The 115451-nt window shown below is 37.0% G+C and overlaps 8 protein-coding genes across 15 annotated transcripts; 3 read left to right on the forward strand and 5 right to left on the reverse strand.

Moving 5' to 3' along the window:
• Nucleotides 1–1840: 1840 nt before the first annotated feature.
• ap (apterous) lies at nt 1841–21596 on the reverse strand. 2 transcript variants are annotated; one of them, XM_017248635.3, is made up of 8 exons: nt 20553–21596; nt 15967–16178; nt 15683–15899; nt 14099–14238; nt 3573–3746; nt 3258–3514; nt 2842–3038; nt 1841–2767 (listed from the first exon to the last, which is right to left on the reverse strand). In XM_017248635.3, exons 1-8 carry the CDS (start codon nt 20589–20591, stop codon nt 2594–2596), a joined length of 1410 nt encoding a protein of 469 aa, XP_017104124.1. In that variant the 5' UTR covers nt 20592–21596; the 3' UTR covers nt 1841–2593. The 2 variants fall into 2 exon arrangements, with proteins under 2 accessions (XP_017104124.1, XP_017104125.1); XM_017248636.3 differs by lacking the exon at nt 3573–3746.
• Nucleotides 21597–62956: 41360 nt separating this feature from the next.
• Nucleotides 62957–65352, forward strand: LOC108130227 (solute carrier family 2, facilitated glucose transporter member 1). Its single transcript, XM_017248595.3, has 6 exons — nt 62957–63098; nt 63151–63261; nt 63723–64481; nt 64542–64754; nt 64808–64910; nt 64984–65352. Exons 1-6 carry the CDS (start codon nt 63009–63011, stop codon nt 65256–65258), a joined length of 1551 nt encoding a protein of 516 aa, XP_017104084.2. The 5' UTR covers nt 62957–63008; the 3' UTR covers nt 65259–65352.
• A 3326-nt stretch (nt 65353–68678) lies between these two features.
• Nucleotides 68679–70157, reverse strand: l(2)09851 (WD repeat-containing protein 1 l(2)09851). Its single transcript, XM_017248629.3, has one exon. The coding sequence runs from the start codon at nt 70073–70075 to the stop codon at nt 68723–68725; it is 1353 nt and encodes a 450-aa protein (XP_017104118.2). The 5' UTR covers nt 70076–70157; the 3' UTR covers nt 68679–68722.
• A 60-nt stretch (nt 70158–70217) lies between these two features.
• LOC108130250 (uncharacterized) lies at nt 70218–70656 on the forward strand. The gene is made up of 2 exons (XM_017248630.3): nt 70218–70407; nt 70473–70656. Exons 1-2 carry the CDS (start codon nt 70346–70348, stop codon nt 70567–70569), a joined length of 159 nt encoding a protein of 52 aa, XP_017104119.1. The 5' UTR covers nt 70218–70345; the 3' UTR covers nt 70570–70656.
• LOC108130248 (mitochondrial intermediate peptidase) lies at nt 70604–73172 on the reverse strand. Of its 2 annotated transcripts, XM_017248627.3 has the most exons (5): nt 73157–73172; nt 72960–73059; nt 72741–72899; nt 72151–72680; nt 70604–72100 (listed from the first exon to the last, which is right to left on the reverse strand). In XM_017248627.3, exons 3-5 carry the CDS (start codon nt 72876–72878, stop codon nt 70666–70668), a joined length of 2103 nt encoding a protein of 700 aa, XP_017104116.2. In that variant the 5' UTR covers nt 72879–72899; nt 72960–73059; nt 73157–73172; the 3' UTR covers nt 70604–70665. The 2 variants fall into 2 exon arrangements, with proteins under 2 accessions (XP_017104116.2, XP_017104117.2); XM_017248628.3 differs by lacking the exons at nt 72741–72899; nt 72960–73059; nt 73157–73172 and having other exon boundaries at nt 70604–72086; nt 72151–72319.
• A 1723-nt stretch (nt 73173–74895) lies between these two features.
• LOC108130242 (hydroxysteroid dehydrogenase-like protein 2) lies at nt 74896–76144 on the reverse strand. Of its 2 annotated transcripts, XM_017248619.2 has the most exons (5): nt 76127–76144; nt 75997–76049; nt 75778–75941; nt 75509–75722; nt 74896–75443 (listed from the first exon to the last, which is right to left on the reverse strand). In XM_017248619.2, exons 2-5 carry the CDS (start codon nt 76008–76010, stop codon nt 74975–74977), a joined length of 861 nt encoding a protein of 286 aa, XP_017104108.2. In that variant the 5' UTR covers nt 76011–76049; nt 76127–76144; the 3' UTR covers nt 74896–74974. The 2 variants fall into 2 exon arrangements, with proteins under 2 accessions (XP_017104108.2, XP_017104107.2); XM_017248618.3 differs by lacking the exon at nt 76127–76144 and having other exon boundaries at nt 75997–76126.
• A 51-nt stretch (nt 76145–76195) lies between these two features.
• Gp210 (nucleoporin 210) lies at nt 76196–96985 on the forward strand. The gene is made up of 19 exons (XM_017248617.3): nt 76196–76411; nt 76468–77530; nt 77717–79084; nt 79149–79899; nt 79955–80272; nt 80769–80900; nt 80962–81161; nt 81220–81483; nt 82459–82584; nt 85575–85680; nt 90295–90416; nt 90478–90576; nt 90641–90874; nt 90940–91086; nt 93228–93380; nt 95019–95151; nt 95865–95915; nt 96384–96458; nt 96511–96985. The coding sequence occupies exons 1-19, from the start codon at nt 76254–76256 to the stop codon at nt 96642–96644; spliced, it is 5634 nt and encodes a 1877-aa protein (XP_017104106.2). The 5' UTR covers nt 76196–76253; the 3' UTR covers nt 96645–96985.
• A 1528-nt stretch (nt 96986–98513) lies between these two features.
• Nucleotides 98514–107107, reverse strand: ZnT41F (Zinc transporter 41F). Of its 5 annotated transcripts, none has more exons than XM_070278400.1 (10): nt 106944–107107; nt 102268–102524; nt 101613–101786; nt 101073–101235; nt 100776–100929; nt 99944–100234; nt 99723–99861; nt 99493–99662; nt 99357–99427; nt 98514–99162 (listed from the first exon to the last, which is right to left on the reverse strand). In XM_070278400.1, the coding sequence occupies exons 2-10, from the start codon at nt 102511–102513 to the stop codon at nt 99053–99055; spliced, it is 1518 nt and encodes a 505-aa protein (XP_070134501.1). In that variant the 5' UTR covers nt 102514–102524; nt 106944–107107; the 3' UTR covers nt 98514–99052. The 5 variants fall into 5 exon arrangements, with proteins under 5 accessions (XP_070134501.1, XP_017104133.2, XP_017104134.2 ...); XM_017248644.3 differs by having other exon boundaries at nt 102268–102650; nt 106944–107106; XM_017248645.3 differs by lacking the exon at nt 106944–107107 and adding an exon at nt 106886–106904 and having other exon boundaries at nt 102268–102650.
• Nucleotides 107108–115451: the final 8344 nt, after the last annotated feature.

Here is a 115451-nt window from a genome sequence, read left to right on the forward strand (position 1 = left end):
AGGTAACTTACTTATCTTAAAAATAGAAAATACAATTTGACACCATTCAAATGGTAATTCGAATATAATAATTTCAATAATTATTATATATATATGAAATTATATCTCATTTTATAGAAAATACATTAAACTTCAAAATCCATTACAAATAATTTGAATTTGAACACGTATATAATGATCTGACCACTTCCATGTTCGGTTTAGTTGTGAAATATTCGTGATGCGCGCAGCTGCGTTTTACAAATGAGCATCTGTTCACATCTTCAAATCTATTTTTAGAGAATCCCGTTAGATTTCTAGAAAAATCTGGTTTGCCATAAAGCTTGGACATTTTAGAGGCGATTTGTTTACTTTCCGTACATTTTTGCCGTTAATAATTTTTTTATTTTTGGCCTATGGGAGCAACCACTGTGCATTCTAGATCCGGTTGCAATGTCATGGCAAGTGTCGTCATGATTATAAAACACCTCCGAATTTCCTAAGAATGATCGGAACAACAAAAAAAATATATTCTGACGAAGAGGCTGTCGATATAGACGATATCATTAAAAACTTTGAATTAAACTATACAAAATTTTCCCGAAATTACCCTTGCAGTTAAAACCCTCTGCAAGGGTATAAAAAGCTATCTAAACATGATTTCATATACCCTTGCAGAGGGTATTATAATTTTGTCCAAAAGTGTGCAACGCAGTGAAGGAGACATCTCCGACCCTATAAAGTATATATATTCTTGATCAGGATCACCTCCTGAGTTGATATGACCATGTCCGTCTGTCCGTGTGTCTGTCCGTTTCTACGCGAACTAGTCTCTCAGTTTTTAAGCTATCGTCTTGAAACTTTGCACACACCTTTCTTTCCTTTGCACGCAGTATATAAGTCGGAACGGCCCGGATCGGCCGACTATATTCTATAGCTGCCATATAACTGATTGATCGGAAATTTTTTCGTATTTTTGAAGATAGAAGTTTGGGACTTTTTTTAGATTTTGTTTTGTAATAAATTGGATTATATATTCCTATTCCCATAAGGATCGGCCAACTATATCCGATGTTTGCGATATATATCCGGTTTTAACTGCAAGGGTATATAAACTTCGGCTCCGCCCGAAGTTAGCTTTCCTTTCTTGTTTTTATCTGAACGAAGATCCAACTTCCTATTTAAACAAGAAAGGAAAGCTAACTTCGGGCGGAGCCGAAGTTTATATACCCTTGCAGTTAAAACCGGATATATATCGCAAACATCGGATATAGTTGGCCGATCCTTATGGGAATAGGAATATATAATCCAATTTATTACAAAACAAAATCTAAAAAAAGTCCCAAACTTCTATCTTCAAAAATACGAAAAAATTTCCGATCAATCAGTTATATGGCAGCTATAGAATATAGTCGGCCGATCCGGGCCGTTCCGACTTATATACTGCGTGCAAAGGAAAGAAGGGTGTGTGCAAAGTTTCAAGACGATAGCTTTAAAACTGAGAGACTAGTTCGCGTAGAAACAGACAGACAGACGGACAGACGGACATGCTCATATCAACTCAGGAGGTGATCCTGATCAAGAATATATATACTTTATAGGGTCGGAGATGTCTCCTTCACTGCGTTGCACACTTTTGACCAAAATTATAATACCCTCTGCAAGGGTATAAAAAAAAAAAAAAAACAAAAAAAAATGTGTATATGGGACATTTTTTTAGATTAGCTTTCCTGTCTTGTTTTTAAATTTTTTAAAAATTTTTTAACAGAATGTTATCCTATTAATAGTTTTACCTTGAATTTTCAATAAAAAAAAGGTAAAATAATTTTTGAGTTTTTTATTTATAGTAATGAAACCCCAATTTTAGTTTTTAATCATTTTTATTTGGCTTCTATGGTAAGACTTATGGTTAATCTATTTGTAAGTACAAATCTTACTTAACTTTTTTCTTCGTTTATGATCATTGCACCTACTTATCTTCGTCTTAGATCCATTTTAATGAGTTCTGTTCGTGCGACATAGGCGTAGCAAATAATATACCGAAACACTACAATACGCGCTACTTTTAATGAATTTCTTTTGATAAACTAAATTCACAACTAACTATTACATTTTGGGCAATAAATATTAAATACATATAAATGTGTATATTCGTTTAATTAAATGTTGATATAAAAAAGTTATGTACACAAATAATCATGATTAAGTTTTAAATAGCATTATTTTGTAACAATAACCTGTTTCTACGCAAGTTTTGGCGCGTACGACTATTTACAAATGAAAAGAATGGTTACAGAAATAACATGGGAAGCAAACATCTGTGCTTTATAGGCATTAACGACCCGTAAAGCGGTTCCAAACCCACCTTAAAAAAGGATATGGCTAAGAAACGACTACAAGACGGCTTGTCAACATGTCTAAAAAAGTTTCTAGACGAGTTATACATATGTATATATCGATGCATATTTCATAATGTGTTTTTTTTAGAAATCCAGCCGAGTCCAATCGCTTCTGTTCAGCTTGTTTCTGGGCCAAATCCGGAGTCGACACAGGGGCTAAGTCGAAGCCTCCGGGTCACATTCCCACTGCTTTTTTCTTTTACCTTGAACAGCTGTTAGTCAAGGTTGTGCGGCGGAGTAGTGTTTGGACCGCCCAGTATAAATGAAGCGGGACTATGAACCGAAATGCTGTCAAGATCCAGAACGCCATCCCCCTTCTCCAGGATCCCACTTCCATCCTGCTTCATCATCATACGGCGCCACTTGGCCCGGGCGTTTTGAAACCAGACCTGCGAAATTGCGATTGTTAGTAAGTACGAGCTAATCATTTTTGGAAAAGGGCGCGAAAATTAAAAATATTCACCTGTAGGACTCTCTTTGGTAACCCTGTTTTTTGCGATAGTTGCTTTAAGTCCTTGGCATCGGGGTTATGATTGATGGCGAAATACGACTTCATAGTTCGTAACTGGTGATGTTTAAAAGAGGTGCGCATTCGCTTTGTCCGCGATGAGGAGCTCATGTGTGATCCCCGTCCGAAGTCAACGTACTCCGTGTTAAGATCTGCAATCGAAATCCCAAAAGTCTTCAAGTTGTGTCGACTTTTTCACAGTCTCTCCAGTTTTACGATTCGGGCCCATAAAAGAAGCATTTTGCTGCCGTCAATACACCAATGGCGCCAAATTCCAGCTTAAAAGTATCTCAGCTGTAGTGCAACCATTAAGAGCCCGACTGCATGCTGCCTCTTTTATGTCTACCATCGCATAACAATTTACAACCTACCTATGTTCGCGGTGAAGGGCTCAATGTCCTTGGGCTTGCGTTTTCGCGGCCTTCCTTTCTGTCGCGCCGGTTGCGGCAAACCGGTGATGACATGAGACGCGGGGACGAATATGCCCGTAGGAACAATGCTCCGGCTGGGGTCCGAGTGCGGGCTTGAGGAGTCGTTGTGTGGCGAGCCAAACTGTGTGTTGTACGGGTAGGAGGCACTCATGCTGGACGAGGCAGCGTCTCCCTCCCGGGCTATACTGTAGTGGGTCCTGCAAGGATAATTGGTTTAGTTGGTTCTCTGGCGAACGGACCGGCTGTTAGGCTAACCTGCAGTATATAAGCGCATCAATGATGCCGTATTGGTCGCCTTTTGTCAACGGCGTGTGGCATACCGTACAACAAAAGCAGTTTACATGAAATACCAGGTTCCGGGCGCGCATTACTAACTCGTTGGAGCTGATTGAGGCCAGGCACCGGGAGCAACGGCGAGTACCAAAAAAACTAAAAAAAAAAGAAAATATGCCATTCGCATTAGCTCACTCAGAATTAGATATCTTAAGACTAACTTTGCCAAATCATGTGTCATTATGCTTTAATAATCGAGCTGGTTGCATGAGGTTTTTAAATTCCTCCACTGAATCACTGATCATATGTTTGCAAATCTGGACTCATACAGGAGCTGTTTAAGGTAATTGATGCTCTTTTTTGAGCATGTTGTAGCGTAAGGACGGTACAAAAGAATCACAACACCTACTCATCGAAATTGTGTTATGGTCATTGCGTGGAGATAATAGCCTGCAGTGATGACTACTCCTTCTTTTCAGCCACTGAGGACTATCTCTCTCTCCTTTGCAAAAGGTAGATGAGACATTAATAGTTCCTATACCACAATAGGATGAAGGGCCCCTGAGTCCCTGAGACACACGTTTCTGACGACGCAAACGCAGACGACAAATAACACTTAATGTGCGAGACATGCCATTTCTTTGACATTAATCAAAATAATTGGCGCATTTGACTTAAGAAACAGACTCCCTCAGCAGACTCATTCTCACATTTCTGAAACCCGGAGCGGATCCTGGCCGAAAGCATCGGCTGGAGGGGCTAACACCAGGCACGAGGCCAATTTTAATTTCATACAAATATATCATATTCGTTTGGAGCAAACTTCAAGAGATATTCAAAGCCCCATCCCCTAGTACCGTTCATCATCTGCATATCGTAGCATTTTGAAGGAAATTGTTTGGGATGTGACGCCGAGATTTTTGTCACATCGCCATGTCGCACATCTTGTCGCTACACCTCTCGCCGAACTTTCGCTCAGGTTTCGTCTCTTCTTCAGCCTTCAGTTATAGGCCTTACTTATACAGATGATTTTTACGTAGTATATACTAGTCTCCATGAATGTATGTGCGTTGAACACGGCGCGTAGGTCGGAGGCCTCATAAATAATATTATACATGAACTTTGAGGACAGCAACGTGGTCGCTGCTACCAACTCATAAAACTGATCCAGACCGCTGTCTTAACGGATTCATTCCGAGACGCTTGCAATGCCCAGAAACGCCCCTTTGTCGCCTCAAAAATCCTACGAGCAAGGGAGACGGCGCAAGAAAAATGAATTATGATTATTGCCATGTAAAAGAGCAGGCGAAATGTCAAAGTGACAACGCCTAATATATGATTATGTTTTCGAGCGCTCGAAATCTGATACTCTCACACACATTCTGGACACCCTCCCCCGGCTCCCGATCCCGCATCTGTTCCAAAATCCCCTGCATCTCCAGTCTTCCTTCAGTCCACTCGGTACCAAATCAGTCCCCAACTCTAAGTACGGAATCTGTATTCACGAGTCCCAACCGCTAAGTACTTTTTAGAGAAAAGCAGTGTATTCCCAACAGTTAAAAAACTTGTTTATATTTACCCTTGCAGAGGGTATTATAATTTTGGTCAAAAGTGTGCAACGCAGTGAAGGAGACATCTCCGACCCTATAACGTATACATATGTATTCTTGATCAGGATCACCTCGTGAGTTAATATGAGAATGTCCGTCTGTCTGTTTGTCTGTTTCTACGCGAACTAGTCTCTCAGTTATAGTCTCTAAATTTTTAAAGCTACCGACTTGAAAATTTGCACACACCCTTCGCAGTATACGGCCGGAATCGGCCGACTATATACTATAGCTGCCATATAACTGATTGATCGGAAATGCTAAAACTTTGGTGTTTTTAAAGTTAGAGAGTTCAAATGCTATTTTTAGCAAAATAATACGACATACAAAATTTCGTAAGGATCGGTCAACTATATCCTATAGCTGCCATATAACTGAACGATCGGAAATGACCCAAATTTCATGTTTTTGAAGATAAAAAGTTGCAACTCCGTATAGATTCTATTTTTAGTCAGTTTATTGGACCTTTCAAATTTCATAACGATCAGCCGACTATATCTTATATAAAGTGTTTGGTATTTTTTGGTATTATTTTTGAAGATAGAAAATTGGGATTTTTTTTTAGATTTTCTAATAAATTGGTTATTTTATGATATTCTCGGCCATGATATAGGATCGGCCAATTATATCCGATTTTTTCGATACATAGCCGGTTTTAACTGGTATAAGGAAATATCTTCAACCCTATAAAGTCTATATATATTCTTGATCTGGATCAATAACTGAACGATCGGAAATGGTATTTAGTAAAAATAACAACTTTGGTTTTTTTGAAGACTGAAGTTTTGAACTTTTTTATATTTTTTATTCAAATATTATGATATTTGCTATTTATTATATTATTATGATATATTATTATTATTATATTATATAATATATTATATATTATAATATTAGATATATATTATATATAGATATATATTAGATATATTATATTTTCATAAGGATCAGCCAACTATATCCAATATTTACGATAAATATTCGGTTTTCACTGCAAGGGTATATCAACTTCGGCTCCGCCCTAAGTTAACTTTCCTTTCTTGTTTTTAAATATGTTAATTATTTTTTGTATAATTTTTTGATGTTAAATTGAGGTTTAAACAAATATATACTCCGTCGAAAATAATTAACCGCGTTTATATATAATCAAAATTTACCAAATAGGTTGACAGTGCTTATAATAAAATTCCAAAAAACTTTTGTTTTGTATGTGACGTCTCATAGACCCGTCGACATACATATGTATGTATGTATTTATATAACCAAAACAACATAATTTTAGTGGAACCTGAAGGCGCTGGAGATCAGGGAATGTAGATAGTAAAGAAGATGCAAAAGCCTATGACCTGATAGCCACGTATTTAATGCGCTTTCTTGACAAACAGCAAAAAGCCAAGCTGATGGGCAGGTGGGGACTGATAGCGCTGCGAATCGTGGCCAAGTGCCCGTCGCTCCTCTTCGGCCAGTCGCGGCTACTCCATACGCTGAAGAGCCGACTGAAGCGTCTGAAATCAGTACGGCAGCAATGGTATGAAGGTTAGACCAAATAGCTGGCCAGCTTTGTTTTGAGGGCGGATGAGTTGAGAGAATGTGCGTTGAGCATGCTGAAGTGTAAACCGACGTGTGGCCCAACTGGGCGCCGCGGGATCTCATGCCCAGGGCATCAAATAGGGGGCACAGAGGTTCATTTGCAACAAGGGTCGAGAAACAGGACGTGTTTTGTAACGTGAGAGCATTTGTAAATGAAGTTTCAAGTGCCGCCCGCTGAGCTCTGGTCTTCCGATTACATATGTATGTATAAGTGCATCAGAAACAACAACAGCGGATTTCCCAGACGGCACGCCATCGTCGGCTTGCAGAGCAGTTCCTTCCGCCGGAGTTTTGTTGCTTTGCGTTGAGTTGTACTTGCCTTGCATGGCATGCCTCACCTTGTAACCCTATTGGCCAGCAATTTTGGTAAAGGTCTCACGAGAACAATCTCCCTGGGTCCTGAAATCCTGCCCCGCAAATTCGGGTAGTGCCGGCGTCCCGTGGCGATAATTCGATGCTAGGGAATGCCCAAACTTATACAATAATTGTATTTATTTTTTAGTTTAGTGTATTGGTTTTGTTTTGACTACCGGGGAGTTTCATTGAGCCGATTGTGTTTTGGATGGGTTAAATGTGCTGGAAAATTAGTTGTGTCTCTAGTTTTTGAGCTAATGGCTTGAAATACCGCAACCCCAAACATTAAACTAGGTTTTCAAGATTTTCATTCACATAAACTAGAGCATTTGCATTTTTAAACGTTCTTTAATAGGACTTTTCCGGCTTCCAAGAACGTAAGCCTATGTCTAATGGTTTTGTGACCATAATTTTATAGTTTAGCTGATTAGATTATCGCCCAGCTGTCAGACTTGCTCCGGGGAACGTCTTTTCCCTCCCCCACGTTACCATTCAGAAAGAGGCTCTTGCGCATAAATTCGGTGTAAAATGCTTTCTCAAGATGCCTATTAAACATTTTAATTATCGCGCTGCCCTGAATTTATACCGGGTATTCAGACCCTATCAGTTTGTGTGTCCAGATCGCAGCAGAGGAAAGGTTATTCGACGCACTGTGCAGCCAAGCGAGCAACGTGCGAAGCGTCGGAGCGAACAAGGAAAAGAAGGGAAGGCTGAAGCGTTGATGTTCGCAATTCGCCTCACGAGGGCTTATGTTTTGTTGTAATTATTTCTCTAGGTGTTCAGCTTTCAATTGGGACAATTTTTAATCCTGATTAATAACTAATTCTTAATAACAAGTAGTCTTGTTCACTATAAGCTTTTTAAAATTAAAATTAAAATTTAAAATTTGAATAATTTTATTTTTAAAATTTCATTCCCAAATGAAATTCCAAAGAGTATTATAATTTTAGCCAATATGACATCACTGTCACCATATAATATGTGTATATAGTATATTCATATATTCTTCATCAGGATCATCTTCCATTTCATATATGTACATATGTCCGCGTTTCTTTCCATCTCACCTATCGGAAATTCGGATCTACAATATTTATAAAGGGTCGGACGGCTATATACCACAGCTGCCATATAACTTAATGTTCGCTAACTTGTACCATTCAGATTTAAGCTAGATATTTTTAAAAATTTTTAGAGTATATAACTGGTCTGAGTTGCAAAAAACTGTTGATCATTTCAAAGTGTCAGAAAAAAATCGATCATGTCGGAACACTTTGAGAATCGGGTCTGAACAAAACACTTTAAAGAGCTTTTGCTCAAAAAGTTTTCTGCTTTAACTTTCTTTTAAATTTTAAATTTTAAAGAGTAGGGAGGATATAAGTATGATAAGTAGGGTAGTAGTATAAGCATACTAAACACTTCATTCAGATCTTTTTGTTAAAAGTTTCTCTTAAAACCAGGGACCGTAAAAAATGATTATTGTTATGATTTTTATTTTAAAAATCACAAAATAATGATTATTCTCAAAATATAAAAAAATATGAGCGAAAAAATAAAAATCAGAAAAAAATCATTATTCTTTGATCGAAAAATAAAAATCACAAAATATACATTATTCAAAAAATCAAAAAATAAAAATCACAAAATAATCATTATTATTGATTTTTATTTTTTTTCGCTCAAAAATATCACTCAATTCGTGATTTTGCGCTGTGTATTAGATTGTCTTGATATTTGACTGCATTTTTCCCTTGATCACATATATAGAGGTACCATTTAGTACTATGATTTCTTCACTAACAGCCTTCCGTACCACTAAAAGTTAAGAAAATTGAATCTAAAGCTTCTATAAATCATAGAAACAAATTTTTCTATGGAAGATTGTTTAGTTCTAATTAAAATTAGAAGAGCATACCATATTTAAATTTTGGATTAAAGGAAAAGTCCAAAAACATTTTATTGAATTTGTTATAGTTATTTAAGCTTTTTATTTTTAATTAATTAGGAACTTGAAATATAATTTTTTGAAAAAGTCATGGCCATCTACAAAAATTTTAAGTATTTTCTGAACCGAAATTTTAAAGAGTCTTGTATTTAACGTGGAAATTTTCCAAATGTGTAATCCTCAAAGCGAATCCTAGCTGAATATGCTATTTTAATTTAAAAAAGTGTTAAGTTAAAAAAAAGTGTTTATGTAAAATGTATAGAACTTTATAGGCACCAAATGAAGATTTTTCGTTAAATCACAATATTCGGAATTTTGAATTACCCGTCTAGAAGGTATTATAGAGCATCTCTCTGAGCCAAAAATATAACTTTTGTATTAATTTTATTACAAAGTAATAATACAAAGTAACCCTTTTGTCGAACACTTGTAACCAAGTGGTCACTGAAAGCCAATTTTGTGGGGATCATGTTATTAAAATGGACACTGCTAAAGTGTTACAGAGAGACTGATTTTTTTATTCTGTTAATAACATCTGTCGGACTGAAACTGTTTGAATCAAGGAAAGCTAACTTCGGGCGGAGCTGAAGTTGATATACCCTTGAAGTTAGAACCGGATCGGATATAGATGGTCGAGCCTTATGAATATATAATATAACCAATTCATTACAGTACAAAATCTAAAAAAAGCCCCAAACATCCAACTTCAAGAACACCAAAGTTTGTATTTTTACCAAATACCATTTTCAATCGATCAGTTATATGGCAGTTAAAAGACATAGTCGGTCGATGGTTATGAAGTTTCGTAAGTGGGATCAGCTGAGCCAAAATAGAATTTAAACGAAGTTTCAGCAAAACACGAAAGCTATAGGATATAATCGGCCGATCTTTATGAAATTTGGTGGGTCGTTTAATTTGGTAGCCAAAATAGAATTCGTACAAGATCCGAACTCTCTTACTCTAAAAACACCGAAGTTATACCATTTGCGATCAATCAATTATATGGCAGCTATACATTGCTCTTCTGAAGTCGTGGGTCTGATCCCGGCTGTTCCGACTTATACACTACGTGCATATAATTATATACTACGTGCAAAGGAAAGAAGGATGTGTGCAAAGTTTCAAGTCGATAGCTTTAAAACTGAGAAACTAGTTTTCGTAGAAACAGACAGACGGACATGCTCATATCAACTCAAGAGGTGATCCAGATCAAGAGTATATATACGTCTTATCCTCAGCAAGGGTATTAATATAATAAAAAACAAGAAAGGACGGCTTTAGTCAAGTTTCTCGACTATATTTTCCAAAATAGACTATATTTTATAAAATAGTCAAAGTTCCAAACATTCCGTACTGGCGCCACGATTTGTGGGAGAGGGATGGTGAAGGATTCTGCATGCCAAATCCTATAGCTCTATCTCTTATAGTCTCTGAGATCCACACGTTCATACGGACAGACGGACATGTTTATATCGACTCGGCTGTTGATAATGATCAAGAATATATATACTTTATGGGAGAGGAGATGATCCCCTCTCTATGTTAGAATGTATGTAACACGACTGCAATATACCCCTCTATTCTACGAGTACCGTTTATAAAAAGTGTTTCGATCAGAGGTAAATAACAATTTTTGCAATTTAAGGGTATTTTTTCTATACAGACAGCATTAAACAAATTAAATGTGCAAGCTCTGCTAAAATGTATCTGATACGGAACAATGAAAACATTTGAAATTGCCATTGACCTGTAAAGGTTTATACACAAGTAAAATTTATTACAGATTGAAAGAGTATGCGTATGTGTACGTTCTCAAAAATACATTTGAAATCCGATTTTACCCAGTTTTTATGAGGGAACTCCAGACACATAATATGAGTGGAGCCTACCGTTTGCAGCATTTTGAGGCGGCGAGTAGAACATAAAAAGCAGCGTGAGATTGTTAGCTTCAGTCTGGTTGAGACTTTCTTTGACTTTTAGTTGGTCGTGTAGAGTTAGCTGTAGTGGTATTGCGCGGTCTTTGCACTTTTTTAATTTAATTAATTTTTTGTGTTTTATAATTCAACCCTTTCTGATGGCGGACGATAAAAATATTTTATTGTCAGACCCACGACTTCAGAAGAGCAATGTATTTTATACCACGTCGGCTGATTTCGCTCAACTTCTCACTGACCAAAAATAAATTGTGACGCTTCGACGATTTTTAAACAGTAAGCATTTATGTTACTCTTCAACAACCATTTCTGTTTTTCTTAAGGACGCTGTTAACTTGGACCTTTTTAACGGAAGGCTTTCAATTTAGAGGCGCTGATTATAACCTACCTGTGGGATAGCTAAGAAAAAAACTTTCTCAATACTTTAATACTTTTTTTAATACTCAATATTTTTGTAATATTCCAAAAAGGAAGCCACGGAGCGAAATGATATTGCCTTATTGCACTTATCAATGTAGAATAACTTGGTGGCAGCGGACTTGTACAAAAAATTCAATTACTTACTCTGGGTGTCTAATCCCGAAACAACGGATTTATAAACAGATCGACTTAAAGACAACGGATACGCAGCATACGAAGTATACACTGGTCAGTTTTGTGAGACACTACATAGAAAACTACATAGTCCACAATGAAGAGCTTTCAGATCCATGTAAACGGAGGAATATGAGATAAAGTAAAACAAATCATTTAAGGAAAGCCAAAGTTCTGAAGTCAAAACCAAAAAGGATTGGTATTAATGAGTTTGCTCCCTTCTCTTCCAACCACATCCTTTTTACTGTTTTTTTAATTCAACTAAACATATGGAGCGTTTGGTTTGTACAACATATGGTTTATACTAAATACATAAGTATAAATTTTGTGGCATACTTTTGTCTGTTACAAAACTCAAACTGAATAAATTTATTACAAAAGCTTACAAAAAGTCTATACCTCCTATTAAAGTCATCAGATATGGATAATATGGTGTATAAATAACTTAAAAGTAGTTACTGATATATAAAAGTCATGGAAGGTGAGATTAAATTGGAAAAACACAATATGTGTTATGCTTTATCTTCATTGAAGGATGTTAAAGTCAAGGTTCTCAAAGCTTTTAATGAAGGAATTGAATTTTTTAAACTAGCCATTTCAGTTTTACAATAAAACGACAACCTAAATACTTAAGAATACTGGGCAGATTCGACCGGCTCAAGGTAAAAAGTAAGGTAATTTATATGCTTCGAGCACTTATTTGATTATTTTTTATAAAATGGGAATGTTTAAAAATAAAAGTTGGGTGATATCAATATAATTAAAAATATGTTGTCCTTAGAAGTAAAAATTAATCACCAGGTGGTTGCCACATGTAATTTATATGATATATGGCCTTTTGATATTCGGATACACTCGTCGTAAACTTGTATGCTTTTGTATGCTTTATTTTATTTTTGTTTATCATAACTCGACTGTGCGTCTCTTTTTTTTTGACAAAACATGGATTTATTTTATTAGATGGAAATGACGCTTGCAGCGGAATTCCAATTCACCCCGCGACCCGAACCTCCCACCCGATTTACAGACAGTGCATAGGGCATAAATTCGGCGCTGCACAGACCGCCTCCCCTCTTGTCATATTTGACATCTCTAGTATAAATCAACGGGAAATGTGGGAACGGTGGGGGGCGAGCCACTGCGGGGCCCGATGTGATTAATAACGCCGAGCATCAGTAAGTAGAGGCAAGGCGGCAGCCATGGAAAAACCGCCGGAATGAAACGAAATGAAACATTACGGCGGAATGGATTGTGTATGACTTGACATGGTGACCGCCAAGCGCATCCCGCACCCCCTTTCACGGGCCGGGGTCTGTCTGCGCGAGTGCCATCGGAGCCAGCGGTTCCAGCGATTTCAACGGAGCGAGGCGATAGCGCCGATGGAGACGGGAATCAGCCCCGCAATTTCCATCAGCTTCTCGCAGCAGAAGGCGCAGATAGTACGACCCTGTTCCATATCAAGCCAACATCGGAATGGGCATCGGCCTGAGGCACTTGCTGACTCCCGATCTGACTATCATGCTGGGTATTTTGAAATATGAAGCGGTAATAAATGTCACAAGAATCATTTGGGAGGAAATGCGAATGACGGGCGTGACTGGTAAGGGATTTATGGCACACCGAACGTAAAAAGCGCATTCGAAAGCTGAGTGCGGCTGAGAATTTAACGGTTATTTGGCTCCCTAGCAGGTGTTGACCTTTTTCCTTGCCTCTTGCATCCTGGCCTCGATGGCTTGCCCGTAATTTTTTTTTGCTAAATTCACTGCTGCCACACAGAAATTATATAAAAGTTAACTGCACCCCAAAATTTCGTTTAATTATAACCGTATTCAGTGAATTTTGTTGCTCTCAGTGAAGAGTTTTAGCGTGATAGTGGCGGCGCGTGAAATCACATTTCTTATGCGGTAGACTCGGCTGGTGGCTTGCAGGAATCACAGACTAAGGAACGGCTGCGGCGAAACCACCCAGGCGAAGAGTGTCAGCAAAGCTTCACATCTCACCCAAAACTCATAGCCCAGCTAGCGTGCAGCTTAGCTGCAGCTCCATTCTTAGGCAGAGTGAGCGTTCTTGAGAATGCGGCGAAAAGCAAACAGCAGAACACACGCAGGGCCACTCAGGCTGGTGTGCTCCGATGGGCGGGCGGCCAAATTTACGGACGGCGGACGATCAGGGTACTGCCGTCTCCGTTGCGGTCTGCTTCTTCTTGCATTCCAATTCTCGATCGCGTTCACATTCGCACGAGTTCAGCCTTCGCACAGTGGTGCAAAACAATGCCGGGTAGCACATGCATAAATACTTCACTCGCGTGTTTAGAAATCATTTTCTAGTCAATGTCGTGGCATGCAGTTGCGGCTTTATCTGATTCATCAGGCCCATGGCTCGGTTTCTCAACAGCTTCTAAGATTCTGAAGGAGATTTCCGCCACTATTACTACTCGAATAAAATTTTCTGAATGGAACTGGCTTTGGTTTGGCGTTTGCTTACCTATAATAATCGTTTTTGCAATAAATGTTGCCGTCACGTGAGTAGCAAGACGATTCCCGTTCCAGCGGTTGTCGGCAGGCGTAGCACTGCAAGCAACTAGCGTGCCATCGTTTTTCCACGGCGGAGAGGTAGAAGCGATCCTATGGAAAGACCAAAATATAAATGCCAAATTTAAATTTGCTCGCACTTACAGAAATGTCCAAATCAACTATCGAAGAATTAGTTATGTAACTTTACGAGCTATCTAGTATTTCACGAGAAAAACATGTATATACATATTTTAGTCAGTCTGTATGAAAAGGAAAGCTATAGTCGAGTTTCACGACTATATTATACCCGGGACTCACCATTTCTTGCCACACTTCAACTGAATTTTAAAGTATGGACACTCAGTGATTACAAAAATTTCATACTTTTGTGCTCGGGGAAGCAATCTGTGAAGCAACTCCTCCCGAAATTGTCCGCTTGGGCTAAATTTTGATTTGTAGGTAATTAGGGAAAGGTATTGGAAAAGTGTGGCATCAAAACAATTTCAAATAACTTGTTAGAACTGGCGCTACAACAAGATTTCAGTTTTGGGCACAAAGTCGATCTGGATGGATACCAAGGACCGTCAATACGGACAGATGGTCATGGCTATATTGACTTAACTGTTGATGCTGATCAAGAATATATGTATATACCTAATAGGGTCGGAGATGATTCCTTTTCTATGTTACTTACATTTGTACGAATGCAATATAACCTTGTACTCTACGAGTATCGGGTATAAAAATGTAACGCTATACGATTAGCAGGTACATGTCTATGTACAATTTATGTTTAGAAAACAATATTCCGCTAAATATTGTTATTTTTATACCCTTGCAGAGGGTATTATAATTTTGTCCAAAAGTGTGCAACGCAGTGAAGGAGACATCTATAAAGTATATATATTCTTGATCAGGATCACCTCCTGAGTTGATATGAGCATGTCCGTCTGTCCGTCTGTCTGTCTGTCCGTCTGTCTGTTTCTACGCATACTAGTCTCTCAGTTTTAAAGCTATCGTCTTGAAACTTTGCACACACCCTTCTTTCCTTTGCACGCAGTATATAAGTCGGAACGGCCGGGATCGGCCGACTATATCCTATAGCTGCCATATAACTGATTGATCGGAAATGGTTGTTAGGAAAATCACCGGAAATGTGGTTTTTTGAGTTAGGGAGTTCAAATTTTACATGAAAGCTATTTTTGGCAAAATAATACGACATGCCAAATTTCAAAATTTCAAAATATAAAAGTCTAAGAAGGGTGTGTGCAAAGTTTCAAGTCCAAAGCTTTAAAACTGAGAGACTAGTTTGCGTAGAAACAGACAGACGGACAGACAGACGGACAGACGGACATGCTCATATCAACTCAGGAGGTGATCCTGATCAAGAATATATATACTTTATAGGGTCGGAGATGTCTCCTTCACTGCGTTGCACACTTTTGGACAAAATTATAATACTAGACGGACAAAATAATAATAAATTTAAAAAAATACATTATACCCTTGTACTCTACGAGAACCTCGTATAAAAATAAATGTACATTACACTTACCTGTATTTGCCGGCCACATCCAGCGCATTCATCGAGGTTTCGCGTTATTTTGCTATCGTTGGTGGACTCTGGACTGCTGGGCGGCCCAAACGGTTCAGTTTTGAATGATATGCCCGACGTTGTCTCATCACTGATCTCCGTGCAGTCAGTGCGACTGCGACTGATTGAAAATTTGGCTGTTGAGTCTTCGAAAGTGGCTCGATCGGCGGTTTCATAACTAGAGGAAAAGTAAATTCGATGATGTATATAATTGATGTACATTTTTGTTGGAGTGTTTATAATACCGTCTGAATGAATCGGTGTTGTATGCATTGCCGAAAGGCTTTGTACTGTGATCACAAATATCTGGACACGAGGATGAGGAGCATGTGCGGAACAAAGGATGATTGGTACTTGCACCTGCAGCACTGCCACAGTGGTTGCTCCCTTGATGTGCTACAGGTGGTGTCGGACTTTTTTCCCTTGCGCCGGGCCCAAGAAATCTTGCGCTCTGCTGCTGCAATATTTAAAAGTAAGAAACTTGTTAAAACCCCAATATTTTTGTGCCTTAAATCCAAGAACGTTGCGGTTAAATCAAAAATCAAATAAAGGATGTACTGAATTATAAATGGTGCATATAATTCTAAATGAAAAAAGCGGCAAATCCAAAGGAAAGGAAAAAGTTCGTTTCAATTAGGAGCAAAAAATTTCTGCGTAATTCCAAGAAAAAGATTCGCGACATTGAGAACTGTGAACATGTGAAGAAAATGCAGGGAGGAACCAAAGTAGCTACTGTTGCAACAAAACGCATCCCATGCCATGCCATTTCACCTCCTTTCCCAGCGTTCGTGCGCAACATGTCCCCAAGCTTATTCATTGAAGCAGCAGATCCCTTCAATTTCGCGGGGTACCGGCCATCGAGCCACTCCCCTCCACTGTGCATCTGTTTACTTATTTTTGATTAATTAGTAGAAAATAGATTACGACTGGTGCCTCCCTTCACACTCCCTGCGCCTCAAAATTTTGTTCACTTCGCCAGCGAATTTTGTGTAGAAGATTTTCGGAAAAACCGCATTTTTAATTGTATAGTCCGGGCACAAGACATTATAGTGAGGGAACACGCTGTTGATTCAAATGTATGAACTGGATTGTACAAGTGCCCGATTTTAAACCACGAATTTAAATATAACAGGTAATACCTACATAAGCCTTCTTTTAGGTTTGCATAGATTGACCAAGACTTTTTGCAAATAAACACATGGCCACTCGCATTAGGAAAGAAACTTACGAATTTAGTTGGCTTACAATTGAGTAAAATACTTCAGTTTCTCATAAAAAAATAAAATTTTAGAATATCCAGGAATTTAAATAATACTATATGATAGGATTATTATTACATATGTCTATAAGCAAGTTTCTTTTTTATATTCAGATCAAATTTAGGAAGTGTAACGTTTTTGTGAAAATTACATCTCATTGCAATAAATACATATACATACATATATGTACTTTTGAATAGATATTAAAGAAGAAAGGCAAAGATATAAGATAAATATTGATCATATTGTAAAGTCGGTACCAAACAAATTTCTTATGATAAGAGTTTTGAAAAAAATTTCAAGTCTTTGCACAAACGTTAAAGTTATGCAGTTTCCGACTGTTTATCGTTCTCCTTATTTTCAATCTCCAAAGGCTTCAAATTCAGATTGGAATTTCACCCTGTTCTAACATTTATAAAATAATCACTATTAATTTATTAAAACAAAAAGGATAAAAATAGTTCACAAGAAACTGACATTTTTAAATTTTTGTCGTGTTTTTCGGACTTTGACACCATTTTTTCGGTACAACTTACAAGATATAGTGTAATTTTTAAAAAATATCAATATTATGAAAAAATGAAAATTTAAAATGAAAAACGAAATTAAAATTGTTAAAGTTATAACGCTTTTCTCAAAACAAGTCAGTGCAATTTTACTAGCGCTTAGGAGTACACATTGATATGTGTCTTGTAAGTTCTACCACCAATAAGACACAAATTTTAAAATGTCCGTTTCTTGTGTAAAATTGGTATCCTTTTTTTAAAAATAAATTAAAGATCTATTTTTTTTTTTAAAGCTACAACATTTAACTATTGAAAAACGTCGGAAATTTTAAAATCGGCTTTAAATTACGCGTTTAGGAATTTTTGAGAGCAAAAAAGTTCCGAAAAACTGTTTTTTCTAAATAAATCAAGATTTGAGGGTAGTAGAATTATTTCAACTACGGATTTGTACTATATTCGACCTAATAAACAATTCCTAGGTCTCTTCAAAAGTTCCTCCAATTTGTTTTTTGCTGCACTGTGTAATCTTTTTGGAAAACACCTACATAGTGGTCTAGATCTAAGGTCTAGGGGAAGTAATTTCAGATTGGAAAAGAACGCTTAACATTAAATATTAAATTTTAATATTAAAATATATGTTTTTTTTATTTGAAAGGCTAATAAAAGAAACATTAAAAGAAAAATGTCATTCCAATTGGATATTCTAAAAGATATTTTATCCAATACGATAAAAGAAACGAATAAATTCATAAAAATCAAACGTTAAAACGTAAAACCATAGATTAAGTTGTGCATTAATTTTAAATAGAATTTCATTTTGAATTTTATTTTAAATTTTTTTTAGAAACCTTCACGTAAGGTAAGTTGGCGTCTAAGGGTTTTAAGGTAACATTAAATTTTCAAATGGATCATGAAATAAATTGAATAATAAGAAGTACGGAAACATAGCTTCAAAGTTAATACACCTACAGTTAGTGGATGTTTATATTAGACAATATTTATACATAGCATTGGATATACATATATCGCAAATATCATACATATTTGGACTATCCTTATAAGTTTAAATGAATTCCTTATAATATAAAATTTGACAAAATCTCAAGCTATGCAGTTTTGAATCAAATTTTTTCAAAAATAACACCAAAGTACACTGTAGACTTGTACTTTTACACTGTGCGCAAAGAAAGGACTGTGTGCAGCCGATAGTTTTAAAACAAAGAGACTGAGAGAGAAATTTGGGAAACACCTGCGTTGGGAACTTTTGATATTTAGCTAATCTAATTATTTAGTATATTTAGGCCTATTCGATGTTAGTTTCTTCATCTACTTAATCAGCCACCGACGGTGATTACATAATTTCGTAAACATATTTCCCAAAAAAAATCTCTAATTGGTAGATCTTTATAAAACTTATTTATGTATAATATCAGTCGAATATTAGTTACAGATTTTTGTCTCAGATTCATAGTCCTACAAAACAATCGATGCTTTTTTTTTATTATTTTTTTTTTTTGTATTTTAGAAGATAACAAAACTATGAAATATCTTCAATTATTTCACAATGACTAATTAGCTTACTGGATCATTCTTCTACTTGTGGATTATTATTTATAACAAGCTTAAAAAAAAGAAACTGTATTGTATTTTCACCCATGGGAAAATATGGGAATTGGTTTTGGTACTTGATTATAATGTCCCGCCCGCAATAATTATGGGTAAAAATCCTTGGAAATTGGAAATTTGGATTTGGAAAACAATTTTACTTTATTCATTCTAAAGTTTACAATATGTATAAGAAGACTTTAAAAACAAACTTTAATTTTTTTGTTTTTAATTTTTTGAAGAATTTAGAAAAATTTGTGATAGCGGGTTAGCGAAAGTACTGCGGACTTCTGTGACCCTAGAAAATCATAGAATCTGACCTTTGCTATTACTACGACAGTGATGATGCACACAATTAAAACAACAACGGAAGCAAACTAAAATCAGAATTCTGAGAAATATTTATTGAATGGAATTGACAAGGGTTTTCTTATCTGTAGTGTGGAACGGCAGCTGTGGCCTCTGCCCAGACATTATCTTTGGGGCAGGACCAACTAAGGCATGCAGAGGGCAGTTGTCTAATCGGACTAGAACTGATAACTCACATTAGCCCTGGCTGGGACCGATATAAATAAAAAACAAGAAAGGAAAGCTAACTTCGGGCGGAGCCGAAGTTTATATACCCTTGCAGTTAAAACCGGATATATATCGCAAACATCGGATATAGTTGGCCGATCCTTATGGGAATAGGAATATATAATCCAATTTATTACAATACAAAATCTAAAAAAAGTCCCCAACTTCTATCTTCAAAAATACGAAAGTTGATATTTCTACCAAATACCATTTCCGATCGTTCAGTTATATGGCAGCTATGGGATATAGTCGGCCGATCCTAATGAAATTTGATAGGTTGGATCAATTGACTAAAAATAGAATCTGTATTAAATTCCAGCTTTCTATCTTCAAAAACACGAAAGTTGGGTCATTTCCGATCGTTCAGTTATATGGCAGCTATAGGATATAGTCGGCCGATCCTTATGAAATTTGGCATGACGTAATGTTTTGCCAAAAATAGCTCTCATGTCAAATTTGAACTCTCTAACTCTAAAAACACCAAAGTTATACCATTTCCGATCAATCAGTTATATGGCAGCTATAGGATATAGTCGGCCGATCCGGGCCGTTCCGACTTATATACTGCGTGCAAAGGAAAGAAGGGTGTGTGCAAAGTTTCAAGACGATAGCTTTAAAACTGAGAGACTAGTTCGCGTAGAAACAGACAGACGGACAGACGGACATGCTCATATCAACTCAGGAGGTGATCCTGATCAAGAATATATATACTTTATAGGGTCGGAGATGTCTCCTTCACTGCGTTGCACACTTTTGACCAAAATTATAATACCCTCTGCAAGGGTATAATGATTCAGCATTCCCATTCGTAGAAATACAGAATAGTTCAAAACGTTTCAGTCTAACTCTTTTTAACTAAGAGGAACTTGCAGTCACAGAACTTACCCAATGCATCACAGGGCGCTCCTCGGTGCAGACGCCCATGTGCGTCTTTTGGAATGACACGAGGTCTATTTCCAAGGATGAGGTTAGTCTGGCGTCTTATGTTTATCGTAAGGCGTTTTGCTGAGTCTGGAGCACGTTGTGCCACCTAAGAAAGTGTATAGCTAAGACGATCCCGGGTAATCCTCTGTGTGTTGGTATTGGGTTTTCCCTTATGCGGATTCAAAGTATCACTGGGAACACTGGTCGCTGCTTTATGAATACTACTGCCGATTGGCACTTGATTTACGATCGCTTCGGCTACCAAAAAGCATCTTATATCACGGTTTTGGTCATTTTATGGGCAGCTTTTTTGGAATCGAGATGGAGAGCTGCTTTTTTATTTACTTTATAAATATTTTTTTACCGATTCTTCTTTATTTAACTTCGTTTCAGAATCAAGGTAATTTAAGGAACATTAGGATCACACATAAGCACTACGGAACATTCACTGAAACACTTGACTCTGCAGCAGGTAGGATGATGGGGATCATTAGGTGACATTACTGTCTTCCAAACGAAAACCGATTTGAGCCGATTTGGGATGGCGAAACTAACGGCAGGAAAGGACACCGGTTGCAACGTCAACCGCAGGACAGGCAGAGGTCCCAATTAATTTATTATGTCATTAATTTATGAGACTGCGCTCAGACCCAAATTAAGTGGTAGTAGTCTACTATTTTAGAGTCGGCATGCCGCATCAGTCTGGGTATTCAGACCTTTCTCAGGGTATTCTACGGCAATCCGAGATACTTGCTACTGATAAGGCTTATGAGGAGGTTGCTGCAAACGATCGTCAACTCCTTTGAGGCGACTGTAGCCGCCGACTGATAGCTCAATCCACGTCCGCCGGTACGCTCCAATAGTCGCGGACGGTTTCACAAAATTAAGTCACAGACGCCCAGCCTGGGGCTGCTCGCGTATGTATATGTACGACCCGAACTCGACTTCACTCGCATTAAAACTGCACCGGTCTGCTGACGGACGCGAAGACAACCACTCGCCCAAGCTGCGTAACTGGGAATGTTTGAATGTTTGCCAAGAACCCGACCTAAGCGCCAGCAGCCGATACGTAAACCCTCCCTGTGGGCGCGTTTGTATTTGTGTTCGTGTCTGCGCACACCTTGGGAACGTGACTCTTGCTGCCCCGTTTCTACTCGCACTGCGGCGCGGGTGCTCTCTCTGTGGCAAATGGCGGCGTTCTCAGCTGATTGTGCCTGTATGTTGTGCTCGCTCTGACGCACAGTCTCTGGCGCAAGAGGGCGTGGTATTACTCCCCCACCCATTCTCCCAACACGGTGGGGATTGGGTGCGATGGCTGCTGCCAAAGATGAATAATGCAACGGCAGAACTCAAGAGAAACAGAAGCAAAGCAGCAAATGTGGATAAGCAGCGACAGTGGTGGTGGTCGGCATTTTTGGATGGAATAGAAATGGATCTAGATCTGGACTTGAAGCCGGATCTTGAGCCCGTGACAGAAATTTTGCACCGCTAAGATATGTATGTACATATGTTCGTAAAACAGCTCTGTATTTATGTTTGTATAAGTGAACGATGTATGTATGTATGTACGCCCTTCCAAGCAGAGCCGCGCACACATAGTCCCCCACACTCGTTGCGGGCTCCATTTTTTTGTTTGTAATATTGTTGCTGCTCCCTTTGACATTGTTGTTGCCTTTACTTAAGCTTAGGGATGTGTGCGACCGCCTTATGCGCCACCGGCGACCACGGCCCACCGTACAAGACAGACGAGTTAAGAAAATCGAGCAGGCTTTATTTATTCTAATTTTTTCTGAGACCTGCCATTTTTTTTGTTTACTTCTTTCTTTTAGCCATAAGAGGACCTTGTAAAGTAAAAACATCAATTTTCAAATGCGTTTTTCTCGAAACCATGTTTTAAGAGGAAATCCTAAAGGTCGCGAAAATTGAGTAATCGCCATAAAATCTGTTCCTCAGTAGAATCTGCATCCGTAGTACCAAAGTTGATTGAAAATTTTTAAAGTCATTCTTTTTCATTTCATTTGTTTTTCATTCCCTCAGGTTCTAAAGTTCAAGTTCTATAATTTTGTTACCAGGTTTTGTCCGGTATCAAAATTATAGACGCATTTAGTGTTTAAATTTTTATGATATATATGTATATGTATGCTTGATATATAAATGGTTGATATACAATGGTTGATAAAAAAAATATTAAAAAATTTTATTTCTACTTTTTTTTTTGGAAAAATTTTAGATTACACGTATTTTCAGTTTCGTTTTTAAAATTTAATATTCCTTGTATATTTTTTATTTTTATGGACACCACTACGAACATGGTGTAGTTTTTGCGTCTGCAGAAATAACGGAGCTGTTATCCCACTCCACCAGCCAAGTTTTTCATGTGCATATTTGTGTATATATGTACATACATATATGTATGACGTAAAAGTATACAGATTCAGGCAACATATTCCCATATGGCCTTTGCCATACTGGGCCAACTTGTCTTTTGGCTTCAATTTTTGGATCTACTTTTTGGTTGGAAATGCACTGAGGATTTTATTTTCCAGATTTTGTCAAAAAAGTCATAGTTGGATGGGAAGGAAACAAGAAGACACGGATCCTTCAGTCATACATTCATATCTAGGATATGAATGCAAAGCAATGAGTTCTTATTACGTTGAAGCTCTACAACATAGCAAAGCCTAATATCAGATTTTCATATTTATGTACATAACCGTCTGATTCACGTTCACACCTACTGCATCAGTTTTCGTTGTGTTCTTTGCAACGGTTTGTAGGGCATAAAAACCCCACACCCACACCCACTCCACAACCACCCCACCCTAGACTCAACCTCCACTCACTCCCACACCCTGGGCAATTCGTCCTTTGTCTCTCACCCTTCCCCTCCCGTCTGAACCTGGCTACGCACACAAAGCTGCTGTAGCACCAACAAATAAAACAGCACACCGCACTCCAAGTGAAACGTAAACTTTGACAAGCATTCCCATGCGGAGGAGGGATTGGACAGAAGGCTGTGGGCACGGGAAAGAGACAAAGGGACAGAAGCAGCAAGGCTTACGTAGTGTTCCTGCGAAGTTTCAACGCGAAAATGTTTTTATGTTTCTTTATGCGAGGCACAGGCAAAAGAATTTCTAACGTACCAAATACCCAACCGTCTACCTCTGTCGACTCCCCCATGCCAGTTTCTACCACAGAAGCTAAATAGACAGAAAATTGTACACAATATTCTCAGCCTGCATTTTTCAATTCGTTGCCTAGCATCATTGACTGAAAGCCTGAAAGGCAAAGAACATGTGCGTTGAGTGGCGGTGCCGCTTAGGCCCTGGTGCTCCCGGCCCCCTTTCCACAGTAAAGGACCAGCGCGGCTAAAATGGGGTTGTTCTAATTTAAATGTTGCGATCTAAAATTCTGTGCTTTCTGCATGACACATTGGGGGTTGAATGAGCCGCGCACAGTACCTAAAAATGTCAAAGACGTTTTTGAGAAATCCGTGTATCTTATTCCGTGTAACTTTTCGGCGAGCATCGAAGATTATTTCAACCTTTGTATTTCCAAAATTGTATTGGTATGTACTGTAGATCAGCACCATCATGGTGCATGAGTACCATATTAATCTTTATGCCATACAAAATATATTTTATGCAATATGTAATATTTTATGCAAAATATTAAAAACTAATGTCATCTATATACTGAAATATCGGCCTGTCATTTATAACGTAAGCGACAAACACTTTTTTTAGTAGCCGCGAATCTTCCCGACGATGGTATACCCGGTACTCATCTCTTCCACCTACAATTTAACTAGACTTTATATTTCAAACTTAATGTATGGATTCTTAGCAACAAGTTTTTGTTTCATACTTTTGCGCTTGATCTTGAAGTTCCAAAGTTCTGATAGTTCTATCTTTTAAAGTCTTCGAGATCGATGCGTTCAAAATGTAAGCCCGTTTGTGTGGGAAAAAGTATATATATATATATATATTCCTATAGCTCTATCTTTTATAGTCTCTGAGACCCACACGTTCATACGGACGGACGCACAGACGGACATGGCTATATCGACTCGACTGTTGATACTGATTAAGAATATATACTTTATGGTGTCGGATGATGATGATGATGATTCCTTCTCTATGTTACATACATTACCACGACTACAATATACCCTTGTACTCTACGATTACCGGGTATAAAAACCCTCTCCTGTAGAATTTTGCTTTTTGGCTCTTACGTTATTTTTGCAAATATGGATCAATTTTTACATCCAATCAAAATTCGTGCAAAAACAAGATCTCATTCCCATGTACATGTATAATACATTCATCAAAAAATCCCAAGCTTCTTTCTCAAAAAATAACAAAGTTGGTATCTTTACCAAATACCATTTCCGATCGTTTGGTTATATGGCAGCTATAGAATATAGTCGACCGAAGGATCTGTATGAAGTTCTAACCTTCTATCTTTAAAAACATAAAAGTAATTTGGTATGTCGTATTATTTTGCCGAAAACAGAATACCAACTCTCTAACTCTAAAAACACCAAAGTTATGGAATTTCCGAACAATAAGTTATATGGAAGCTATAGGATATAGTTGACTGACTATATCCGACTATATAGTTGACCGGCCGTTCCGACTTATATACTACATGGAGAAAAGGATGTGTGCCAAGTGTTAAGTCAATAGCTTTAAAAATAAGAGTCTAGTTTGCGTAGAAACAGACAGACGGACATGCTTATATCAACTCGGAGATGCCTCCTTTATTGACTAAAATTATAATACCCTCTGCAAGGGTATAAAAACTTAAGTAGAATGATCACCCCGAGCCTTTACGGGGAGTCCGAAGTCCCCACACTTCTGTCCCCAATGTACAATATATACATAAAAAGTGCACATTTATAAGTTGATAAATAGTTAAAACTTATGTTGAAGAATTAACAAGAAAGGAAAGCTAACTTCGGGCGGAGCCGAAGTTAATATACCCTTGCATGTAAAACCGGATATATATCGCAAACATCGGATATAGTTGTCCGATCCTTATGGGAATATGAATATATAATCCAATTTATTACAATACAAAATCTAAAAAAAGTCCCAAACTTTTATCTTCAAACATGCCAAAGTTGCTATTTCTACCAAAAACCATTTCCGATGGCTCAGTTATATGGCAGCTAAAAGATATAGTCGGACGATAGTTATGAAATTTGGTAGGTCGGATAAACTGACCAAAAATGTAATCTGTACCAAGTTCCAGCTTTCTATCTTAAAAAACACGAAAGTTTGCTCATTTCCGATCGTTCAGTTATATGGCAGCTATAGGATATAGTCGGCCGATCCCGGTCGTTCGGACTTATATACTGCGTGCAAAGGAAAGAAGGGTGTGTGCAAAGTTTGCGTAAAAACAGACAGACGGACAGACAGACGGACAGGCAGACGGACATGCTCATATCAACTCAGGAGGGGATCCTGATCAAGAATATATATACTTTATAGGGTCGAAGATGTCTCCTTCACTGCGTTGCACACTTTTGACCAAAATTATAATACCCTCTGCAAGGGTATAAAAAGAGTTGTTCTAAGTGAGCCATCATAGTTTTAAAACGTTGCAAGACTATCTTCTTTGATTCAGCCCCTGTTAAATAATTGTTCAAGCTAAATAAAAAAAACCAAGTCAATTCATGCGAAAGTTAACATCCTTATTTGTTGAAGTATGATTGTTGTCAATCGGATCGGATGTACGCAACTTTAATGGTTATCCGTGAATCCGCATCGAAAGGGCTACTAAGGGTCTTAGGCGCTTGAAAATAGTCGAAAATCATGGACATGACAGTCGCCTTTTTCCCGCACCCTCTATCCGCGTACTCTTGCGTGTAAAACATCTGAAGTGATTTGTAAACAAATTAAAGACTTGCACGTGTCAGCCTCGTTAATACTGGCTTTGCTCCGCCCTGGTGGTTTAGCCTTTGGCCACTATAGCGATGCGTGTGCGCCTTTGGCCGATACGGACTACAATGCTCTGCGCGTAACGAGGTTTGCGGCGTTGAGAATCGATGTTCACTGATCCGATCCAACTCATCATTTGCATTTAACGTTCATAAGCGCAATGCAATTATCTGTTGCATAGTCGGTGACCTGGTACCATGGGTAGAGAGCCGAAGTCGAGTGCCATACGATCGCAATCTTGGCTGCAGGCACTTGCCTTAACTTATGTCGCGCCACACGCCCAGAAATCCCAATGGCTATTAATTAGGTCGTGCTAGGGGACAAAGGCCAGGGTTTTTAATGATTTAATGTGAAGCATATTTTACAAAGCATATTTTAAAACAAAAATAGATAAGCTACATTAGGCTTATCCGATGCTTTGATACCTTTCTAACTTATGGCCAATATTAATTGATAAAGTTTATAATGTAGATTAACTAAAAAAAAAAAAAGAAAAAAAAAATGTCATATAAATTCGTTAGAAAATGGATCTAAAAAGTAGGAAAAAATGTTCTTATACTAGGTGAAGCAGACAGTTGTCCGTAGTAAAATATAACCTAAACACCGAGAAGCCTGTGTAGAAACAGAGTGTGTAGCCGCGTGAAATATTACAATATAATCATGTAAAAATTATAATCATGTATTATAATTATTATAACTATCCTCTGCCAAAATAAAAAATGCCAAAAAAATATGGCCAAAATAAAAGTAGCTGGTTGCAATGCATTTAGCAGTTGATTATATATTATCGATTATATTACTTTTTCTTAAAAGTTTCTGTAACCTAAATTTATTCATCGTCTTATGTCAACCAACCAACTATCGTTCAGACACATAGAAAATTACTTAAGTAAACGAAAGTTATACAGAAAAACCTACCAAGTAAAAATTCATGAAAAGTGTGGAATTCCTTATTAGATAAAGCTTTTGGATGTCTTTGGCCCATCCTTGCGGATATTTTAAAAAACTGGGTCATTCTATAAAAAATGTATTTTGCAAAAAAAGATCCAACCTTTTTCGATGCGATCATAATTCCGTGCTCATGTTCTTCAGGATCACGACTAGTTTTTATGAGGTCAGAGTGTAAATAATTTTTTCCTATGCTTGTTCCATCTTTACCACATAAGGACCACAAAAGCAGGCTTTCGAATTGTTGTTAATTTCTCATGGGCAGTTTGTAATCAAGCTCTTAACTATGAGAATCCGTTCCAATTTCCTGCCATTAACCTTTTGGCGAAACATATATTATTTATTATTTTCTAAGCCTATTTCCAACTCCTTATTTCGAAATACCTGTAAAGTTCCTCTTTAACTGTTCTTAGGAAAGAGGAAAGAGGGGTTGCGTGAAGGAAAATGATCAAAGTATTTCACACCTGATACCGATACCATTGCTGTTAATCCAATGGACAAACGTGAAGTATCTGGAAAGTACGCCTCCGTTGCATTAAACGCTGTATTACACTGTAGAGGCAACCACGACCCTACGGTCTTCTTTCATATCCACAAACAAAAAATCGTTTAGAGGCCATTGGAAAACAAAGCAAATCATGAGCAGCGATCCCATTTCTCACCTGCGCTAGTTGACTCCCTGCCCACGCCATGCTGCTTTCATTTACACTGATGAAAATTACATTAGCAATTATACAAATGAAGAAGCGACCTAACACATCACCAATTTTTCTTATAGATTTTTGCTAGAAAAAGGTTCAGTAATTTTGTTTCGTGTGTATTGTATACATAATCAAGGTAAACAAAGCGGACTTTATTTATGTGGCGGGCTTATTAGCAGCCAACTCTTAAATGCCTTTTATGAACTCATAGTCGAATAAAATGAATCAAACACGCAACGGACAGACACTGGGAAGGTTCTATGAAATCCGAAATCTTATGAAACCTACTCCCAGGCTCAGCAGAGGTGCAGGAATTTTTACGCAGAACAATGTCAACATATCGCTTCCGCCTTTTAGCAAATACTTCGAACGTCGAGAGAATGATAAAAATTACCACTTAATTGGACCAACCCGAAATGCGAGAGCCTAGGGCTCGAGGAAAACAACACAGAATATCCACACGAGGTCAGATAAACATCTAATTTATAGCTGTTCCTATTTCTTGTGATCTCTGTATCCGCCAAGTCTACAGGTAGCGGACCCCTTCAGACCTAAAGGAGTCAAATATTTTCTTATTTAATAAACGGGCTACCGAATTTCGCATTTCCTGCCTATTCAATTTCTACTGTTGCACGTCTATAATTTGGACAGCAATTTGACTAACGCATCAATGTCATTAATAAGAAAAAGAGTCGGATGAGCCATAATTTGTGGAATGAGGACTACGACTACATACAGTACGTGACGGCATCTCTTGGAGAACCAAGCAAAGCCCCTGTAAATTCCACGAAGTTTGGGAATCGGAAACGGTCAAAGAACCAAAGCAAAACCGGCAATGATCGTGCAGAATTGCGGTTCGAACTCCGAACAATCATTGAATTGACGGTTTAATTTAACGCTGACGCATGCAAAGTTCAAAACACAATCAGATGATACACAAAGGCCCACATACTGGAGCTTTAGCGATGGTCGGACGAGTCTAAAACCAGTAGCCAGCTGAGCCATCAACTCCAGGGTTTCAGGTCCACCCTATCTTGAAAGTATTTCCACCGGTTGTGTCGGGGGCGAGAAAAGTGTCGTGCAATTGTTGCTTGGTAGCGTCTGACGTGCCAATGACGTGGGCACAATTGTTACGGTCACTGCTTGTGGCTCTTTTCGACCAGACTTACACACGGGGGACAAATATCTTAGTTGGACCCCGAACCACGTCTTTGTTTATTATTGTGTCCGACTTATACACACTTTCTTTCGGACAGAGCCGCCGGGTTATTGTGATTTACTTTCAATACTTTTCGAGCCCGCTTTATCGTAATAATCACAACAAACTTGTATGACAAATACAATGCAATAACAAAAATAGGCGACCGATGATATCCGGACGCAGCTGGCTAGCTCCCAGCTAGAAAGTGTCCAATGGCAGTATGGCGTCACTAATTACCGGCAAGTAGACCCAGGGCCGGGAATTCAAGACATGAATGCGCTTCGACTGGAGCTGATCTTCTTCCGATAAATCAACCTAGCAGTCGATACGATCACCATGATGAAATTATGGGTCCAACCAATAAGCCGTAGTTTACAGCTTTTCCTGGATGTCGATATCATGCATAGTTGTATTATAAAATATTTTTTGATATACATACATATATACATATGTACCTCTATATATGTGCATAATTCATTAAGCTGACAGACTTAATTATTGTTGATCGAAAATGCAATAAAAATATTTATGATATCTATATATAAGTGCAACTATATATATTATATATATGCTATGACTATTCAAAAAATAGACTTTGTCATTGAGAGAATTTTAGTACCTCTTAAAATTTAGTATCTCCTATCTCCTAAGTAGTATTTTGAGTTTCAAGCGGACTTATTTTATACTCCGGACATTTTTTTAACGATTCAGCAGGTGGTTTTGATGTAGATAAATATGTTTGATACATAAATATATATACACTACATGGTGGGACATGGAGATTTTTACTGCGTTAATAACTTAATACCTCCTGCAAGACCAAACCCCTAACACAAATTAATCAGGAACTCTCTTTATAGTAATACAATAACCGATTAATCTAAAATTATAGAAATTAGAAATTATTTTGAAACTTAAAATTTAAAATTTTTTTTAATTGTGGCTTATTTTCAGTGTGACATACATATGTATACGCGAATTGAAACATCAAACACGAATTGACGAAAAGCGAGTATGACTTTTATTTAATTTGGAGTAATGATTTCATCGCGCGCCGGGCAACCGATAAGAATCTAGACAGAGCGCCCACTACACGTACATATACAAAGCAGTCGGGGCAGGGCGAACACTTGAAATAATCGCCTTAGGGTTGTTTTGGCAGCGGGTGCTGCCAGGAAGGCTACCAGGACTGCTACCAGGCGGTTGTTCAGCCCACCATAAACGATCCCGTAATTTTCACTGGGCGCGCGCTTACTAGAGTCCTTTATGAGAGGGCGAGGCAGCAACAGGAGCAGGCGCATGCAGGGGACAAAGGCCATTGTTGTCCATGTCGATTATTATCGCGGCAATGAGCAAAACTATTGCCGACGCATGTATCCGTTTATTTGTCATGACTTTTCCCTTATCGACCGACCCTCAAGCACTCAGTCCCATCACAAGCTGAAGACCAGACCAGAGCTACCCCTCGGTTAGGTTTGACATATTGTCTGCTAATCAGTTCCGCCGCAAAAGGTTCAGAGGTAGCCCAGTGCACTCCCTTAGTGCTCCCTCCGGAATAGCGTGGCCTAAACGAGCAGTCGCCGTAGAGAAACGGCACATAATTTCAATTAGGGTTGTTTGGTTGCTAACTCCTTGGTTCTCAAATCTCAGCAGCCACCCTAGCCCACACTTGGAAAAATGTTTCTTACTGACTTAAATACCAGTCTAATTCCATTTTTTATTTGTTTTTAAGTAATTGGGGTTTGCCGAAAAGTTCTTTGGATTTTATCTCTAAGGAAAGTTAAACTCCATGTGTATTAACTATCATTTTTTTAATAGTTAATAGTTTTTTAATAGTTGACCTGACAAGCACTTTGCTTTGGTAATATTACTGCATTGACTACCATTTAATCTGTTTGTATTTTTCAGTGCAGCTATCACATTGAAAGGAAGGGGGTCTCACCACACCATCGAGAGCATCATCTCCGAAGCTGGAACCAACCAAAACTGAACTCTTAATGAAGCAAATCAAGTGTTGACCACTTCATTATGCCACGAATGTTGTAAACAAAACCGTTCGGCGACTCCTTGGGGAGGGTGTTTAAAGGTATTGCAAGGCGTTTTTCCGATTCCCTGAAATCAGCAGACAAAGGTCCTCCCCATCACCTCGGCCGGATGTGAACAGACATCATTTTTTATGACAACCCGCAAGAAATTCGAGCAAGCCTTTGGGACACATAAAAGAAATTGTGGCAATTCCTATGTTGCATTAGCGGGACTCATGCCGTAAGAAAAAATAGCCACTCCGAAAAGCGTTTGCCATTGCAGCAAGGACTGTGTCACAAATTAGTACTCTAGGGACCAAATTACTTAAAAACAAGAAAGGAAAGCTAACTTCGGGCGGAGCCGAAGTTTATATACCCTTGCAGTTAAAACCGGATATATATCGCAAACATCGGATATAGTTGGCCGATCCTTATGGGAATAGGAAAATATAATCCAATTTATTACAATACAAAATCTAAAAAAAGTCCCAAACTTCTATCTTCAAAAATACGAAAGTTGATATTTCTACCAAGTACCATTTCCGATCGTTCAGTTATATGGCAGCTATAGGATATAGTCGGCCGATCCTAATGAAATTTGGTAGGTCGGATCAACTGACCAAATATATAATCTGTACCAAGTTCCAGCTTTCTATCTTCAAAAACACGAGTTGGGTCAAAGATGGGTCATTTCCGATCGTTCAGTTATATGGCAGCTATAGGATATAGTTGGCCGATCCCTACGAAATTTGGCATGTCGTATTATTTTACCAAAAATAGCTCTCACCTAAAATTTGAACTCTCTTACTTCAAAAACACCAAAGTTATACCATTTCCGATCAATCAGTTATATGGCAGCTATAGGATATAGTCGGCCGATCCGGACCGTTCCGACTTATATACTGCATGCAAAGAAAAGAAGGGTGTGTGCAAAGTTTCAAGACGATAGCTTTAAAACTGAGAGACTAGTTTGCGTAGAAACAGACAGACGGACAGACAGACAGACAGACGGACATGCTCATATCAACTCAGGAGGTGATCCTGATCAAGAATATATATACTTTATAGGGTCGGAGATGTCTTCTTCACTGCGTTGCACAATTTTGACCAAAATTATAATACCCTCTGCAAGGGTATAAAAAAACAAGAGAGGAAAGCTTCGGGCGGAGCCGAAATGTATATACCCTTGCATTTAAAACCGGATTTATATCGCAAAAATCGGATATAGTTGCCCGATCCTTGTGGGAATAACACAAAGAATCCAATTTATTAGAATAAAAAATCTAAAAAAAAGTTCCAAACTTCTATCGTAAAAATTACCAAAGTTGGTATTTTTACCAAATACCATTTCAGATCGTTTAGTTATATGGCAGCTATAGGATATAGACGGAATTTCATCTTTATGAAATTTGGTAGATCGATCGAATTAATTGTCAAAAAATATTATCTGTAGAAAGTTTAAACCTTCTATCTTCAAAAGCGCCAAAGTGATTGCATAGGATATAGGCGCCTGATCTTTCATAAATTTGGTAGGTCGAATCAATTGGCAAAACTTAAAATATATAGAAAGTCCAAATTTAAAAACCAAATTATGGTATTAAAACTGTTAAAATAAACCGATCAATCAGTTATATAGGGGTCGCGCCATGTCAAGTGGGCCACTTTGAAAAATGTATTTTTTAATACTTATGGTACGTTTCAAGTTTTTTAAAATGGGTATCTTTATGTAGAGAACATACAAAACTTTTTGTTCGAAAATCGATATTTTTTATCGATAATCAAAATTTGGTATCTCAATAAATATATTTAAATATGTATTTATATTTTTATACCCTGAAGAGGGCCTCTATATACCTAGGGCCGATATATCGTGATTTGGAAATCACCTTATGTCATACGTTCATTAATATTTTTTGGGAAATTGTTTAATGCCAAACAATTCTAATGGCTAATATACACCTAAAAATCAAAATTCAGCAAATCAGACCATTTTTAGAAGAGTTATAGACTTTTTATTCTGTTCCTCTACTTAATCGGTATGGTCGTAAGGTGTAGAAAGAAAAGTGTGTAAAGATAGGCAACAAAAATTTTTTGCAGAAAACTCATGTCTGTAAACTTTAAAGGTAAGTGTGGTTGGAAGAGATGAGTACCGGGTATAATATAGTCGGGAAACTCGACTATAGCAGTCATTTCTTGTTTACGTTAAGTTTGTTAGGTCTTAATGATAGGTCGATGTTAGGTCTTAACGAAAGTGAATTCAACAATTAAAAAACCTGTCAAATGATATAAATTAAAAATTTGTCAAATGACATAAATTATAATTTAAATTATTAATTTTAATTTTTTTTATCTAAGAAATTTATTTTTTAATTATTAACCTTAATTGTTATTAAAGGTTAAAACCTAAATTTTATTTAATTAAATAAAGTTAATTTAATTAATGTTATTTGTAAACATTATAGAGCAAACGATGTTTTCAAAATTATACGGAACATACTCAAGTTTTTATACCCTTGCAGAGGGTATTATAATTTCGGAGACATCTCCGATCCTATAAAGTATATATATTCTTGATCAGGGTCACCTCCTGAGTTGATATGAGCATGTCCGTCTGTCCGTCTGACCGTCTGTCCGTCTGTCCGTCTGTCTGTTTCTACGCGAACTAGTCTCTCAGTTTTAAAGCTATCGTCTTGAAACCTTGCACACACTCTTCTTTCCTTTGCACGCAGTATATAAGTCGGAACGGCCGGGATCGGCCGACTATATCCTATAGCTGCCATATAACTGATTGATCGGAAATGGTATAACTTTGGTGTTTTTAGAGTTAGAGAGTTCAAATTTGACACGAAAGCTATCTTTGGCAAAACATTACGACATGCCAAATTTCATAAGGATCGGCTGACTATATCCTATAGCTGCCATATAACTGAACGATCGGAAATGACCCAACTTTCGTTTTTTTGAAGATAGAAAGCTGAAATTTAATACAGATTCTATTTTTGGTCAGTTGATCTAACGTACCAAATTTCATAAGAATCGGCTAACTATATCCGATGTTTGCGATATATATCCGGTTTTAGCTGCAAGGGTATATAAACTTCGGCTCCGCCCGAAGTTAGTTTTCCTTTCTTGTTTTTAGATTGTTTTATAAAAGAAACAACCTATTAACCAAAGAAACAACAACCTATGTTTGTTCATTACAAACTAGAAAACATTTTTTCAGTTGTAAAGAAGAAAAAAATCGAACTTCATAAACAACTTTTGTACGGGTTGTCGGTTGTCGGTGTCAAGCGACGTGTATTTAAAATTAGAATTTTTTTAATGAATATAAATAAAAAATAAATATAAATAAATCCAGGCAATGTCCGCTCTAGTCCAAATTCACGGAATCAAAATCCCTCTACTTCTTCTCATATTCACCCAAACTGATCGACTTTTGGCAAATGTTTTGACAAAAATGATCTAACTTTTTTTTTTTTTTTTCCTTATTACTCCTCTCGGGAGCTTAGGGCCTCTACAAGGGCTCTCCACCTAACTTTATTTGCCGCTGTTTGCTTTATTGTGTCCCAGCTGATGTTCTTCCGGGATATTTATAGGAGTGCTATACGGCGCCAGGTCATCTTTGGGCGACCCACTCGATCTAACTTAATAAATAGAATATATAGCAAAGGGACACTAAGGTATACAATTTGCCACCTAGTGATAAGAGATAGCTTAAAGATATGCTAAAATATTTAAAACAAGAAAGAAAAGCTAACTTCGGGCGGAGCCGAAGTTTATATACCCTTGCAGTTAAAACCGGATATATATCGCAAACATCGGATATAGTTGGCCGGACCTTATGAGAATATGATAATATAACCCAATTTATTATAATATAAAATCTAAAAAAAAAAATCCCAAACTTCTATCTTCAAAAACACCAAAGTTGGTATTTCTACCAAAACCCATTTCCCATCGTTCAGTTATATGGCAGCTATAAGATATAGTCAGCCGGTCGTTATAAAATTTGGTAGGTTGGATCAACTGATCAAAAATATAATCTGTACCAAGTTCCAGCTTTCTATCTTCAAAAACACGAAAGTTGCTTCATTTTCGAACGTTCAGTTATATGGCAGATATAGGATATGGTCGGCCGATCCTTATGAAATTTGGCATATCGTAATTTTTTGCTATCATCAAAAAATATCTATCACAAAAATAGCTCTTGTGTCAAATTTGAACTCTCTAACTCTAAAAACACTAAAGTTATACCATTTCCGATCAATCAGTTATATGGCAGCTATAGGATATATTTGGCCGATCCGGGTCGTTCCGACTTATATACTGCGTGCAAAGGAAAGAAGGGTGTGTGCAAAGTTTCAAGACGATAGCTTTAAAACTGAGAGACTAGTTCGCGTAGAAACAGACAGACAGACGGACAGACGGACATGCTCATATCAACTCAGGAGGTGATCCTGATCAAGAATATATATACTTTATAGGGTCGGAGATGTCTCCTTCACTGCGTTGCAAACTTTTGACCAAAATTATAATACCCTCTGCAAGGGTATAAAAAGAAAGGACGGAAATTTTAGCCCGTTTTGCTTGGGAAATTGTGTAAATATGGATATATCTCCTTTAAAAATCGACTGATTTAAATGAAATTTGTTTTTCAGATATATTTTATCTACAGAAATAGTTTGTTACAAAAGTACCTTTTCTTTACTGGCACTAAAGAAATTCTCGATTTGTGGAGGCAGGAGGGAACGTGAAAAAATTTTGAAACAAACTTTGGTCTACATGCCAAATCCTATAGCTCTATCTCTTATAGTCTCTGAGATCCACGCGTTCATACAGACAGACGGACGGACGGACAGACGGACATGGCTATATCGACTAGGCTGTTGATGCTGATCAAGAATATATAAAATTTATGATTCCTTCTCGATGTTACATACATACATACGACTACAATATACCCTTGTACTCTAGGAGTACCGGATATAAAAATGGTGGATCTAATTGAAAGCATATCAACATGGCTTTCCTTACAATAAGAGTACAACTTTCTATTGTTAATATTGTATTTGTGCGAAATCGTTTCAATATATGCAGATCGACTGAACTTGTGTTCCCGTTAATGGTGGAACGTATTTCCTCACTAATTAAATTATTGCTATATTTTATTTTAATAGTTATTTAACGAATCGGGTTTACGAATTGTGCCAATCATAAAATGCACCGACGTACAAATGGTTCGTTCTAGCTGTTTTTTTGTGCTGTGCATCGAACATTTTTTTTTTTTTTAGCTATCCCAAACCCAGTCGGCACATCTCATGTCGTTCCGGCTCTTCCGCTCTAATGACCGTCTAATAGAAAAATTCGCTCGATGCCAACCGAGTTACCAGCGCGGCGCGTGTGGCTGGGTCCGTGGCAGGGGGCGTGTATCAGTGTATGGGCGTGGGAGAGAGTCGGTGGGCATAAGACTTTCTTTGACTTGACATGCACAGGGCTCTCACTTCGGATTTTCGTAATATACTTGTGTAATAGAATAAACGCCACACCGCCGTTGTACCACTCCCTGTAAATGTCCCAGTGCGGGTTCGCTTAATGGCGGCGTCGATGGGTGATAGATTCAGTGAGCTGCTGTACGAAGTAGGGCGGTGAGGTGGGTTGTGAGGTGGGTACGTAGCATACGTCGTCGAGGGCACACGTGCGGCTTGTTCGCGTTGGAAAAATCTTTGCTTTGAGCACGTGCTCGGGATTTTACATAATGAAGAACCGAGAACTGCACAAACACGAGGGCACAGAATCCGGCCTGAGCCCTTGTACGTCAGTGTGTACAACATTGATGTCAGTTGGGCTATCATGGTTTTTTGTCCCAGCAGCTTACACTCTCCCACCCATCCCTCAGTTAGGTCCCCCACTGAGTCGGCAGCAACGCCTGAACGACTGGGAGGGCCTCAACCACCTGAAATGGAACTCTCGACCAGTGCTTCTGTTTGCCTAAAAGATAGATTTTGACTTTTACAAATTTTCGCACAAGTCGAGCTGAGCCACAACCCTTAGGGCTCAGCATGTGACCGTATAATAGCCATGTCGGGGTGAAGTTGGGTCGCCAGTACTGCCGCAGGCATTTCCACGCATTAAAGCACGCAGGCCGTGTCATTTGACACCACTTGGTAATCCGAAATGCCGCAGCAATCGGCGGGGATTCCGGACCCATCCCAAGGGCTCTCAATTCACAAACATATTTATTTTTAATGACGTAAATCTCAGTAGCAATAAGGTACAACTTTGTTTAGGTATAATAAACGTATGCACACAATCATGGTTTGACAAACACCCACCGATACTTTGGGTTGATTGGACTACCAGGATAGAAACGGATGGGATCCATTCTATACAAAGAAGTTAAGTTATAACTATGTAAGTAAGTTGCAACAATTTTATATTGGAGCAATTTCACAAAGGGGAAAGCAAATGGAATCCATTAAAAAATCACAACCTCCTACCGTCAAAAACACCAAGGTTGTGGCCTCTTCGATTATTCATTTATAATTAAGTGTTAATTTATACATATTTAACCGATGCTACTTTTACGAGTATAATGCTTGCAAAGGAAAGAACGTTGTGTGCGAAAATAAAAGTCAAGCCCGCCTAGAAACAGACAAACAGACAGTCCGACCGATAAATAATAGTATATGTATATGCTTGGTAGAATTCCTGGAATTTTCTTCTGAAATTTAAATACCATTGGCAAGGATACAAAAATTGTAAAATATGCGAGGGGCTTACGATCGCAACGAAGGAAGCCCCATTTGGAACATATGTCAGGAAAAGAGTATCTAGCAATTTTACCCCCATTCCAGCACTATGCTACATCTATTTTTTATTATGAACGAACTGATGGATATACATACATACATATGTATGATGATGGTGAAATAAGTGGAGGACCAGGCACCTTCTAGCGAAAGGTTCCTTGTCGCCTTGTCGACACCCTCTCACAAATTGAGCTACGCTACTTGAACCCTCAATTATGTGGCTATTGCTGCATGAATCTGAACCCCGCTCATGAACCCGGCTCAGGCTCTCCAAATCCGACCCACCTCGACTTTTGCTTTGTAGACCAGTGCAACATATGTATGTTATGTACATGTCTACGTTCGACATGCCTTTTGCTGCCGATTTGCACGCTATAATTGGAGGAGCGCCTTTGCGTTGCCTGGTGCTTACGATTGCACGGCTTGGCAGCTGATTAAATTTAAGTAAATCATTTAAAAGTTTGAATGCGACCAGCGTTTGCCAACCCCGGCCACCGCTGGAAGCCAGACTCCCAAATCAGTCAAAACAAAGCGACCACTTTCTTAAAAAAAAATATTCTATTTATTCATATCTTTAAATTTAAGAAAAAAAATTCTGATCATAGGTTAATTGTATGAGGTTGTACAAATATGCCAATAATTTTTAACTGCTCGGTAACTAAATTTACATGAAAATACATATATAGAATTTTACATTTTTATACCCGGTACTCGTAGAGTACAAGGATATATTGTAGTCGTTTGAATTTAACATAGAGAAGGAATTATCTTCGACCCCATAAAGTATATATATTCTTTATCATCAACAGCCGAGTCGTTATAGACATGTCCGTCTGTCCGTCCATATACCCCACAATACCCACGCAAATCAAGTTTGTGTAAAAAAATTTTCCACGCCCCCTTCCGCCACACAAATTGCAACTTTCTGTAGCGCCAGTATTGGAGGCTTTTGAAAAACTACTGATGAACATGCTCATCGAAAGATGTACATACATATATATAATGTAACATTCGTACGGTATAATGTGGAAAAGAACATGAACAAAATTTTTTTTATGGAATTTTTTTTGGAATTATACTTTTGCAGAGGGTATTATACTTTTGGGCAAAAGTGTGCCACGAGGTTTAGAAGACATCTCCGACCCTATAAAGTATACATATATGTATATTCTTGATTAGGATCACCTTCTGAGTTGACACGAAGTAGACTCTCAGATTTAAAGCCATAAACTTGAAACTTAAATTGATCCGACTTACCAAATTTCTTAATAATCGGCCGTCTATATCCTGTAGCTGCCATATTATTGAACTATCGGAAATAGTATTTGGTGTTTGGTAAAATACCAACTTTGTCGTTTTTGAAAATATAAGCTTGGGACTTTTTTCTAGATTAGTTGTTTTAAATTTTTAATAAACTATTAATGTACTAATAAATTGATTTAATTATGAAATTCTTATAAGGATCGGCCATTTATATTCGATGTTTGCGATATATATCCGATTCTAACTGCAAGGGTATATCAACTTTTGCTCCACTCGAAGTTAGCTTTCCCTTATTGTTTTATTTTGCCACTAAGTTTTTTTTCTAAAAAGCATGATTTGGTGACTTATTGTTTTAAAATAATTCAAAGAAAACTAAAAATCTTTCCTAAACGGCAAACTTAAAATTTTATGAAAATAAAACTATTATTTTATTTATTTTAAAAGCTTTTTTCCGGTTTGTAACGTTACATCGCGAACGCTACAAGGCAAACATTTATTTTCATTATCTTTTAACTAAACCACCTCACCATTTTTAAATTTTTTGCTCTTATTAGACATATGTATAATAAAGAGATTTGGTATAAATAAAGAAAACATATCACATGTTTTCCATGCGAAATAATCAAATATAAAATGGCTTTTAAGGAGTCATACTCAGTTGCGCCACGCAAAATAGCTGCATTTTGTTACTTTTTTTAAGAGACACATTTTTTTTACGAATTTTTTTTTATCAAACTTTTACGAATTGTTTGAATAAAATTATTATTTATTTAAGTAAGCTACTTTTAAATTTACATTTAAAATATTTTAGAACGTCTACTTCGGTATATGTTGTAAGAAACGTCCTCTAAAACGAAACGACAAAATGTAAAAAATATTTAAAAGCAGGTAAAGAACAAAATATTGAAAAATAAATTCTATTCTAAATTGTAATATTTAAGAAAAAAAAAACTTTAAAAAAAAAACTTTATTTTCTGAACCTGAGGAATATATCCAAGAAGAACAATATACATATATTGCAGAGCAATATTTTTAGGAAAAAACTTATTTGCATAATAAACTATGGTATTACAAATTTTTTAAACATTTTTCTTTTTTACAATAGTGACCATTTTCTTAAATGCGCATATACGGAAATAGATGGACAAACTTTATAGTTCAGTATCAGAATAACCTCGTATAATATGATTTTGAAAGCAAGAAAAGACGGCTATAGTCGACTTTCCCAACTTTATTATACCCGGTACTCATCTCTTCCACCCATACTTTAACTTACCTGTAAGTTTTAAAGGTATGGATTTTAACCTAAAAATGTTGTTGCATACTTTTGCGCTTGCAAAAGCGTGTGGGATATTCCACACACTGCACAGTGGTCCGGCTTGTATGGGGAGGATGGCCAAAAATACTTTTGGTTGGGGTAGGGACGTGAAACTTGGCACATATGGTATTGATCCGAAAATAATATGATAAAATCAGTCAGATCGGACAACTTTATCATATAGCTACCATATGAAAAATTGGCCTGATATTTAGTTTTTATATGAAAAACTATTGTTTTTCATTTTGATGCAACAATACTTTGGTAATTTTCGTACATAACCTAGGAAACTTCAGTAAAAATCTGGATACTATAGGTTATAGCTGCCATAGGAACAATCAGTGTAAAACGAGTTTTTTGTGTAAAACCTGTGTAAAAAATCAGTGTATTTGTGTAAAGCAGTGTAAAACCATACGGCACTTGAACTAAACTTTCTTACATTGTTAAAATGCTCAAGAATATTATACAAAAAGATTTGTTAATGCCTAAGAGTGCCATCACAACTAAAACTCTAACGAAACACAGAAAAGAAAAACTAAAAAGTTCACGATTATGTACTAAATACAATGAGTTACCCAAAACACAACACATACTACATAAGTATACTGTTTGTTGCACAAAAAAAGTTAATACCTTTCTTTAAAATATTAATCAATTCTATTGCACAAATACTTGGCTTTAATAAGTTTAACTCATTTTTTGCAGAGAGCTCGTTGCTTACTCCGCAATACATAATGAATATCATGCTATCTCTTTCGATGCTATTCTTAGAGAGGGCAGATCGAGCAAAAAAACAAGAAAGCAAAGCTAACTTCGGGCGGAGCCGAAGTTGATATACCCTTGCAGTTAAAACCGGATATATGTCGCAAACATCGGATATAGTTGGCCGATCCTTATGATTACATCATAATAAAAACAATTAATTACAATAAAAAATCTAAAAAAAAGTTCCAAGCTTCTATCTTCAAAAATACGAAAGTTGAAATTTCCTGAAATTTGAAATTTCCGATCCTTATGAAATTTGGCATGTCGTAATATTTTGCCAAAAATAGCTCTCGTGTCAAATTTGAACTCTCTAACTCTGAAAACACCAAAGTTATACCATTTCCGATCAATCAGTTATATGGCAGCTATAGGATATAGTTGGCCGATCCGGGCCGTTCCGACTTATATACTGCGTGCAAAGAAGGGTGTGTGCAAAGTTTCAAGACGATAGCTTCAAAACTGAGAGACTAGTTCGCGTAGAAACGGACAGACAGACGGACAGACGGACATGCTCATATCAACTCAGGAGGTGATCCTGATCAAGAATATATATACTTTATAGGGTCGGAGATGTCTCCTTCACTGCGTTGCACACTTTTGGACAAAATTATAATACCCTCTGCAATGGTATAAAAAGATGAATAAATTCAAATAGCTTTCCAAATTATAAATAATAATTGGTACATTTAAAGTCAAAATTTGGACTTCGGTTTTTTTTATATTTTTATGAACACACAGCTATGGCCCAAATAAATCATTGGGGACTCTTATGCAGTAAGTATTTTTTATGCCGATACAGTCACACAAAATTTTATACATTTACATCTTTACATTTTTTTAAAATTTTACGATTTCTGCTTCTTTAATTGTAAGACTTAAACTTAAATATTATTAAAAATAACTAAATTAAGGCCATTCATAAAAAAATAATAAAATTAAGTAATAAATAAAGAAAATTGAGGCAAAACAAAAAAAAAAAGTTTTTTTGGTTTTGTATTAAGGCAAAAAAACGCCTGTTTCTGCAAATGTACGACTTTTTTATATTTTTTGAATCATTAAAAAAATTGGCAGCACTGCTCCTACTACCCCTATCGCACACTGGTTCCCAATGCCCAATATTTTTACAAAACTCTTTTTTTTAACTACGAAAAAAAAACAAAGTAATAGAGCATTTTAAAATACCATTTTCGTTACTAAAATTACAGCCATGCAAAATTCGGTAGCTTTGAAAGTCAGCTTTTCTTTTATCACAACGTTGGCTTTTTGGGAAGCTGAAGTGGATATAAATTTGTAGGTATGATTTGATACATGTGGCAAATATCGCAAAAATATTTTGTGTGGAGACTCTAATGTCCCCCCTCGCCCAAATTTTGTGAATCAAAATCCCTTCATTTTACCCAAATTTCTCCCAAACTGATAAACTTCTAGAAAATGTTTTGACAAAATTTATCTAATTAAAGCAATAGCTTGTAATTGCTAGTCTTGAATATTATTGAACACTAAGACTTGAAGTTCGTCATCTGTGGATTAGAGCTGGGATAAAATCGATGTCAACATCGATTCTTTCGACAAAAATTCCTTTTAAAAAAAGAAGAAAAAATCAGGCGCAAATAAAGTTAATTTAAAAAAATATATTTAAATGTTTATTTTAGAACAGCTATAAATATTCGTTTTTTATTTTCTTAGTAGGGCCGGATCCATAGTTCCGATAGACGAGCCGCTCTTAAATATAAAACGGTAAACAAGCTTATTTTTGGCAGTAAGAACCTATGGATTACAGAAATGTATTTTATTTATGTTAAGGGGTTTATTACAGTTGTACCGCACAAAAAAATGGAATTTTATCGATTTTTTTTTGACACCATAGAAAATATTTATGAAAAATGTTTTACCGACGTTGTTTAGTACATGTTTCTGGGTACTTATTTAAATTTTTTCATAAAAAAATATTACATAATAAAAATGTTGTAGCCGAATTCCCGGATCGTCTTTTTTCGAAGGTGTGTTCAAAAATATTTCGTTAGTATATTGTATTGTCCAGTCCATGAACGAAGGATTTTTAAAAATTTTGATTAACAAAAAAATGACGTTTTAAACAAAAAATTTACTTTTTCAAGGTATAAGATTTTTTTGCTTTAAAAAAGGAGTTTTCAAAAAAATTGAAAATCCCTCGGATTCACGGACTATCTAATATCATAATATATAAGTGGTCAAAATTTGGTGTTGATCGGATTAGTCGTTTTTTAGTAATCATGTCCACCGCAAAGGTAATTTCCCAAAAAAAACGATTCTGAGATAATCGCGTTTAAAGTTTCAAGTTTGTTCAAGTTTTATACATATGCAGGTAGTGCGCTCTAAATAGCTACAACTTCGGTTCTATTGCTCCGATCGTTATGAATTTGAGAGTATTCTCAACAGTATATAATTAAAGAATATGGAATAAAAAAAAAAAAAAGATTTTTTAATTAATCACAACTGTATATAACCCCTTAAGTTATATATTTTTCGTTTTGATTTTGTTGAAACTTGTATTTTTGATTTCATAGAAAAGTGTTTGTCGGGTCAGGCAGCAGCGGTGTAATTTTAATGTTTAAATATGTTAGCGTAATGTTTGGTAATGTTTATTTATGGCTTAAGTTTATACAAAAGCTTAGTTGATCGCAAGCCGACTCTCTCTCGGCCGCTCGATTCAACGGGCTTTCTATAGAGAGTTTTAGCTCGCAGTGTCTAGGTCGGGCCGCCCTCTCCATTATTCGAGAGCTTTAGCTTCGCAGTGACCAGTCGGGCCGCCCTCTCTGTATTACTTTGGTCTCTGCATGCACCATAAGCTGGTCTATCAGATGATCATCAGGCTTCATCTGCAGGCAGAAATAAACATTTTTATAACGTTCATACTAAATTTAAATTCGTCTTTTATTTACGGCATTGAAAACGCTCAATGACCAAACAGTGTTTTTGTTTTGTTTTCTAAATAAATAAGATCGATTGGTATATTGGTATATAAGCCAATATACATGTATGGCAAAAAAAATTTGTTTTTTTTTTTTTTGATTAAATAGATTTAATCTATGTTTTGTTTTTAAACATCGAAAATAATCGATGCACTGAGAATCTACCGTGGACTTCTGGGAACAGTAGAAAGACGGATAAGCATGTCCGTCTGTACCTCTGTATGTCTTTCTGTCCCTCAGAACTAGATTCTCAGTTTGAAAGATATCGACTTAAAACTTTGCACTCAGTTTTCTTCTCTTCGCACGCAGTATACTTATACCTATATAGATCTATATAGATGAATATAGATCGGATGACTATATTCATCTGATCCCTGAAGTGATCGAAAATGCCGAAAATAACACTTTAAATGTGTTCTACTTATAATCGGATCGAATTGTAGATCTTTTCCCAAGAATCGGCTGACTATATCTTACAGCGAGAGTGCTGGGAGCAGACGTGGAAAAAATGGACTCTCTGAGATCCATGCTTGACACATGAAAAAAAGAGGGAATCAAGTCGAGTTTTCCGAGGTTGTTTCATACTTTTGATTGTTTTTAAAGTAACAACTATACGAAAGAAAAATGTGGGGAAGCGGTTGGCTTTGAAATTGAGAGTCTAGTTCGCGTTGAAACAGGCAGATAGACCGACATGTTTATATCAACTGGTATTTTGATCAAGAAAATATTATTCATGGAATCCGAGATCTCAATACGTTGCACACTCTTGACAACTTGTGTACTATTTGGCTAAAAAAATACATCGTAAATGTACACATTTATTTTTAGGCGTAGGTATCTGCGTATTGACCTCAGCTGACAGAAAAAGGATAATCCAATGAACAAATAATAAAGCGTCCTTGCAAGGCGTGACCCCTGACATGGCGGACGATTTTAAATCGATTTTACAGTCAGAGCTTTAAATGTAATTAATCCAGGTCTAAAATATCTTCTTTATCTGCAACATTTTTTTTCCTTCATTACTTTAAAAAAGTGTTAAATAAAAAAAGGGCAATAAGCTTTAAGATTGTGCAATACACCCCAGGATACGCATATCCCTAAAGTGTTAGCCAAATCCATCGTATGGGACTTTTAGGAAGTTCACTAGGTGTTTTGATTAAAATAAACCTTTTTCTTTTTATTTTTTATGACTCAGTTCTTTAAAAAACTTACCTTTATTGAAAATTAAGGTTTTCAGGTATCTGATATTCTGAAAGCTCGAATATACTCTATAAAAAAAGACGTGGATCTAACATCCCGCCCGCCAAACTGCCTATTAAAATAATAAATGGTTACATGCATATTCAAAATTAAACCCCCCTTAAATTTTGTTCTTTCATTTCTCCAGCCCCAGAGTTACTATGGCTATGGTTACTTATTTCCTTAAAGTAGGCTTAAAAGTCTCGTATATTTACAGTTGGCAAGTTAAAACATCGAAATACAAAATAAACTCAAAAGAGCATGCTGTAAAGCGCTGCGTATGCGCAATTTCTGGCAAACGCCTTCCCTTTTTTATTGATTTTCCCCGCGTATTTTTTGCAATCGGAAGGTTTCTCTTGGTGGCATCGATGTCGAGGCATCGAGAGGGCGATTTTGTGGCACGGAAATTCAGAATCTGCGAGACCAAAAAAAAAAACCCAAGCCAAAAGCACGGAACGTGGCTGCGAAACCAAAGGAACAAACGGCATAAGCAGACAAGCCCAGGTTGCCCACCAGGTCCCTTCCTACCCATTGAATACTAAGTTCTTGAGAAAGTTTCAACCGTTTCTTCCGCACAGCTTCGGTCACCCTGAAAACTGTGGGCCGCGTCGCTGCGCAATAGCGTAACATAAACAGCAACATCACAGAGAGCGAGGCTGCAGCATAGTTACACCCAAGACCTGTGTAAGCACAGCTCTCGTGGCTGTCGTAGTCACCACGCCCCCATTATGCGATTGGTCCTTGCGGCATGTACAAAAGAATAAGCATAAGAATTTCGTGTGAAAAAATGATCGATATGAGAGCGAGCGGCGACACATTTCGTGGCGGTTGTTGGACTTGGGCTTTCAGGGTGCCAGGAACTGCTACTGTCGCCGTGGGCGATGTGCGAATGGGTAAAATGCCCCACTGCCGTAGGTCACAGAGCTTATAGGGTCTTAAAAACTTGGCAAGCAGGGAACCAACATGGGACCACACTCCACTGCGTGTCATACCTATTTGCAAAAGGGAATGTGCCAGTGTCCTAAGCATCGATAAAAGAGTGACCATCCTTCCTGGAAGGGAATTAATGGAAGAAACCCCAATGGCTTTTCTTTAAGCCTTTGAATACCAGAAACCGATAGGGACCTAAGACGACGACAAGAAAGTCGCGGGTCCTCGCGATGGTTTATATGGTTGTATATGGTTTACAAGGCCATATACCAACCAAGTTCATTGAAGCTCCATTTCAATTTCCGGAAATTCCCAGTTATGTAATGACATTTATCAAAGAACATTCCAGTTGGCTCGATGACTAATTCCAGTACTTTGTTAATTGGTACAATAGTCTTCTCGGTTTGGGTGAAGGGGATCGGCCAACTAAATTTCGTACATACGAAGCAAAATTAATTTCATTTGGATTTACATTATGGCTTTGTAATGGGTATTATAATTTTGATCAATATTAATGATTAAAAACTAAATTTTTAATAACACAATTTTTGAAAATTTCCTAAATTTTTATCTTCATAAACATCATATTGTTTCATTTCCGATAGTTCAACTATATGGCAGCTATAGTATATAGTTTTCGACATCCGTTTTATATATGTATGTACATATATACTGCTCCCATAGGATAGTAGGGTGTGTGAAAAGTTTGAAGTCTATGGCTTTAAAACTGAGAGAATAGTTTGAATAATAGCACAACGGCAGTCGGATAAGCATATATCGACTATCGTGATCCTGATCAAGAATATATTTTTTTGAGTCAAAGATGGCTCGTTCTCTGCGTTGTACACTTTTGACAAAAATTGTAACACCCTATACCAGGTGTAACAAGAAAAGATGACTTATAAAAGTAGCATCTGCAATAGAAGTCGTTCCGACTTTATGATACCGACTAATCTCTTCCTACCAACATTAGAATTATATAGATTAATTATTTATATGAAAATGGTGCAGTCGAACCAATTTAATATAATACAAATAAAAAAGCAAGAAAGACGGCTATAGTTAGGTTTCCCGACTATATTATACCCGGTACTTATCCCTTCCACCAACAAGTTTTCACACAAGTTTTTACAAGTTTTTCAAAAAACCTTCCAGTATTAGCACTACAGAACTCTTCAATTAGTGGGGGGCGGGAGGGGTCGTGGCCAAATTTGAAACAAAATTGAACTGCGTGGGCATTATAGGAGACTCCATGCCGAATTCTAAGTCTTTATCTCTTATAGTCTGTGAGATCCACGCGTTCATACATACTCACAGACGAACATGGCTATATCGACTCGGCTGTTGATGCTGATCAAGAATGTATATACTTTATGGGGTCGGAGTTACATCTACAACATACCTTTGTACTCTACTAATATCGAGTATAAAAAAGGGATAAGAAATGTATGGACTTTTAAAAAATGTTGTAGAACGAAAAACATACTGTCTATCTTTAATTTACGATTGTTATAGGTTATAAGCACTAATAAACACAATATATACGAAGGAAGGAAAAATATGAATAATATTAGACAAATAAATAGAAAATTGCAGCTTGGAAAATCTTAACTGCAAGGGTATATCAACTTCGGCCCCGCCCGAAGTTAGCTTTCCTTTCTTGTTTTATTTGAGGTGGTATGCATGCATATGAGACATATGAACTATGATGGTCAACGCAATTACACGGCCTCAATACATGACAAAATTTGATCAATTTCATCTCTTAGGTGTACCGCGGAAACTGCGGGTGACGGAACCTTTGTATGTTTGTTCTGCACTTAGGTTCAGTGGAGCCTAAAGGTTATGGAGCAGTCTAAATTATGCGTGGAGTAAAAAAAATGAAAATTTCCGGCCTTTGTAACTATTCAATAGGAGCTCAGATTTTCATACTGGAGCTGAAGTAATAACAATTAGTTGAAGAAGCGTTTGGCATCAGAAATAAACTTTTCTTTTTCGTTAGTTCTTATTTTTTTGTTCGTAACATGAAGATTAATCCGCAAAGGTGAAAGTGAAAGTTGTCGATGCTTCACTTTGGACACCCCAATTTTCACTAGACGTAGGTTTTGTCATTGTTGCGAATTTGGCGAATGCCGTCATCATCAACAGAGCACCGCTTAGCTTGCTTGAGTTGCAGTTTAATTTTCAGTCAATTTCTAGGCCGATTGCTGGTTTTAATTAATTTTGAACACGTTTAGTGAAGATATGCGCATGCCTGTGACCTTGAGCCATTAGGCCTCGTTGGAAGAGTAATGAATGTACTATATACATACATACATGCTCTGTCCGAGCCCATCTCCGTGGCAATGTGCGAGTGTGTGGCGAAACGAGTAATTACCACTTGAATTTTTCAAGAGCATAAGTCTCAGGCTCGGGCGCTGTCTCCGAACTGCAATGGTAAAATTGAATAGTTAGACCGCCAAATCGGGGGTGGGGGCAACCGACTAGATACTGGCATCGTGCTACAGTCAACGAGGTCAACGAACTCCTATGGATCGGAATATCGATTTAGACCCATGTATGCATTAGCATGTGTACGGTGTTCGTACACTATTTGTTTATGGCAAATTGTAATGCCATGGAAAGGTTTTCCCTACTGTGGGTTGGCATGGGATGGCAGGTCCAGAAGAGTTCTGGCCAAATTTAAACATTTACATTATATGCCAATTCAAACATTGAAAGATATGAATAAAACATTCTCAACTGGAGAAAATAAATTCAGTCCGCAGCCAAGCAAACAAAGATTTGCCCAAAACAAAGGAGTAATACTGAAAATCATAACGACTGGCCAGAAAACAGAAAAGTAAAGCAGCGCTTTGTCTCCAACCTGAACTCAATCGCATATCGTATATGGCCTGCGAATTCCGAAAAACATGGAGTGGGTTGGAATGAGACTGGTCCGAGTTTTTGTATCTGCATCTGTATCTGTACCCGTACCACTCCATCTGCACTTCTGACGCTCAAGTCTGCATGGTAGGGCAAACAATGGTTGCTGAGGCCGTTGATGCTGTGTGACGCTGACAGTGGTTAGGCCAGCGGCAGTAACGACAACCAATACACGGTTCACTCCCGGGCTTCCATAGCAATGCCATCCTCCGGCCTCCATTCTCCGCCTCGCCGCACCACACCACGACACACACTCGCACAAGTTCACGTTTTTGCGCACAGGCGCATTGCAAAAGAAATGGCGGCTTCTGACCCAGGTCTTGGCGTTTGTTCGCGCTGCCTCGAGTATCCATGTTCGGTGTACGATGCTCGGGAGACGGCAAATACTGCCGCTTGCTGCTGTCAAACGCATAATATGCTGAGCCGCTGTCAATTGTTAGAAAAAATAAAAACACACATGGAGTACTCGACGGGGACTCACATCCTGTCTTGGACGGGGACACCGATCCGCTCGTCAACGACCATTTGTAGAATGTACTATATACTATCTGTATTGCTGAAAATACTGCAAAGTACCCTATGAACTAGTTTCGATAGTTTATTCTACATCGTTTGTCTGCGAACAAATCATAAACACCGTCCACTTACCAAATCCCTCAATAATATCAAATTAAAGAGGAATACAGCATTCTGCACATATGTAGTTTGAAATTTGTATTGAATAACTTCAAACTCTAAGGATTATAGTATTATTCCAATTTTGAAAACTCCTTGATTGTTATTTTTATTTTATTTAGAATAGGGATTAAAAAAAAATCTAAATATAAGAAATACTTATCTGAACAAAAGCTTCTTGAGTACCAGGTATACATACAGTCGATACTACTTCCTCACTCGATTCTTTCAACGTTCCTGTAAAAGAACCCGAACTAAATCTTCATCATACCAGTACAATTCAATGAGGAACGGCAAGACTACGGAATAACAAGCTTCAGGACCAGCCGAATAAATGCAGAAATGTTACCCATTCGCATCGGCTCCCTTACTAACGTTCAGGTAGCCATTCCTGCAGCGTCAGTGGCAGCAGCAGCAACAGAGGTAACTACAACAATGGCGTTGACTTACACCATCCGCATCAAAGCAGCTACATGAGTCCTACGCAAAAGCAACCAATCTACAAAGCCTAACGAAATACCTGCAGCAGCGAAAAGGGAAGACAGGGACAGCTCAGGCCGGGACTCTTGATTTTGAAGGCAGCTTAGCAATTGGATGCTGCAAACGTTGAGTCGCGTTGTCCGCAGTGCCCCTTGAAAAGATAGCAAATGATAAGCCCCAAAGAACTTGCACAAAAAAAAAAATTAAACATTAAATAATTTAATTTGGCATATATCGAGTCACCGAGAAAGGTTCCATCCTGAATGACACCTTTTGATCTGAATACTTTTACGATCATTTTAGAAAAACTGGGCACCGATATTTTTTAAGCTTTAAATTGTGTTTTAAGTGTTAATATAAGCATAAGTTTTAAATAAGTTTTAATGTTAAATAGGTATTATAGAAAAATATTAAGTATTAATTTTAAAGTAAAAACCATAAAGATAAATATATTTCGACACCCAACATTATTAAGTTTCAAATTCAGTCGAATCTTTCATATCTGGATTTGTACGTTAAATACATACTTTTTTTTTTAAGAAACCCTTTTCTCTGTGTATTATGCAGGCACTGACTCCGACTTGGACTGGCTTTAAAGCGGCAGGAATTCCAACGAAACACTGAAAGCTGAAAAAATTGAATCTGGCCTGGCTGAAAAGGCGGGGTGGTAGCAGCTTTGGCGTTCGGTGGCCATTATGTTGCTGCTCCTTGGGGATCCAGTGCAAACATCAACACAAGCAGCCACGTCGATGGACGATTGACGATGGCTGGTGCTCAGGTAGATAAATTTATAAAACAAATCAAACGTCTGCAGTTCGGCGGATCTGGGCCTGCAACTAAAGTTCCAAAGGAAGAGGCTCCTCAGTCCCCTAACCCTAGCTGTCCCCTGGAAAATCTTCGACATGGTGCTGTGGCGTGATTATCCTGGCCCAACCCCGCTTTGTTTCCAACAGTTTGTACTGCCCTGTGGGCTTATTCAGCTCAATAACACAAATTTAGATAATGTCAGGTCCTCGAGAATGTAATAATAATCATTTAAAATAGCTAAATCAAAAACCATGCGTATTTCGCAGGCTTTTGAATTCTTATGCATTGAAAAATATCATTCAAGTTTCTGTGCTTGTCCCTATATGTAAAGCCTAGCCTATTATTCCAGATTTTAAGGACATGATTTTTATTTAAACATGTAATATTTGTTTCATGTTTTTATTTACTTTTATTTAAAGGACTTGCTTCCTCTGCCTTTACTAGAGCTACTGTTTGCACAGTTCTCAAGCCAAACCATACGAAACCAAAGTTTATTTATTTAAAAACCCTGCGAAATATTAAAACTGACATCCGTTATACCTTGCAAGGTTTGTTCAAAGGGGACGAAATTGAGGGTGAAAATTTAAAAGTATGAAACAGACATTTTTTAAAAGTGTCTTTTTTTTTATTAAACACACCTAATGGATGGTTACTTTGGGGGACATTTTCACTTAAGTTTTTATCACTCGTCCAAACCAGAGGAAAAACTTGGTCTGTCGAGATTTTAGTTCAAAAATTTTTCTTCGTTTAAAAATAAACGGACAACATTTTTTTTTTAGAAATTCGATTGAAACTTTGGGATTGCATCTGCGGCGGCTTTGGTTCGTTTTTATCAAATCGCACATTTGGTCGCTAAAAAAAGGAAACATAAAAACTAAGCAGATCCCCAGCCAAAGAAGCAAACGAGGATACCAACGAGGGTATTGTTAACTTCAGCTGTATTCATTGATAGATTGGAATTTGGACCCAATTAGGAAATTTTTCAATACGAAACAACCAATATTGGCTGCTGTTTGGCCCTTTCTGTTGAAAAATGCTAAATCCTCAGTGGCCAAGGCTTAAAGCACAACTGCAGGGACCAACGAAAAATAAAATATATTGTTATACTTGCGGTGAGAAAACTAATTGACGATGACAACCCTCCTCGACGTCGGCATCCAATAAGCGATCCACCTTGTGGGCAGTTTGTTAGGAACAGAATCTCTTATTTCTATGGACGCTGATGGAGATGACGAATGGGGCTATTTGGTCACTTTTTCTAATACATACTACACGATTTTTTTACCCATAAGTGACTGTGGCTTCAGCTTCGGCTTAGGTTTTGGCTGTGGCTCTGGATCTGGCTCTGGCAGTGGCAGAGGTAAGAAAACCACAATCGTTGAAAATAATTTTTTTATTTTTGACTTTGCCGAGAACTAAAGGTGCCGCCACTCTAAAAGCAATTATTTGGAACAGCACCAAGTTATTGATTTGCAGATACTTTTTCGGAGTGAGGCTTCAAATGAACACAAACTCGTTTAAAGGATCATTTCACCTTAGCCGACATGATTCTGATTGCTCATATCATGTATCATATTCCAATACCCTTGAAGGATTTCATTATGGCACTTTTATTACTTTATTTATACATAGCTCTTTTAATAAGCTTGTAAAGCCATTCAACCGTTGTCATTTTACTGAGTTCTGAGAAATTTAAGTCCAGTTTGACTATTTTCAAGATTAGGCAGCTATAAGTAGTTTGTATTATTGAAAAAGATATTGCTTGGTATTTCAATGCGTTTTTCCTCCTAATTATTCACAATGAATTTCAAAAATTAAAACAATTACTTAAATAAAAGAGACGTCTTTTCATAGTACATAATACTTAATATTAGTATTTCGATATATGAGTATTTTGGATTTATGGAGTTAAGGCTACTAAAGATGTAGGGTATTAGAGCTTTGTCATCGGACAACGAAGTTTGTCGAATGAAGCGATCCAGATCTAAAAAATGCAAGAAGCAATTATTATTGATCAAATAAATCATAAGCACACTATTGAAAGACTTAAAAGACATAATGTATAATTTTTCACAGTTACATAACTTACATAACAGTTCCATACATAAGGGTTTTTAAATATCATACATTGTTGACGGAGAAGAGTAAAAACGGAATTAAATATATTGGTATTAAAAAAAAAATATTGGCCATTTTGTAAAATTATTGTAATGGTAATTGTTATTTTGGAATACGTACAGTATATAGTCGGGGTATTTGTCTAACTCTTTCCCCTCTGGCAGTGTCCTTGGCATTCCGTCAAATAATCTGTTTAAAGGATAAATATTAGATTAGGATGGATTTTTAAAAAAATATATTAGTCAAGAAAGGAAAGATAACTTCGGGTGGAGCAGAAGTTGATATAACCTTGCAGATAAATGGACGACAGTAAAAAAGGCGGCGAACCGCAGGCCTTAGCGCGCAAGAATATATTGGGTCGGATATATCCGAAGTATACATCGATATATGTTAAAAATCCTTATCCTAATCCTTAGAAAACTCATATCCTGAGGAAAGTAGGCAGGAATTTTATTAGGAATTAGGATCGGCCGACTATATCCTATAGCTGCCATATAACTGAAAGATCGGAAATAGCATTTGGTAGAAATATCAACTTTCGCATATTTGAAGATAGAAGCTTGGGACTTTTTTTTAGATTTTTTATTTTAGTCAATTGGTTTTATTATGATATTCTCATAAGGATCGGCCAACTGTATACGATGTTTGCGATATATATTCGGTTTTAACTGCAAGGGTATATCAACTTCGGCTCCGCCCGAAGTTAGCTTTCCTTTCTTGTTTTTTTCTGATATATTGCAAAAATTTTTATTTTTAAACAAATCCATAATTTCTTTCTCCATAATTAATAATTGGATGCTTGAGTCTTCACTGACTTCTATACTGCAAAAAATTCCGAATTGTTGAATTTGAGGTTCTGAAAATTACAAAAAAGGGGCTGAAACTGACAGTTTTCATTATTATACCCTTGCAGAGGGTATTATAATTTTGTCCAAAAGTGTGCAACGCAGTGAAGGAGACATCTCCGACCCTATAAAGTATATATATTCTTGATCAGGATCACCTCCTGAGTTGATATGAGCATGTCCGTCTGTCCGTCTGTCTGTTTCTACGCAAACTAGTCTCTCAGTTTTAAAGCTATCGACTTGAAACTTTGCACACACCCTTCTTTCCTTTGCACGCAGTATATAAGTCGGAACGGCCGGGATCGGCCGACTATATCCTATAGCTGCCATACAACTGATTGATCGGAAATGGTATAACTTTGGGGTTTTTAGAGTTAGAGAGTTCAAATTTGACATGAGAGCTATTTTTATCAAAATATTACGACATATTTTTTTTAGATTTTTTATTGTAATTAATTGGTTTTATTATGATGTAATAATAAGGATCGGCCAACTATATCCGATGTTTGCGATATATATCCGGTTTTAGCTGCAAGGGTATATCAACTTCGGCTCCGCCCGAAGTTAGCTTTGCTTTCTTGTTTTTCATATACAATCGAAAAATAATTAATTGCTCTACAACGTACAATAGGTTTCAAGGTTGGACTATGCTGGCATTACTTTCTACCCCTTTTAAAAAATGAGATTTCTATGCAAAGGTGTTGTCTGGACTATATTGCACTGCACTATGCAGCCAACAACCTATATTGTACCCAACAACAATATTAGCCATTGGAATAGTTTGGCATAAAACCATGGGCGTGAGAAAATATGGGCCAACATGATTTTCGGGGACTCCTATGGTAAGTCCAAGTTCCATATCGAATAGTTCGATCTCTTACAGTCTTCGAGGTCCATGCATTCAAAATTGTAGCACGTTTGTATGGGAGTTGATATATAAATATATATATATATATACATATATATCCCTGCGGGCAGCAGTACACAAGCCACTATATTAGAATTAGAAAGAATTCGAAATTTTCTGAATGAATCATATACCAATGAAATGTAGGGCTCTAATTAGATAATTTTTTTCAAACCATTTTTCAAAAGTCAATAAGTAATGTGAAATGATTGTAATTTACAAAATCGGGCCGAGTGGGCCGGCCGAGTCTACAGACAAAAAATATTTCTCTAAAACCATCCTAATTTAAATAAAATTACTAAATCAACCCAAAAAAGCAAGGAAAGCTACCTTTACAGTTAAGATCGAACATAAATATCAAATATGAAATATATTGAATTACAAATATGAATTTCATGACCGTTATGAAAACTTTATTATAAAATTAAGTTTTTAGAAAAAAAAACGTCCCGAGATTCTATCTTCAAAAATACCAAAGTTGGGATTTTTACCAAATACCCAAATACCATTCCCGATTTCTCATTTATATGGCAGCTATAGGATATAATCGGTCAATCCCTTTGTAACTGGTATGTCGTGCCAAAAATTTTGCTCCAACACCTCTACCTCTAAAAACACCAAAGCTATGAGATTTCCGATCAATCAGTCATGTGGAAGCTATAGGATATAGACAGCCGATCGCTGCCGTTTCGACTTTATACTGCGTCCAAAGGAAATAAGAATGTGTGAAAAGTTCAAGGTCGATAGCTTTAAAACTGAGAGACGTGGAAACACACGGACCGAAATGATTATATCATTTCAGGAGGTGATCTTGATCAAGAATACCCCATAAAGAGCGACAAGAGCCTATCTTATTGAACATGAAAATAACTCAAAAAAACGCTCTTCTGTAAAATTTTCTTTTTGGTGCTTACGTTGTTTTTGCAAATATATACGTTGTTTTTGCTCGATATATTTTTGATTAGCATCAACAATCGTGTGCGTATACATAAGTAGGCATGTCGTCCATCTGTCTGTATGAACGCGTGGATCGCAGAGACTATAAAAGATGGAAACTCCTTTAAAACCCACAAAGTTTAAATTGCATGTTTCTGTAGCGCCAGTACAGGAGTACACCTAAAAAACAAAATTCAACCAAATCCGCGGATTTTTAGAGGATATGTGGACACTTATACGATTTTCCGATTCCCATACTTCATGGCGAAATGCTTACGCGTGGATAAAAGATAAATGAGAATAAAACTATCCGATTTGGAACATGGGCTCAAGTTTGGGTAAAAATTTTGCAACGCTTAATCCCTCCCCAAAAACTGAAATCTTGAATCTTAATTTATTTTTTACGGTCCTTACAGTCATTATTTACGGTCCCTGAAATATTCATATTATTCAAATTGAAATATGCCCACTCAAAACTATGTTAATTTCAATTTTACAGAATTTTTACTACTGTTGTATGTATTGTGGCACCACCTATCGGGCATCAAGAAAAAAAGGTTGAAGACCCGACTACGTTCTAAATCATTTTATTGGCGCTTTTTTATTTCCATTACATTGTTTTTAAAACGGATCGAAAGATTTGGCAACTCTAATCGAACTCAATAATATTGGCCAAAATTTGTGACAACAAGCTATCTTTTTTAACAAGCCGAGAAAATTTTTATTAAAAAAAATGGTGGAAGCTCCCTAATTTAACAGATTTTGCGAAGATTCTATCGAATTTTTAAATTTTATAAACTATAAGAACATAAAAAAAGGCAAAGAAAAATAACAAGGAGTTATTCATAATAGTTAATAACAAGGAGTTAATAACAAGGAGGAGATAATAAAATTCATGCCTACTTTCCTCAGGATATGAGTTTTCTATATATAGAGCTTTAAAGCTATCTATATATATTTTCGGATATATCCGAAGTATACATCGATATATGTTAAAAATCCTTATCCTGATCCTTAGAAAACTCATATCCTGAGGAAAGTAGGCAGGAATTTTATTATCTCCTCCTTGTTATTAACTCCTTGTTATTAACTATTATGAATAACTCCTTGTTATTTTTCTTTGCCTTTTTTTATGTTCTTATAGTTTATAAAATTTAAAAATTCGATAGAATCTTCGCAAAATCTGTTAAATTAGGGAGCTTCCACCATTTTTTTTAATAAAAATTTTCTCGGCTTGTTAAAAAAGATAGCTTGTTGTCACAAATTTTGGCCAATATTATTGAGTTCGATTAGAGTTGCCAAATCTTTCGATCCGTTTTAAAAACACATTGTTTTATTGTTTTTTTTTGTTGGAAATAAAAAAGCGCCAATAAAATGATTTAGAACGTAGTCGGGTCTTCAACCTTTTTTTCTTGATGCCCGATAGGTGGTGCCACAATACAACAGTAGTAAAAATTCTGTAAAATTGAAATTAACATAGTTTTGAGTGGGCATATTTCAATTTGAATAATATGAATATTTCAGGGACCGTAAATAATGACTGTAAGGACCTTAAAAAATAAATTAAGATTCAAGATTTCAGTTTTTGGGGAGGGATTAAGCGTTGCAAAATTTTTACCCAAACTTGAGCCCATGTTCCAAATCGGATAGTTTTATTCTCATTTATCTTTTATCCACGCGTAAGCATTTCGCCATGAAGTATGGGAATCGGAAAATCGTATAAGTGTCCACATATCCTCTAAAAATCCGCGGATTTGGTTGAATTTTGTTTTTTAGGTGTACTCCTGTACTGGCGCTACAGAAACATGCAATTTAAACTTTGTGGGTTTTAAAGGAGTTTCCATCTTTTATAGTCTCTGCGATCCACGCGTTCATACAGACAGATGGACGACATGCCTACTTATGTATACGCACACGATTGTTGATGCTAATCAAAAATATATCGAGCAAAAACAACGTATATATTTGCAAAAACAACGTAAGCACCAAAAAGAAAATTTTACAGAAGAGCGTTTTTTTGAGTTATTTTCATGTTCAATAAGATAGGCTCTTGTCGCTCTTTATGGGGTATTCTTGATCAAGATCACCTCCTGAAATGATATAAGCATTTCGGTCCGTGTGTTTCCACGTCTCTCAGTTTTAAAGCTATCGACCTTGAACTTTTCACACATTCTTATTTCCTTTGGACGCAGTATAAAGTCGAAACGGCAGCGATCGGCTGTCTATATCCTATAGCTTCCACATGACTGATTGATCGGAAATCTCATAGCTTTGGTGTTTTTAGAGGTAGAGGTGTTGGAGCAAAATTTTTGGCACGACATACCAGTTACAAAGGGATTGACCGATTATATCCTATAGCTGCCATATAAATGAGAAATCGGGAATGGTATTTGGGTATTTGGTAAAAATCCCAACTTTGGTATTTTTGAAGATAGAATCTCGGGACGTTTTTTTTTCTAAAAACTTAATTTTATAATAAAGTTTTCATAACGGTCATGAAATTCATATTTGTAATTCAATATATTTCATATTTGATATTTATGTTCGATCTTAACTGTAAAGGTAGCTTTCCTTGCTTTTTATACCCTTGCAGAGGGTATTATAATTTTGGTCAAAAGTGTGCAACGCAGTGAAGGAGACATCTCCGACCCTATAAAGTATATATATTCTTGATCAGGATCACCTCCTGAGTTGATATGAGCATGTCCGTCTGTCCGTCTGTCTGTCCGTCTGTCTGTTTCTACGCGAACTAGTCTCTCAGTTTTAAAGCTATCGTCTTGAAACTTTGCACACACCCTTCTTTCCTTTGCACGCAGTATATAAGTCGGAACGGCCCGGATCGGCCGACTATATCCAATAGCTGCCATATAACTGAACGATCGGAAATGACCCAACTTTCGTGTTTTTGAAGATAGAAAGCTGGAATTTAATACAGCTTTCTATTTTTTGTCAGTTAATCCAACCTACCGCATTTCATTAGGATCGGCCGACTATATCTCATAGCTGCCATATAACTGAACGATCGGAAATGGTATTTGGTAGAAATATCAACTTTCGTATTTTCGAAGATAGAAGTTTGGGACTTTTTTTAGATTTTGTATTGTAATAAATTGGATTATATATTCCTATTCAGATAAGGATCGGCCAACTATATCCGATGTTTGCGATATATATCCGGTTTTAACTGCAAGGGTATATAAACTTCGGCTCCGCCCGAAGTTAGCTTTCCTTTCTTGTTTGGGTTGATTTAGTAATTTTATTTAAATTAGGTTGGTTTTAGAGAAATATTTTTTGTCTGTAGACTCGGCCGGCCCACTCGGCCCGATTTTGTAAATTACAATCATTTCACATTACTTATTGACTTTTGAAAAATGGTTTGAAAAAAATTATCTAATTAGAGCCCTACATTTCATTGGTATATGATTCATTCAGAAAATTTCGAATTCTTTCTAATTCTAATATAGTGGCTTGAGTACTGCTGCCCGCAGGGATATATATGTATATATATATATATATTTATATATCAACTCCCATACAAACGTGCTACAATTTTGAATGCATGGACCTCGAAGACTGTAAGAGATCGAACTATTCGATATGGAACTTGGACTTACCATAGGAGTCCCCGAAAATCATGTTGGCCCATATTTTCTCACGCCCATGGTTTTATGCCAAACTATTCCAATGGCTAATATTGTTGTTGGGTACAATATAGGTTGTTGGCTGCATAGTGCAGTGCAATATAGTCCAGACAACACCTTTGCATAGAAATCTCATTTTTTAAAAGGGGTAGAAAGTGAGGCCAGCATAGTCCAACCTTGAAACCTATTGTACGTTGTAGAGCAATTAATTATTTTTCGATTGTATATGAAAAACAAGAAAGCAAAGCTAACTTCGGGCGGAGCCGAAGTTGATATACCCTTGCAGCTAAAACCGGATATATATCGCAAACATCGGATATAGTTGGCCGATCCTTATTATTACATCATAATAAAACCAATTAATTACAATAAAAAATCTAAAAAAAAGTCCCAAGTTTCTATCTTCAAAAATACGAAAGTTGATATTTCTACCAAATACCATTTCCGATCGTTCAGTTATATGTCAGCTATAAGATATAGTCAACCGATCGTTATGAAATTTGGTAGATCGGATTAACTGACCAAAAATAGAATCTGTACCAAGTTCCAGCTTTCTATCTTCAAAAACACGAAAGTTGGGTCATTTCCGATCGTTCAGTTATATGGCAGCTATAGGATATAGTCGGCCGATCCTTATGAAATTTGGCATGTCGTAATATTTTGATAAAAATAGCTCTCATGTCAAATTTGAACTCTCTAACTCTAAAAACCCCAAAGTTATACCATTTCCGATCAATCAGTTATATGGCAGCTATAGGATATAGTCGGCCGATCCCGGCCGTTCCGACTTATATACTGCGTGCAAAGGAAGGGTGTGTGCAAAGTTTCAAGACGATAGCTTTAAAACTGAGAGACTAGTTTGCGTAGAAACAGACAGACGGACAGACGGACAGACGGACATGCTCATATCAACTCAGGAGGTGATCCTGATCAAGAATATATATACTTTATAGGGTCGGAGATGTCTCCTTCACTGCGTTGCACACTTTTGGACAAAATTATAATACCCTCTGCAAGGGTATAATAATGAAAACTGTCAGTTTCAGCCCCTTTTTTGTAATTTTCAGAACCTCAAATTCAACAATTCGGAATTTTTTGCAGTATAGAAGTCAGTGAAGACTCAAGCATCCAATTATTAATTATGGAGAAAGAAATTATGGATTTGTTTAAAAATAAAACTTTTTGCAATATATCAGGAAAAAACAAGAAAGGAAAGCTAACTTCGGGCGGAGCCGAAGTTGATATACCCTTGCAGTTAAAACCGAATATATATCGCAAACATCGAATACAGTTGGCCGATCCTTATGAGAATATCATAATAAAACCAATTGACTAAAATAAAAAATCTAAAAAAAAGTCCCAAGCTTCTATCTTCAAATATGCGAAAGTTGATATTTCTACCAAATGCTATTTCCGATCTTTCAGTTATATGGCAGCTATAGGATATAGTCGGCCGATCCTAATGAAATTTGGTAGTTTGGATCAACTGACCAAAAATAGAATCTGTACTAAATTCCAGGTTTCTATCTTCTAAAACACGAAAGTTGGGTCATTTCCGATCGTTCAGTTATATGGCAGATATAGGATATTGTCGGCTGATCCTTATGAAATTTGGCACGTCGTAAGGTTTTGCCAAAGATAGCTTTCATGTCAAATTTGAACTCTCTAACTCTAAAAACACCAAAGTTATACCATTTCCGATCAATCAGTTATATGGCAGCTATACGATATAGTCGACCGATCCCGGTCGTTCCGACTTATATACTGCGTGCAAAGAAAAGAAGTGTGTGTGCAAAGTTTCAAATCGATAGCTTTAAAACTGAGAGACTAGTTCGCGTAGAAACAGACAGACAGACAGACGGACAGACGGACAGAAGGACAGAAGGACAGACGGACATGCTCATATCAACTCAGGAGGTGATCCTGATCAAGAATATATATACTTTATAGGGTCGGAGATGTCTCCTTCACTGCGTTGCACACTTTTGGACAAAATTATAATACCCTCTGCAAGGGTATAATTAAGGATTTTTATGAATGCTAGTTAAGAAATATGTTTTCACTCAGCGACAAAATGGAAGAATAACCGATCAAATGCAAAAGTATTTCAAGCCTGCATTAGCCTACATTGTAAAAACTTACGGCTCAAAGAAAACACGTTGTAGATCTTGTGGTGCCTGAAGAAGGAAACACAAGTTTGTTAATCCAGGCAGCTAGCATGTCCGCACGAAAACTGGGTAAACAAAGTATTAGTGTATTCCGATGATTTATTTTTAATTAAATTTGAGTTTCAAACTGGAGAACGAAGATGAAGAGATTTTACAACAGAATTCCAACGACGTGTGATAGTGTTTTGGGCAAAACTGTTTTAAACTTTAGTTAATGTGTGGTTGGAACATATGAGTTCCGGGTATAATATTTTTATCCAAGGTTATTTACATATGTATGAATGTATGTACATACCACTAAGATGATAGATAGCTTTCTTATTTGTTTGACTTTCACACGTGTTTACTTTCCAAGTTACTATTGCCCATACCAAACGATAACGCAAATAGAAGATAAACGGAATCCGTTCTTTTAATGGGACTTCTATGGATGCGATGCAGCATCTTAGGCGCTTATTTTCATTCATTAGAATCGTGATAATTTTAACACCCACGCTTAAAACGGATTAGAAGTTAAATTACTCAATAGTTCTACAGTAGCAAAAAATATTGTTGGTTTTTTTTTCAAAGAAAGACTATAAGAAACAGCCTCTCATATAAACCTCTCGTGTGATTTCTTCCAGTCTTGGTTGCCCTTTGCGTATTCTTATGACTTTGGAAGTATTATCTGTGTCTCGTAAAATTCCTAATCTTCCTGTAGAAATAAGACGCCGGGAAACCCAAATGAAATATGACACTCCATTTGGCGATGGTCCATTACCCAGCACGGTTTACCGTCAAAAGCTTCCATAGGAAACAATTTTCGCATCAAAAGCGTCATGGAGCAGCAGAAAGCCAGAGGGCAGCGACTTGACAGAACACCAAGTACCACACAGACGCCACTAATGGCACAAAGAAAGCCATCTTTGGTACGATACTGGGAAATTTTCCAGGACTCTCCACTAATTTCTCCCTTTGCAGCAAGAACATCCTCAGTGGAGCTGGACCCTGAAGTGGGCGGCGATCGGTTCTTCTCTTGGAGCTGCAGTACCTGTGGGTTACTGTACAGGGGTAATGAATAGCCCTGCTGAGGTAAGTTCCAAAAAATTTGTGAAAAACGTTTGACTCCAAAATGTATATATGAATTACATTGGTTTTCGGTGAAATACAACAGTTTTGTCAAAAACAGCGAGAACTACAATTTTTTATACCTAAAGCTTGTGTATGTAACACAATGCATGTATGTACATATATGTTTCGAACTAATTAAAAAGGTAAAAGTTCAAAGGCCATAGGCCATAAGTTAAAAAGTGACATTTATTGGATTTAGGAGCCGAAAACATACGAAAGAAGAGTAGAGGAATCTCGATCAAGAAAAACTGTTAAATTAAACAATACTCCAAAATTATATTAGAAACCAGTGAAAAATGTCAGATTTTTGAAAAACATTGCATACTGCAAAAAATAGTTGTTAGATCGCAATTTTTCCATTGTACAACACAAAACCAAACCTCCGTTTCCTAACTTCCTAATTTAAATTATTTATCGCTTAGCTCATGCGCACCTGGTGCAAGGAAACTCTGGCCCATCGGTACGATCTCCACGTAGGCGACGCAGGAATAGAACTTCTTTGGTCGGCAGCCGTCTCGCTGTTCCTTGTGGGAGGAGCCTTGGGATCCGTAACGGGGGCCACTGTGGCCAATCGCTTTGGAAGACGGGGTTGCTTTCACATCTGCGGCATCCTTCTCGCCCTGGGGGCCGCCTGCTTCTATGCGTGCCGTCCATTGCGATCGGTGGAACTATTGCTTTGCGGAAGACTGTTAGTTGGACTGGCTGGTGGTCTCGTTACAGCATTCATGTCTATGTGGCATAGTGAACTCGCTGCACTATCCCAACGAAGCACTTTGGCTCCGTTATGTCCAATGGGACTGACGCTGGGCGTCGTTGTGTCACAAATCTGCAGTCTGCGGTCGTTGCTTGGCGGAAACGAGTATTGGCACCTGGGATTGGCTTTCTATGGACTTCTGGTGGTTCTTTTCTATGCTCCTTTCAAATGGTACCCGGAGAGCCCCAAATGGCTATATATCGTGAAGGGCCGCAAAGAGGAGGCCCGGCGACAACTGATGCAGCTCCGGGGATATGCCGTGGACAGCACCACCCTGCAGGCCGAATTGGACGAAATGGAATTGGAAGCCACTTCTAAGGCGGCGACAAGTGGCTTTCTCGAAGTGATCCGCGACTCTAGGCTGCGCCTGCCACTCATAATTGTGTGCGCCTTTCTTGGCGGTCAGCAGTTATCCGGCATAAACGCAGTGGGTGTTTTTACCAACACGTCTATGTATCCCTAATCCATTAACGTCTCTTCGCGATAGATATTTTACTATTCTGTGTCTATATTTCGAAAAGCGGGCTTGACACCGCAGGCATCGGAGTGGGCTAACCTCGCGGCGGGCTCCCTTAATCTGGCCACCTCGATGGTGGGTCCGGTTCTCCTAGAAAGGGTCAACAGGCGTCCGCTGATGCTGTTCTCCACCCTCCTATGTACCGTCTTTCTATTTTTGTTCGCTATGTTGCTTTATTTTATCGTGAGTATGATGGAAGAATATGGTACATCAAACTTAACCCGTTGGTCTTGCAGGAAAGCGTCAGCTGGTTCGCCATAGGTTGCATTGGGTGCATATTCTTGTACATATTTTTCTTTCAGTTTGGTCTTGGGCCCATGCCCTTTTTTATCGGAGCAGGTTCGTTGGCTAATTAAAAACTCTTATAATATCATAACTGTTATATAATAACATGCCTCTATTCACTCAACAGAATTATTCGAGCAGGCGCCCCGACCCGCCGCAATGGCTTTAGGAAGCGTAGTCTACTGGTCTTGTAATTTTATTATAGGAATGGGCTTTCCCACGCTGCAGAACGCATGGGGAGCTTTAGTCTTCTTGCCGTTTTCAATCACGTGCCTCCTTCTCTATGTGTTAACGAAGTACTATTTGCCCGAGACGCGTGGAAAAAGTCCCTCTGACGTAGCCCCACTTGTCGCCAATGGATTCCGTTCAAGAGTACGGCGTATCTCTTACACCGGCAACTAATCCTACGCCTACTCATCGTACATCCTCGACAAAACTTATCACAATATAAATCTATGACTTCTATAAAAAAAAAAAAACTACTGATAAAAGATAATCTAAGCTTTTAATTGGGGGCTTGTATACATCGTTTAGGTTTACATCGACGATAGTAGATTCCTTTTTAGACTAACAGATAGACATTAACAACTTATAACACAGATTAGATTTTTCAATGACTGTTTAATCCACTCCAAATAAGAAAGTCGTATTTAACAACTACAACATTATAATAATCTTAATTTTTTCGCATATGAAATTGGGGTGATCATACAGAAACGCCAATTTATGGTGAAAACAAAAAGAGAATAGAAAAAATTAGAATACCCTCTGCAAGGGTATAAAAACGAGCGTGGATAAAAACGACTCGGATACTTGCGAGGCTAAAGCTCGTTGAAGTCGAACGGCCAAGTGATAGTTGACTTGCGATCAACGAAGGCTATAAGATATAAACTATATACAAGTAATTGTATATAATACAATATACAGTCGAATCCCGATAATTCGTACCCCGCTAAATCGAAAATCGCGATAATTCGTAAAAAATTCTGACCCCTTGAAAAAAACTCGTTAATTCGTAAAAATTCCATACATTTTGGTCCCCTCGTTAATTCGTAGTAGTATTTCCCCTCGTAGTATTTGGCGCAACGCAAAGAGTATTGAACCTCTTATATGTAAATCGTAATTTTATTTCGTAACCTCTTATAAATCGTAATGCGATGCGAAATTTTTTGTAGTTAAAGCACCGTTAGATTTTTCAGACAGCTATGCCGCCTTTATGTCGCTATGCATCATGAACTTTGTGTTTCTCTTACTGTTTTCGTTTAGTGTGCTGTTACCAAAAATTACCAATTATTTTAAAGCTTGAATTTTTTTTTTTTATAATTTAGTGTTCCTGCTTAATTTTTTAATTTTTTATTTTTACAATTTAATGTTATTGTTTTCCCCCCATTTGAAAAATGTACACACTTATAATGTTTGTTTAATTTTAATTAAGATAAATACATTATAAACATAATGTGATATGTAAAAACCCCGTTTATTCGACTCTTTCATTTTTGAGCCCCGTTAAATAGAAATCTCGATAAATAGAATTCCCGTCTAATTCGTAAAAAAAGTGATCCCCTTGCCATTTCGAATTATCGGGACTTGACTGTAATTGTATTGTATTAGTTTGTCAAGTAATTGTTTGCATAATAAAAATGGCACAAAAATGTATTTTAAAGTAAATATTTAATTGTTCCACATTGTTTTTGGTTATAGTTATATATACACAACTTTTTATAGTTAATAGTTCTAAGAACATTACAAATAAAAAAAAAATTTTATTTAATTTAGTTAATTTAATTTATTTCAAAAATTATAATTTTAAATAAAGGTAACATTATATAAGATAAAGGTATATAAACATTTCAATTTTTATTACAAAGCTAGGTGGTTACTGCATGCTGACCCGACAATGTAAATTAACTGATTTTAGAATTGGATTCCAGAATCCAGAGCATGAAATTTCAATTTTTTGTGTTTTAACTTTCAAAAGTGAAAACGGCCAGAATCGAACGGCAGTAGTAAAGCAAAAATTTAAAACCTTCGAGTTTTGTCAACTACCAAGGCAAGACCCAAGCTTCTATCTGAATCATTACATTTCGATCGTTCGGTCGTAATAGGATAAACATAGTTAGCCGACCCTTACTAAATGAGGCCCAGCCAACACCAAAGATTTTTCTATCGCCCAGCTCGGCAACCAAAAGATACAGTCGACCGTTATTTACTTGTGGAAAGAGAAAGACGGGTGTGTAAAACGTTCTATTCTTGATGGCCTTAGAATCTAAATTGATTACACCATATTGATTAGGGTTAGGCGTATTGGAAATATTTATATTATACACCGACACCTTATTCATAAACACAAAATCAAAATTCGGACAATTTTAAGAGAAGTTATACACTTTTTCTTCTGCTTCCCTTCTGAAGGGCAACTCGATATTTCTCGATTTTATCGATTTAATTATCGATAATTTTAATTAAAAAAATAATTTTTTTTTGGCATAAAATAATTAATCTTTACTTATTAAAGTAATCGGCCATTGAATTAATTTGGCATTAACACATTTCCCAAAAACATTAACGAACAATGAACTGGAGATTTCCGTTTTAGAGGTAGAAGTGGGCGTGGGTATATATATTGGTATATTTAATTTGTTTTCCAGATATAAATTAACTATATCTGGAAATATCTGGAACCAAACAAATAGTTTGGTATCAAATGTTTTTTTAAAAACCTTCCTGTACTGTAACTACAGAAATTTTCGATTTATGGGGCGGAAAGGGGCGTGGCAACCATTTGAAACAAACTTGAACTGCATGGCCATTATAGGAGTCTCCATCCCAAATCCTATGACTCTCAATAGTCTCTGATATCTACGCGTTCATAGACTCGGCGGTTGATGCTGATCAAACTTAACTGGATAAAGGTATGGGTAAAGAAGTAACAAACAGTATTTCTATTAAAAATCACAAATTATTCATTATTTGAGTTTTATTTTTTCTGATCCCAGATAATCATTTTTATCAGAGAAAAAATATAATAAAAAACAAAATCATTATTCTCAAAAAATCTAAGAAAATCATTATTCTTTGAACGAAAAAATAATCATTATCATTATTGTTGATTTTTATTTTTTTCGCTCAAAAATATCACTCATTTTTTAATTTCGGGCTACGTATTAATTACGTTTTCTGGATATTTGATAGCAATACATTAGATCATGACCATAGAACAAGTATATACAGGTATACCATTTAATAACATGATTTTATCACTCAATGATTTGTTTATATCATGTAATTGTAGTCTTTGATCATTCAATTACAATTTTGGTACGAATACGCTTGAAGGAGTACACCTTTGATCAGTTTCAATTTTACAAACAAATACCGATGAAAGCTTGATTCAACTTGAAATTTAATGGTATGGGAGGGGTGGTAGTGCAAAAATAATAATATTAATAAATAGCAAAATCTTTAATGAGTAACATTTTCGAGTTAGACATAAATGATTAATTTTGATAGAAATTCAAATTAAATAAATTAAATTAAATTAAAAACCAAGAATAATCATTATTAAGGGATTTTTAAAATCACAATCATAACAACAATTATTATTTAAGATTGTTTTGATTAAGATTGTTATTTTCGCAACGGTATAGTACCCTCCAATACTTATTGAATGGGGTAATGGCCTATTTTTCTTTTGGACTTTGATTCAGTGTGGTGATTGTTTGCTGTTGGCCTGTGCAATTTAACGGAGCAATACATAGCAATGTTAAATTTATGACAGTGAAATTAGACAATGGGTTCTTTTTTAAACAGGTAAAAGCAAGGTTTACAACAAAATATTTCCAAATTTTATTGAGTCTGTTTTGTATTTATACGCTAATGGTTCTGAAAATATTAAATCCACTGTGGGCAGTGGACAACAGCACTCCTGGAAGCTGGGGGTGCCAGTGCAGCTCTTTAATCTCCTTTTGACCTTGATGAATAAAAAGCAATTGCGGCGGAAGATTGTTTATTTCGTCCTCGTTTTGTTCGGAATCCTGCGTCTGGTCCAGATCTTTTTCGACTGCCAAATCCCATAAAGCTATCTGATCGTCCTCACCTCCCGAAGCCAGAACAGTCGCTTCCCTGGGACTCCATTCTACTGTCGTAATGTGGCTTGTGTGGTGCTTGAATGTGGCGATGGGCTTCTGACTCTTAAACTGACGCAAGTCCCAAATATGCAAAAATCCGTCATCGCCCCCACTTACGATAAATGGGTCGGAACGATTCCACGAAATAACATTGATGTCGCTCTCATGGGCGTCCTGACAGGTCAGCATGCAGGCCTTCTGTGGAGCAGCTCGACAATCCCATATGCGGATTGACTTGTCCACAGAGCAAGAAGCTAAAACACTGCGCTCGCTGGGACTCCACTGCAGGTCTTCGACGGACTGATTATGTCCCACCAAAGGACGCTGATCGACTTTCCAAGTGCCGCCTTCAAGGGGACTCCATATGTGAATATCTCGACGGCAATCTCCAGTAGCCAAAACTCCCTCGGCAATAGGACTCCAGTCTAAGGCGTAGCCCTCCTCTCTGTGCCCACTAAACGAATAAACCGGCCGTGTCGCGTTCTGTTCATACTGTTTAGCTAGCTGCTCATCCTCGACGGCCTGCAGCGCTTGTGTCAAGTTCCAAATGTTGACCTTTCCAAGTTCACTCCAAGAAGCCGCATACACTGTGTTCCCCAATCGGCGGGCCCGTACACGGTTAACACATCCCTGGTGTTTGATTAGGGCGCAGCTCATCAGCGGCTTCTTGAGCTCCAAGCGGTCGGCCACGTCATCCTGATCGTCTTCCAATTCCTCCTCTTCATCTTCATCGTCCTGAGTTTTTTGCAAGTTGCTTAACTTCATCACGATCAAGTTGTTCGAATGATTGTGGTCCGCCTGAGTGCCAGCCACAACGTAAGCAGTCAATGGAAAAGATTCCCGACTGTCACCAAGTTCGTCGGGGATAATGTCAAAACTCAAGCAGGGCGCTCCAGTCGAGGCCTGATGCAGCATCAGATATGCGCTTTCATCGCAGACCAGCTCCTCGTCGTCAGCAAGTTTCTTCCCCGGCAAATATACTTCTCTGGCCTGCTTCTCGTCGGTCGCATCACTATCACTGTCCTCATCGTCACTCTCTGCGTCCTCAGGCTCGACCACCTCCATTTCAACATTTTTATGATCGTCACTCATATTCTGGCTTCGAAATTGTTAATTCAAAATAAACACGTGCAACTCAGTGCGGTGCTGTGGAAAATAATATAGTGTTGAATAAGCCCCGAATTCAAAAATGTGGCAGCACAAGCTTCTGGTGTTGTGCGACACTGATAAAAGGTCACTCTCAAAAGATTACCTGACAATCCTGCCCATCCAAGAAGTCTAGGAACAACATTTCATATTTTCAACGTGCAATTAAAAATACATACTAAATTCAAACTGAAAAGTTCATTAACCCAGATCAAAATGGTTAAGTCTTCAAACCCTCTAAACATATTGCGCAGCATTTATAATAATGAGTTCCAATGGTAAGTAGGTAAAGCCGGCCTCGCGGATATTTTACATAACCAAAATTTCCTCTGGCTTTTCGTAGGATGCTGGTCAAGAGCTATGGCCTGTTTTTCTTGGGAGTGCGTTTGGCCAAGGAGTTCGTGGGCGTGGAGCTGATGCCTGCACTGGGGCCAGCCTAGTCATAGAACCAAAACTAAATTCGACACGTACAAATAGGGACGTTAAAGTTAACTAAGTATAATAAATAAACCATAAATATAAATGTATTATACGGATTAGTTCCTACTGATTATTAGATCCTTAATCTTAGATTCGTTTGAATCAATCTCTGTGATTAGGCTATCAGCCAGTACATTTGGTGTCATATCACGTTGAAGGAAATTATCCACCAGCTTGCGGCTGGGTACAGCTCCTCCGTGAGCTAGGATCTCTTTCCGATATTTCTCTCCAGCCTGCCGATTGAAAGGGTTCGCCTCAAAGTACGTCTGCCATATCCATGAAGCGATAGTCTTTGAGACTAGATATGAGTAGTATTTTGCGCCGTAGCCGACCAGATGGGAGAATCGCAACTGCCAGGCGGTGTTTTCCACGAAAGGCAGACCATAGTACCGGCCCTGAACCTTTCGTAACATTTCTGTAGTACTGCCACTCAACTGTGACGCTGTTGAATGATACTTTTGATCCAACGCCGAATAGAAAACCTGCAGCTGTGTCTCGCTGGCTGCAAACAAATGTTTGGAGGCACACAGTCGCCGCAACATGTTCTCTGGAATGGGTTCGTTAGTTTGAAAATGTCGAGCAAAAGTGCGTAGCACCCGCGGATCGCCGGCAAAGTATTCCATGAGTACGCTAGGAACCTCCGCAAAGTCGGTGGAACATCTCGTACCCGTCACATGCTGGTATTCTGTACGGGCTAGCATCGAGTGCATGGCATGACCCATTTCATGAAACAAGTTGTCCACTCGAGCAGGAGATAAAAGTGTTGGACCGCTCCAGCGGGGCTGCGGCAGTCCCAACATTACCACCACAATGGGCAATTGGTAGGTGCCGTCGGGCAGACGTTTTCCCCCTTGGATGGTGAAATGGCAGTCTTGATTGGGCTTTCCTGCTCGTTCAAAAAAGTCACAGTAAATGTAACCCAAAAGTCCTTCTTCCTCGTGAACCACGGCCAGTTTGTAGATGTCGTTATGCCAGGACTCGCCTGGCTCCATGTCAGTGTTTTGCAGGCGAACGCCATAAAGAGCATGCAGTAGGTTGTCCAGGCCGTCCATACAGCCACCTAATGAGAAATACGGGAGAAATTCGTTGGCCTGTTCCTCAAGTGATTGCCGCTTTAACTGGGTTGTAAAGTAAGGTGTATCCCAAACTTCAACAAAAACGCCGACTTCTCCGCTCTCCCGTTGCTTCATTTCGGACATAAGTGCAAAATCTGCGTCAGCGCGTGGCCGCAGTTTCTCTGACAGCACATCAATAAATTCTTGGACCCTTTCGGGCCGCTCCATTGTGCTGCCGTTGAGAGCGCGATGAGCGTAAGTTTCAAATCCACAGCTACGGGCAAGCTCATAACGGCAAAGCAGCAGGTCTCTTAGCAAACTCTCCTGAGTTTCGAATGGCTGAAGGTATAGCCGGTAAGCCGCTTCTCGCATTCGTACATTTTCTGCATTTGTACACAGGCCTGTGATTATAACATTTTCACCTGAGGTGGGAAAACTGAACATAAATTGTTAAGTCAAATAATGAAAAATATTTTACACTCTTACTAATTTCTGATGGCCTCTGGAACATAGCTACGCGGAAGAATGCTAGGCTGTACTGCTCCGTTCATAAACTTTTGGCCCAGTTGGAGAATCGCGTCATTAAGTCTGACCACTCGCAGGCGCTCTTGTTCTGGAAGGTGAATTCCGCACTGCTCAAAGTCAAATAAGAACAGTCTCGCCACATGCTGGTCAACTTCGCTGGTGGGCTGCGTATCGCCATGTTGAACGACTTTACTCAATGCTTGGTAAAGTGGCTTATGTGTGTTAAGGCTCTCGACCACACTGCAAATACTGATGCAGGCTTCCTCTGCAGACTGAGTGTACTTGCGCTTTGGATGCGCGATCCTTACAAACTCCGCCAAGTCGGCTACTTTGCACAGCGAATCGGAGAGTTCGTCGAAAATATCGACCATCTTTCTGATCCGTTGCTGGGAGATGGCTTCCTCAATGAGTTCCTGCGTCCTGCTTTCCACATTGTCCCGAAGTAAGTAAAAACCTTCGGAGCTACGCAACTCTGGCAGTCGAAAGAGGCCCTGCAAGGAAAATGCATAATTGAATGCTTGGCGAAAAATGTGAAGAAGTATTGCATTTACCACATCGTCCCGGGTGAAGTTGATCCGTTTGGTAGGCAGAGTATTAAAAGCCGTAGTCAATGGCGTCCATGTGGATACTGATCGATAAAAACTCCGGCGGCAGATGCTGTAACTCGCATTGCGACTCAAATGTAACATGATACCGTGTCTAATTTTTAACTGGCAACAAAATTTGATTTATTTTCTATTTCAAGGCACGTTGTCTTTTGCAACTCTTACCGCACAAAATACAATACCAAAACACAAAACACAGCTGTTCGCTTTCCAGGGCTGCTAATTTTAACCCGAATTGCATCCAGGGGGGAAACAACCTAAATGACTAGGAAAAATATATAATATAATAAATATAATTTAGTCAGAAAAAAGTAAAAGTAATATTTTATTGAATATGACAATCTGAACGATTTTTCGTTCACCTTGCAATTCACCCAAATTATTTTTCTGATAAACACAAAGGTCTGAAAAAGATCCTACTGGCCACACTAACAATTTCTTATCGATACATCAAATAGTGATGCCGATGCTACCAACTTTTCAAAACGTTGGTAATGGCCTCTTTCTAGTCTACCATGGCATTCCTCCGAAAACGTCATAAAAAATTTTTTTATATTTTTGAACTATGAATAATCTGAATGGTATTGCAAAAGAATTTGTGGCTGAATGGGGATATTTTTTTCTCGACAAAGAGAAAAATGTCACAAAGTATTCAGAAACTGAACTTCAGACTAATTATTTCATTTTCGCGACTTATTGTATGTTTGCAGACTTTCTACGAATATCTTTATTCCAGTGTCACAAAAATATCGCATAAAAATTAACGAAACTATTTACTTAACGGGTGATTTTAATTTACCTATTATCTAAGCTTAATACTAAGTTTGCGAACGACATACTCGACCGGAACTTAATTCAATTTAAAAACACGAAAGTAAAGCTAACTTCGGGCCGATCCGAAGTTGCTATACCCTTGCAGTTAAATCCTTATTCCGATCCTTATGAGAATATCATAATAAAATCAATTAATTACAATAAAATATCTAAAAAAAAGTCGAAAGCTTCTATATTCAAAAATACCAAAGTTGGTATTTCTACCAAAAACTATTTCCGATCTTTCAGTTTTATGGCAGCTATAAGTTATAGGCGGCCGATCCTTATGAAATTTGGTCTGTTATATTGCAGCTATAGGACATAGTCCGACGCTTGGAACTGATATACTGACAGATACTTATACTTACAGACAGACGGACAAACTGACGTGCTTATATCAACTCAGGAAATGATTCGGATCAATAATATATATACTTTATAGGGTCGGAGTTGTCTCATTCACTGCGTTGCACACTTTTGAACAAAAAGTCTATAACATCTTTAAAAATTATCCGATTTGACTGCATTTTAATTTGTAGGTGTAGATTAGCCATTGGAACAGTTTGGCATTAAAAAATTTTTCAAAAACATTAACGAACGCACCAGATTTATGTTTTGGGGGCGGGAGTGGACGTGGCAAAATTTTTCGATAAACTTGATCTTCTTGATATCATACAATCCCATGTTCCAAGCGTTCAAAATTTTAGCCCGTTTTTATGGGAAATTGTATATATGTATATGAGTATATCTCCTCTAAAAATCGGCCGATTTCGATTAAATTTGTTTTTCAGTTATATGTATATTAAACATAGAATTTGTTTGGCATCAAAAGTTTTTCAAAAAACCTTCCAGTACTAGAGCTACAGAAATTCGGAATTTTGGGTGGCAAATATCAAACAAACTTGAGCTGCGTGGATATTGTAGGAGTCACCATTCCCAATCCTCTGGCTCTATCGTTTTTAGTCTCTGAGATCTACGGACGGACGGACAGACGGACATGGCTATATCGACTCAACTATTGATGCTGATTAAAAATGTATATACTTTATGGAGTCGAAGATGATTCCTACAATATAGCCTTGTACTCTACTCTATTTTGAAAAATATAATTAATTTATATTTATGAAAAATTCATTTGAATATAGTATATGAAAAATAATATATGAATAAATATAAATTGGTATGTTGAATTGGACATGCATAATGAATTTATTGAACTATGTAACGTGATATTTTTTAACAGGAAGCTAAACATGGTTTGTTCACTCCTTTTTATAAACTTCATGCAAAGAGAGGTACAAATATCTATCTATTTCATATTTAAATATTTACATAATTTCTTTTACAATCACTATTGCTACTCATTTTTATAATTTGGCCTTCGGCTCAGTTTCGTCAAGAAATATATCCGTAGATAAAAGGTGAATGTTTTCAGGGTAGCAAGCATACTGTATAAGATCTTTTACACCAATGTCGGCAAGAACTTCATCGTCAATAAAAAAATTTCCTGTATAATCTGTTGCGTCCCGGCAGATTATTGCATATGCCGCATCAGCCATGATTTCGGGTTTTCGGGAATAAAGGGCTCCTTCGGGTCCGTTGAGCATTTCCACCGCTGCTGTGTGGATTGTGGTACGTGGCCAAAGGGCGTTCACAGCGACGCCCAAACTGCGGAATTCTTCTGACATGCCCAAAACGCACATTGACATGCCATACTTGGCGATGGTGTAAGCAGTATGATTGGCGAACCATCGCGGGTTTAAATTTAGTGGTGGCGATAGATTTAGAATGTGCGGATTATCACTTTTAAGCAGATAGGGCAGACAGCTCTTCGACCTGTGGAGTTTGATTTTAGAAAGATGGATTGACACATTGAATTAAGCCACAACCCATATACTTACACTAGAAATGTTCCCCTAGTGTTTATATTTTGCATAAGGTCGTACCGTTTTATATCAGTGTCTAAGGTGCCCGTCAAGGAAATGGCACTGGCATTATTAACCACGATATCGATGCCCCCAAACGTAGCCACGGCGGCCTCCACTGCCTGAAGCACCTGCTTCTCGTCGCGCACGTCGACTATGCAAGGCAGCGCCCGCCCTCCTGCCCTTTCGACTGCGGAGCAACCAAAGTACAGGTACAAAAGTCAAATTCCAATGCTAGCACTTACTTTCGTCTGCAGCGGTATAGATGGTGCCTTCTAGTTTAGAATGCGGCTGGGCTGTCTTTGCCGCGATAACTATGTTGGCTCCATCACGAGCAGCTTTGAGTGCTATGGCTTTGCCAATTCCTCGTGAGGCGCCTGTGATAAACAAAGTTTTTCCCCGTAGTTTTCTAAAAGATTGAATTCATACATATTAAGTGGCTATTAAATCAAAGTTGCAGTTACCCGGTGTTTTTCATTTTTAGGTTGTTGTGGCGGCAAAGGTTCTAATTAAAATGCTGTTCAAAAAAAACTTTCACATTACGAAAACGTCAAGTGATAAGATAAATAAGTGATAATCATTGAAAATATTTACCTTTAAACCGGCAGTGTTGCCAGATGGCGAATCCAGGCTCGAGACTAGTCGATAACATTTGGGGAACATTTTGGTAACACTGCGGTATGTGCCATCGCTAACAGCGTGTTTCTCGTTTTCCGCCGAAATGGAACCCGGCATTTTTGGATTAATTTTGCTTATTTTAGCAAAAAGCATCGTTGTAAATGGAGCCAGACTTAACCATCCACGTGTTCTGCTGCCCATTTTCCAGGGTAAGGCCGTCAACTTTACCCTAGAGGTTGATGAGCAAAACTGTTACAAATGGTAGGTTGGCGTCCCTTGCCGATCGTTGAGTTAATTTTTTTTCCATGAATCTGCAGGACTTCGTCGCGTCAGGACTTAATATCAGTGATGCCAGTTTACCATGGCTTTAGCGAATGTGCTTACCAAGCGGTGGTTACAGTGCGTACCAATGATCGACGTCGCAACACTGCCATAGTCTTCGCTGAAGAAGAACAGTCAGGAGAGACTCTGCGCTGTGACGTGATAGTAGACGTCATAGACAGCCTTAATGTTAGAACCGCTACCCGACAGCTTTACTTGGAGGAGGCTCCAGCCATGTTTGAGCTTCATGCGTTTGATGAGCAGGGAAACGAATTTTTTACGCTAGAAGGCATCGAGTTTGTATGGGAGATATCAGAGCCCGGAGGCAACAAGCCCGCCGCTATGCGTCACCTCACTTTTACGGATAGTCCGTATCATACTGTTCCACCAGCTCTAGAGAAGTTTGAAGAACAAGGAATCATGGGATATATGATTCTTTTGGAAGGAATCAACACAGGTACCTCCAAGGTGACCATCAGCATGCCTCAAGCTGATTACACACATGTGCCACCAGTCGAGGTGTATATAAGTGTGCTAGCCAATATAATTATTGAACCATCTGAAGTCACAATCCTGGCTGGAGATTCGGTAACATTCCGCATTATGCAGCTTAAAATGGATCGTTTATACGACATTACAGATAGTCAGCAATATTATTTGGAGATAGAAGATACTAATATAGCATACTTGCGAGGAAGCAGTGCTACAGGAGGGGCATTGGGCCGAACTCAAGTCATACTACGTGACCGTAACATGGCAGACACGGATAAGGCCACCAAGGGTCCTAGCGCCCTTTTAACTGTCGCAGAGCCTAGTAGACTAGGCATCAGTTTGCTGCCACATCTGAACTGGATAACCGTGCAAGGAGAACTCCACACAGTCGCATTGGACTTGTTTACTGCTGATGGACAGCAAATTACTTTAGGAACTAGCTACTCCATTGGCTCAGAATTGGATGAGTCTATATTTGCCGTTAGACAACGTACCCGAAACGGTAGCAGACTATTTGGTGAAGCTACCAAGGAAGGTGTCAGCCAGGTATATGGCTCATATAAAGACGTAAGTGTGCCCTTTTCCACTATTCCCTAACAAATTATACTACTATACTATTAATTCTAATAAATTCTACTATTAAAAAGGGTTTGTAATCAAATCCGTATTTAAAAAAAAATATACATATTGATTTTATATTGATTATTGAAACAATTTATTATTTACCATCCTTTGTCCTTGCATTTGCTTCAGCTTTCTATACAAGCGGAGCTCCAGATATATGAGAGCTTGAAACTCTCACCAACCACAGTCGTGCTTCCATATGACCCAAGCAGTATTAAGCCTTTAAAGTTACAATTTCATGCATCAGGCGGCGATTACAACTATGCGTGGTTCTCGGGTAATCCGCAAGTGCTGCAGGTAGATGCTCACGGCCTAGCGACTGCCGAGATCCGTGACGTGCGCCCCCCTTTTTTAACCCAGGAAATGTTTGAGGCCGGCAATAAACTGACTGCTCACACTACTGTTAAAGTAACGCTTGCCAAGAATCAAAAAATTTCCCGCTTGGCCCAAATACACTTTCTGCCACCGAAGCGCATTGAAATCAAAAAGTACAATTTTGAAACGGCTATTGATGACTATGTATTCTTGCATGTGGCCTTGTATACTCAGGTCAACCAGTCTGAAGTTCCATATACAAATTGTGACAACCTTCATTTCCAACTGGTCTTTACCCATCCAATTTTGCAACATGAGAATAATGGAGAAGAGGATCAGCCAGCTTCAGGAGCCTGTCATGTGCTCCGCTTACGTGCCACTTCCGTGGGTAGCACCTCTCTCCGTGTCTCGTATTTCTTTCAGGATAAGGAGCTGTACGACACCGTTGACCTTTATGTCTTTGAGCGACTAACGGGGCTGAATCCTGTAGAGAATGAAGTCGTACTTCCTGTCGGTTCGTCGCACAACGTGCTCTTCACTCACGGACCAGAACATATTTTTACCCTGGAAGCTGAGCTTACGAAAACAACAGTATTCGACAGTAATGTGATTAAAGTATCAGAGGTGGATGAGACTCAAAACTTTGTGACCGCATTTACTGTGTTATGCCGCAAGTTGGGAGAGGCAGAGTTTATTTATCAAGTTCAAAACACCTTAATGAAGTCGAGCTTTGTTGCCTACACATCGCAGCTCACCACCAAGGTCCGATGTGTACGCCCACGTTTTCTTAAACTACTTGCGCGCCAGCAACTACTTGAATCTTGCCCTCTGGAACACCGTTCATCGTTCCTATACTTGAAGGACCACGGGAACAAGTTCGAAATCGAAATCGAAGTCCAGGATGCTAACAATCGAAGACTCATGAATATTAGCTCCCTTTCGATAGACTGGGAATTTGCCGCGGGCGATGAAAAGTATCAGAAAGATGGCATTGAACATACAGAAATATCGGAACTCAATTCTATCCATGGTGTTATTGTGCCAAGTCGCGACATTCTTGTACTGACCATTGGCGAGATAGCATCTAATTTTCGTGTTAAAGGCACTGTAGCTCATTATAAGGACAAGCTGCTAGCACAACTAAATATCAATGCAGAGCGACCACCTTTCGGAGTTAAGGATGTGAGTTATTAAGAAGTCGAGGCTATAATCAATTTTAAAAATGTATTTCCTTTTCTTTCATTAGCCAAAAACTGGATTGACAAGCACACCTGTAATCGAGAATGAGGTCAGATTTCACACAATTAACAGAACCCTGCTCTCAAAGGATTTTGTGAGCATTTTTCTTGCAAAAGACTACAGTGAGCGCATATCCATAGCCCAGGGAAGTGGTCATTTTCACATAGATCTTTCCGAGCAGGGAATAGTGAAGGCAAACTACGATGCGCAAGCTCGATTATTAATTTTGACACCCTTACATCATGGCCATGTTCGTCTCGAATTAATGGATAACTGCCTGACAAACGAAGCCAGTCACTTATCCATTTCCGTAGTCGGCATCGGGGCCATCAAGGTTATCAGCATGGATCGAGTAGAGCGCTCCGCTCGCATCGAAGCAATAGTACGGCTTTATGACACCAATGACAACCTGTTGTTTATTGATCACAGCAGACTGAATATATACGATCTTTCGGAGTTGGTTATTGACCCAAGTGTGCTCAGTGTACGACTTGGAGACCAGGAAAACTTAGGGACAGGAGAAATAAGATACTTTATTCATGGCAATAATGTTGGTGACACCAAAGTTGTCTTTCAATCTGGCAATGGCGACCAGACGGTGCTTAGTGAACCGCTCAATGTTCAAGTTTTTTCTCCGATTCGGCTTTATCCGCGAGATTTTACTTTAGTTGTAGGAAGCAGTATTCAAATCAGTTACCAGGGTGGACCACAGCCGAATTCGAATGTAATATATTTTATCGAAAAAGAAAAAGTTGCAAGTGAGTTTACAGATTAGTTATGGCTCCATAGTGTCAACATTAATGTTCTTTTCAGCTATGAACTCGGCTTCAGTAACTGCTCTACGTTTGGGATCCAGTCAGATTACCGGCAAATGCATTCAAAGAAACCCTGTCACAGGCAAAGACGAGGTCATTTCCGAAGACACTGTGTTGCTTCATGTGGTTTCCTTAAAGTCAATTCAAATCAGGGTGCCTCTTGTCCATATACGAATTGGTGCAGTTATGCCTGCCACCATTTGGGGGATTCCCGACCTGTCGCCTATGGTTCTAGGAACTCTTCAAGGTATGCAGATTTCCTGGTCCGTCAACCAACCTGAGGTCGTCGAGATATTCAACATCTTTTCGGAAGCAGGTAAATATTTTCCCGCAATGGAAGCTAAAATTCCAATACCGATAACTTGCACGGATACCGCATTAGAGAGAAGAAATTTATCTCTATGTTCACAAAGTGCACGAATATTAACCATTTAAAAGGTTCTCCGATGAGCTTGCTTAGTTCAGTATCTAAGCAGGAACAGATACGGAACATACAATAAAACTACGTTATTCTTTTATCTAGATGCCACAATCAACATATTCATAGACAATATTTTTTCACGCACTCTTGCAATGCTCGTCTTAAATAGGGTCATTTTCGCAAAGACTTTCACAGTGATCTTTTGGCTTGGTCTTCAGATTGCTAAAAAGGTTACCTTGCTCTCTAGGTGTCTGGTTGATCGTATTTAATGATACTTTAATCATATTCTTTAAAATCTTTCAAATTGAGCAGAAATATTGCATTTTTGTTGGATTATAATTAATTTTTAGACATAAAGTATACTTTATTAACTATATAACTATAATTATAGGAATCGAGTACAAGAATGAAGACTTAATTTCGGTTCGAATACGAGCTTTGAATTCTGGCAGGGTCACAATCACGGCAACCGTTTCCTTGGCAGATGGATCGAAGCTACCTCCAGCACGTGTGGAAGTTATTGGTGAGGCTGCATTGTATAAGGTTTACCAAAATATAATCTTAAATTAAAAACTCTATTCCAGTTTTTAAAACTCTCGAGCTCGTTGCACCCAAACCAATAAAAATAGACTCAATTTTGGCGGCACCGCGGAGTACACTTCAGCTGAAAGCCAATATGGACGATGTGGTTTACAAGTTAGCTGGTCAAAGTAACAATATTGTTAGCATTTCGCCAAATGGCCTTTTAAACACAAAAGACACCCTTGGACGAGATCTGATTATTGTAAGTGGCTTTAGAGAAAAATGATTATTTTCAAATTTTTTTTAATGCTTAACATTAGGCCAAAACAGTGGACCAAACGCTGCCTATTGACATAGAAGTCAAAAACGTTGAATATATTTTGGTCACGTTGATACCGGCTATTAAACTAAAAAAAATCGAACACAAGGTTCCACGGGGCATGAACTTTGTATTCAAGGTTTCGTTGCATGACAATCTGGGAACTGAGTTCTCAGAGACCATTGGGGATGGCAACGAGCTTTACTATGAACTAGCCACCACAGATACGGTCGATGTCCAAATAAATAATAATTTTTCGATAGCGGTAAGTGTATTTTCAATATTTCCCGTACGACCAGTTCCCTTTACCCTTGCCCATAGTTTTTTAAGGGTTTAGAGCCCGATTCCAAAAATATTCAAACCAAAGAAAACAAAAATTTTGTGCTTGCCTTATTTGCAGTCATTGAATAAAGGAAAGAGTTTTGTGATTTTTATGTAAAGCCTCTTACTCTGCCGACGAAAATCCGCTGTCACACGCGTGACAGCTGTCAAACTCCACATAAAAAAAACGGTGTGAAAAAAGGAAGAAGAAGAAATTTTTGCCTCCTAGATTTTCCCGGTACTCTGACGACAAAAATTATGGCTATCAAATTGAATGGCGTTGCCGGATCAAAAACAAACAGCTGATTATATAAACACCTGATTTTGGGGTGTAAAAAGAATTCATTTGATTTCTTTTGTTGGCCAAAACATGGAGCGAAAATTGAGAGAAAAAAATTGTCGGACCGAAAAATTTTCGGCCCGCGAGGATAAAGTCAAGATAATAAGTGCGGTCAGGGCGAAGCCCATAATATGGGATTTGACCCACAAGGGACATTTTAATGCCATAAAATGGCATTGAAAAGATTTGTGATTGATTTTGATTTTGACCCATTTTTCTTTTTCTTAATCAGCTCCTTAAATTTTGCTAATTTTTTTTTGTTTACAAACAACAACTGTTCAGTATTACCCTTTTCCTTAATTTTTTTGGTCACACTAGCTCGGTAGCCAAATAAAGAGCGATTTCGCTAGCACACGTGTGACAGCGGATTTTCGTCGTCAGAGTACTAGGCTTAAATGTCAACTTTTAAGTCGCAGCTGGAAAATTATTTCAATTTCATTTTATTTTCGCATGCCGAACTATGACAATGGCCCTTTTTCTCAATAAACTTCCACAAAGTGATATCAAACTTACAATAATAATAAAACCAAAAAATGATAAAGAGGCATTGAAGTAATGAAAAACATATATTACATACAGCTAAACCTTTACCGGGAAACTAACAACGTAATAACCATCGGGCTTCGGGACTCAGCTGGGGTGAAACACGCGGAGGACTACATCAAATTGGCAGTAGTAGAGTCTAAGGCTATTTACCCCACAAAGGTGAGTAATTAAAAACTTGTAAAATATATTATCTATTCTAAAAAAAGTTTATATTGTATTCAATTAATTATTCATTTCATCACTAAAATTAGTTTCGTGAATCAATAGTTACTATTTTTCACGTATTATTATTATTTATCACTTTACTATTTAGAGGGTATTATAATTTTGTCCAAAAGTGTGAAACGCAGTGAAGGAGACATCTCCGACTCTATAAAGTATATATGTATACTCTTTAGGATCAGGAGGATCACCTCCTGAGTTGATATAGACATGTCCGTCTGTCTGTTTCTACACAAAATAGTCTCCCAGTTTTAAAGCTATGGACTTGATACTTTTCACACACTCTTCTTTTCTTTGCACGCAGTATTGGACTATATCCAATAGCTGCTATATAACTGATTGATCGGAAATGCTGTAACTTTGGTGTTTTTTAAGTTAGGGAGTTATTTTTGGCAAAATAATACCCCGTGCCAAATTTCAGTTAAACCTTCAAGTTATCTTCAAAAATACCAATGTTTCAGCTATATGGCCGCTATAAGATATATGAAATTTGGTAGGTCCGGTCAACTTTGGTAGGTCCGATCAATATAATCTTTACGGAGTTTCAACTTTCTATCTTCAAAAACACGAAAGTTGGGTCATTTCCGATTGTTCAGTTATATGGCTGCTATAGGATTTAGTTGGCCGATCCTTATGAAATTCCTTATGAATACCATACCATATGTATTCATACCATATGTATTATCATACCATATGTACCATACCATACCATCCGAACTTTCTAATTACACCATACTACTACATGTGGACTTTTCAAAGAATCGCAAAGTAAATAAGAAAGAAAAGCTAACTTCGGGCGGAACCGAAGTTTATATACTCTTGCAGTTAAAACCGGATATATATCGCAAACATCGGATATAGTTAGCCAATCCTTATGAGAATATGATAATATAACCCATTTTATAATAATACAAAATTTAAAACAATTCCCAAACTACTATCTTTAAAAATACCAAAGTTGGTATTTCTACCAAAAACCATTTCCGATCGTTCAGTTATATGGCAGCTTTAGGCCGATCCTTATAAAATTTGGCCTGTCGCAATATTTTGCCATAAATAGCTCTCTAATTAAAATATCTAATTTTAACTCTCTCACTCTAAAATCACCAAAGTTATACCATTTTCGATCAATCAGTTATATGGCAGCTATAGGATAGAGTCGGCCGATCCCGGTCGTTTTGACTTATATACAGCGTGCAAAGGAAAGAAGGATGTGTGCAAAGTTTCAAGTCGATAGCTTTAAAACTGAGAGACAAGTTCGCGTAGAAACAGACAGACAGACAGACGGACAAGCTCATATCAACTCAGGAGGTGATCCTGATCAAGAATATATATACTTTAGAGGGTGGGAGATGTCTCATTCACTGCGTTGCACACTTTTAGACAAAATTGTAATACTCTCTGCAAGGGTATAAAAATTAGTTTCGGCTCAGAGAAATGCACTTCTACCTTAAATGAGGTTCAGGACCGGTAATACAAAATTCGGGAAATTGTGATAACCGAAAAACGTTACCTATAAAGTTGTACCTATGGTTACCTTGGAGCCTATAAAGTTACAGACCTTGATGCACACGTAGTCTGTTTTAAGAGACACTTTTAACACAAAGACCGAATGAAAGTGTCATTGAACACTTTTGGAGCAAAAACACTTATAAGTGATTTGTTCAGACGCGATTCTCAAAGTGTTCTGACATGATCGATTTTTTCAGACACTTTGAAATGAGCCAGTATGGTGAACTAATGAATTTACAGGTGAATTCGGTAGCATGATACAATAACTAAAGTTATGTTTTTATGAGTATCATATCTGTGTTTATATAAATTTATTTTGTTGTTTATTATAGAATATTATATTAAACAAGAAAGAAAAGCTAATTTCGGGCGGAGCCGAAGTTTATATACCCTTGCAGTTTAAACCGGATATATATCGCAAACATCGGATATAGTTGGCCGATCCTTGGAATCCTGGGAATATGAATATATAATCCAATTTATTACAATACAAAATCTAAAAAATGTCTCAAGCTTCTATCTTCAAAAATACCAAAGTTGGTATTTATATCAAAAACCATTTCCGATCGTTCAGTTATATGGCAGCTATAAGATATAGTCGGCCGATCGTTATGAAATTTAGTAGGTCGGATTAACTGACCAAGAATATAATCTGTAAGTTCCAGCTTTCTATCTTCAAAAACACGAAAGTTGGGTCATTTTCGACCGTTCAGTTATATGACAGCTATATGATATAGTCGGCCGATCCGGGCCGTTCCGACTTATATACTGCGTGCAAAGGAAAGAAGGGTGTGTGCAAAGTTTCAAGTCGATAGCTTTAAAACTGAGAGACTAGTTCGCGAAGAAACAGACAGACAGACGGACATGCTCATATCAACTCAGGAGGTGATTCTGATCAAGAATATATATACTTAATAGGGTCGGAGATGTCTCCTTCACTGCGTTGCACACTTTTGACCAAAATTATAATACCCTCTGCAAGGGTATAAAAATGTAAGATCTTAACTTTGTAAAAATAATTGTGGAGGAAAAGATGCACTTGTGCTTACAATTTTTTCTATCGCTATATACATGTTATATATTAATTATCTGCATTTCTTTCATTTGGGTCCATGTACCCTTGGGGGGCTGCCTTTCTTTCTGAGCGTTTGTATGTTAGAGCTTAATGGATACACAAAGCTAAATGGATTTTCTCCCCACAAAAAGCTATATGTTTACAGGACAAAATAATATAATTAATATATGTATAAATATCATTTACTAAATACATAACAACATTGATGTTGTGTCTCCTCTTCATAAGGCCCCCGTGAAATACATATATTTGTTAATAAGTATATTTCTTTGACTTCTTTGCATGTTTTAAAATCGTTCACCCAAATCATTTCGACAACAAACTTTTGAACGGCCAACAGGCTATTTTCTCAGTGGGCGACGTTATTTGCTTCAGTTCACCGCTAACGTTATCATCGATTTGGAGCAGTTCAAATGAACAGATTGTGACGATTTCCAAACATACAGGTGAGTTTATACACCAACCATTTTATAACTGGTTGGCAAACAATAAATTTATGCCAAGAAAGTATCAGATAGTCATTTTAAGTCGAAGAAAATATTCAAAGCTGTATTTAAATGATCATTCCAAACCTTTGTCCATGTTTTGAAAGTCAAACATGTTATCAACTGTACCTAAATGATATCATACAAGTTTCAGAATATACCAAAACTTCCAGTGTATTTTTGTATACTTCTGTCATTTTGTTTTCAAATCAAATCAAGCCCAAAGCAATTTCCTGTAAAATCAATTTTCTTTAGGGCTAAGAAAGGTGTCTTAAGATGAGAATGGGGATTATACACCTCCCTTGCAATTTCCCTTGCCTATATTAATAAAACCAAATTGTCTGCAGCTGCATAAAATAATTTTAAAGATTTTTCACAAAAAACTGCAACCGATTAAGTCTTTCGCATTGCACTGAGCTCTTTTCGTTTAGTTATTAAGGGGTTATATACAGTTGTGATATATGAAAAAATCGATTTTTTTTTTATTGCATATTCTTTAAGTATATTCTATTGGGAATACTCTCACAAAAATTCATAACGATCGGAACATTAGAACCGAAGCTGTAGCTATTTATAGCGCACTATCTGCATATAAAACTTAAACAAACTTGAAACTTTAAACGCGATTATCTCAGAATCTTTTTTTTGGGAAATTGCCTTTGCGGTGGACACGATTACTAAAAAACTACTAATCCGATCAACACCGATCATCAATTTTGACCACTTATTTATTATGATATTAGCTAGTCCGTGAACGAGGGATTTTCAATTTTTTTGAAAACTCCTTTTTTAAAGCACAAAAAACGAAAATCTTATACGTTGAAAAAGTACATTTTTTGTTAAAAACTTCGCCATTTTTTTTGTAATCAAAATTTTTAAAAATCCCTCGTTCACGGACTAGACAATACAATATACTAACTATACTTTTTTGAATTTTGGATTTCGGATGAACCGTTTTCGAGAAATCATGTCCACCGCAAGACACCATCGAAAAAAGACGATTCGAGAATCCGTCTAAAACATTTTTATTATGTAATATTTTTTTATGAAAAAATTTAATTAAGTACCCAGAAACATGTACTAAACAACGTCGGTAAAACATTTTTCATAAATATTTTCTATGGTGTCAAAAAAAAATCGATAAAAATCCATATTTTTGCGTGGTACAACTGTATATAACCCCTTAAAGTAATGTTTCTTTTTACCGTATTTTCCTTTTTGTTTCTTCCTAGTATTTGATTTGAATTAAAAAAAGTTTAGAATTATACAGTCAGCGCCACAAAAAAAGCCGCACTTAAAAAAAATTTGAAAATTCTGCAATCACTATGCTGGGGTTTCACTAAAATTTTATTCTTTGGACATTATTTTTTTAGGAGGGTTACCCTTGACTATTTTCCTTTGAAGAGCGCTGTTGTTTAAGTTGCTTTTGGTAGAATTTTTTTTGTAAAGACACCTGTAAAGTCATGCCAAAGCAAAAGCAGTTCACTGATCGCAATAAAGAAAAAATTATTTTATTGGCGGAACAAAATGTGTCAAATCGGCAAATATCGGCTGAAACACATTTCAATGAAAGCTCAGTGCGTCGCTTTTTAAAAAAATATCGTGAGACAGGTGAAGTAAAAAGGAAAGAAGGAACAGGTAAAAAAAAAATGCACCACGTCACGAGAAGATCGCTTTATTATGAGGACGAGCCTGCAGGATCGTTTCAAAACTGCAGTGCAGATAAGATCTGAGGTTCAGGGACAGTTTTCAAAAGATATTTCGGAGCGAACTGTTCAACGTCGGCTTAACTCCATGGGAATGCTCGCAAGATCACCTGCAAAAAAGCCACTTTTGAATCCGCGAATGAAAAAAAATCGTCTAAACTGGGCAAAGGACAAGGAAAATTGGACTGCTTCTGATTGGTCAAGAGTACTATTTTCAGTTGAGTCCAAATTTAATCTCATTGGATCTGATAGAATTCTCAAGCTGCGCCGTAGACGTCGGGAACGCTATTCTGAAAATTGCTGCATAGCCACAGTAAAGCATTCACCGTATGTTATGGTATGGGGATGCATATCCAAATATAAAACGGAATCAATTTTACTGGTTAGGGTATGGTCAATGCAGAAAAATACAAATAAATAATTTTAAGTGGAGTTCTGCCTAGCATTCCATAAGTGAAGAAGAACAAGAACCCATTTTTGAGGATGATTCTGCACCTTGCCATCGAGCGCGATCTGTGAGTTACTCAGTGTCAAAACAACTTATTCAGTTAAATTTATCATTTTTCTATCTAAAGATAACAAATTTGAAGGAAGAATTGGGCATTAAGTCCTTAGATTGGCCAGGAAACAGCCTAGACCTTAATCCAATCGAGAATGTTTGGGCCTATATGGGTGCCAAAATAAGAAAGCGAAAGCCCAAAACTATGGAGGATTTAAAACAAATTATAGAAAAAGTATGGATACACGATATAACGAAGGAATATTTGTGTTCCATTTACGAGTCTATGACCAATAGGGTAAAATCTGTAATTAAGGCCAAAGGCGGAATTACTAAGTATTAAGCTAAATTTAAAAAATATGTCTATTGTTAAATTGCCTATATTTAAATTTTTTTTATAGTTAGTACGGTATTCAATTGGAAATAAATAGTTTTTGTTGAAGTTTTTCATTATTATAACTTTTATGAATTTTTACCTAAAAAGTGCCATAATAGTGAAAAGTCGTTAAAACTAGGGTGAAACCAAAAACAACAATTTTTTTAATATTAAAAACAAATGTAAACTAAAAATTGGTATGCACTTTTATTAACATACCATCAGTTAACTTATTAAAAAAAAATTTGGGCAAATTCGCAATCATATAAATGAACCGCAGGCCCTGAAAGTTAAAAATTTGTAAACCTTCAAAGTGCGGCTTTTTTTGTGGCGCTGACTGTACAATAATATAAACTTGGTCGCCAAAAAAAAATTTGTTATACCCGACACTCGTAGTAGTATATATATATATATATACTCTATACAAAAAAAAAATCTATACCCTATACTCTAGCATAAAAAACCGTGTCGATATGGCCATGTCCGTCTGTCAGTCCGTATAAATGCGTGGATCTCAGAGACTATAAGAGATAGAGATATAGAGATACCCACGCAGTTCAAGTTTGTTTCAAAATTTTGACACTCAAATTTTGCCTTCCGCCCCATAAACCGCGAATTTTTGTAGCATATATGTACATTTCCCATACAAATGAGCTAAAATTTAGAACACGTGCATACCAAAGACTATAAGAGATAGAACTAACAGATTTGAAACTTGGGATCGTATGATATCCGCGCAGATTAAGTTTGCGTCAAAATGTCGCACCTCCAATCCACCTCCAAATGTCGCACTGTCCAATAGCGGCAGTTCGTTCATGTTTTTGGAAAATGTTAAAAAGCAGCCAAGTCGGATAATTTCAGAAGAGTTAAAAATTTTTATAGAGTCTGCTTCCCTACTGCATCGCACAGTGGTCCAGCCCGTAGGCCAAAAATAAAAAAACCAAAGTCCAAATTTTGACTTTAAATGTACCAATTCTTATTTACAATTGGTCTAGCTATTTGAATTTATTCATCTTTTTGTTTTAATCTGTCTGTCCGCTTCAAGAATAGCATCAAAAGTGATAGCATGATATTCATTGTGTATTGCAGCGTTAGCAACGTGCAAGTGAAGCTCTCCGCAAAAAGCTTATTAAACATTTTTAAAACAAGTGTTTGTGCCATTGAAGTTATTAATATTTTAAAGAAAGGTATTAACATTCATTCTTTTAATTAACCTAACCCCAATTTGAAAAAAGCGGATATATATCGCAAGAATCAGATATAGTTCGCCGATCCTTATGAAAGTATCATAATATATGACAGCTAAAAGATATAGTCGGCCGATCCTTATGAAATTTAGTAGGTTGGATCAACTGACCAAAAATAGAATCTGCACGAAGTTTCAACTATCTATCTTAAAAATCACAAAAGTTGGGTCATTTCCGATCAAACATTTATATGGCCCCTATAAGATATAGTCGGCTGATCCTTATGAAATTTGGTAGGTCGTATTATTTTGTCAAATATAGCACTCGTACAAAAACTGAACTCTCTAACTGTAAAAACACTAAAGTTATAGCATTTTCGATCAATCAGTTATATGGCAGCTATATGATATAGTTGCCCGATGTGGCTGATTTATTTTAGAATAAAAATATAAATATTTTGTGCCAAGTTTCCAGTCCCTACCTCAACTAGAAGTATTTTTGGCCGCTCTCTTCATACAAGCCGGACCACTGTGCATCGGTAGTATGGCCTAGGTTTGTTCATGTTTTGCCCAAGCGCAAAAGTATGCGACAAAAATTTGTTATGAGAATCCATACCGTTAAAGTTTAAACTTTAAGATAAATAAATTAAAGATAAATAGGAAGATAAAAGGTAAGTTAAATTGTGGGCGGAAGGTACCGGGTATTAAATAGTCGGGAAATTCGACTATAGTCGTCCTTTCTTGTTTTTCTCCTGAATGAGGTACAGAACTTATACAACATTTCTAAGTTGATTTATTTGCTTTTCAGGCGTTGCACGCGTATTACAATATAGGCAAAATGTCGGAGAAAAAATTATAATTACCACCGGAGACGCGGCCAGTCGAAGCGGATTTATTAAGTATGATCTGGAAATTCGCGAGTCGGATGTGGTAAGTTAAAATGGGAACTGTTCCAGCCAGTGAGCCCCTTAACAACCAAAATTACTTGCAGATTCTTTTCTCCAAGTCACTGGACATATTCAGTGGATCAGAATATATGGGACGACTGGTTCTTCGCAATCATGTGCAATCTGATAAGTATAGCAACCTGGTAGGTATAATCCATGAGAACTATGCGTCTTAATCTGTGCTAACGAAACTTTTTCCCTCGACAGATTGCCCTTAACATGTCGAATTGTGCTAGCAAATTGGAAAGCGCGGTTGTGGATGTATTTAGCTGTCGGCTGGTGGCTAAAGATGTGCTTGGTCGCCAATTACTGAAGTTTTACAAAGTAGAGCCATGGTTTGAATCTTCTTCTGGGCAGTATAGCTGTCGATTGGTTCTGGTGTCGAATTTCGTTGACCTGTTGGCCATTGTCAAGACTAAAGACGTTTTCTTGGAGTTGGAAGTAGGTTTCATTCAACTGCACCTCCCCTTAACCTCTTACCCTTTTGATTACCTAATTTTTCACAGGCTGCGACGTCTGCCGGAATCGTAGACACAATGTCGTTAAAACTTGTGCCGGGTATTAAAGTGACACCCGAGAGTATACGGATAAGTGAATTAAAGTCGCATGAAATGCATATTAGTGGTCTAGAAAAGGCTCTGCACAAAGTTCAGGTGAGTCAAGTTCTAATACAGGCGGCTAGATATGGACATTAAGTAATGCAATCGAGTACCAAAAATGTTTTTATAATGTGCATAGGCGTTTGAAGTTTTGGTGCTTTGCGTTTGTATCGCCTAAGGCGTTAGATACTTTTTCAAAGTACAAAATTATGAATAACAAGCTCTCCGAGTGCAGCTTCTAGGCAGAGAGGACTATCTTTTTTTAAGGACTACCCTTGCTGCCACCGTTAGCCATTCGACCAAGAAGTACTCTCCATTGTTAACATTGTTGCTAGCCGACAAAAATTGCCGCAAGAGGGATTGCATCTCAAGCTGACATTTCTATTGCATTTCTCAAGGAAAGCATAGGTATCAGATGGAGATACCATATACCACCATATACCACAATGTCAATGCAAGAATACTGCAGGCAGGTTTTGTATTCCCTTGAATGTATAGGAATTAGTTTACTCCAGTGTGTCTCGCTAGTGGCTAAAAAACAAATTCATTTTGCGTGACTTCCTTTTCCGGGCATCTTGAGGGTTTATTTGGTTTTTCTTTCAGATATATATTACCTGCCTTTAAAATTCTAATTATAATTTTGGTGTCATCTTAAATATGGATAACCAAGACTGGAAAACTACACTTGACAGACTAATATAGCAAATATAGCAAAATACAATATAGCAATTTAATATTTTAAAAGTAAAGTAAAGTTTACTTAAGTAAACTTACTTTAAAGAAGCAAATTTTTTTAAAACTAATTTTGTTAAGCTTCCCTAAATTTATTTAAATGATTAGATAAGTGTTATTGTTACTTTAATTAGTTGAGTTTATTTAATATATTAAATTTTACTTTTACTTAGTTTACTTTACTTTAGTCTTAAGTTAAAAAAATTTTTTTTTTTTTTTTTGTTTTTATTTTATTTTTCTGTTTTATTTTATTTTTACTTTAATCGTAAAGTTTAAAATTTTAAATCAATTTGAAAATATTTATTTTTACTTAAATTTAAGATAGACTTTTCAAGACTTTTACTTAGTATAATTTGTTACCATGTTAATACCAAATTTCTTTATTATGGGGGTAAAATCCTTTGGAATTAACAAATAAGTCAAATCAAAAGTTCAGCACCTATCCTTTATTCGTTGTCCCGCGAAAAATTTCTTGAACTTAACTTGTCGCGCATCTATAGACATATGTATGCACTTTATAATCTTTGGTAGCAGAAAAAAGCAGCGAAAGCGAAAAAGCGTAGTTTTTAATTTCATTTTTTGTTTATTCAAAATATGGAATGGTCACTAAAATGGTGTATTTTATTTTAAAGAAAGCTTTTTTAGCAACAATTCTTAAAAAAATGGAAATCTTCACTTCCCTATCTATTTTGAACATTTTGATTTTTATGTTTTGATTTTAAGTTGATTTAATTTTTATTTAAAGTTTTTATACCCTTGCAGAGGGTATTACAATTTTTTTCAAAAGTGTGCAACGCAGTGAGACATCTCCGACCCTATAAAGTATATATGTACATTCTTTATCAAAATCACCTCCTGAGTTGATATGAGCATGTGCGTCTGTCTGTTTCTACGAAAACTAGTCTCTCCGTTTCAAAGCTATCGACTTGAAACTTTGCACACACCCGTTTGCACGCAGTATATAAGTCGGAACGACCGGGATCAGCCGACTATATCCTATAGCTGCCATATAACTGAATGATTGAAAATGACCAAACTTTCGTGTTTTTGAAGATAGAAAGCTGGAACTTAGTACAGATTCTGACCAAAAGGTCAGTAAACCCAACCTACCAAATAAGGATATTAAATGAATATTTCTGAATGGCATCAAAATAACTTTTTTTTTTTACAATTTTTTTATGCGCACCAAAAAATAACTACATTTCAACGGTATGATGCTGCAGATATGATTCGACACCATATAAAAGGGGTAAAATCTTAAAGAAAATATGTTCGTACAAAATTACAGCATAATAAAAAATGCAGATAGGCAGGCATGTCTATATCTACCCAGAACATAATATATATTTAAAATTAATATACATTTAAATCTAAAGACTAACAAAAAATAATGAAACAAAATATTAAAACATGATTCATATAATTACTGATTTTATTTATTATAATAAATTCTTTCTACAAAGGTAAAACCGTCCGACCCCAAGTTCTTTTCTGTTGACCTCTTAGAGCACGGGCATGGCGTGAGCAAGTTTCGACTGAAAATTTTCGAGGAATTTCCGCTGGATGAAAACTTTTATGTATTAGTAATATCGCCAGAGACAGAGCAACGAATTGAAGTAAGTTTAAAATAAACCAACTAGTATATATTTTAATAAAGATCCGGTTTAATATTGATATTGTTTTAATAAGTATCCCATTTTATTTTGTTTTTTTTTTAATATACAGTCAGGTTGCGGTGCTTACTTTAACCACTGGCCATATGCTGTATGGTTAGTGCTTTAACGAAGCAAATTTTGACAACCAAGTTTTCCCGATAGTCACACTCGTACCCCTTCGATTACCCTCATTTTAATCCCATGTTCTCAACTTATCTACGTACATCTAACAATCAGCTTTTTAGTTTAATTTAAATAAATGATAGCCTTTCTTTACACCATTATAAATGGGATGATTGGAAAAAACCATAAAATTAAGCCTAACTAATTATTTACTTAAACCAATCGTTCCGTTGCATTACCTCACCATGTTTTGTCATCATGTCAAACACGATACACAAGATCCAAATTAGGGTTTAAAAAAAAAAATTAGTTAAAAAAACACCATCAGCTTAATCGGAAAAATAATTATGCTTTTTAACAGTCATTACCTTAAAACTTTTTATACCCTTGCAGAGGGCATTATAATTTTGGTCAAAAGTGTGCAAAGCAGTACAGTGCAACGCAACGCTCCTGAGTTAATAAAAGCATGTCTGTCTGTCTGTTTCCACGCGAACTAGTCCCTCAGTTTTAATGCTATTGACTTAAAATTATGCTATTTTTGGTCAGTTGATCCAAACTACCAAACTAATGAAAGATTAGTATGGTATTTGGTACTAATTTTTTTTGTTTAGGAAAAATAATTTTTTATACCCTTGCAGAGGGAATTATAATTTTGGTCAAAAGTGTGCAACACAGTGAAGTAGACACCTCCGACCCTATAAAGTATATTTATTCTTGATCAGGTTAACCTCCTGAGTATAAGCATGTCCGTCTGTCCGTCTGTCTGTTTCTACGCAAACGAGTCTCTCAGTTTTAAAGCTATCGACTTGAAACTTTGCACACATCCTTCTTTCCTTTGCACGCAGTATATAAGTCGGAACGATCGGGATCGGTCGACTATATCCTATAGCTGCCATATAACTGATTGATCGGAAATGGTATAGCTTTGGTGTTTTTAGAGTTAGAGATTTCAAATTTGACACGAGAGCTATTTTTGGCAAAATAAAACGACAAATTTTCATAAGGATCGGCCGACTATATCCTATAGCTGCCATATAACTGAACGATCGAAAATGACCCAACTTTCGTGTTTTTGAAGATATAAAGCTGAAACTTCATGCATTCTATTTTTGGTCATATAATCCGACCTTCCAAATTTTATAACGATCGGAAATGGTTTTTGGTAGAAATACCAACTTTGGTATTTTTAAAGATAGCAGTTTGGGAATTGTTTTAAATTTTGTATTATTATAAAATGGGTTATATTATCATATTCTCATAAGGATTGGCCAACTATATCCGATGTTTGCGATATATATCCGTTTTTAACTGCAAGGGTATATAAATTTCGGCTCCGCCCGAAGATAGCTTTCCTTTCTTGTTTTTTAGTGTGGTCGGTGTGAGTAGTGTAGTCCACCATATATTTTTGAGGAACATGTGTAATAAATTTTATGACTACATTTTCGACTACAATATTTTTTTTAATTTTATTTATAGGTTCCAATCGTTGGCAGTACAATGGTACAGAAATGCTCTGGACGTACGTACGGCGGACCAATTCTTTACCGGTTGTTAGAGAATCTTGGATTCATATTAACTACCATAGTGATTGTAATAATTTCTATCTGGGGTAAGTTTTAACGTTTAGTTATTACACAATTATTACACGTTGAAAATTTTCTTTGAAACTTGTATCGTATATTTCAAATATGTCCAATAAGAAATAAAATTTTAATCGGATTTGATCTTCGATCAAACTTTGCTCTCCCTGGGGGCTATGGAATGAGTTTTTTTTTTTTTTTTAATTATACTTGAACTTTTCATTGTTGCTCTCGTTATGCCTTTGAAGAGGGTATATGTTCATTCTTGGTCAGCAATTTTCTGGTTTTCACTCTATCTTTTCTTGTTATCTACTTAATTTCATGATGTCCACGCCCAAGGATTAAGGTTCATTATTTTATGTTAGTATAATACATAAAATAAAGTATCAATACATAAAATGTAGTTTTTATGGTTTCGCTTTGAAAACTTCATCCTGATCAAGAGTTTTCGCGCTCCTTTCAACCTATCTGTAACGATCAAAGCGAACGTTTTTTGGTGGTAAGGATACGTCCGAGTTAATTTTATAAGGTTTCTAAGCCACGTACTTTCTACAATCCGAAAACCTGCCCCGAAGGAACAAACCAACAGTAAGAAGCTACAGCAGCAGCAACCTTCAAACAAAGAAATCATCCATCACACTGTGATGATCACAGTAGAAATTACATATATCTCAAAAGTTTTATTTATCTTTTGCCTATTCATTCATGCACTCATTATTGTCATTTTTTGTATGTATTACAGTGTATATGTCTTGCTTCCAAACGCAGGGAGTCACGCAAGTCAACTCTGAGGGTAAGTTTAATTAATAATTTTGGAGCACGCCGCCTCGAGCTGGGGTTGAGTGGTATCGCTGCAACGATAGGGGTTGCGACTCTTGAAAAGGATGCTGGACCGACAGAGGCCACGCACAACTTTTGCCTACACTTCTCTATTAGTTTTAAGTTTTTAGTAATTTCTTGCATGAATACCATAAAGTTTCGGGCAGCAGCCATGGAAACTTGGTCGATAAAGGCGAACTCTTGCGCTATCATCGTCAGTACTGGCGGTAGCATTTACAGAATTTCTTATTTATGACTTCAACTTTGATTTTCAACCTTATTGGAGTAGGTGCGGACGTAACTACAAATTTTAAACTTCACAAGGACAATTATATTTTTGTTTTAAATATTGTTGCTAAATATATTCTTGAAAAATAGAGTACAAAATTAAAAGGCCATTAAAAGGAACCTATAACTCAACTTTCGCTTTTTTTGTTTGCAGCATTTCAAAGAAAGAAATCGATGCCTTCCTTTAATGGCTCCCCCATATCAAAACCTTACGAAGATTCCTTTGGAAGTGAGTACCCAACCCGTAAAGCGTTTTGTTTTAACACCCAATTTTGTTGCAGATTCATCGAGTTCCCACAACTACTCGCAAGAACGACGACGCAATTTTACTGATTCACCAAACGACACTTATGTGTACGGCCATCCGCAGTTAAACTCCCCAAATAGATCAGGCAGCTCGAAACGGTTTAATTAACGGCGGGGTGCAACTGAAAGTTGGCTACTGGGATTGTAAAACGTATCTCAAGAATAGTTAAGGCTGTAAATAATTAAGTATGAGTTTTCCTTTTCACTTCTTATACTACTGTTGTAAATCTTTTCAGTAACATATGTAATTTTTGTATCGTCCATATTATTAGGTGCAAAAACTTTAACTGCCTATACATATATATACATACTCATATAATAAGTTCAGACTTACCTAATTCTAAGTAATTTGTATTGTTTAAAAAAAAATATCTTAGAAACCACACCCGCGTTATTCATGATGTTCATTTGTAATACACAGAAAAAAATAAAACCAAAAAAAGATTTATCGTAAACACAATTTACATTTTGTTTTTTAAATATGAATACAACTGTCATGGATATTTTGGTATGGATATATTGTGGTAAGTTTAGCTTCTGCATATATGTACATACATATTTAATGTCAATGTCAACAATTTATGATAGAATTACTACAGTAGCAGACATTTATCCTAAATGGAATTTAAACTTCAGCTATACATGAAAAATCTTTTTTTTTACAGTTTACATTTTTTACGGTTTTTTTAATACGCTCAACGAAGTTGTTTGGCTTTCTCTGGGGATCGGTTTTAGCTAAATTCGAAATGGTGTAATAAGCCTCTGTTCCACGTGAAGCTATTTTTTTTTTACTAAAGGTTCGCCATTTTTCATTCGGATGCTTCTCCTAGCAGCCCTAGCTAGGATTTTCGTTATATACATTTATAATTAGAAAGCATTAAGTCAAGTATGCCATTCATTTTACATTTGCGCATTTGAAGTGCGCCACGCCTTGATGGGGCACTTGTAAAACAGAACGACGGTGGCTAGTATTAATTAGTTGAAGCTTCCCAAATCAGGAAACTGGGTCAGTTGTTTAATCGCCTTCGCACTCGTTAGTTGAGTGAGCTAAGCCTGACAGGACAATTGATTTATTAATATGATGGTTATACGTACATATATTGCGAAGGATGAGTATGCGAAATACAAACGTACCTCTTCATCATTTTAACACACTTTGCTTGGTAATGAAATGGAAGTTTCCTGATTTCGGGTTCTGTTTCGTATCGCGCGTCGGTCCCAGCTCATAAATTAGAAAAAACTTAATCGTGTCCGAGCGTATTGAACTGTAAGGTTAGAGCGTGGTCGAGTCAGAAAAGCCAGAAAAAGGCCTGCGACCCGTACCGAATCTCCTGTTTCGCATCTTGAGAGGATTGGATTTCGCTCCAGTTGACGGGGTAGGGCAGCTGACAAATGCACAAATGGACGCCCATCCACTAAACTCCTTACATACGTTGATTAAGATGCTTCGACTTGACTTCACTCATGTGTTAACGCCTTGGTGCAGTGTGCGTGTGTCGGCAGGCGTGCTTGATTTGCTCATTTCCGGTTCATTGAAACCCATCTGGGAGGAGTGCACCCACATATCATATAAGCAGGCTGCGAAGAAGACAGTTTGCTAGCGATATTCTAATCAGATTTGTGTGTGGGTTCAATATATGAATTACTGTCAGAGTAGCCCCATGACTGCTCGGCACTCTCTTTGCGACCCACTTGGCCATGAATTATTAAAATAACAATTAGAATCCAAGGTAATTATGAATAGTCAAACTAACAATACATTATTGTATTTCAATGTGCATAAATAAATACGTATCTACGATTGTCCCGGAACAACTTTAAATAAATTTCAAGCAAATATTTATACATGTATCTCAATATACATTTCCAAGCTACACACTAAGCTTAGTCGTATATTTAAGGGTATTTTTCAACTTGAAATTATCGAATGACGGCTATGTTAAGACTACATATCCGTGCCCAAGATAATATCAGCAACTACTGTAAAAGACTCTTTATTGCCATTTCCTTAAGTTTCTTTATCTTTTATAATCTTAAGTTACCTTAAGTTTCTTTATTAAGTTTCTTTTTTATTACTATTTGTCAATTTTAATAAATGTTTTTTTTTGATTATAAATACATATATAAGTCTCAGTGTACTTTAAAAATTATAATTTAGGATCACATCTTTTAAAAGTAAAAAATCTTTGAAATAATCTTTATAATTTTGTATTTAAAATTCCTGAATATAAAATGAAGTCAACAAAATAAAACTATTTTTTTTTAGGAACACGCGATTTAAATAGTAATCATTTAATGTAAATATTGAAATACTTAGTATCCCTGATGAAAGTACTATACACTTATGTTGAACCAATTTTCAAAACATTCTTTGGCTTCAATTGAATCCGAATCTTATCATTATATGCCACCAAATGGTCATATAAATGCCTAAACAAAGTAGTTGGTAAATCACAAAATAGTATAGCGTACGGCAGGTCGGGACTTTATGGGATGGATAACAATCTCTTTGGCGGATTACGAAGGAGCTCGTTCAATTTGGATGGTTGCATGCCGCACGTTGTATGGGTAACCGTAGACAAGCTTTGTGGCTGATCGCATAACTGCGTCATCATCAGATTGTGCCTCTGAAAATAATTTAAGAACAATAGTGTTTAAGAATAATTAGATTTTAGACAATTTTATTTAAAAGAAGAAAATAAAATTTGACGAACGCTAATTTTTGCCAATATAAAATTATGTTTCGTTCTCATTTTAGTACTTTTTAATAATTGATCGTTTTTGATTTAATTGATGAAACAGTTTTAGACTATCCTCTCACCGGTGACAAGATGGACAATCATAACTATGTGATTGCTGGTGTGCTGCCAAACATTCACGTGGTGAACCGACCTTAAAAATGGGAAAAATATTTCAAATAATTTATAAGGTCATTTGGAATTAAAGCGACAGCTTACCTAACGCCCTCGAGATTGCTCAGATCGCGCTCGAGATTTTTTACGCTAAAGTTGGGTGGCACGGCGTCTAAAAGAATCGTTATTGATTCCCGGAAAAGCTGAAGTGTGGTCATAATTACAATAACCGAGAAGAGAAGCGTACATAAAGGATCCACAAACTTTGCACTTGGCTTAAAAATCAGAAAACTTTATTAGTAGCTAAATAATCATCCGGATCGGAGGATACTTACGAAAAACTTGATCAAAATGGCAGCCAAAAAGACGCCAAAACTTTGCACTAGATCGCCAACGACATGAATCATTGCCGCACGTAAGTTTAAATTCTTATCCTCGTTGTCAAGATGCGGGTTAAGTGATAAGCATGGAGGCCTATAAAATGGCCAATTATAAGTCAATAATAAATTAAATATCTAAAATAACTCGTGCAGAAAAAGTATGAATATATACATACCCGTCCGACTTTGAAGGCTTTGGATCATTTTGAATAAAAACAGCTTCATTATTGGACAATTTATTAGAAATTTCGGAAGCCTCGCAGACTGGTGTTATCAGAGAGCTCTCCTCGCTACCTGTCGGCGCAAGAGGATAGAAGTTCGACTGGGAGTCACTCCGTATGTGGCCATGACTGTGGCCATGACTGGTTCCAGGACCAGAATTATGACTGTGTCCGTGTCCGAGACCATGATTATGACTGTGGCCGTGGCTACCGATGAACCACGATCCGTGTAAAACAAATATCATTCTAAAAAAAAAAAATTAAATGCGAAAATTATGTTTTAATTTATGAGAAATAAATTATTATTCACGCCTGGGAACAAAAACGAAGACTCACTACTACTTCCTAAGCCACTAGGATTCAGTAGGAAAACAGACTTAAAACTAGCCATTAAAACAGTTTGAAAAAAACATAAAAAAATTTAAAAATAAAAATGTTGATACATCTTAATCTACGCGAATACCATACGACCCCAAGTTCCAAATCGAATAGCTCTATCTCTTATAGTCTTCGGAATCCACGCGTTCAACATTTTAGGCTGTTTGTATGGAAATTGTATGTATATGGGTATATCTCTTCTAAAAATCGGCCGATTTTTCAGATATAAATTAACGATAGAAATAGTTTGGCATCAAAAGTCTTTCAGTTCTGGCGCTATAAAATTTCCGGATTTGTGGGAGGGGGAGGGGGTGTGGCAAAAATTTGAAATGCAAAAATGCTTTTCCGAAAATGAAATTATAAATTACTTTATTGACACGTTTTAAAAATATATTTGTGTTAAACTTACGCAACATTAATAGCGATTCCAATCCCAGATATGGTCATCATTACATTGATGTTCAAGTCAAAGTCTTGAGATATGATTCGCTGGATTGCCACCACTACGAGCAAAGTGGTCAGAAGCCAAATTCCAAGTATCGAAATTAGGGCTCCCAGAACCTCTGCAAGCCAAGGTTTAAAACATTTTAAATGCAATGCAATGTGGGAAATTATAACCAGGAACATCTAAGTAGACCAGATTAATGGGAGTTGCGGTGTGGTGCGACACTCATTAGCCTAGTGTCAATCTTAATTGAGTACTTACCGAAACGTTTGTAACCAAAGGACATGCGCTTATCCGGTGGCCGGTCGCTTACCCAAACTGCGACCAGCCCGATGACGAAACTAATGCAATCAGACGCCAAATGGGCTGCATCCGTCATGATGGCCAGGCTTCCGGCCGCGAGGCCGCCAAGGAATTCAATGATCTGTGGTCAGCATCAGTTGTGGTTATTGTGAACAAGGCCATGAAATTTATCATAATTAAATTAAGAGTGTGTTAGAAATTGAACGGTGGGATGAACTGATTAATTGCACCTTATTCTATCCAATGCGGTATTTAACTGTATTTGGTAATTTTGGGTCATATAGTTAAAGTTTACTTTACTTAATTTTTAAACACAGCTTTCAGGTCCACTGGTCCGACCGATTTTGTTAACAGAACAGTCTCTCAGTAACACTTTAGCATGACACTTTTAAGAACGTTCTCCCTACAAAACTGTCTTTTATTGATAACTTTTATAAGTGTTCGACAAAAGTGCTATTATTTTAAGTACATATATTATGTTCATATAAATGTACTCACCATGAATATGGAACATAACAAAATTGCGACCAAAATCTTGGACTTGGCTTCCTGAGTGGCTTTGCTCTTCCCGTCTGGCTCAAATCCTCTTTGTAGATATTGACACTTAGGACTCCCATGTTCATGCACAGTTACACCTGCCATATCTAATTCCATTAGCTCATTTTCAAAGCCCTGAATAAAAGAAAAACATTTTTTTGAGGTTTTGCTTAGCTTAACAACAAAAATAATCAAAATAAAAATATCAAATTTAAATAATAAAAATCATAAGTTTTTGTCGAAGTAAGTGAGTAACTTTGGTGTCCTCTGCTCAAAAAGGTCAGTATCATTATTATGCTTTTCTTCTTGTTTCTAATAGTATTTGTTATTATTATACATAACTGCATTATTATAAAAATTATTGACAATTGACAGATATGGTGAAGAATTATAAAATTAAGAATACTGTTGAAAATATTAAAACTGAAACTCTATATAGTTGTAATTTTATGCGCTTTCATCAATATATTATGAGCAACCAAGGTCAAAGTTGACAGATTATAAAAATTTTCAGAGTGATTGTTAATTTTAGAAATTCCTGTCATATAAGGTTAGCCAAAGGAAGCACAAAAAACTACCGCAAAGTGTTTGCATTTAACTATTAGGCAGTGCTCACCTGACTATCATCGACCAGCAGCGGCACTTCCCAGGTCTGTTCATCCGAGTGCCCGACTGGTCTTGGCCCTATTGTTACCATGTTGATACTGTTGTTGTTAACCGTATTGTCGTCATTGCTGTATTTTTGGTAAATATTCGGCGTGCGGGGGGATCGACGTTCAGACTTGTCGTCATCAAAGTAATCAAAGTCATCTTCGTGAGTGGTCGGCGGTCGGCCTCCATCGAGTTTTTGGTACTTGGACATGCTCTGCAAATCTGACCACCACGCCTTTTGTTAATAAAATTATTTTGTGTGTTTTTGTGTGTGTGGAAAACGAGTGCTTATTTTGTGATCATAACTAGCAGGCATATATAGCTCGTCCTTATGGCTGAAACATTAATCTAGGGTAAAAAGAATGAATGAGAATTAAAAACATGATTTTCTGGCTGACTTTGTCATTAATATGGCCGAGTCTCGGCAATATGGGCATTTGTAACTGTTTAAAGAATTAAATATTAATATTATTAATTATGGAATACTTGGAGAAACAAATATTTTAATTCGATTGCTCTCTAAATAACGATGTATCAATAACTTTCAAAGCTTTAATTAGCTTAGAAGCACTTTATTTTTAAGCTACGCATGGGCATAGTCCTTGATTTTGTATCAGTGATTATACCCAGCAGTCATACGACACAAGGTATATTGATTCGTAAGAATGTGTGTACATAGATAACAGGGAAAAGGCAACTCGATTGATCAGCATAAACATCTGAGTCGATATAACCATGTGCGTATAAACGCGTGGATTTCAGAAAATATTATGGATAGAGCTATAAAATTTTGCATATAGATTTCTTTAATACTAGTAAAGAAAGGTATTTTAAAAAAGTTTTATGTCAAACTATTCATATGGCTAGTTTATAACTGGAAAGCAAAATTCAGCCACCTTGGCCAATTTTTGAAGGAGTTATGGATGCTTTCATTTATTCCGATACCCATGCTGGCTTCTTACAATGCTGTCACAAAAGATCAAGTCTGCTTCAAAATTTTGTGACAGGCCTACTGCATCAAAAAATGATGTCTTAATTCCCGAGTTTAATTAGTATTTTAATAATATTTTATTCCAAAACAATAATTAAGACCAATTTACATTGTTTAATCAAAATACCGAGTTATTGGATGATGGTTAGAGAAATTATAGACTTTTTGTTCTGATGCCCTTAATGGGTATCGAAAAACACAAGCGAATGCAATTAAATATTACTTATTTTTAGCTTTATTTTATTAAATGTCTGACAGGTTTTACGAATTTTTGCTTCTTTGAAAATGAAAACCTTTTCAATATCTTTTGCGCGTCCACACACAAGTTTATTAATATAACATTTTTTTGGTACTTTAAAGATACTTTCATATTTCCTTTGAGTCTTTATATTTAAGAATTTTTTATGGTTATTTTTTGATTTAGAACACCATAGTTTGAACCAAATTGACTGCAGGCTTTTCTATAGTCTCACCCATCCTGCCTTGCTTGGTATACTTTAAGAAAATACATTACATGTATACTAAAGTAGGCAAGGTTAGAGCTGTTTTGCGGATGGCCAAAATCCTCACGTACCCACTTGAGCTTCTAGAACGCGTTATTGTGCCCTACCTTGCGCTATTTTTTTTTTTTTTGTAACTTTTTGTTTTTTTAGTAAGTTATATTGCTAGGCAAACGATTTTCTTGAATTTTGGTACTCCTAATGATTGTACTGTTAATCCTTATCAGCTACAATTTCAAAGTATGCGGTATTTCAAAGCATTTTATCGTGAATACTGTTTCATGCATACATGCATACATACAAATTGATGTACATACGTCTTCACGAAATTATGGTTCCGCTAGCTTGGTTACTTAGGTGATAAGCCCGATCGCACTGGGGTTCGCTGAAGCCTTCAAAGGTAGAAATGTTAAAACGTTTAATGTGTAAATAGTAGTTCTGTGAAAGTAATTTATTTTCGAAAACTACTCTACTTGAAGAAACAGATACCATATAAAATAATCGAGGACGGAATGGTAACTGGGATATAGTTTCCAATTCTTATGGAAATTTAAGTCTCAACAAATCAAATCAAACAAATCATTTTGACTAATAAACTGCGTCAAGTAGGGAAGAAGAATATATGTATGTATGAATGTGTGAAGTTTAAAGTCGATAGTTTTAAGACTTATTAAAATAGTCAGTCGGGAATGCTGATCGGTTTAAGAGGTGATCCTTATCAAGAATATTCATCCAAATGTATTTATAGGGTCGGAGTCGACTCCTCCAGTGCATACACCTCCACATTTTTAACCAAAATAAACAAAAAAGCTGAGATTTAATTTTGCAAACGTTGAGATTCTCAAAACATTAATAAAAACAAGAAAGGAAAGCTAACTTCGGGCGGAGCCGAAGTTGATATACCCTTGCAGTTAAAAGCGGATATATATCGCAAACATCGGATATAGTTGGCCGATCCTTATGATTACATCATAATAAAACCAATTAACTAAAATACAAAATCTAAAAAAAGTCCCAAGCTTCTATCTTCAAAAATACGAAAGTTGATATTTCTACCATTTCCGATCGTTCAGTTATATGGCAGCTATAGAATATAGTTGGCCGATCCTTATAAAATTTGGTAGCTTAGATCAACTGGCCAAAAATAGACTCTGTATTAAGTTTCAGCTTCCTATCTTCAAAAACACGAAAGTTTCTGATCGTTCAGTTATATGGCAGCTATAAGATATAGTCGGCCGATCCTTGTGAAATTTGGCATGACGTAATGGTTTGCCAAAAATAGCTCTCGTGTCAAATTTGAACTCTCTAACTCTAAAAACACCAAAGTTATACCATATCCGATCAATCAGTTATATGGCAGCTATACGATATAGTCGGCCGATCCCGGCCGCTCCGACTTATATACTGCGTGCAAAAGAAAGAAGGGTGTGTGCAAAGTTTCAAGACGATAGCTTAACTGAGAGACTAGTTCGCGTAGAAACGGACAGACAGACGGACAGACAGACGGACAGACGGACATGGTCATATCAACTCAGGAGGTGATCCTGATCAAGAATATATATACTTTATAGGGTCGGAGATGTCTCCTTCACTGCGTTGCACACTTTTGGACAAAATTATAATACCCTCTGCAAGGGTATAACAAGAGGGGACGGCTATAGTCGAGTTTCCCGACTATATAATATCCGGTACCTATCTCTTCCACCCACAATTTAACTAACCTTTTTAACTAAAGATTAAACTTTAACGGTATGGACCGTTACGGCTTATAAGCGCTTTGGCAAAACAACAACAAACCTACGGCCATACTACCGGCCATACATACTAGAATCAAAAGTCTATAAATCCTATATAAATTATCCAATTTTGCTGCATTTTGATTTGTGGGTGTAGATTAGCCATTGTAACAGTTTGGCATCAAAACGCTACAATGAAATTTCTGTTTTGGGGGCGGGAGTGGGTGTGGCAACATTTTGACACAAACTTGATCTGCGTGGATACCATACGAGTCCAACTTCCAAATCGGATAGTTTTATCTATTATAGTCTTTGAGATCCATGTTCAAAATTTTAGGCCGTTTGTATGGGAAATTATATAGCTGTAGTATATATGGGTATATCTTCTCTAAAAATCGAGTGCTTTGGATGAAAATTGTTTTTCAAAAATATATTAACTATAGAAATAGTGTGGCATCAATAGTTTTTTAAACAGCCTTTCGGTTCTCCCGCTAAAGAAATTTGCAATTTGTGAAGGTGGGAGGGGCGTAACAAAATTTTGAAACAAACTTGAACGTGGGCATTAGAGGAGTTTCCCTGCCAAATTCTATAGCTTTGTTTTTTTTAGTTTCTGAGATCCACGCGTTCATATGGACTATATCGAATCGGCTGTTAATGCTTATCAAGAATATACATACATATATATTTTATGGTGTCAAAACGATTCCTTCTCCATGTTACATACATTCACACGACTACAATGTACCCTTGTACTTTACGAGTACCGTGTATAAATATACAGATATATTCAAAACAAATTTCATTTCATTTTTTCATTTAGTACTCCATAAAAATACCTTAAAGTTACTGATTATATTTTTTGACTGCTCATGTCAAAAAATTGATTTTTTGTTGAAAATGATAAAAAATACGTGTGGCTGAGGGCTTTTGCTGTGATTTATAGGTCACAGTTCTTTAATGAATTTTGTGTTCTATTCGAATGGTTTATTTATGGACCGCTTTAGTTTTCATTTATAGATATTTATTTTAGGTTTGGAACCGAACGGAAAAGAACAGATCACTCATCTAATCTAAACCCAGCTGTAATTACAATTATTTTAGCGACCGCATAAATAAAACAGAAGTAGAAGAGCAAAACAAAAAACGGTGGGGCGCGTACGTTGCCCTTATCAACAGGTTTAATTTTGCTGGTGCGGATCGCTTCCTCTCATATGACGCTGCTGGTGCTGCTGTGAGGCAGAGAAGAGCAGCTAGGTTGAGCTTAAATTATTAATTGAGATGATCCACTGCCTTGTATTAGCTAAAGCCTAAATCCTAAAGCCTAATGGTATATTAACCACAGTGGCTCTTGATTACTTTTGTACATATGCGTGTATGTAAACAAGGGATGCGTCAGGGCATCGACGATATTTACAGTTGCGGTTGAGGTTTTCACTCCGGGTACTTCTTCGGATAGCTGGATCCGGGGTATTTACACGCTCCACCTCGATAACCTAATCAACCGCGTTGATAAAACGCGTTACGGAACTACAATAATGCCCTGTCTCGCCGACCGATCGTTTGAAAATGAATTGAACGGAACTTCGGTCAGTGTAGGGTTGTTGATAACATGTATAAATATCAACATATCGATAATTTTTGTAAAAACAAACTTTTCTATCGGCTTGCCTCAATATCAAAAATATTTTTTTTTTTTATATGTTTACGAGATATATTTGCGGTCTATATTTTCATAAGATATTTTTAATAGTTCGATACATTTTATGCTCAAAACTTTAAGATATGAATTGACAGTTTTACACATTACAGATACATTTTACATTTACTTTACACTGTAAGGTTTCCAGTCTACATAATTTTTAAGTCTTAAATGTTTCCGAAGTTTGGCCATGCTGTAAATGATTATCATATAAAGATGGTACTTTTTGTGGAATCTTATTCTTATTTGCGGGCAATATTATTTCTTCTAGTTTTTTTTTGTTTTTAATTAAAATTTAGTTTTATGGTTATATTTTACTATTGCATGTTTTAATAGTAACCTAATTTCCTTACGGTTATTTTTCAACGTACTACAGCTCACGCTTAAAAAGAACATCTCTTGTTGTAGAAAAGTTGTATATTGGTAGACAATAAACATATATTTATAAATATAAAACAGACTGTAAACATATATTGATATTGTACATATACTATTTGAAATATCAATATGAAATTGTTGTATGAACCAATCAGAGAACTTGAAATTAAAAAGAGTGAAAAGTTTACTTTGGGAGGAACCGAAGTTGATATAAACTTCCAGTTAGGACCGGATATAAAAAATAAGGGATATAGTTTGCCGATCGTTATATGAATTTTATTATAAAACCAATTGATAAGAACACAAAATTTTAAAAATGTCCCATGCTTCTATTTTTAAAAATCCAAAGTCGGTATATTTTTCAAATACCATTTCCGATCTTTAAGTTATATAGCAGCAATAGGATATAGACAGCCGATCCGTATGAATTTTGGGAGATCAGATGAATTGGCCAGTTACATCCTTCCAAGAAAGGAATAATTCTTTTACACGCTGTTACTCCGGAGCGCTTGCATTATTGCATTGAAGCGCTAGCGCTTGCATGATAGCAAATTTTCATAATTATTCTCGGTACTCGTAGAGTTCACAGTTATATTGTATTCGTGTTAATGTAAATGTATGTAACATAGAGAAGAAAGGAGTACCGGGTATAAATTTTATTTGAAAACAAAAATAAATAAACAAAACATGAAAGGTAAATAAAGGAGGCCAGTTTCCGTTCTATGTTATATGTTATAATCTCTTCCCACACAATTTTACTAACCTTTATAGTTTAAACTTTAAAGTTTAAAGGTATATATAATGATGATATGATAGGTATGATAATTCTATCAGCGACAAATTGCATACTTTTTTAGGTTGCATACTTTTGAGCTTGGGAAAAAAAAACAACAAACACAAGGTCATACTACCGATTCATTAGGGAGGCAGACTAAAATGTATATAACTCCTCTAAAAATTTTGCGAATTCTCCTGCTTTTTTATTTGTAGGCTTAGGTTAGCCAAACAGTTTTGGCATCAAAACATTTTTCGAAAACATTAACAAACTGGCGCGTATCACCAGATTTATGTTTTGGGGGCAGGAGTGGACGTGGCAAAATTTTGACACAAACTTGATCTCCGCGGATACCATACGAACCCAAGTTACAAATCTGATTGTTCTATCTCTTATAGTCTTTCAGATCTACGCGATCAAAATTTTAGAAAAAGACTTTCAGGGTATGTTCCGCAGATCCCTATGGCAATCGATAGAAGACGTTCGTTAAGCTTTAAGGCAGCTATAATTTGTACCTAGCCGATCCTGACAGTTCCTAACTGCACATGTATATGCTTCGTGAAAAGAAGAAAAGGCTTTGGAATGTGATCTTAACCACAAATGTGTGAAATTGTGTAAACGATACGTGCACTTTTAACTTTGTTCAAAATTTTAATACCCTCTGGAAGAGTATGCAAAAAAATAGGTTATTATTTGATGGAAAAAATTTCACTCAAATTAAAAATATGTTAGTACATGTTCATTAAAGGATTTCTCAATGGACTCCGAGGCAAAAGTGTGTGTGCTGGAACTAGCAGCGCACAAATAGAGTTTCTTCATAAAACAAAATTACCCCAAATATGAACTAATCCGAGGAAAGAACTCCTTTTCTTTTCATAAAATTCGGGGCGCACACTGAACCTTCAATTTTAATGCAAAACACGTCTCAATGATGTGAAAACTGGGCCTGAGACAAACACCCGGGGTGACGAGTACCCTTGGTTTCGCATGGAAGAGATGCGGCGGGAAACACTGATGTTTTAGATGCCTGCAATGTTCGCATAGGAAACTTAGGATTATTTTTGTATGAGCATTTATAAAAAAACTCAAATCTAGGTTATTTCTTAATTTTAAATTTAACTTTCATAAATAGTTCTTAATACTTAAATAGCCTGAAAAATAGCCCATATCCAATAAAAAGACTTTATTAAATAAAAGCTCAAATCCTTTTAACAGTAAGTATTATTGGGTTTTCGAGACGAAGCTCTGACAGACTTTTCCCCTAGCATTATTCCGGCAAACCAGAAAATTATTTGTTGCACGTGGCAAAAATCTCATCAACGGTAAAACGGCCGAAGGCGAGCAGTACGCAATGTTGTCTAATAAAATTATGAACCACTTTGCAAAAGTTGATAATTTCTACGGGGCGCGGAGGAGAATAAAAACCGCAAAACGCTTAAATCTCCAGTGTAATTGAAAACGACAATCCGGATCGGGCTAGCCCTCTGCGTGATGTGCACCACCGACCAGATAAGGCATTAATTTAACTTTATGTGGTCTAGAGAGTCTGAGTGTAAGCTGAAATGACGGAGGAGAGATGCTTATGCAAATTCGCTGCTGGGATGAAATTACGAAGGAAGAAGACGGGGTCACATTCGAGTTTAACCGCGACAAAATAAATTTTAGTCTACGTAAAACACAAAAATTGGATTCAAATTCCAATCCCAGTTTCAAATTATATGCCCAGCTATCATCCGCTTAAAAATGTAATAATTTGTTTGAAAAAATTCTGTGATTGATATATAATATTTAAGAAGAAATGAAAGCTTCGGGCAGTTCCGAAGTTGATATACCCTTGCAGTTAAGATCGAATATTTATCGCAAATAGTTTGCCGATCCTTATTAAAATTGTATTATAAAACCAATTTTTATACCCTTGCAGAGGGTATATAATTTTGTCCAAAAGTGTGCAACGCAGTGAAGGAGACATCTCCGACCCTATAAAGTATATATATTCTTGATCAGGATAACCTCCTGAGTTGATATGAGCATGTCCGTCTGTCCGTCTGTCTGTCTGTTTCTACGCAAACTAGTCTCTCAGTTTTGAAGCTATCGTCTTGAAACTTTGCACACACCCTTCTTTCTTTTGCACGCAGTATATAAGTCGGAACGGCCCGGATCGGCCGACTATATCCTATAGCTGCCATATAACTGATTGATCGGAAATGGTATAAATTTGATCTTTTTAGAGTTAGACAGTTCAAGAGATTTGAAAAGGGAGCTATTTTTGGCAAACCATTACGACATGCCAAATTTCATAAGGATCGGTCGACTATATCTTATAGCTGCCATATAAGTGGACAATCGGAAATGACCCATCTTTCGTGTTTTTGAAGATAGAAATACAGATTCTATTTTTGGCCAGTTGATCCAACCTACCAAATTTCATTAGGATCGGCCGACTATATCCTATAGCTGCCATATAACTGAACGATCGGAAATGGTATTTGGTAGAAATATCAACTTTCGTATTTTTGAAGATAGGAGCTTGGGACTTTTTTTTAGATTTTTTATATTAGTTAAATGGTTTTAATATGATGTAATCATAAGGATTGGCCAACAATATCCGATGTTTGCGATATATGTATATCCGGTTTTAACTGCAAGGGTATATAAACTTCGGCTCCGCCCGAAGTTAGCTTTCCTTTCTTGTTTAGAATAAAACTGAATAGGTAGCATGGACGTACCGGGTATAATATAGTCGGGAAACTCCACTTAAGCCGTCCTTTCTTGTTGAAGATAGAAAGTTGGAACTTCTATCAGATTCTATTTTTCCAATTGATCCAACCTACGGAATTCATAAGGATCGGCCGTCTATATCCTATAGCTGCCATATAACTAAACGGTCAAAAAGATATTTGTTAAAAATACAATCTTTACCATCTTCGGTATTTTTAAAGACAGAATTTTGGAACTTTTTTTAATTTGGTATTCTAATAAATTGGTTTTATTATACAAATTATATTAGGATCGACCAACTATATCCGATACTTGCGACCTACATATTTGGTCGAACTGCAACTGTATCAACTTCGGCTCCGCCTGAAGTTAGCTTTCCTTTCTTGTTTTTTTTTTTCTAAAATCATTTTATCACCGAAACACATATTTTTATGTTAGGATGACCTTCCGATTCTATATGGCCAAATCTGTCTAAAGGGTTTCATTTTCAGACGTTTCATAGAGTCGTAAGGCACACTTAATACGCAAAAGTTTGCAGGTGTTGATTAGAATCACCTTTTGAAAACGTCGTTCTGTACCTCCGTCTGTCTGAATAAATCGGAATGTCTGTTTGTATGAACCATGGATCCTATGGGATTTTTCAAAATTTTTTCAGTATACTCCTATAATACCCAAACAGTTGAAGTTTGGTATCTTAAACAGACATTTCTGTAAGGTCTGTTCAAAACTTTTTTATAAAAACAAAGTTTTGATGCCAAACTTAAAAAAAAAATATCCACAAAAAAAAATGAAACTAATCGTATTTTTTAAGGGATTTATATTTCTTATATACATACATATTATTATTTCAGTTGATTATCCTGAAACAATCTAGAATGCAAAAAAAATATTTAAGTGAATGTGTTTCATTATGTGAAATTTGTTTTAAATGGTAGTTAAATGATAAATAACCTCTATAGAAAAAAAGGTTGCAGTTGGAAGAGAAGAGTCGACAATATCCGTCTTTTCTTGTTGTTGTATCTTCTTTGACGCAGATTTGTATTCCCCCAACTATGTAACGCAATTATCCTGTATCGCTCCATTTTCCCGTCTTAGTATATGGTTACATATGGGAGTCCACAAAAAATTGTTTTGCTGGCAGACATTAAATGCATGTTGAGCTTGGGGATAGTGCCTGGGTTTCAGGAACATCAAATCAGCAAGTGCCGCGCAAACGGCGAGTGATGGAGCCGCCAACAGCAGCAACAAGGTCAGCTCAACTTACACCGCCTGGGGTTTAAGGACGCTGGACCCAGGACGCCCTACTCGGAGTGGGAAACGCGGGCGGCTTCGGGCCAGTCTGCGAGTTTTAGTCATGCTGACAGCCAGCGGAAAGGACATTTGTAACGATAACGTTCGTTTCTATTTCAAAACCCAGCGGCTTGTGTGTGCGTTTGCTCGTCGTATGTGTGACCATTAATTTTGAGCGCGTTTAACATGAAAACTACATGGCAAAACAGATTTGATGCAGAAGCCAGCGGATCGCACATACACAGGCTGGCACACAGGGAAGGACTGCCAGATAGTTCATGCCCGCAAGCCAACAATGAAACAGTTATGCTATAAATAAGTAAGAAGGGGAAGAGGAATAACGGAAAACCGAATGTAATGGGAAAAGCGAAGAGTGGGTCAGTGCGCACAAAATGTTCGCAATAATGATGATAGTGGACGCATCGCACAGTAGTCCCACGGATTGGGATTAAAGCAAATTATTGTTTATGTGATATGATTGACACGTGTATTGAAGGAACAGTAAAATACTTAAAAAGAAGGAAATACCAAAAAACTAAAAAAATTTTAAAATTTTTGTTTATTTTAAAAAATCCGCTGTCCCTATAAGAATAACTGTTGGGCAAGCATTTTTGTTATGCATGATATTTCTAAGTACGTCTATTGTGAAACGAACGAATTTGGAATTCATGTGAAAAATGTTAAATTGCAAAATGATTTTGTTCTTGGAAAGTAAAATCGCTGGGAGACTGACGCATTGTCCTCTGGTGTTGCCCCCAGATGCAACGTAAACTGACGAAAGCGCGCAATAAAAAGCTGATATTGCCCAAGCTCTACATCACCGAGCGGGGAACAAACACCGTCACTGTGCAGGGCGAGGGCAATTTTCAGGTCCTGTCTTTCGAGAAAAAAAAAGAAAGCGGTTATTAAAAAACCAAATGCATGAACTAAAACACTGGTTCAGAAATAACCTCAGAAGAAGCTCAGAATTCTGAAAACATGAGATTTCGTAAGCTCCAACTATAGCCAAAATTTTTTCCAATGAAGCTGGTAACTTATTATTGGATTGCTTACCAGTGGTAAGCTGGTATTTTCCATTCTTGATTTTTTTAGATTTTAATTTCGGTTTTCTTATTTAGTTACAATCACGAAAAATATGTCGAATATATGTACATATGTACACAATCAATAGTCGGACAGTTTCAAAAACTCGTCTGAGCTTTTTGGGATTTAATATCAGCGTTTTCTATATTGACGAACGAGAAGGTGGAAAAGGAAGCGAATCATCTGACAAGAGCTGCGACCGCAATACTCACATCTTCTAAGGCATTAATATTTAAAAGTCAGCTTTGAAACTTGTTTGACAGGCTGTCAGGACATGTTTACCAGCAAAGGGTAGCAGCGTTATCCAACTGACGGAAAATTTAAAACATGTGCTCCGCTCGCAGCAATCTCATTCACATGACAGACAGTTTTGCCAGAACTTTTAAAAATAAAAACTACCCTGGGACTCAGGGATTGAGAAGCGCGTTGCCATTCAAAGGAGCGCCTTAAAGCACTTTAAGGTTTTGTCGAGTTCTCACTTTTAGGCAGCCAAAAATCTGACACCGATTTAAATGAAACTGGCTTCATTTTGGCGCGTGTATGCCATGGTGCCACAACAATGGCGCAGGCCCCCTTCCCACTGGGTAGGGGAAGAAGCTTGGGGAGCGGATGTGGCAACAAGAACAAACGGTGTGTGACAGGCATGTGTGGTCTTATTTTGATGTTTTGCATAAATACATGAATACTTTTCCTTGCCAGCAATTTTAAATTAATTTTTTTGTGTCGCAAAAGTTGCTAGTCTTACGAGTGCCAGTCTGCTGCAACGGAGCCGCCTCGGCGGAGTAAGCGAGAACCTTTAGCAACCGCAATATAGACATGGTTGGCTTTACCTTTTTTCCGTTTGTGTTACAGCATGTGTCAGAGTGTGTTAGCACATAATATTTTATGTGAATTCTGATTTGCCCCTTGTGTAGATGGATATATCCTTCTGGCATATCTAGTCCTACCCACACGTCCCACATGGGCATCCACGAAAAGTTGCCATGAGATGTGATGAAGAATAAAACGAGAATGTTACCGGAAAAATATACACCCACAGGGAGGAAACCGAATATACTGCACACTTTAAATCACTTGCGGTGCCGAAATTTTGTGTTAAAAACAAGTACAAATAGACATTTTTGGCCCACTTATGCAATGATTATCCTGCTTATCATTCTCCAGCGTTAACTATAAGATGGCGTGTGATTCTGACCAACAAAGTAGGAAGAGGATTTACACTATCATTTTGTAACTTTGTTAAGATTTTGTAACTTTTTAAATATTTTTGCCACAAACCAGACAAGATTCGAAACCAGAATCGACGCACATCGACTACTCCCCACGATTTTTTGCTCCTCTCATGCTCGTTTGCCTGGTGAGCATTGTAGTTGACCTCCAGGAAATGGCATGAAAATACTTTGATGAAGTGCCCAACATTATTTTGAATCAAGCTTAGTTTTCAAATTATGAACTCATACTTCTATGCAACAAAAGTGTCGTCTTTGCAGAAGGAGCATTGTCCTCCACATTTGGACGCAGCTGATGTTCAAGATATTACTTATGTTACATACGTATTACTTATGTATGTTTTTTTTTCCTCAATTCTTATTTTGTCCCATTTTTCCAAAGAAAGACAAGAATACCATAAATAAAACTTGTTTAAAAAAGAAAGGAAAGCTAACTTGGGGCGGAGCCGAACTTGATGCACCCTTTGACCGGATTTATATCGAAAAAAATGGAATATAGTTGAAAGATCGTTATAAGAATATCATAATATAGCCAAATCTAAAAAGAATACCAAGCTTCAAGCTATATCTTAAAAAATACCAAAGTTGATATTTTTACCAAATATCAAATATCATTTCCTATCGTTCAGTTATATGGCAGCTAGAAGATATGGTGAGCCGATCGTTATGAAATTTGCTAGGTTCCATCACTGACCAAAAATAGAATCTGTACGAAGTTCCATCTTTCCAAAACACGAAAGTTTGATCATT

The sequence above is a fragment of the Drosophila bipectinata genome, chromosome 2R (genome assembly GCF_030179905.1).
Source record: "Drosophila bipectinata strain 14024-0381.07 chromosome 2R, DbipHiC1v2, whole genome shotgun sequence".
NCBI classification, from domain to species: Eukaryota; Metazoa; Arthropoda; class Insecta; order Diptera; family Drosophilidae; genus Drosophila; species Drosophila bipectinata.

Coding starts and splice junctions, on each gene's coding strand:
- ap (XM_017248635.3), bottom strand. CDS start 20,591: ATGGGCGTCTGCACCGAGGAGCGCCCTGTGATGCATTGG. Junction 16,179..20,552: donor AGCGCCCTGTGATGCATTGG/GTAAGTTCTGTG, acceptor TAAATATTGCAG/CAGCAGAGCGCAAGATTTCT. Junction 3,039..3,257: donor GCCCTTCACCGCGAACATAG/GTAGGTTGTAAA, acceptor TTTCGATTGCAG/ATCTTAACACGGAGTACGTT.
- LOC108130227 (XM_017248595.3), top strand. CDS start 63,009: ATGGAGCAGCAGAAAGCCAGAGGGCAGCGACTTGACAGAACACCAAGT. Junction 63,099..63,150: donor CACAAAGAAAGCCATCTTTG/GTACGATACTGG, acceptor CTCCCTTTGCAG/CAAGAACATCCTCAGTGGAG. Junction 63,262..63,722: donor TAATGAATAGCCCTGCTGAG/GTAAGTTCCAAA, acceptor TTTATCGCTTAG/CTCATGCGCACCTGGTGCAA.
- LOC108130250 (XM_017248630.3), top strand. CDS start 70,346: ATGGTTAAGTCTTCAAACCCTCTAAACATATTGCGCAGCATTTATAAT. Junction 70,408..70,472: donor TATAATAATGAGTTCCAATG/GTAAGTAGGTAA, acceptor GGCTTTTCGTAG/GATGCTGGTCAAGAGCTATG.
- LOC108130248 (XM_017248627.3), bottom strand. CDS start 72,878: ATGTTACATTTGAGTCGCAATGCGAGTTACAGCATCTGCCGCCGGAGT. Junction 72,681..72,740: donor ACTTCACCCGGGACGATGTG/GTAAATGCAATA, acceptor TTTTCCTTGCAG/GGCCTCTTTCGACTGCCAGA. Junction 72,101..72,150: donor CCAGAGGCCATCAGAAATTA/GTAAGAGTGTAA, acceptor ATTTATGTTCAG/TTTTCCCACCTCAGGTGAAA.
- LOC108130242 (XM_017248619.2), bottom strand. Junction 75,723..75,777: donor CTATACCGCTGCAGACGAAA/GTAAGTGCTAGC, acceptor GTTGCTCCGCAG/TCGAAAGGGCAGGAGGGCGG. Junction 75,444..75,508: donor ACTAGGGGAACATTTCTAGT/GTAAGTATATGG, acceptor CAAACTCCACAG/GTCGAAGAGCTGTCTGCCCT.
- Gp210 (XM_017248617.3), top strand. CDS start 76,254: ATGGAACCCGGCATTTTTGGATTAATTTTGCTTATTTTAGCAAAAAGC. Junction 81,484..82,458: donor ATAATAATTTTTCGATAGCG/GTAAGTGTATTT, acceptor TATTACATACAG/CTAAACCTTTACCGGGAAAC. Junction 95,152..95,864: donor TGTAATAATTTCTATCTGGG/GTAAGTTTTAAC, acceptor TATGTATTACAG/TGTATATGTCTTGCTTCCAA.
- ZnT41F (XM_070278400.1), bottom strand. CDS start 102,513: ATGTCCAAGTACCAAAAACTCGATGGAGGCCGACCGCCGACCACTCAC. Junction 101,787..102,267: donor TGCTGGTCGATGATAGTCAG/GTGAGCACTGCC, acceptor TCTTTTATTCAG/GGCTTTGAAAATGAGCTAAT. Junction 99,862..99,943: donor AAGCCTTCAAAGTCGGACGG/GTATGTATATAT, acceptor GCCATTTTATAG/GCCTCCATGCTTATCACTTA.